At 42.4% G+C, this 144,179-nt stretch overlaps 2 protein-coding genes, 1 long non-coding RNA gene and 1 pseudogene across 7 annotated transcripts in view; 1 reads left to right on the top strand and 3 right to left on the bottom strand.

Annotated features, from left to right (window-relative positions):
* Positions 1–7,480: 7,480 nt before the first annotated feature.
* Positions 7,481–19,671, bottom strand: LOC143268723 (uncharacterized). Its single transcript, XR_013044849.1, has 4 exons — positions 19,256–19,671; positions 13,799–13,880; positions 12,917–12,968; positions 7,481–7,566 (listed from the first exon to the last, which is right to left on the bottom strand). It is a non-coding gene; the product is annotated as an uncharacterized LOC143268723 (long non-coding RNA).
* A 23,969-nt stretch (positions 19,672–43,640) lies between these two features.
* LOC102914341 (baculoviral IAP repeat-containing protein 1a-like) lies at positions 43,641–104,485 on the bottom strand. The gene is made up of 17 exons (XM_076552199.1): positions 104,351–104,485; positions 99,249–99,327; positions 97,497–97,570; positions 92,637–93,201; positions 92,090–92,189; positions 86,347–86,428; positions 85,506–85,557; positions 79,382–79,501; positions 77,250–77,349; positions 69,228–69,309; positions 67,448–67,505; positions 64,507–66,747; positions 58,403–58,570; positions 55,638–55,790; positions 55,230–55,316; positions 52,116–52,280; positions 43,641–45,681 (listed from the first exon to the last, which is right to left on the bottom strand). Exons 4-17 carry the CDS (start codon positions 93,196–93,198, stop codon positions 45,317–45,319), a joined length of 4,335 nt encoding a protein of 1,444 aa, XP_076408314.1. The 5' UTR covers positions 93,199–93,201; positions 97,497–97,570; positions 99,249–99,327; positions 104,351–104,485; the 3' UTR covers positions 43,641–45,316.
* On the top strand, positions 69,345–71,198 carry LOC121822969 (FGFR1 oncogene partner 2 pseudogene; annotated as a pseudogene).
* An 18,746-nt stretch (positions 104,486–123,231) lies between the features above and the next one.
* The window catches only part of Gtf2h2c (GTF2H2 family member C), a 22,657-nt gene continuing 1,709 nt past the window's right edge, over positions 123,232–144,179 (bottom strand). For 4 of the 5 annotated variants that reach the window (XM_076552197.1, XM_076552194.1, XM_076552196.1 and 1 more), the window contains exons 2-16: positions 142,025–142,111; positions 141,419–141,496; positions 140,928–140,964; positions 140,646–140,732; positions 139,830–139,880; positions 139,480–139,534; positions 136,635–136,740; positions 135,385–135,475; positions 135,152–135,239; positions 134,606–134,713; positions 134,002–134,065; positions 131,914–132,017; positions 131,209–131,311; positions 127,779–127,818; positions 123,232–123,469 (exon numbers count right to left, since the gene is read on the bottom strand). In XM_076552197.1, the coding sequence (XP_076408312.1) occupies positions 123,350–123,469; positions 127,779–127,818; positions 131,209–131,311; positions 131,914–132,017; positions 134,002–134,065; positions 134,606–134,713; positions 135,152–135,239; positions 135,385–135,475; positions 136,635–136,740; positions 139,480–139,534; positions 139,830–139,880; positions 140,646–140,732; positions 140,928–140,964; positions 141,419–141,496; positions 142,025–142,080 (1,188 nt within the window). In that variant the 5' untranslated portion in view covers positions 142,081–142,111 and the 3' untranslated portion in view covers positions 123,232–123,349. Of the gene's footprint in view, positions 123,470–127,778; positions 127,819–131,208; positions 131,312–131,913; positions 132,018–134,001; positions 134,066–134,605; positions 134,714–135,151; positions 135,240–135,384; positions 135,476–136,634; positions 136,741–139,479; positions 139,535–139,829; positions 139,881–140,645; positions 140,733–140,927; positions 140,965–141,418; positions 141,497–142,024; positions 142,112–142,853; positions 143,038–144,179 lie in introns of those variants that run through there. The other variant, XM_076552195.1, reaches the window with a different exon arrangement.

Here is a 144,179-nt window from a genome sequence, read left to right as displayed (position 1 = left end):
TCTTGCAGTCTAATGTGTTTCCTATAGAGCCAGTACAGTGAGCTAGCTCAAAACTAAAGAAATGGGCTTCCTAGAAAAACGGGGCATATCTAGTTCATCTCATTATTGGAAACTAAGTAAAAAAAGAGCTTCTATTCAGTCTAATACACTGTACTTGCTGGGAACAGGTGCGAATGCTATTTGCACTGTAAATGGCCAGAATAGCACAAGAGTGGTGTTGTTACACTGAATTAACACTTGCTGCTAGAATTTGAAACTGAATGTGATTCAACCCCTTTTAGGAAGTTTTATTGAACCCAGGATTGCCATACAAGAAAAACACTCCGCTTTTGAGAAAAGGGTATTCTTGCACTCTACTGTGTTTCCTATAGGGCCAGTACAGTGAGCTAGCTCAGAACAAGAGAACTGTGCTTCCTACACAAACGGGGCATATCTAGTTCCACTCAGTATTGGAAACTAAGTAAAACAGGAGCTTCTCTTCAGTCCAATACGCTGTACTTGCTGGAAACAGACGTGAATGCTATTTGCACTGTGTATGGCCAGAGTAGCACAACAGTGGTGTACTTACCCTGAATTAACACTTGCTGCTAGAACTTGAAACTGAATAAGATTCAACTCCCTTTAGGAAGTTTAATTGAACCCTAGTTTGCCATACAAGAAAAACACTCTGCTTTTGAGAAAAGGGCATTCTTGCAGTCCTATGTGTTTCCTATAGGGCCAGTACAGTGAGCTAGCTCAAAAATAAAAAATGTGCTTCCTACACAAACGGGGCATACCTAGTTCAACTCAGTATTGGAAACTATGTAAAACAGGTGCTTCTCTTCAGTCCAATACACTGTACTTGCTGGGAACAGACAGGAATGCTATTAGCACTGTTTTTGTCCAGAATACCACAAGAGTGGTGTTCTTACCCTGATTTAACACTTGCAGCTAGATATTGAAACTGAATGTGATTCAACTCCGTTATGGAAGTTTAATTGATCCCTAGTTTGCCATACAAGAAAAACACTGTGCTTTTGAGAAAAGGGCATTCTTGCACTCTACTGTGTTTCCTATAGGGCCAGTACAGTGAGCTAGCTCAAAACAAAAGAACTGTGCATCCTACACAAACGGGGCATATCTAGTTCAACTCAGTATTGGAAACTAAATAAAACAGGAGCTTCTCTTCAGTCCAATACACTGTACTTGCTGGGAACAGACACGAATGCTCTTTGCACTGTGTATGGCCAGAATAGCACAAGAGTGGTGTTCTTAGCCTGAATTAACAGTTGCTGCTAGAACTTGAAACTGAATGTGATTCAACTCCGTTTAGGAAGTTTAATTGAGCCCTACTTTGCCATACAAGAAACACACTCTACTTTGGAGACAAGGGCGTTCTTGCAGTCTAATGTGTTTCCTATAGGGCCAGTACAGTGATCCAGTTCAAAAAAAAATAACTGTTCTTCGTACACAATCGGGGCATATCTATTTCAACTCAGTATTGGAAACTAAGTAAAACAGGAGCTTCTCTTCAGTCCAATATACTGTACTTGCTGGGAACAGGTGCGAATGCTATTTGCACTGTGAATGGCCAGAATAGCACAAGAGTGGTGTTCTTACCTTGAATTAACACTTGCTGCTAGATATTGAAACTGAATGTGATTCAACTCCATTTAGGAATTTAATTGAACCGAGGATTGCCATACAAGAAAAACACTCTTCTTTTGAGAAAAGGGCATTCTAGCACTCTACTGTGTTTCCTAAAGGGCCAGTACAGTGAGCTATCTCAAAACAAAAGAACTGTGCATCCTACACAAACGGGGCTATCTAGTTCAACTCAGTATTGGAAACTAAGTAAAACAGGAGCTTCTCTTCAGTCTAATACACTGTACTTGCTGGGAACAGACGCGAATGCTATTTGCACTGTGTAGGGCCAGAATAGCACAAGTGTTTTTCTAACCCTGAATTAACACTTGCTGCTAGCACTTGAAACTGAATGTGATTCAACTCCGTTTAGAACGTTTAATTGAACCCTAGTTTGCCATACAAGAAAAACACTCTGCTTTTAAGAAAAGGGCATTCTTGCACTCTACTGTGTTTCCTATAGGGCCAGTACAGTGAGCCCACTCAAAACAAAATAACTGTTCTTCCTACACAAACGGGGCATATCTATTTCAACTAAGTATTGGAAACTAAGTAAAAGAGGAGCTTCTCTTTTGTCAAGTACACAATACTTGCTGGGAACCGACGTGAATGCTATTTTACTGTGTAGGGCCTTAATAGCACAAGAGTTGTATTCTTACCCTGAATTAACACTTGCTGTTAGATATTGAAACTGAATGTGATTCAAGTCCATTTAGGATGTTTAATTGAACCGTAGTTTGCCATACAAGAAAAACACTCTGCTTTTGAGAAAAGGGCATTCTATCACTCTACACTGTTTCCTACAGGGCCAGTACAGTGAACTAGCTCAAAACAAAAGAACTGTGCTTCCTACACAAACGGGGCATGTCTAGTTCATCTCGGTATTGGAAACTAAGTAAAACAGGAGCTTCTATTCAGTCCAATACACTGTACTTGCTGGGAACAGACACGAATGCTATTTGCACTGTGAATGGTCATAATAGCACAAGAGTGGTGTTCTTACCCTGAATTAACACTTGCTGCTACATATTGAAACTGAATGTGATTCAACTCCGTTTAGGAAGTTTAACTGAACCCAAGATTGCCATACAAGAAAAACACTCTGCTTTTGAGAAAAGGGCATTCTTGCACTCTACTGTGTTTCCTATAGGGCCAATACAGTGAGCTAGCTCACATCAAAATAACTGTGCCTCCTACACAAACGGGGCATATCTTTTCAACTCAGTATTGGAACCTAAGTAAAACAGGAGCTTCTCTTCAGTCCAATGCACTGTACTTGCTGGGAACAGACGCGAATTCTATTTCCACTGTGTATGGCCAGAATAGCACAACAGTGGTGTACTTACCCTGAATTAACACTTGCTGCTCGCACTTGAAACTGAATGTGATTCAACTCTGTTATGGAAGTTTAATTGATCCCTAGTTTGACATACAAGAAACACACTGTGCTTTTGAGAAAATGGCATTTCTGCACTCTACTGTGTTTCCTATAGGGCCAGTACAGTGAGCTAGCTCAAAACAAAAGAACTGTGCATCCTACACAAAAAGTGCATATCTATTTCAACTCAGTATTGGAAACTAAGTAAAACAGGAGCTTCTCTTCAGTCCAATACACTGTCCTTGCTTTGAAGAGACGTGAATGCTCTTTGCACTGTGTAGGTCCAGAATAGCACAAGAGTGGTGTTCTTAACCTGAATTAACACTTACTGCTAGCACTTGAAACTGAATGTGATTCAACTCCGTTTAGAAAGTTTAATTGAACCCTAGTTTGCCATACAAGAAAAACACTCTGCTTTTGAGCAAAGGGCATCCTTGCACTCTACTGTGTTTCCTATACGGACAGCACAGTGAGCTAGCTCAAAACAAAATAACGGTTCTTCCTACACAAACGGGGCATATCTATTTCAACTCAGTAATGGAAAATATAAAACAGGAGCTTCTCTTTTGTCAAGTACACAGTACTTGCTGGGAACAGACGCGAATGCTATTTTACTGTGTAGGGCCTTAATAGCACAAGAGTTGTATTCTTACCCTGAATTAACACTTGCTGCTAGCACTTGAAACTGAATGTGATTCAACTCCGTTATGGAAGTTTAATTGATCCCTAGTTTGCCATATAAGAAAAACACTGTGCTTTTGAGAAAATGGCATTCTTGCACTCTTCTGTGTTTCCTATAGGGCCAGTACAGTGAGCTAGCTCAATACAAAAGAACTGTGCATCCAACACAAACGGGGCATATCCAGTTCAACTCAATATTGGAAACTGAGTAAAACAGGAGCTTCTCTTCAGTCCAATACACTGTACTTGCTTTGAAGAGACGTGAATGCTATTTGCACTGTGTAGGGCCAGAATAGCACAAGAGTGGTGTACCTACCCTGAATTAACACTTGCTGCTAAAACTTGAAACTAAATGTGATTCAACTCCCTTTAGGAAATTTAATTGAACCCTATACTGCCATACATGAAAAACAGCTGGTCTCCAACACATGACCCCAAAAGGGTGGCTAATGGGACTGAGAGGAGGACAAGAGGGGGTGACAGGAGGTTGGTGGTGACCATAATTCAATCACCCTTTGTACATGCATGAAAATGTCATAATAAACCCATTATTACTTAAAACTAATATCTAGTAACAACCACACTTTAGAAGACTCTTTCTAAGGATTTGTCCTATTATTACCTTTCTATCTCATAAACAGATAACTGATTTTAAAAGTAAAACAAATTAGACTTCAATTCTTCTAACATCAAACTAACGTAGTCCAATTTCACTTGGACTTTGGCTGTACAAAGGACTCCTGTGGAACTAATCAGAGAACAGGCGACTCCAACACAGCTGTGGCTCAAAGCCTGCAAAGGACTGTCCGTCACACCAAAGGACATCTTCAATTGTGCTCCTCTTTCTTAACTTATTACTGCTTGATTTTAAAAATAAACTGATTTAAAATCAATCATACTAAGGTGTTCATACAAAACGAAGCTACACAATGTTGTTCCTCCAGCCTCTGAGAACTGGGACTACAGGTGCGCACCACTGCGTCCAGCCCAAAATACTCACTCTTAACCCTGTACATACTGATATTTACTTCTGAAAACACTCTTGATAATTACTTAGTGAAAACAACAAATTTCTTCTTGCAATCGAACATTTCTAGAGAATATTTTATGTGTAGAAAATGAGTAAAAATAAACTTGAAGGTGGACAGAAAGGGGGTCAGAGCAGCGCAACAGCAAAGGGCTAGCCTAGGGTGCCCGAGCAACAGTAAAGGGCTAGCCTTGCATGCCCGCACAACTGTAAAGGGCTAGCCTAGCATGCCCGCGCAACAGTAAAGGGCTAGCTTCCCATGCCCAACTCACTGGTTCCATCCCCAGCACCAGGAAAAGAAAACCACAGAAAAGAAATACTTTTGTGTGAAATCTTAGATATTGGAAATAGGAAATTCTAAAAGCTTCTAGAGGAAGCAGGAGTAGAAAGCAGTTTCTAATCAAAGGACTGCCAGGCACACCCTGGATGTTCGCCATTTTGGAGGCTGATAAAGGAATATCATGAGTTCAAATCCAACCTGGGCTACCTAGAAAGCTTTGGGTGATGTGGGCTATGTAGTAAGATGCTGTCTTTAAAATTATATATATTGACCCAGTCAAAACCAAGTCTAACTATGAGATGAAAGCTAGACAGGGAGGATGTCATGGGAGGAAAGAGATAAAGATAAAAGTTTGTGCCTTCACAGTGGGAACCAGAGGAGCGGGCAGAGACTCTCCACAGAGAAAGCAGGTTGGGGAGCAGTGAGGAGTAACTGTTAAAGTACATTCAAGGTTAAGTGAATTCACTGTGCTCACTTGGGATAAAACCTGGTGTGCTCCTCTAATGGGTCGTCCCCTTCCTCCCACTTTTCCATACATCCTCCACAGGAAAAACACCGGACAGTGTCCTTTATGCCTAGAAGGAAGGAAATGTGGTCAGTGTTACTCTGACATACACCTGTCAACTCACAAGCAGATAATTCAAGATTTCGATAGTAAAACCCTATTTGCATCCCCAATTAGATTGTGTGGCACAGTCCTGCACAGGTCATCAGGGGGCAACAGCCCACAGGGGACTCTTGGTCCTTCAATGGGGTGGTCAGCAACAGTCACTGAATGTTCTTGTGCACTATGTATTCTGATCATCTCAGCCCTGTCATTCTGAGGGATTTCCAAGAAGAGAAACTCCATGGGAGCAGAGATTTCTGTCTGACTTGGACAATGCTGACAGAGTGGACTCTCACAGACATAGGCGATCAATAGGCATTTGCTTAAGGAATAAACGAGAAAGAATATATGTGAAGATCGGAGGTGGAGAAACACAGGAACTAATTTAGGGGTTCTCTGTGAGTAAGATCATGGAGAATGACTTGTCTCTTCCCACAGTATTGCAGTAGGAGAATATCGCCCATGAGACCTGAGGGAGGGCAGCAAGAGAAGAGACAATAAAGAAGAGACAGAGGGTTAAGACTGAGGTAAAAAGGTCATTCATGCTAGTGGACTATGTCTGTTAGATAAGGTGTCTGCACAATCCACATTCTGACCTGCTCTGACAAACTTGCAACATTATGTAATCACAGTGAAAGATCTACAGAAAACTCCATCCCAACTCAGGAGTGCATTTGGTCAGAGGAACACTCGCCAGCTGGCTAGAAAGCACACCATATCTTTTCTTCATTCTCTCCTTGTACTTTAGGCAGTGACCCAGCTGAGGGGAACCCAGCTTTGTGGATTACCCAGTAGAGCTTCTGCTGGGCAGCAGCAACAGAAATGAGGAACTTGTGGAAGATTCTTCACGGTTTGAAACTAAGGAAATGAGTTTGCGGGTATTTTTCCTGTGAGCACTGTATGGTAAAAACAGGGACCCACGTCCTACTTTCTCCCATTCTTCCTAAGCAATAGAAACTCCAAACTCTGTGTGTGTGCATGTGTTTGCACATGTGTGTGTGTCTATGTGTGTGTGTGTTCATATGCACATGTACTGCGCACTGCACATGCATACAGCTACCTTCCTCTATTGCTCTCCCCCTGTTTTTTTGAGGTAAGGTCTCTCATTGAATGTGAAGTTCACTGATTCAACAAGAGGAGTAGGCCAGTGAGCTCTGTGGATCCACCTGTCTTTGGAACCCAGAGCTGGGATCACAGGCATGTCCCCTCACACTTGGCTTTTCACATAGGTGCTGGGAATAAATTCAGGTCTTTATGCTCACACAGCAAGCACTTTGCTAACTAGCCAGACCCTAGAAACTTCAATTCTTAACAGGGCTTAGTGTCACCCATGGAAAACATTGGATTACCCTAGTGCAGAAACAGCAAGATCATGGGTCTGGCTAGCTACCTACCACCTGACACTTCATTCACTGAGACAGCCTGTCTCAAGAAAATAAGGCTGAAGGGAATAGAGCAGGCTCGTCAATTCCTTCTGCTGTCCTCTAGCCACCTGCACACACATGAACACACACCACACTCACAAACATTCATAAGAAAAAGAAATATGAGCACAATCGTCTTGTGCCAGTTTCTGGAAACTCCTGGGGAGTTAGGGGTAAGATACAAGGGAAAGAAAGCTGTAGACAAAAAGACATGATTATTATTCCAAATGGATGACTGCGCTCACCATCAGCCCAGACCTCGGGTTTCAAGTTTGGAGGCTGAGCACCAAGGGAATTGTGGGAAACTGAAGGTCTTATGAGGCAGCAAAGGGATCTATGAGGAATGATGGAGAGCGGAGACTGCTGAGTGGAGACAAATGCAAGACCTGGACAAGCACATCTGGTGGACACAAAGGACTGACTCACCTGTGTAGAAAAGGCCTGCTCTGACCAGAGCTTTAACAGCCACAGGGGACTCAAGGGGCCAGTCCTTAAAGGTGTCCAGCCTTAGTTCTTCATTAGCAAAGACGCTGTCATTGCAGTAAGCTTGGGGGTTGAGGGGAGAAAAAAACAAAACAAAACAACGATGTAGGTGAGAGCAGCAGGCTTTGATTACAAAGTTCAAGTTAGCTGTGTGTGCAGGTGGAATGATCTGGTGTACTGTGCTTGTGTCAAAATAATTGAGAGTGGCTAGAAAAGCATGAAGGAATAAAAGAAGCAATCAATTCAATTTAACTAAGAAAAATATTTTTACAGTCTAGAGGCCTGTGTTTTATTTTACTTTTATTATGGAGTGATAGGGACCAGCTCCCTAGTACCACAATGTGTGGCCTCTGGGAGGAGCAGGCTGGTCCTTGAGCTTCTCTCTGGCTTCCTTCCTCTGATCGTTCTCCATCACTCATTTCAAGAAGCATGTTCAGCCCTTAGTTTCTCTCTCTTTGCATTTGTACAGGTGTGTGTGTGTGTGTGTGTGTGTGTGTGTGTGTGTATGGGTTTGTGTGTACACAGGTACATGTATGGTACATGCGCATTGTGAGTACGTACAAGTGGAGGCTGAGGACAATCTTCACTGTTATTTTTCAATCCCTCCCCCTTTTTTTGAGAAAGTCTCACATTTGCCTTGAACTCACTAAGCAGGCGAGGTTGTCTGGCTATGGAGCCCCAGGGATTGACGCGTCTGCCTCCCCAGTGCTAAGAGCACAAGCCCATGCTACCACACACAGCTTTTTCACATGGATTCTGGGGCTATGACTTAGGCCTTTGTTTCCCCAGCCCTTATTAGTTTGTTTTGTTTGTGGTTTTTGAAAACAGAGTCTCACTATGTTGTCACGAGCTATTATGGGCCATGATGCAAATACGCGAATTTATAATTCAGAGGTTAACCCACCAGAGGAATGATTCTCCCATGGGGTAACCCCATCAAGCAAGGTTTACAGACTACTGACTCTGAAAACTGTTGCTCCTGTCTGTAATTTCAATGTGCAAAAATAGCTGTGGTATCTCCCCATTACCATGCATTTTCATATAATATAAATATGTAACCTCTTGATTGTATCTCAATCTTATGGGCACATATATTTGTGGATGGTCAGGAAGATGACTTCTTGTTAAGCTGTCTAATTTTTATGTGTAGAAATATACTAGAATATGTTTCCATAACTAGATGTTGTCCCATGTGGACTGTAAGACACTTAGAATTCTGTCCTCTATAATTAGCCAAGCTGGCAGGGCATATTGGCCAGACGTAGTGTCTCTGTGGATAGATCACTAGTTGGACTTTCACAGATTATACAGATTATTATATATATGGAATTACAAAATGTCTAGGTTGTTGAATCAAAGTCCTTCGGAGACAAAGTGACTTGAATTGCTCACCAGCTTCCCCTGCCAGGTCCAGCTGATAATGGGATGGACAACATTCCCTACTAAACTTAGCAATTAACACTCTATGTAACTTCTAACCTCAGTTTTATGATATAAACTTGAACTTCAACTAACTGTTTATTATTTAGGTCCCAAATAACAACTAATCAATTAATCAAGTCCAGAGAGAAATAGTTTCATGTCCAGATAACTGTGGAAGCCACTGCCCAGGAAAGTGCCACCTATGTGTTGCCATGGTAAATGGCTCTGCTCCTTATCATCTCCCAAGGAATGCGCTATGACCTTGAGAGGCAGCCCTGTGAATTTTTCTATGATTGCAAAGAGTCTTCTGTTAGAAATTTGTATATAGCCATGTAGGGAGAGATGCTAGGATTATTACAGCTGAGAAGATTTAGAACTAGGGAAGAAGAAATTGGAATGACTAGGAGTTAGAATTTAGAAAAAAAATCAGAGCTGTAAAGAAGAATTAGAGTGGGAGAAAAATAAAAGAAAATGACTCACAGAACATGTATGAGTCTTTTTCCCTCAGATAGATAGAAACTTATTCTTAAAGACCCACAGATAAAAAGGTTTTCTAAAGCCCTGATGCTGTGAAAGCATTCTTTTAGCTACCCTGGGAAGGGATCTGAGAGCTGGACTCACAGGCCTCTTTTACTATGTAGCTTTGGCTAGCCTAGAACTTAATATGTAGGCAAGGCTGGCCTTGAGCACACAGAAATATGCCTGTCTCTGCCTCCTACATGCTGGGATTAATGGTATGCACCACTACACCCAACCCTTATTAGCTCTTAAAATGCTCAATACATACATTAACTCTTTTGGCAAGAATCCTGCCCTTCACTTGGTGCTGTGTGAAAACAGAGTGTCCCAGTATTGGCATGTACTGCAGCCTGTGCAGCTCTGGACCTTACCTGACTGCAGGGACAGGGAATGAAGAAAGAGCAGACAGCGAGAAAAAATGACAGACGTGTGCACAGAAAAGCTGGGATTGGGTGGGTTGTACTTACTCTAACGGAGCAAGCACCAACGATGCATCAACCTGGAACGTACGTCAGTTTATTACATATATCACAGGGGAGGAGGTTACATGAGTTTATTACATATATCACAGGGGAAGAGGTTACATAAGTTTATTATATAACTCACAGGGGAGGGGTTCCGTGAGTTTACTATATACATCACAGGGAAAGTGTGGTGGTATTGTGTTCCCCAAAATATTGTGCACACTAATAAACTTATCTGGGGTCAGAGACAGAACAGCCACAATATTAAACATAGAGGATAGGCAGTGGTAGCACACGCCTTTAATCCTAGCATTCCAGAGACAGAGATCCATTTTTCATGGATACAGCCAAGCATGGTGACTCATGCCTTTAATCGTAGAAAGTGAGCCTTTAATCCCAGGGAGTGATGCTAGAAAGCAGAAAGGTATATAAGGCGTCAGAACCAGAAACTAGAAGCATTTGGCTGGTTAAGCTTTCAGGCTTACGAGCAGCAGTTCAACTGAGATTCATTCCAGATGAACACACAGAGGTTTCCAGTCTGAGGAAACAGGATCAGCTGAGAAACTGGCAAGGTGAGTTAGCTGTGGCTTGTTCTGTCTCTCTGATCTTCCAGCGTTCACCCCAATACCTAGCTCCAGGTTTGATTTTATTAATAAGAACTTTTAAGATTTCTGCTACAGGAAGGGGTTAAATGACTTTATTATATAACTCACAGGGGAGGGGTTAAGTGAGTTTATTACATATCACAGGGGAGGGGTTAAGGGAGTTTATTATATACATCGCAGGACAGAGGTTAAGTGAGTTTATTATATACATCACAGGAGGGGGGTAAGTAGCCTTCATAGGCAGTATCTATAGGTCAGTAGTCTCCAGCTGTATACAACAGGGAGAAGAAAGCTAGTCTTTACACACACTGCTCACCCCATTTTGCTGTAACTGCCTTTTTAATGTTTCTACCAATGTGTTTGAAAAGCACCTTCATTTATGACTTTCTTTGTTCTGAAACTATAAAAACTTTTGTGAAATTTCTTCCACTTTGGATCATGGAATTTGGGGTAACACAAATCTGTTTTCCTTGGCTACAGTCACTCATATTTGGCTCCAGAGAAAACTATCTCATATCCCATTTGAAGTGATGTAGAGGGCAAGAGCTCACAGATAAGCACTAGAGAAACCAGAATTGTTAAACACACAGGTTTTCTTCTTCAGTGGAGGAAACTGACACCCATTTCCCATCCAGAAGGCTGGAAATGGATGTGTTAATACCTGGCAAATTCTGCTGTTCTGTAAAGCTAGCCCTTACCGAATCTCCCAGGATCCTGAGCATCATCTCAGTCAACACAACCCATCCTCATGAAAGAGGTCCCATGTACTTTACAAAAGAATTTGATATTATGCTGATTACAAGCCCTTCCCCATAGGCCCTTAACCTGAGCACTGTTCTCAGTCAACAGAACACATTCTTGTGGGAAAATATACAAAGAAATGTACTTTGTGGCTGGGCAGTGGTGGCGCATGCCTTTAATCCCAGCACTCAGGAGGCAGAACCAGGCAGATCTCTGTGAGTTTGAGGCCATCCTGGTCTACAGAGTGAGTTCAAGGGCAGGCACAAAGCTACACAGAGAAACCCTGTCTTGAAAAACAAAAAACAACAACAACAACAACAAAAAGTACTCTGCAAAGTAGTAGCCATGCCTACAGCTTTGTTGTGATATTTGTCATGAGGAAACTTTTCCCCTAGGTTTTACAGTGTTTAAATGTGTAAAGAATAAATCACTTGGCATCAGACTCCAGAAGTTTTGACTTAGGAAGAGTTAAGTTGTGCTGAACTGAATATCATTCTTGACCTCACTGTAGTTGGTTTTTGGTTGTTTTTTTTTTTTTTTGTGTGTGTGTGTGTGTGTGTGTGTGTGTGTGTGTGTGTGTGTGTGTGGTTTTTTTACTCTTTATTCTTTTAGGAACCCGCCACCCAGCTCCAAAAAAATACATGGAGACTTATTCTTACTTATGAGTGCCTGGTCTTAGCTTGGCTTGTTTCTAGCCAGCTTTTCTAACTTAAACTATCCCATTTCTCCTTAACTACATTTTGCCTTTGGGCTTTTCACCTTTCTTTATTCTATATATCTTTCTTTACTTCTTACTCTGTGTCTGGCTGTGTGGCTGGGTGACTGGGTGACTGGGTGGCTGGGTGACTGGGTGACTGTGTGGCTGGGTGGCTGGGTGACTGGGTGGCTGGGTGGCTGGGTGACTGGGTGACTGGGTGGCTGGGTGGCTGGGTGGCTGGGTGGTGGGCTCCTGGTATTCTCCTCTCATTCTAGTTTTCTCACTCCTCTCTCCAGCCTAGATTTCTTCTTCTGTCTATTCTCTCTGTCCACCAGTCCCACCTAACCCTTCCCTGCCTAGCTATTGGCCATTCAGCTCTTTATTAGGCCAATCAGGCGTTTTAGACAGGCAAAGTAACACAGCTTCACAGAGTTAAACAAACGCAACATAAAAGAATGCAACACATCTTTGCATCATTAAACAAACAGTCCACAGCATAACTGAGTGTAACACATCTTCAACTAATATTCCACAACACCTCACCTGGATCATTTGGTGGGTGTTGATGGTTGCAGACAACCCTGCAAGGAGAGACTTATGTTTTTGCACTAACAGAAGGAGAGAACCAAATCCCAAAAGTAGTCCTCACAACCACACTCCAGGGTGCCTACACACATACAAATACACCAGAAAACATTCTAACATGAAAATAAATAAACAAGTTATTCTACACGAACATATGGTTAACATTCCCCCTCACACACAATTGATCAATACAAAAAATTTTAAAACTGAGTCATTCCATAAAAGCATAAATCACATTTAAAAATGTTTAAAAGGAGAAAAATGAGAAGGCTAAAAGAAATGAGAGTGCACCAAAAAAAAGAAAAAAGAAAGAAAGAAAGGAAAAGAAAAAGAGAAAAAGAAAAAGAACCAAAGCATTTAGAATGTGCCTGAGGTTTTACCTGACACCATAGGTAATTCTCTTCTGACCCAGGAATTCACAAAATGTTCTCCCTGAGGCAAAGAAATTCAGGTTACTGACTGATTTATAAAATACACATCTCTCTGTGAGCTGCAAGTGAAGGACTTCCCCCACTAAAGCCAAGTTTCCTTAGAGCAGCAGAAATGTTCACAATTCTGTCCTTTAGTTTTGGGTTGATTCCTATTGATGTTGGGAATTTTTATACAGTACAAAACATCAGTGAATGTTTACCTGTGGCAAATGGGAATTTTCTCAGGGTCACTCTTAGGGGACGCACAGCTCAGCCACAGAACTGCAGTCACACACAGATGCTTTTTGACTCATGAGGAACTGAGCCACAGGAAGGAAGCTCACCTCAGAAGGACCTTTCTGATTGAGCAAATCTCCCTCCGAGAAAACTGCACCCAGTCTGTGCTCTCTGCAGACGCTGTTTCTGAGTCAGTCAACCATGACATCCTCCCTTGGCTTCTGTTTGGGCTAAGTTTCCCACCTCTTGCCACTAGGAAGTCCTTACTACTTTAGAGCCTAGACCACCAGGGGCAGGAGCCAGCTCTGAGGGCCCTGCTGTCACCAGGAACTAGGACAGAAGACTGAGTCAGGCATCCAGAGGGAGGCAGCAGGAAGCCAGGGCAGTGGCCTCAGTCAGAGGGAAGATGAGGAGGCAGTGGAAGCCACCCAAAGCCAGCTTAAAAAACCACCTCACATGGGTCCAGCTGAGCAAGACCACAAGATTGTTGTGTCTCCACTCTGCAGAGAGGCGGGAAAACTGATCCATGAAAAATAAAAATCCTCACCCTGAGGATTCAAATATTACTAGGTGATGAACACACACTGTTGTCAAGAGTTTGTTGTTGTGAATTACCGTTACATGGACAAATCCCTCGTAGCTTTTAATATACTGGGCAATTTCCTCTGAGGATTTCTTACTTTGAAGAAATTCACACCTATAATTAAAATATACCCCCATAGAGATGTTCTAAATCACAATGAGCATTTGATAAAACCTATTGAACTACTGGACTTTATACATCAGCGAAACTGTCAAAAGCAAAAACCAAACAAAAACCAACTTGCCCCCAATAGCAGGCACAAGTCCTGCCCAGGTCCAAAACAGATGGTGGCCCAGGACTGAGAGGGGGAGGTAGACACAGGGTCCCACCCTTCACCAAGAAGCTATTTGCAATCGATACCTGCCGATAACGGGAAAATCAGTCTTTTCCAATGGAGTGTCACTGGTGTAGCAGCCACACTCCAGGACAGGCCCCAGGCCCAGGAACAGTTGGCCAACACAAAATGAACTCCATATTATTTCTGTGGGCATTTGTTTCGTTTTGGGTTTTTGTTTGTTTTGGTTTTTGTCTTGTAAGTTTTTTAAGTGTTTTTGGTTTTCGTGTGTGTGTGTGTGTGTGTGTGTGTGTGTGTGTGTGTGTGTGTGTGTGTTGAAATTGACCGAGTAGCAAAGTGGGGAAGATCTGGGAGGAACTAGAGGGAGAAACATAACCAAACTGTATTGTGTTAAAAAATTCACTCCAAACCTTACTCATGAGAATTACCATTGTTTGTTAATATTAGTGACAACACCTGTGGTTATTAAAACTGGATCTTCAGATGGCTTTTATTTTGACTTTATAATGAGGTGCCCCTGTGTTGCCCAGGCTAATGATAAACTCCTGGCCTAGAGCAATCTTCTGCCTCAGCCTCAGGAGCAGCTTCAGCTGTACGCACACACCACCACACTCTGCTGTCATCTCATTAAACCAAATTGCAAGACAAGCCATGAAGAGACAGCCACACAGTAAACAGAGGGGGGACTCCGGTGCCGTTCTGAGGGGATGATGTTTCAATCACAATGAGCATTTGATAAAACCTGTTGAACTACTGGAGCCTAGTTCCCCTGGTCAGATTAGCCGGTGACAGTAGAGAGAAACAGGAACATTAGTTTACCATATTCCACCTGCTAAACAAAAAGATCATCACAAGATTTAAAGTAACAGATATTAATCTATTAATTTTGATTTTTATAATGTATTGAACATCTTCCTGAAGGGCATTCCTTTCCCATAAAAATGAAGCTACTTTTAAGATTAAACAAAATTCCTCTAACTGACACTGCCGTTTCTTTCTCATGGTGTGGTAAGGAGTGGACTGGTCAATGGGGATGATGAAATGCCCTGTTCCCATCTAATCTTAATCACATGAGAAGAAGAACTCCATCACATGACCCAAAAAGGTCTCAAGGGTTCCATTAAACGTCTGTGGCAGCCAGGGATTGGCTCCATTTTTCACATATTTCTATGCATTACTCTATGTCTAAATGTAATCCACGTAGCACACAGCACCTGGGGTGGACTACAGAGAACTGAGGTTATTGGTCCTTTGAAAAAATATTGTAATAAGTCAACTTGCTTTTAAAATGTTTCAGTACTTTTTTTCTTTTGAGATAGGATCTCAACATAGGCTCGCTTTAGGCTTTCTGGATAGCAAAAATAAAAAGCTTGAGTTCCTGATCCTCTTGCCTCCACCTCACAAGGTCCGGAATTACAGGCATGTTCCCACCTCGACATTACTTTCTCAAATGGTATTCTAAAAACCATTGCAGTTGCTAGACATGATGATACAAACCGCAATCCCAGAACATGGGAGTCAGAGAAACGCGGATTGTAAGTTTGATGCCAGTCTAAGATACATAGCAAGTCCATGTTTCAAAACTCAAAATTACACTTAAATCAGCTTACATTTATTATTCAGTTTTTTAAAAGTATAAGAAGATATTCAGATATTTTGTCAATATTTCATAAAAGCAGTGACCAAGCCAGGGTTTAAAACTGAAGTCTAAGAAACTAAGGATAAATAAAACAACAAGAAATCTGGAGCCTGAGTTCTGATGCCAGCCCTGTGCTCATGCTGACAAACGGATGGAAGGTATATCAGTCATTGCATGTAATGCATGACAGTTTTTGCAAGACCTACAAGCTATACATTGTTATCTGCATTTTACATTCAAGATTCTAAGAGGGTCAGGGCTTCATTTCAGAGCTGGAAGTCAGGCCGCCTGCATGTGCAAGCACACCTCAGTCCACCTCTATCTGGAGCTTCTTGTGTGAGCAGGCCTCACTCCTTCAAGCTGTGGGGTCAGTCCCTGAACTGGCTCCTCTCCTTGTGTGGGTCTGTTCCCTCTGCTCTGTGTCAGAGAAGGGACAGAGGGCCACTGGAGGCAGATGCGCAGCCCCCATTAGGGCTGATCACATGATTACTTGGGAACGATATGGCATGCGGTGGTCCAGAGTACAGCCAGCAACACTAAACAGAGGCCCTGAGGACAAGCAGACACGGTAGAGACGGTTTAGGAGCCCAGGAGCAGCAGCGTGGGTTCTGGCTGAGGCCGGAGCGAGGCAGGTCCATCTGCAGGGCACACTGCCACCTCCCAAGGAGCCACAGCGGCATTCCAGGATCTGCTCATCATGGCCCCATCATCCCCGTAACCACACCGCTGGTTTTCAGGAAACTGTTCTCCCTCTGTCCACTCTGTCTTCACCTCTTTTTCCTTTCCTCTTCATTCCTTCTTCCTCCAAACCTCCTTTTCTCTTACTTTCTTTTAGAATTCTCTTGCAAATAATTTAAGTGAAGAAAGTAAAATGCGAAATTTTCTCACCACCTCACTGCTCAGCAAACCCAGGCCCAATATACAATGAAACAATATATATCTACTTGATTTATATTGTTTGATAACTTTTCCTGTACATTTTCTAACAGGTAGTTATATAGTTTAAGCATCTTAAGGCTGCTCACCCTACATGAATTGTGCATATTTATGTTTCCATTTAAACATTATCCTAGACAAAGCCTTTAATTTTTGTGAGCATGGCTGCCTGTGTGCAAGGTCCTTGTAAATACTTGCTTACTTGGTTTGTGGGTGACCTAGCATCGACCGAGGAATTTGACATTAGGCAGTGATGCCATCTTTCTCTAGGAGACATAATGATGCTGTGGTTCAGCTTGTTTTTAAAGTCTTATTGCTGTAATAGCAATGGCATTTGTGAGGTCCCTGGGATTCACTTTGAATTAACCTGGTTATTGTTATTCCATGGAAAACAGTGTCAGGAGATAGATGAATATTTACTGACCAGGTGCTGACAAGGGTTTATTATGCTATTCCTTTTATTTTTATGAGCTATTCCATAATGAAAGTTTAAAAACCAGTGAGCACCCACGTTAGGCGCCATGAATCATGACATGACACTAGTGGAATTCAGGTGTTTCTGGTACATGGACTGCTCTCACCCAATGTGAGGTTGAACTGTTGACCTTGTGTACAACCTAGTTCACAAATGAGTCTGTCAGATACGATAAGCCTATAGGCTGAAGATGATGCCCCAACACTGCAAAGAAACCTCAGGTGACTGTCCAGGCAGCTGGCTGTTTCTGTCAACTCACAAAATTTTTGGAAGTTGTTTTTGTGCACTTCCTGTTTTTATTTTTGTTAGCTAATATTATTTCCTTCTTGGGTCTCTGAGGGAGTTGAAGATTAGTTAGTTATAGTTGAAGATTAATTAGGATAGAAAGTGAATTAGATACATTTTGGACTTACTAAAATAGGATAGATAAGGGAATTATTTTCTCTGATTTGTCAAATACAAATGGACTAGACATCGTTTAGGTATTTGTTACTTGTATATATTGTATATAGTTATTGTACTTTTGTATATAGTTTTTCTTTTGTTCATTATAACCTTTTGCCTTTTTTCTTTTTATTAAAATAGAAAAGGGGAAATATGGTGATATTTTATTTGTACTGAAATGTGACTTTAATTTTATGTTAATAAATAAAGTTGCCCTGGGGTCAGAGCTATTAGAGCCATAGCAAGAGCGTGGTGGTTAGAAGAGCTAGGTAGATTTCTGTGTGTTCAGGGATATAGCCAGTATTGGAGACATACGCCTTTAAGACCTGGAGGGCGGTACTTACAGGCAGTGATGAGGCAGTCATGTGGTTGGGTTTACAACCAATGAGAAGGCAGAACAGAAAGACTATTTAAACACAGACAAACAGGAAGTAGCTCTCTCTTGGGGAAGTTAGGAGCACTGCAGGAGGTAAGATTTCATCTCTGAGCTCTGACCTCTCGGCTTTCTCTTTTACATTGGCTTTGTGTTTCTTATTTTAATAAGACGATTGATTACATCTACAAGGAATAAATCTTTATTTGGCAGAATTACAAAACCAGTACTAATCAGATCACTAAATATAATTATCATATACATTTTCTAAGCAGGGATCTAAAGTCCATGCCCACTGCAATAACAAAATCTTGAATCTTGGAAACAAACTTTTTTTTTATTGCATTGTGGCACTGGGATGTGGGCAAAACTATGTATCTGCTCCTCTCATCTTTTAGCAGAGGGTGGCTTTGAATTCCTGATTCTCCAGTCACCACCTTCCTAGTGCAAGGATTACAGGTATGTGCCCCTGCATCCAGCAAGCATTTTCATTTAGTGCATATTCCGCAGTATGTGAAACTGCTTGTAATGCTTTAAACATTCTTCTTTTCTTTCATTTATACAGCAATTTCACCCCTGTGTAGATTAACACATTTATTAGTTAAGGTAAATCCGGATGTGCTGCTTGACAAGACATTATCTTAGTATTTGGGATAATAGGAAGATGGGTTAGTAGGCCAAACGCCTCACCACAAGCATGGGGATCTAGAGTCTGAATCCCTGGTACCTGCATGCCAAGGTGGGGTATGGTCACACATGTCTTTAACCCTACCCAGGGATAGCAGAGGCAGGCAGGTCCTAGGGGATCACTAGCCAGCTACTCTAGCCAGTCTATGAGTTCTGGTTCAGTTATCCCAGTCTCAAGATAGGTACAAAGTAATAGGGAAGACATTCGAGGTCATCCTGTAGCACATTCATTTACACTACACACACACACACACACACACACACACACACACACACACACACACACCAAACCAAAAATATGTTTTAAAATAAAGGCAAAATAACTTTTTATTTTTATTTATTTATTGATTGATTGATTTTGAGACAAAGTTTTGCTGTGTAACAGCCCTGGCTCTCCTGGTACTCACTCTGTAGACCAGGCTGGCCTCAAACTCACAGAGATCTGTCTATAAATTCAGGTAATTCAAACTTATCATTGTGACCAGCTCTTCCTCGCTTGAAAAATTCTGGGTGATCCTATACTGAATAAGAGAAAGAAGAACTCAAAGGAATACTCCAACAATGTGGCTCTTTTATCTCTAGTTTTATTTTGCCTTTTTAAAAATTGCAATCTTTAATCCTAAAATATCTATTCACTTACTTGGGGAACCACTTGGCATGCTCCTTCCAAGGATCGTCTCCTTCTTCCCAGTTTCCCAAGCATCCACCACAGGAGAAATACTGCATGGTGTCCCTTTTACCTACAGATGCAGAAAAACATTTTGACTGGCCAGCAAAGCACCAGATGTGTCTTGGAGGTAACCATATTGTACCAAACCAAAATGGACTACTTATGACCTCTCTGGCTGGATTTATATCCAGAGACCAACTGCCATAAATGACCCCCTTCTGAGTATTGAACCTCCACCCTCTAGCCATGGTCTTCTTTCATAGGCATATCCCAGGGCCCTGCACATGCTAGCTAAGCAGTCTAGCATTGAGCTATACCCTCAGGCCACAGCAATATTTTCTTCCTTCCTTTATTTCTCTCTCTCTCTTTCTTTCTCCTTTCATTTTTCTTTATTAACAAATTTTCTACTCACTCTACCTAGCACCCACAGATCCCACCTCCTGCCTCCTCCCATCTCCCAGCCCTCCCTCCCAAGCCACCCCACATCACCACATCCCCCAAATCAAAGTATCCCATGGGGAGTCAGCAGAGCTCAGCAGACTGAGCCTAGGCAGATCCAAGCCCCTTCCCACTGTACCAAGGCTGTGCAAGGTGTCACACCACAGGCACCAGATTCCCCAAAGCCTGCCCGTGCACCAGAGATGGATCCCGATCCCCCTGCCTGGGTGCCCCCCAACTAGTTTGAACCAAACAACCGTCTTCCATATCCAGAAGGCTCCAGATAGAGGTGGACTGAGGTATGCTCGCACATGCAGGCTGCCTGACTTCCAGCTCTGAAATGAAGCACTAACCCTCTTAGAATCTTGAATGTAAAATGCAGATAATAATGTTTAGTCCAGTCCCATGGGGGCTCCACAGCCAACAGTCCACAGTTCATGGGCTTCCATTAGTGTGGTCCATCATCTCTGCACATCCGCCCATCATGATCTCGACATCACCCACCTGCAGAATCCCTCCTCTCTCTCATTGATTGGATTCCCAGAGCTCAGCCTGGTGCCTGGCCGTGGATCTCTGCATCTGCCTCCATCAGTCATTAGACAAAGACTCTATGATGACAGTTAGGGTATTCGCTAGACTGGTCACCAGAGTAGACCAGTCCAGGTATTCTCTGGACCACTGCCAGCAGTCCAAGGTGGTGTCATCCTTATGGGTTCCTGAAAACCTCCCCAGCACCCTGCCTCTTCCTTTTCCCCTGATGTCCTCATCTATCATGGTTTCTCCCTCCCTGCCCTCCCACTCTGTCCCTGTTCTACCTTGACCCTCCCATTTCCCTATGTTCTCATTCCCCATTCCTCGCCCTCTGCCACCACCCCCTACACACATACCCAGTCCGCTCATGTAGATCTCATCCACTTCTCCTTCGATGGGTCATCCATGTGTCCCTCCTAGGGTCTTTCCCTGTTAGCTAGCCTCTCTGGAGCTGTGGGTTGCAGCCTGGGCATCCCTTCTCTCATATCTAGTATCCACTTATGAGTGAGTACATACTATGTTTGTTCTTCTGAGTCTGGGTTACCTCACTCAGGATATTTTCTAGTTCAATCCATTTGACTGCAAATTTCTTGGTATTGTTTTTCTCTGCTGAGTAGTATTCCATCGTGTATATGTGCCACATTTTCTTTATCCATTCTTCAGTTGAGGGGCATATGTTTCCAGGTTCTTGCTATTACGAATAGTAATATTTTCTAATGTCCACATTTAAAGAAAGGTAACCTTTTATTTTATACATATGGGGTAAGTTAATAATGCTATACTAGTTGTTAAATTTTAATGAAATACTTATAGCTAATGCAACAGTTAAAAACTTACAAATATCACAAATAAAAACATGAAACTAAACTTTATATTTTACAGAAACACCTCATATGATAGAATCCAGTTACCTGTAAAGACAAAGCCAGCTGCTGAGAGCACACGGGGCGATGTCCCATGGTCATAAAACGGCCAGTTCTCAAAGGACTCCAGTCTGGCCTCCTCTTCTTGGTACCTTGCTTTGCCACCTCTCAGCTTCTCGGGACTCTTCATCCTGATGTCATACTTGCCGATGTTACCGACGTCTTTGCCCAAAAGGAACTCGCATCCTGGACGGAATCTCCTGTGGCTTTCTATGGGAGTTTTCCTTAGGCTGGTACAAAAGAGGATTAGGCTACAGCAGAAGCACTGAACCCCAAGTTTCACCCCAGTGTGGTAAAACCCAGCAGCTGCCATGTCCTATGGTGTCCACGATCTGAACGTGTTATAGGTCACGAAAGTCTTTAATCGCTTGGCCTCACTGAGCATGTGCGAGTGAAAACCTTTCTTCATTTTCACTCGTTCCTGATGGTCTTCTTCTTCTAGACTCTTTGCGAGCTGGACTGCATCCACACCGAAAAGAGCAGAGAGCTCAGGGAGAAACTCATAATCAATCTCGGAAATCCACTCCTCGGAGGCCTCCCCGTGAGTGGCCATTTTCTGAGAGGACAAGGAAAGCAGATGATTGGTCTTCTGGTTAGTTGTATTTTGTTGTGATGAGCACCATGACCAAAAGCAACATAGGAGGAAAGGGTTTATTTCTGCTTACAGTGGTGGTTCTGTAAATGAACGTCCTTGTTGGACCGCCAGCTCCCCAATAAGGACACAGAGACTTATTATTAATTATGAAAGCTTGGCCTTTAGCTTAGGCTTGTTCCCAACTAGCACTTAGGACTTAAATTACCCTGTTTCTATTAATCTGCATTCTGCCACATGGCTATTTACCTCTCTTCCATCCTGTATGGACGACTCTCTGTCTTGCTATTATTTCTAGATTGCCTAGATTCATCCAAGTTCCTCTCTTTCCCCAGGAGACCCACCTGTTCTAGCCTGCCTCGCTATTGGACACTCAGCTCTTTATCAAACCAATCACATTGATATCTTCATACTGTGTAAACAACTATCCCACAACATGGTTCACCATCAAGGGAAATCAGGGCAGGAACTAAACGCAGGAAACTGGAGGTAAACACTGAAGAAGAGACTGTGGAAGAATGTTGGTTACTGGCTTAACTTCCCATAGTTTTCTTAGCTTAATTTCTTTTCCTTACCTTCTTTTATTATCATATTTATTTACTTGTTTCTTTTTCAAGACAGGGTTTTTCTGTGTAGCCATGGATGCACTGGAACTTGCATTTTAGACCAGGCCAGGCTGGCCTTGAACCAGAGATCTGCCTGCCTCTGCTGGGACTGGTTTATTTTCTTATACAACACAGGACCACATGCCCTGAGGGCACCATTGCCCGCAATGGGCTGGACCCTCCCACATCGATTAACACCAAGGAAATACCCACAGACTGCCCACAGCCCAGTTCTGATGACAGCAATTCCTGTTTCTGCCTTTGAAGTTCTGGAGAGCAGGCATGTGCTTTCCTAACTAAAATGGGTCTTTCAATGAAGCATGCTCTTTCATCTGACACCTAGCACAGGTTTCCCTTGGAGCAGTTACACATCTGACAACACCTAGTGCACCATAAAGAGTTCTTCTACTACTGTGTAAAATCCACCCCAGCAACGGTCCCCCTGGAGTTCTCTCAATCTTCAGGCTACTCAACTCTTAGTTTTTAGTTATTTTTTCTTATTTTTTTTCTAGGTATTAATACAGTTGTCTCTGTATATTCTCCCCTTACAGTCTCCTTAGTGATCATGAGACAAAGGTCATGTTCTTATCTATGGACACAATCGCCCCACTCTAGCATCCTGCTCCCTCCCTGTAAAGAAGGAACTGGCCCTGACTTGGCAGCCTAAGGCTTTGCTTAGTTGCTTTCATTTTCACTAGAACAGCCTGTAGTGACTTTTCTGACAAAGCAGATCACAGAAAACAAGGTTTATTCTGGCTTACAGTTTGAAGATATATTTCCACCGGGGCACAGGAGACCTGGTGTCAGGAGCAGGAAGTCAGCCAGTCACAGTGCATCAGCAGCAAGGACCCAGAGAAAATGACAGGAAGTGGCACCAGGCTATAAAGTCTCAAGCCTGTCCCCAGTGGCCCACTTCCTCGCCCAGGCTCCACCTCTTAAAGATTCCAACATCTTACCAATGGCACCCTAGCTGGAAACCAAATGTTCAGACACATGAGCTGCTTGTAGGAGACCTTTCACATTCAGAGCACAGCATAATCCAGGGTACAATGTCCTCTATTAACATCTGCATGTGAGCATCTCCCTCCCACACTCTCCTCCACTAACATCTGTATGTCAATACCTGCCTCCATACTCTCCTCCACTAACATCTGTATGTGAATACCTCCCTCCCACACTCTCCTCCACTAACATCTGTATGTGAATACCTGCCTCCCACACTCTCCTCCACTAACATCTGTATATGAATACCTCCCTCCCACACTCTCCTCCTTATCATCTTCTTTCTTTCCTGAAAAAATGCTTATAAATCTTGTTCTCTCTCTCTCTCTCTCTCTCTCTCTCTCTCTCTCTCTCTCTCTCTCTCTCTCTCGTGTGTGTGTGTGTGTGTGTGTGTGTGTGTGTGTGTGTGTGTGTATACACATGTCTTAGCTGTTGTGCCCAGATCGTAACCCCCAGAGAGACCACCAAGGACGAACATACCAGAATGCAAAAGCAAGGTTTATCTGTTACAAGTCATGACAGGGAACTCATCTCAAGCCATCTCAAGTGAGGCAGAGAAGAGTTACTCTTTCTTGGGGAAGTTAATTTTTATAGACAAAAACCCATAAAATTTCTTAGAGGGGAGGGGATTAGTACGGGTCCATCCTTGATTGGTCCAGTTTTTCCCGGGCCTGGACTTTATCTTATTCTACCTTATCTGTTTGCCGTGTCAGGAGTTTTACAACTCATCTCAGGGGTCTGGTCATGTTATCTCTGGAGAGGGGCATCTCATAGTTAATTGGTTACCATCAGACATCCTGACTCTGTTCTTTTGTTCCTGGGGCTGGTGCCATCATTTCTGGGGACTTGAAACTGGCCTGGGTCTGTCTATATTGAGATATCTTTGTCTAAGGCCCCCTTTTTGAGACAATAGAGTGAGGGTCTTGTTGTGCCTAGATCGCATCCCCAAAGCTGCCACTGGAGACTTTAGGTACAGAATGCAAAAGTAAGGTGTTTTCTAAGTTTACAAGCCTCCAGGGAGGCTCTTCCAAATCTCTCACTCACAGCAGGGAGGTGTAGATGTAACCAACCGTCTTATTAAATAAGAAACACAGAAACAATGTAAAAGAGAAAGCCGAGAGGTCAGAGCTCAGAGCTAAAATCTCACCCTTCCTCCTGCTGTCCCAGCTTCGCGAAAAGAGACCTACTTCCTGTCGGTTCGTATTTTTAAAGTATGTTGTTCTGCCTTCTCATTGGTTGTAAACCCAAACACATGACTGCCTCGTCACTGTCTGAATGTACAGCCCCCTAGGTCTTAAAGGCATATGTCTCCAATGCTGGCTGTATCCCTGAACACACAGAGATCTTATGGGATTAAAGGCGTGTGCCACCACCGCCACACTCTTGCTATGGCTCTAATAGCTCTGACCCTGAACACACAGATATCTATGGGATTAAAGGCGTGTGCCACCACCGCCACACTCTTGCTATGGCTCTAATAGCTCTGACCCCCAGACAACTTTATTTATTAACATACAATCAAATTAATATTTCAGTACAAATCAAAATAATATTTCAATACAATTAGATTACCACCACATTTCCCCTTTTCTATTTTAATAAAAAGAAAAAAAGCAAAAGGTTATGACTAACAAAAGAAAAACTATATACAAAAGTACAATAACTATATACAATATATACAAGTAATAAATACCTAAACAGGTATTTGACGAATCAGAGAAAATAATTCCATTATCTATCCTATTTTGATAATTCCAAGATGTATCTAATGTACTTTCTATCCTAATTAATTTTCAACTATAACTAACTAATCTTCAACCATAACTAACTAATCTTCAACTCCCTCAGAGACCCAAGAAGGGAATAATATTAGCTAACAAAAATAAAAACAGGAAGTGCATGCAAGCAACTTCCAAAAAAATTTTGTGAGTTGACAGAAACAGCCAGCTGCCTGGGCAGTCACCTGAGGTTTCTCCGCAGTGTTGGGGCATCATCTTCAGCCTATAGGCTTAGTGTATCTGACAGACTCATTTGTGAAGTAGGATGTACACAAGGTCAACAGTTCAACCTCACATTGGGTGAGAGCAGTCCACGTACCAGAAACACCTGAATTCCACTAGTGTCCTGTCATGATTCAGGATTTTAAATTCTGGAAATTGTTGACAGTTTTTTAATTCAGCTGTCCATTCTTCTTGGCTGTGTATATATGGCTTCATCTCAGCATCCCCTTCTTCTCCACATCCCTCTATTAAATGCCAGTCTACTTTTGAGAGGCATGAGCTTTCAGCTGCTGTTCCATTGTACAACAGAATCCATCGGCCCTCTGCCTGTTAAGCTGCCTTCGAAGAAAAGGGCACCGTACCTTTTCCGGATGCGAAGGCCACTTCAGGGATGGGGCCATATTGTCCTGGCCTCAGAAGATGCCTTTTGATAAAGCCATAACCACACTTGTTTTGGCAAGAATCAGTAGTCCCTTGTTTCGTGATCTGTCTGTCCATTTTGTCCTATTGATTCGAGGATACTTTGTTGTCCAGTGGCTAACTTTTGCCAGAATGAAAGTTGACTCCATATGCAGTTTCTTCAATGCCCATATTTTCTCTAAAGTAGATTGGTACTGCCAGGAGCCGACATGTCTCAAAAAAGAAAAATTTTCTAAGTTATTAAAACATTTTAAATGCCATATTCTGTAGATCTCTGAAGGGTTTGAAGATGACCTGTCTAAAACATCTCTGCTCAATTTTTAAAACATATCCAATATGACTACAAGTTCTATGATAATGTCTAACTACTAGCTTTCATTTCTTTATATCCTAATAGTTGATAATAATAACATTCAAGGATCAGAAATTTGCATTACATTGTTAAATGGATGGAATAAATACAATTAGAAATATACATATAGCATTTTCTAACAATATCAGTTTCAAATTTGTGTACAATATAAAACAATTCAATCCAATGTAAAGTATTTAAAACTAGTAATTGTCTTTCTCTTTTCTTTCTTTTTTTCTTTCTTTCTTTCTTTCTTTCTTTCTTTCTTTCTTTCTTTCTTTCTTTCTTTCCTTCTTTCTTTCTTTCTTTCTTTCTTTCTTTTTTTTTTTAAACAAGAACCTTAAATCTAATCTCCTTTGCTTAGCCTTTTTCCTAACCCTTGACAATAACTTGTAACCAACCCCCCTAAATACTGAAAATTATCCCAGACCCAGAACCCATTAAAAAGACCAAAAAACCACCTGCCCCACACCACCTCTTTGGGAATGTGGGCGTCGTATTCTTAAAATTGCTTCCTGCTGGGTATGGGCGAAGTTTTCTTTATCCTGAAAGAAAAATTTTAGGTTAATTGTCAAATTCTAAGAGAGGTAACTATATCCTTCACTATCCAGTCTGTGTATAATGCCAAAGTTCAGGGTTTATCTCAAGTCCTTATTCAAGTAGTCTTTGAGACTGGATCATCTCAGCTAGTCATCTCAAAATTGCTCTGAGCACCTTGTAGTTCAAAGCTGATCTGTGGATGATGTTTGTCAGCTTAATGATATTATTATTGTCCACGTGGAATTGTTGTTGTTGTGGGGCCCCATCTTCTTTCTGGAGACTTCAGTTGATGTTAGGCCTGGCCATGATTTCCTGCAGAAAACTGATAAGAGACTCGAACACAAAAACATATATATGCAGCTAGCCTTTTTTCTAGAATTAGTTAGTACTCTATGTGACCATTCATATCTTAACAAAGTTTAAAATGTATATATATATATTAATCTTGTAAATTTTGATATAAAATTTATACTTTGAGAAAAGTTTAAAGAATCAGAATAGAATCAAAGAGTTGAGATTAGTAATAGAATAGTCCCTTAATTAATTTTGCTTTTGTCCTGTACCATAGCAGAAGATGGCTCTTATTCTGGCATGATACAGGGAGTTTGCATTTTCCTTTTAACAACATGCTTGATTTTAAAGAAGGAGAGAGCCATTCTCCAACTCCAAAGTCAGCTTTAAATTTTAATTGAACTGGGACTGTTAGAAGACCAATAGTGTTAAATCTTTAGAGAAAAGCAGAAACAAACATTTAGGAAGACATAAAATTTTTTTTAGATAATATATACCCATACACCGTTTCACTCTGTTTCTTGGGATAGATGATTTGTCACTTTTCTTCAGTTGTCTCATTTGTCCAGTGTTCTTCAGATCCCTTAACCTTCATTCTCCTAAAAGACAAAAACAAAAACCTTTCCCCAAGACTAATTTTGGGGATGTTCCTTTTTGGCAAGTTATTATCTGATGAAATGAAAAGGCATGTTTTATTGATACAAGTTAGTTTAAATTGGATGTTCATGCTGGTTGATGAACTATCACCTCCTCTAATTAAGAGGTCTCTCTTGTTCAAATCGAACCTTTATCAATTTTGATGGTACCCACAGCTTATCTTCTCCTGTAGAAACAAAAGCAAAACCACGTCCCCAATGTAATACATACCCTGGTTTCCATTCTGAGGTCAGCACATCCTTAAAGTATATAGGCTGATTTAATTCTGTAGTTTTTTCTATTATCCAATGTCTCTCTGCAGCTGTTGTTCCTTTCTCATTGGCATTCAGAAAATTCAAAGTTAGAAGAGCATTATGCAGTCTATTTCTGGGGGTTTTTGTTACCCATTTCTGTTTATTTAGCATATCCTTTAGAGTTCTGTTTGATCTTTCTATAACTGCTTGACCTGTAGGATTATGTGGTATGCCTGTAATATGCTTTATATTGTAATAAGCAAAAAACTGTTTCATTTTAACAGAGACATATGATGGAGCATTGTCAGTTTTGATTTGTGCAGGTATACCCATGATGGCCATAACTTCTAGCAAATGAGTGATTACAGAATCAGCTTTTTCAGAACTCAAAGCAGTTGCCCATTGAAATCCTGAATAAGTATCGATAGTGTGGTGTACATATTTCAATTTTCCAAATTCTGCAAAGTGAAACACGTCCATCTGCCAGATTTCATTTCTCTGAGTACCCTTTGGGTTACATCCTGCTGGTAATGGCGTCTGATTGTAGAAGGAACAAGTAGGACATTTCTTTATTATTTCTTTGGCTTGTTGCCAGGTTATGGAAAAATCCTTTTTTAAACCTTTACTATTAACGTGATGTTTTTTATGAAATTCTGAGGCCTCCAGCACATTTCCTATCAATAATTTATCAATCTCTTCATTGCCTTGTGCTAGAGGGCCTGGAAGACCAGTATGGGATCGAATGTGAGTTATATATAAAGGATGATTCCTTTTCCTGATTGTATCTTGTAATTGAATAAATAGTGAAGTTAATTCTGAAGCATCAGGGATAAATTCTGCAGTCTCAATATGTAACACCACTCTTTCAGCATACTGAGAGTCAGTTACTATGTTGAGAGGTTCTGAAAAATCCATTAATACCAACAGAATAGCATACAATTCTGATTTTTGAACTGAATTATACGGACTTTGAACCACTTTACTTAAATTTTCTGATTTGTAACCTGCCTTTCCTTCTTTGTTGGCATCTGTATAAAATGTACGAACTCCAGATATGGGTTTTTGCCGTACAATTCGAGGCAAGATCCAATCAGCTCTCTTTATAAGATCAATTCTATTGCTTTTGGGATATTTGCTGTTAATTTCTCCCAAAAAATTACTGCAAGCTCTTTGCCAAGGTTCACTTTCTGTCCATAATTTTTCAATGTCCTCCTTAGTTAATGGTACGACAATTTCTGCTGGGTCTATGCCTGCTAATTGACGAAGTCTCATTTTTCCTTTGTAAATCAAGTCAGAGATTTTTTCCACATAAGTTTTTAATTTTTTATTTGGTTTATTTGGTAAAAATATCCATTCCAATATAATATCTTCCCTCTGCATTAATATTCCAGTAGGAGAACGCCTAGAAGGTAAGATAACCAAAATGCAATCCAGCTTTGGATCAATACGATTCACGTGTCCTTCATGCACTTTCTTTTCTACCAAGGCTAATTCTTTCTCAGCTTCAGGTGATAATTCTCTTGGACTATTTAAGTCCTTGTCACCTTCTAAGGTTTTGAACAAATTAGTCAGTTCATCATTTTTTACCCCAACAATAGTTCGTAGATGAGAAATATCTCCAAATAATCTTTGAAAGTCATTAAGAGTCTGTAGTCTATCTCTCCGAATTTGCACCTTTTGGGGTCTAATTTTTTGTAGCTCTATTTTATATCCTAAATAATTAATAGAATCTCCTCTTTGTATCTTTTCAGGAGCAATTTGTAATCCCCAGCGAGGCAAAATTTTCTTTACTTCTTCAAACATTATTTCTAAAGTATCTGCATTTGAGTCAGCTAGTAAAATATCGTCCATATAATGATAAATTATAGATTTAGGAAATTTTTTACGTATCACTTCCAATGGCTGTTGTACAAAATATTGGCACAGAGTTGGGCTATTCAACATTCCCTGTGGGAGGACCCTCCATTGAAATCTTTTAACCGGTTGAGAATTATTATAAGTAGGCACTGTAAAAGAAAATCTTTCTTTGTCTTTTTCTTGTAAGGGTATTGAAAAGAAACAGTCTTTTAAATCAATAACTATGAGAGGCCATCCTTTTGGTAACAGAGTAGGCAAAGGCATCCCAGATTGTAGAGAACCCATTGGCTGAATTACTTTGTTAATTGCCCTAAGGTCTGTTACCATTCTCCATTTACCAGATTTCTTTTTAATAACAAATACAGGAGAATTCCAAGGGCTGGTTGATTCTTCAATATGCTGAGCATTTAACTGTTCTTCTACCAGCTCTTCTAAAGCCTGGAGTTTCTCTGTTGTTAAAGGCCATTGCTGGACCCATACAGGCTTGTCTGTTAACCATTTTAAAGGTAGAGCTGTTGGTGTCTTTGGAAGATCATCAGTTATTGTGCCCTGTTCTTGTATAATATGGATGGCTGGTGACCACTCATTAGAACAATATCTTCTAATATTTCTCTCAGTAACATGTGCTAGTTTATGATTTGTTTCTGAGATTGGAGGGATGTTAATCTGAGTATTCCATTGTTGCAACAAGTCTCGACCCCACAGGTTCATAGTTATGTTAGCCACATATGGTTTTAATTTTCCTCTCTGTCCTTCTGGACCTATACATTCGAGCCATCTTGCACTCTGTTTCACCTGAGATAATGTCCCAATTCCTAACAGTTGAACATTTACCTCCTGAAGAGGCCAAGTTGGATGCCAAAATTCTGGTGCAATTATGGTAACGTCCGCACCTGTGTCTACCAGACCAGACAACAAAACACCATTTATTTTTATCGTTAATTTTGGTCTTTGTTCATTAATAGAAGTTTGCCAAAAAATTTTCTTTATGTTTTCTCCTGAATTTTCTATTCTCTCTGTTTCATCATTCTGACCAGCATGATTTATTCCAATAGGCATTTGGTTATTTAATCGCTCTCCAGAGCAGGCATTTCCTCTATGGCTGCCGGAAAGGTTTGAACTGGATTTGCACTGGGGGCCTGCCTGAGGCCCCTCTGGGAGTTTCCCGAAGACTGAGGCAAAGGATTACCCTGTCTGTCCTTTGTTGATCTACATTCGTTGGTCCAGTGTTTTCCCTTACCACACCTTCTGCATACTCCAGAAGGAAGGGGCATTCTGTTGCCATTGTTCCTTGAAGAAACATTGTTTCTGGAAATGACCTGTCTACAGTCCCTTTTCAAATGTCCTTGCTTTCCACATCCAAAACATCTAACACTCCTCAAACCTTTTGAAATTACTTCTCCTACCCATGTATCATCATGCTCATCAGCTTCAACATTAATTGTTTCTCTAATCCAATCTTCCATAGGTGCAGATCTTGCCCTTAATGGCCTGATTATTCTTTTGCATGCTGCATTCGCATTCTCAAAGGCCAAAGATTCAATTATTGCCTTACTAGCTTCTGAATCCAAGACCATTCTCTTTACTGCTGAAGCCAGTCTTTGTAAAAAATCTGTAAAAGACTCTTTTGGGCCTTGCTTCACCTTTGTAAATGACTCAGATTTTTTTCCTGGTTCCTCAACTTTGTCCCATGCATTCAAGGCTGCCGTTCGACATAAAATTAGGGTTTGGACATCATATAAACATTGTGCTTGTGCTGAAGCATATTGGCCTTCGCCCATAAGCTGATCCTGGCAAACTTGTACTCCTTTATCCCTCCATTGTTTTTCTATGTTTTTAGCCTCCTCCTTAAACCAAGTCAGAAATTGAAGTCTCTGGCTGGGTTCCAGAACACCTTGTGCGAGGTCCCGCCAGTCCTGTGGTACTATCCTATTATATGTTGACCAAGTGTTTAACATTTGCTTTACATATGGGGAATGCATGCCATAAGATACTATTGCCTCCTTAAACCTTTTTAAATCCAACATTTCAATTGGAGCCCAAGTATTTTGTGTAGCCATTTGATCAGGCATCTGCTGTACTGTTACAGGATAAATTAAGGGTGACTGTGTGAAAACAGGCTTTCTTTCTGCAACCTTATGATCCCGACTTGAAACAACTTCACTGTTAATTTCTTCTGTCTGAATTTTTACAGGTTTAACAAGTTCTTCTAACGCTGTTATCCTGGCACTTAAATTGACTATCTTTTTAAATATTAAAATGTGGATTATTATAGTGATGAGGTGCATAATTCCACCAATACTAATATTATATAGTTGTTCCATTGCCAGACTGCCTAAAATTTCGAACAAAAACCAATTTTCTTCCAATGTACACATAAAACCCATTTGTTTTTTAATGTGGAAAAAAATTCTCTTTTAGATAGTTTCCTTTAAAATATCTGATATATTATGACTTACCAAATCTGCGTAGAACAGTAGAAATCCGAGGGGATTTTCAAAGCAGCCACCTAGTGTCCCAGGTGTAAATCCAGAGAGAGAGAGAGAGAGAGAGAGAGAGAGAGAGAGAGAGAGAGAGGAAAGAGAGAATGCACAAGAAAGCGTAGCCGGCTAAAGCTTAAATGCAGCCACGTGTTCCCTCTTGTGCCGAGTCAAGGCTTGGGTCTGGCTTCCTTAAGCTCCGACCACGTGCGTTGGCTTTACAGGCAGGGCCCTGTTCGGCAGGGCAGGTCTGAGTTGTTTGTAGCACCGGCTTTAGGCAAGCTGCTCACAGACCTAGGCCCGGGCTAGAAGTTGCTACCCGGACTAGGACGCCAGCAGCTCGGACTAAGAAGCCGATCGCCGCCGGCCGCCGTGTGCCGCCGCTGCCACCGCCGCCGCCGCCGCCGCCGCCGCCGCCGCCGCCGCCGCCGCCGCGGGCCGCCTGCCGCCCTTGCGGGAAAGCGGACCTGCCGCCAAGCCAAGCAGTTTTTAATGGATTCTTGTCACGTTGGGCGCCAGATGTAGATGTAACCAACCGTCTTATTAAATAAGAAACACAGAAACAATGTAAAAGAGAAAGCCGAGAGGTCAGAGCTCAGAGCTAAAATCTCACCCTTCCTCCTGCTGTCCCAGCTTTGCGAAAAGAGACCTACTTCCTGTCGGTTCGTATTTTTAAAGTATGTTGTTCTGCCTTCTCATTGGTTGTAAACCCAAACACATGACTGCCTCGTCACTGTCTGAATGTACAGCCCCCTAGGTCTTAAAGGCATATGTCTCCAATGCTGGCTGTATCCCTGAACACACAGAGATCTTATGGGATTAAAGGCGTGTGCCACCACCGCCACACTCTTGCTATGGCTCTAATAGCTCTGACCCTGAACACACAGATATCTATGGGATTAAAGGCGTGTGCCACCACCGCCACACTCTTGCTATGGCTCTAATAGCTCTGACCCCCAGACAACTTTATTTATTAACATACAATCAAATTAATATTTCAGTACAAATCAAAATAATATTTCAATACAATTAGATTACCACCACAGGGAGGTTGGAAGGAGTGCTCCCCTTTCTTTGTGAGGCTAGTTCTTAAAGGCACAGACCATATAATTTATTTTAACCCGCCTCCCTTTTTAGTCTTTTGGTTAAATATCCTGACTGTTTTCCAAAGTCCCTGTAGCAGATACAGCTACCTGGGGAAAAGGGGTCTAAGTTCTTATCTACACTTAGAAATCCTGGTTTAAGCTTCTCTTTGTCTGTAGGGGATAGAGTGGGGGGTTTTACTGAGGTATTACATTACCTATGGTTACTACTGCTGTGATGGAACCATGACCAAAGCAACTTGGGGAGGAAAGGGTTTATTTCTCTCATAGTTCCATGTAACAGTTCATCATCAAAAGTACTGAAGGCAGGAACTTAAACAGGGCAGGAACCTGGAGGCAGGAGCTGATGCAGAGGCTATGGATTGGTGCTGCTTACTGGCTTGCTCCCCATGGCTTGCTCAGCCTGCTTTCTTATAGATCCCAGGACCACCAGCCCAGGGAGGGAACCACCCACAGTGGACTGGGCCCTTCCCCATGGATCACTAATTGAGAAAAGGCCTTCCAGCTGGATCTCATGGAGGCATTTCCTCAACTGAGGCTCCTTCCTCTCTGATGACTCTAGCCTGTGTCCGGCTGACATAAGAGTAGTCACTCCACATGCCAGGTCATACACAGATAGAGATTGAAGGGCAACTTGTGGGAATTGGTTCTTTCCAATTCCAATTTCCACCATGTGGTTCCAGGGATCCACCGAGGGCACTGTGTTGGTGGCAGGTACCTTGATGCACTGAGACATCTCGTTGGTCCAGCCTCTTCTTTCTTTCTTGTTTGTATTTTCTTTTGTTTTCTGACACAGGATCTGGTGGTAGACCTTTAATGGGAACAGTGAGAAAATATCTGAGGCACTAAAAGTCAAATCCCACAGTCAGGGAAGTGACCAGTGGATGCTTGAAGTTACTGCTTCAGCGGGTTAGTCAGGACCTCAGGGGATGACAATGTGTGGGATTTTATTTGAATACTTTAGGATATAGTTAACATTGTGTGCTACTGTAAGACATTTTCTGTAACACGAATCTAATTGGTCTTAATAATAAAAAAAAACAGGAGCCAGATATGAGGTAAATGCTGAAAGATCAGAGACAAAGAGCAGCCAGCCACAGACACCTCTTACCTCGGCAACTCCTCAGCCGAAAAGGACCAAGCTCCTGTCTCTGCCCACCTTATATTCCTCTCTCTGTCCAGCCATAGCACTTCCTGTTTCCTCCTGTCATGTGCTTGAATTAAGGGTGTGTGCCACCACTGCCTGGCCTCTGTGGTTAACTAGTGGCTAGCTCTGCCCTCTGATCTCCAGGCAAGCTTTATTTGTTAGAGCACAAACCAAATATCACCACATTTTTCCTTTGAAGCTGGCAGTTTCCTCAACTCTGGCTGATAGAGCTAGTGGGAAATCCAAGCAGAGATAGAGGAGAAGAAGAGTGGAAAATGGGGGGTGCGTGCCGTCCATTGAGGAAGCAAGACTTGTAGAAAATGAAGTGATGCCACAACCACATGGCAATAGATAGATTAATAGAAATGGGTTCATTTATGTAGTAAGAGCTAGTTAGTAATAAACCTGAGCTATCAGCCAAGCATTTGTAAGTAATATTAAGCCTCTGGGTGCTTCCTAAAATATATACATATATGAAAGGAATTTAAATGGAGTCATCATATAATGGGGGATATAATGCCAACATTATATCATATGACAACAAGCAAGACAGGGCCAGGAATGGGTTGCAGCTGTTGATTGCTTGGCCAGGGACATCCCATACACAGCCCCACAACACTATGGGCTATTGTCAAAACCATCAGTTACTCTCTACAACCTAATGGAAGGCTCTATTGCTGAGGACAATACTTAACTATGTCATTGAACACGGAGAAGTTTACCAGGTACCTAACTAGAAGCTTCACTCCTACTGACTGGTATTCATAGTACTGAAAGGTACTCCGCATGAGACTGGAGTAGGAAAGTGATCATAAATATCACCCCCCTACAAACCTTGCTAACCTATAGGAGTTACCTTTCCAGGAGACATACTGGTGTCATAGTGGCACAAATGTTATGGAAGTAACCAATTCCTTTTAAAGTTGGATTTAAGGTCCACTCCATGAGATGTAACCCATACCCAACACTGCTAAAGTGACCAGAAACCTGACACTAGATAGGTCATGGGTCTAGGGCAGCACTTCTCAACCTGTGGGTCATGACCCTTTGGGGTTGAATAACCTTTTCATATGGGTCACATTGGAAATACCAGATATTTACATTATGATTCATAACAATAAAAATTACAGTCACAAAGCAGCAATGAAAATAATTTTATGGTTGGTGGTCACTCCAACATGAGGAACTGTATTAAAGGGCTGCAGCATTAGGAAGGTGGAGAACCACGGGTCTAGAGGAAAATCTAATTCTATTATTATGCTGAAGGATCATAGCATTAAAATGTCTCCTAATGATCATTGATCAGGGCATAGCTCAATCCTCATCAGAGAAGCTTCTTTCAGTGGATGGTAATTAACACAGAGGCACACAATTGGACAGCAGGCAGAGTATGAGAGACTTTGGAGCACTCAGTCCTGAGGGATCTCTTCACCAATGCTCTCTCCTCAAGACTTAGGAGTCTATGCAGAAGAGGAGGTGGAATGAATGTAAGAGCCAGAGGTTGTGGTTGACAGAAAAAGGAAAGAGAAAGTACCACCTCTAACCCAGAAGCTATTTGCAATAGATACCTGCTGGGAAAGAGAAAATCAGTTTTCTCCAATGGAGTGTCACTGGTAATATCAACCACACCCCAGGACAGGCCCCATACCCAGGAGTAGTTGATCAGCACAGGAGACTTCGTGTGTGTGTGTGTGTGTGTGTGTGTGTGTGTGTGTGTGTGTGTGCACTTTTTGTTGTGTTTTGACTTTTTTTTTTTACTTATTGGTGTTTTGCTTGTTTGTTTTGATTTTTGTTTTTTGCTGTTTGTTTTTTGTTTTTGAGAGAGAAAGAAAATGAACCTGGGTGGGTAAAGATGGGGTGAAGTGTCTGGGAGGAATTGGCAGAAGGGAAGAATATGGTCAAAATATATTGTGCATAAATTTTAATGAAAAATAAATCTTTTAAAATTAAAAATAGAATAACAATCAATAAGTGAACAAATAAACAAAAATAAGGAGCTCCTTATATGATTTGAATATTTGAATCCAGATCTTTTTTTTTTTTTTTTTTTTTTTGGTTTTTCAAGACAGGTTTCTCTGTGTAGTTTTGGTACCTGTCCTGGGTCTTGCTTTGTAGATCAGGCTGGCCTCGAACTCACAGAGATCCTCCTGGCTCTGCCTCCCGAGTGCTGGGATTAAAGGCGTGTGCCACCACTGCCAGGCTGAATCCAGATCTTTTACTTTATGATGGAAAGATTAGGGAGTCAAGATTTATCCTGGAAAAGGGCTAGATGTCAGAGAAGTACTTCAGAAAATGACTCCAAGCTGTCTACAAAGTCAAAGCCAGAAGCTGAAAGCTCATTTCAAACAATCCTTTGGCATAAACCATCTCTGGGTACTACCAGAATTTAACTAAATCATGGAACACCTTGTTGGTGTCCATAGAGAATTGGAAAGTTGGTGTGGACACTCCCTCATTTGATGCCAAGAAATGTTGTGACTAGACTTGTTTTCCTGAATACACTCTAAGCACATTTAGGTTATTATTAGCAAATGTTATATAACATTATTAAGGTGATTTTTTTAAAAGAACAAACCCATAAAAACTAAGAAACCAGAAAAATGATCAACACAGAGTATTTTAACAAATTTCAGAAGGTGGATACTACATGGAATAGTAGTAAGCAAGAAAGCAAGCCAAAGACAAGCACGGGTTGGATGAACAGTGTCTCCAGGGAGACTTCTGTCCCATCTTGGGTCCTGAGATGGAGATGCAGCATGCCTGTGACAAGAAGACATAAAATACAGGACTAAATCAGTCCGTGCAGGGCCAGGCAGTTCCCCCTGCCTCGTCTCCATCAACTATTCCACACACAGCTGCAAACCCAGAGGCCCCAAATAAGAATTCTCCCAGCTGCTCGCCCAATCTGACTAGCCCTAGAGAACTAACTAGTGTGGAAACCGGCCACCCTCAAGGCCAGATGAGCCCAACCCCCAGTGTCCAGGCTTCCTGCACCTCTGGAGAGCTAGAAACATGACCCCTACCTAGAAGTTTTAAGCTGATATCAAATACTATGAGATTCTTCCGTGAATTATTTTTTCACTTGGTAACTTGGTCATGCGGTTCTCCAGCATGAACTTTATAGATGACAATGCCATGTTACAATATTAAAAGCTTGGACATGCCATCTTTAACAGTCCAAACAAGTCGGGTATGCTATCTCCACTTTACAAATGAGGAAACCCAGGCAGTAGGGTTAAAGAGTAACCAGGCAGCCTTGGGAGTCTGTACTTTGAACCACACATGCTGCAACATCTTAAGGAAACATGAACCCTGGGGGCCCAGATGCACATTTTCTTCGCCTTAGGATATTTAAAAAATTTTGGAGTTAGTAGGGCTTCTAGCTGTTACCAGCAGACCTGGCGTGTACCTCAGATTATCTGTCTAGACCTGAAGGGCCGTTTCTCTTACCTAGAAGCCATCATGGTCAGATAACCAGATTCTACCAGCCCCTCCTGACTTCTGTGTTAAAGCAGTGGTGTCTTGTGACACACTTTCCATCCTGCATCCAACTGTAAACAGTCCAGTCTTAGAAAATAATCTCTTCAGTTAGTATATAAAAATATGGATCTCATGATGTTTCCATGTCTATCAGTCTCCTGTTGGTACCTGCCACTCCCACTGTGGTCCTTCCTTACAAGACCCCTTCCTCTTCCCACTTCTGCTTTCCTGTCCCACACACACTTTGTGTGGTCCTATCGGGTAGGGGATTCTAGATTTTGCATGAGAAAATGTCAGCTGTTTTCTTTCCTCCCTGTTCCTTCTCTCTTTCCTCACTTTCCCTCCCTTCATATCCCTTCCTCTCCCTCTGGAGTCATCTTCTGCTTCATGCTTATGCACTTATTAACTCTAGATTCCAAGCGAGATAAAGCATGCACTATCTGTCCAGCGGACTTTGCTTAACATGATGAATACCAATTCCGTTTTCCTGTAAGTAATAAAATTCCATTCTTCCTCAGTGTGTTTTCTTCCACAGGAAGTCCAGAGTTCAGACAGGCTCTTCACACTGCTGACTCTTTCATCTGTAAAATCTCCCCAGTGAAACTCACTTTTCACTAATGATATTGCTATATCTGCATCCAATGTCACCTTTATTTTAGCACCTTATAGATTTTTGTGGCCCTTGCAAGTGAACTTAAAAAAAATACTCTGCATTTTAAATGTTCACTGACAATGTACAAGACTCTTTCATTGTAATCTCCTCACACTTCTAGATACATATCTAAATACTGAATTCTGTCTTTAACATTATTCCATTTTCTTGCCTGATTGCATATATTGCTGACCATAATGCTAATTAATATTAATGGATACTATATATTATTCTTGATCTTTGTTTTAATTCTTCAACAATTTGACCATTAAATATAATTCTACAATTTTGGCAAATGTATCAATGGCATAAACTTTCCTTTGGTTGAGGTTGTAGCTCAGTTGGTAAAGTTCTTGCCTGGCATACTTTAAGCTGAGAGTCCAGTGAAGAATAGTAAAGCAGAGGGAGAACATGATCTGACTTCCGGGGGAGCTTTCTGATAGCATGGTAAAAATACGCCACTGGTAACAAAAAAGAAAGGGGGCTAACTAGGTTGAATCTGCTGGGTGTTGTTTGTTTGTTTGTTTGTTTGTTTGTTTGTTTGTTTGTTTGTTTGTTGAGGCAGGGTCTCACTATGGCTGGTGTGGAGCTCATCATGTAGACCAGGCTGGCTTCTAACTCACAAAGAGACACCTGCCTCTGCCTCCCAAGTGCTGGAATTAAAGGTGTGACACACCACTGCCCAGCTAGATCAGATGTATTTTGCAAGTGGAATCACCAGGATTAGCTTAGAGATGGACTATGAAAGAGAAAAGCTAAGGATAACTCCAAGGGTTTCCCTAAGCAACTGGAGGAGTCCAGTGGGAGTCAAGAGATGAAAGGGTGCCATCAGAGTGCTTCAGTGAAGGGGAAGGCCAAGAGTTAGCTTTGGAGATGTGAAATGTGCAATGCCCATTAGGGTTATATAAAAAGAGTCCAGGACTAGAGCTGGAGATGGAGGAGGTGGTGTAGGCATGGAGTTTAAAGCCACTCAGCTGGATGAGGTGTTCCAGGAAGTGCACTCACACACAGATAAGAGACCTCAGATGCCCCCCAGTGGTTAGAAGAGAAACAGCAAAGGACTGAGCTGGAGCTGTCTGAAGAGGAAAACAGGAGTGAGGCCCTAAGATCAGATGAAGCAGGTCTTTCCTAGAGACCCGTGATGAGCCAGCCCATCAGTAGTTCAGATGCTGGAAACAGGACAAGTAAGATGAAGGCTGCAACACAGTCATTGAATGTACCAACGTGGAGGTCGCTGGTGATGCTGAAACAGCTGTTTCGGTGGGATGGAAAAGATAAAAGCTTGGGGGAGAGGATGTAAGCATGAAAGAACACTTACCTGTGCTTGTAAAGAACTCTTCCAATGAAAGTTGTTTTCTAGACTTTTGGAGCTTAGTAAAATCATATTCAATACAGATTTTTATGAGTTTACAGTTATTACTACTTATTTCAGTTGTGTTCTGTGTGTACTATTCTTTGATATAAAATTGACTTCGACTTCCTGGTTTTGTTTTGCTTTTTTTTTTTAAATTAAAAATGAAGCAGATGTTCAGAAAAGTAGCCCATTTGAAGGAGTCAGAGTTGGGATATGGAGTATGTGACCAGAAATAGATATTTCAGGAATTTTGTTATGATGGAGCAGGTGCTTCCTAGGGACCAGTGATGAGCGCATTGGAGTTACAGTAGTGAAGTAGGATCACATAGAGAAGACCAGTTATTAATTACTGATTTATTGATTTCTTTGGTGTGAGCACTGCTTACACAGCTTATTGTCAAGCATAACTTCACTTGTTACCTGGCACAGAATGACCTGCCATTTCTGTTTTCTCACTGGACTCTGATATAACATCTAAACACTTCTGACTAAAATGTATTAACTGTCAAATCAGATAATAAACAAGATAATCTATCTGTTCCTATAGAGATAGGCTGTCTGGGAGCTGGGAACCAAACACAGGTCCTGTGTGAAAGTAACAAGTATTCTTAACCACCAACCCATCTCTCAAGTCCTGAGTTTTTATCTTAAGCATAAAAATAACAGAGAATTGTAAAATTAAAAAAAAAACAGTGCAGAAAGGGGTAGAATGAAAAGTAAGAATGCTTCCCAACTCACCTCCCAGATATAACCAATGTAAGGATTATGTCCTTAATTATGTCACCAGCCTACGATGCCGACCAGCCTAAAATGCGGGCATGCCCTCTATGTCCTCTCTCTTTCCGCACTTTCTCCTTCTGTATTCTCTCCCCTCCGCGTGGTCGGTCTCTCCCTCTCCCTCTCCCTCTCCCTCTCCCTCTCCCTCTCCCTCTCCCTCTCCCTCTCCCTCTCCCTCTCCCTCTCCCTCTCCCTCTCCCTCTCTCTTTCCCCATTTCTCTCCCAATAAAGCTTTAGAAAGTTAACCATGGTTCATGACATCTAGCGCTCTCCTCAGTCAGCATGGCCATGGCAGGTGGCAGCCAGCCACGAGCGAGCGCCACGGCTTAACCAACATTTGGTGCCATTCAGACTTGGATAGACCACCGAGGACCTGCTGTGGCCGCTGCTGCCTGCCACCTCCTCCCCCATCCAGCGAGACCGGGAGACCACAATCGTCCCTCGACTCCGCTGGACCCACACACAGCTACCACCACTGCTACCGCCATGATTCTTCCCCACAGTGAGTCCGCCATTCTCGCGGCTGTAATCTGAGCTATATTCTTTGAGAAGGACACCCCGGGGGTTGTCCTCGGGGTGTGCTAGCAATGGCAGGCACAGTTTTGCTCCTGACGAGGGGGTAAATGCTGTCTCGGGTCCACCGTGGACCAACTGCAGCAGAGCTACAGCCCTTACCATCCTTGATGAAGAGGATGGGAACTTGAGCTGATTCATAGATCTCTCTTCACTCTCAAGGATGCCCAAGATTGGAGTCTGATCCCGGTTTGTTATTTTAATTTTTTATTTTTCTTTCGGCTACAGCCATGGAACAAAGAGGCAGATACATTTACCATTTACGTTGGCAGATAGGGGCAGGTACCTGTCAATCTGTCTACATAACAGCGTCACGGGAACTACTGGCAGCAAATGTGCAAATAAAAGAGTCACTTCATCCCCAAGATTTCTGCCAAAGCTCTGAACCCTTCTCCCTCCCCATTTCTGCCTCTGCCACGTGAAACCTTTTCTGTCTGGCTTCTGCCCCCAGTGAGCCAGCTAAAAATGGGCGGGCTTGGGCGGCTGCTACGACTCTCTCCCTAACTCACCTTAACTCCACCCACTCATTCTCAAACTGCTTTGGGAGACACAGACAGATCTGGAAGCGGCTAAGATCCATACAAATAAGTTTACAATAGTCAGGATGGCTCCTAAGCCAAAAATCAGTTTATAGCCTCAGACAAGTCTTCCAAAAGGATCGGTTTATAGTCTGCCTCCTGGCAGATCTTCCAAAAGCAATCCTTAAGCCATCAATCATCAGAAAAAAAAAAAGTCAGGGCACGGAGTAAAATCTGTCTCTTGTTCCCCAGACCTCCCCGACTTAAATATCTGGAGAGCAAGGCTCCTGACCCTACAGGCAAAAGAGTCATCTGTGGCATTTAAGGTGTGCCAGGGTAGAGATAAAAGCCCAGAAAAAAAAAATTGCCAAGTGCTGGCACTCGCTGACTCCCAAAAGCTGTTGGGTCCATGTTTTAAGTGAGGAAAAAGGCCATGGGCTAGCGAATGCCCTGCCAGGCCATCGACAGCCTTGTTAAAAGTACCGCCTAGAAAGACAACCAGTCAACTGACTGCCCCCAGGCGCCAAGATGCATGGGTACATCAGGCTAAGCCCTCCAGCAGACCTAGGCTTGGCTACAGACATGGCAGGGAACCTAGAACGCAGCAGGGAAGCGATCCATTTCTGTCCTTCTGGACACCAGAACCACTGACTCAGTCCTGGGAGTTTTGGGATGTCACCTCTCCTTTATTGTCAGGTACAGAGGACAGCCTTACCACCTCACCAGATTTAATTGCACTTTCAGAGGTACTTAATAAAAAAAGATTTCCAGCTAAGATAGGAGCTTTCATTTCATTGTTTCACTCCAGATCCACTGCCTGTCTTTCTCACCTGCATACAGACAGAGCCCTGATCTTTGCCTTCTCCCTAATTCCAAAAAATAAAAAATAAATTTTCATGCACCATAAGCTTTTCTCTCCCCAGTTCCCTGTTCTAACTCACTGTTCAGTTAATGGTACAGGACCACCACAGAATCGGAAACCAGAGATCATGAGGTAAGAACTGTAACAGTTAAAAGGTATTTACACACCCAGACCCAAAAGTGTCTGGGCACTACAAAAAGACTTTAATGTAAACATCTATTACTGTGAGATGCTTTTAACAATTGACCACCTGTCTCCTGGATGCTGAACTAGTAAAGGAAGCAGGTGCTTTAAAATAATCTGTCTCTGATAAAGCTTAACATGTTTCAAAATCCATCTGGACAGGCCGAATCTACCAACATATAATAATAATGATTCTTTTCTCTCTAAGCTTTTGTCTGTGTCACCAACATCTTGTCAGACAGAAGGTTCCCAGCCACAGCCAAGAGGGATACATGTCTCCAGAGCAAATGGATGGCAGACAGCATCCCACAATGCCTGTCTACCTCGGAAGGCTCCCCTTCCCCATTCTCCCAACTGACATCCAACAGTCAGCTGGAAGCAGCTTTTGAGAGAAACGACGCCCCTATTCCCATCTACCTGCTCTTTTTTAATAATAAGCAAAAGTTTGGGATGTAAGGATTATGTCCTTAATTACGTCACCAGCCTGCAACAGCGTCCCAGTCCAAAAAGTGGGCATACTCTCTCTGTGTCCTCTCTTTCCTCACTCTCTCCTTCCACATTCTCTCCCCTCCGTGGTTCTCTCTCTCTCTCTCTCTCTCTCTCTCTCTGTGTGTGTATGTGTGTGTGTGTGTGTGTGTGTGTGTGTCCCCTTCTCTCCCAATAAAGCTCTAGAAAGGTAACCATGGCTCGTGACTCTTCCGTCACCGATACATACATCCAGCGCTCTCCTCCGTTGGCATGGCCGCCACCGCATAACCAACAACCAAAGCTTTTAAAAATTTTTTAGGTGTTTGGAAATCTTTTTCCTCCAGATTTATTGAGGTATAATTGACAAATTAAAAGCATACAATATTTAAGTTGAAACAACACAGGTATAAAGAAAAGACTTTTGTAAACATATGGAATGAAAAATGCTGTCATAGTCAGGTTAACATACCCACAAATCCTTAATGTATCTATAGACAATGTTTTAAAATTATCAACCCTCAGGAGGCAGAGGCAGGCAGATCTCTGTAAGTTCCAGGTAGGCCTGGTCTGCATATTCAGTTCCAGGGCATTAAAAGCTACATAGTGAAACCTTGTCTCAAAAAAAAAAAAAAACCTAGAAAGGAACAAGAAAGAAAGACTTAAAGTCATTACATCACATGCAAAGCTCTCAAAAGCCTCTGGAACAAAAGCAGTTTTCTCTAAGCCCACTTTCTTCCTCACATTGGCAATGGATGGGAGATGGTGTGAGCAAGCATGGCCACACCAAGGCTGGTGACTATACAGAAGCCCTGCCCCTGCAAAGACTAAAGAGCATCTCTGGAAAGAGTCGTCTACATCCTGTGCTAAAATCGACCCATGCTTCATCATGGGTGGAACGCAGTCATCCTTAAACTGGCCATTTCTTACCTCCATCAAATGCTCCTTCCTTGTGGCTTTTACATAGATCAATGCTCCCTTCCCCGCCCCTTCCTGTTGACCTTGGTAATGGTGGGTTCTTGGCATGAAATCGAGTGCGGCTCTAGTCTTTTAGGACCATACCAGGACTGCTCATCATTGCTTTACGTTCAGTGATGGGCATGCAGGCTTTAATAATCATCAGTCTACACAGTTAATGAATGTCCTTTAATATGATGGTTAGTTGTGCCTTTGGTTTTGAGACAGGATCTTCCGATGTAACCAAGGCTGCCCTGAACCTCCTGATTCTCCCACCTCAGTCTCCTATATGATGAGAGCACAGGTGTGTACCACCATACTCAGCAAGGGTGAAATGTATTAGGAAATTAGGTATTACAGGTATTATTTTAAGGTGTGTTAACTTGGCTTCTGTCGCATTTGTTTAACTCTGTGAAGCTGTGTTGCTTCCCTGTCTAAAACCCCTGATGCACTAATCATGAGCTGAACGGCCAATAGAGAGCAGGCAAAAGGCTAGGTGGGGCTGGGAGCCAGACAGAATACATGGAAGGAGAAATCTGTGAAAAAGGAAGAAAGAGCAACAGAGATCAAAGAGAGGCAGATGCTAGGGACCAGCCACCCAACCACACGGCCAGCCACTGAATAAGAGTGAAAGTAAGATTTACAGAAGTAAGAAGAAAGGTAAAAGTCCAGAGGCAAAAGATAGATGGGAATAAATTACAGTTAAGAAAAGCTGGCAAAGACGTTGTTGACAGTCCATGAGAGGCTTTACCCTCTCTGAGAAGTGGATGGGAGGAGGGGTGGGGTGAGGTAGGGGGGAGCTTGGGGAAGAGAGTGGGAACTGTGCTTGGTAAGAAAAATGAAAAAAAAACTTAAAAAAAAAAGTAAAAGAAAAGCTGTCAGGAAACAAGCCAAGCTAAGGCTGGGTATGTATAATTAAGAATAAACCTCTGTGTGTGACTTATTTGGGAGCTGGGTGGTGGTTCCCCCCCCCCAAAGAGCAAAAACAACTAAGTACAATTAGGTATTTAGAACTGCCAGTAGCCCTCGGCTGGATCCTTCACTTCTGAATGACAGGAGAGAAGGGCAGTATCCATTTCCAGAAGACAGTCAAGCGTTTGGACTGAGAGTGTCTCTCCTTCACAGCATTAATCACTTTCATGTCCTCTTCATCCAGGAGCCAACTGAACATCTGAAGAATGGTGAGGCTGGGCAGTCGGGACACACACTGACTCAGAGCCTTGACAGTGGTGGCCTGAACTTGGATGGATTCTGGGAGATGCCTGGAAATGTTGAGCATTTGCAAGTTTGGCAGGTTGTCCAGGGCTTGAAAGAAATGTCTGTACCCTTCCTCTGTAATCTTGTGATTCAATGAAAGATCTAAGTTCTCAAGTTTCTGGAAACCTCCACTGGTTGCTCCCTTGGCTGGAAAACAAAAACATTTATGAAAAGAATATCCTGAGGACTTCAGTGATGGTGACAAGTTATTGGTACCACTCCCACACCCACCGTGATGAAAGTGGGAAATGCTCAACATGACATTTTAGAGACCATTCTTTGAAAGCTCTAAACTGCTGCTTGGTTGATAGGGAACCACCTGTCCAAAGTGCAAGCAGTTTGGAGGAAGCAGAGGTCAGGAAGTTGAGTTCACACAGCTTTGGCTGCCATGGCAATGTGGACTTCTCTTCTGGTCTCACAGAAGGACATATGTGAAGGAAAGTTACAGTAGAAGGAACTGAGAAATTGTGGCAACAGCGTCTCCATTTTTGAAGATTAAGGAAGGTGGCAGTCCTAACAGCTTGTCCTCTCACTGGCTACCACAGTGTCTTCCACCTAAAGCCCAGAAGGGACTCCCTGGTTACTGAGAGCTGGGGCTCTGAAGGAAATGGAGCCAATGCGTTGTTATTTTTCATTAAATTCAGTAGCTGCCCCTTAAGCAACTGCTGTCCTGATTGACAATTGCAACTCCACAGCTACCAGTAGCCATGTGGCAGCAATGGCCACAGCCAGGCAGGAATTCTGTCCCCTCAGGCACCAGCTCTATCACTGCTGCTGAAGGGAACTTTATCTAGATCTCTATCCCTCTATAGAACTCAAAGGACTGGAAGGTCGAGGTGAAATTCTGCTCGCTCAGAGAGGCTGAAGAGCATGTAGCTAATCTTCTCTCCTAGTTTGCAGCTCCTCAAAAGACAGCATAGCATGTCCTTCAGCTCAACCCCGACTTAAGAATCCTAGCTACACATGGTTCTGCCCTATCACTCCACGTCAGTTAGTTGTAACCTCCTGATCCCAGGTTAATTTTATTTAATAAACAAATGTAACATGTCTTTGTATCTTAAACAAATTTTCCACAGCATAAATGATTGCAATACATCTTGAATTATTATTCCATAACATTTTCCCTTTTTTTGTCTAAACAAAAAGAAAAGGTTTTGACTTAAACAGAGTCTTACTATATACAATATAAACAATTATCAAGGACTATATTCACAATGTCCAGTTCATTTGTGTCTGGCAAATTTAAAGAAAATACTCCATTATCTATCCTATCTTAGTGAATCCAAAGTTTTATACCCAATTTATTTTCTATAATAACTAAGGAAAACTATAACTCATTATTTAGTCTTTAACTCCATCCAGGACCACAGAAGGAATTAATATTACCTAATAACAGAGACATTTGGTGCCTGGACAGTCACCTAAAGTTCTTCTGCAACATTAGGGCATCCATCTTCAGATGACAGGCTTAGAATATCTGGCAGACTTCTATGAAGCAAGAATTTTGAAGAACTATCCTGTCTAATTTTGTCAAAGGTCAGTAGTCACTTTCTTGTAGGCCCAGCATGTCTACTGCATACTGTCAGCAGTCAAGGCAAAGCAGTTTCTTGCCCAAATGGCTAGCCTTGCCACACTGAAAGCAAACTCCATATGGAGGTTCTTTGATGTCCATCATCCTTTTATGAAGTAAATTGGTACTGCCAGAGCAGATGTGTCTCAATGTTATGAAAAACCTTAGGTTACCAAAATATTTTGGGGTGGTTTTCAAGATAGGATTTCTCTGTGTAATAGCCCCTAGCTGTCCTAGAACTCACTCTGTAGACCACACTGGCCTTGAACTCACAGAGATCCACTTGCCTCTACCTCTCAAGTGCTGGGATTAAAGGCGTGTGCCACTGCTGCCTCAGTAAAGAAATATTTTAAATGCCATATTCTATGGGTTTTTGAAGTGTTTGAACCCATTCATATATCGAAATATATCTACTTAACCTTAAAAACAAACCTAATGTTGCTACAAGTTTGATTATTTTGGAATAATTATTAATCTCATTTCTTAATTATCCATTGTATTTTTAAATGAGCTGAATAAGTACAAACCCCAAGGAAGAGTAGAAACACACATTCGGTATAACAAATTAACTTTAAATTCATATCAATATTCCAATATATCACTGTCAAGTTTCAGAAAGTCTCCCTTGATCAAACCTGATCCATATTAACTTGGAACAAGCCCACAGCCTCTTGTTTCCTATGGAAACTAAAGCAAAACCCCTTCTCCAAAGTATTTTGACTTCCATTTAACAAATATATTTTTTTATCTCCATTGTAAAGTTAAGGCATTCTTAAAATATCTAGGCTGGTTTACTGCAGCAGTCCTTTCAATGCCTTGACTCTTAGCAGCTGTCGTTTGCTTATTAACAATCAAAAAAATTCAAAAGCCACACAATACTATATAGGCTCCAGAATCCCTGTGGATTTCCAATGTTAGGTGGCTTTTTTTTCTATTACTCTCTCTTTAAAGATTATTATTTTTTAAATTATTCACTTTTTATGACTTTACCCTTTTTCTTTTTCTTAAACCTATGCACATTATAAAACACACTGGAACTTGTTTAGAGGGTTTTCTCCCATTTGGACCTCTTTTACTGCATGTCTTTTGGACTTTTTTTTTGACAGTATGAGCAAATGTCAAGCTGCTAAGCTACATCTGGGTCCTCTGTGAGGCTCTGCTGGCTTCTCGGTTCGTGGGAACCAAGCCTAAAGCTCACAGCCCGGTTGGAGGTTCATATGACTAGGAACTGCATCCAACCCCGCAACTCTGGAATGGCAGTGCCCTGCACTGTAGCAGGTGTTTTGTGTAGTTTTTAGTTTTTATTTAGCATGAAAAAAAAGCTGTCTAAATCTCAGCACAACTTCTTAAAGGAGACATTTCTTTCTTTCTTTCTCTTTTTTTTTTGTTCTTTTCTTTTCAAGCTTTCTCAGTCCTTATGGATATTTAAGCCCCACTTTGGGCACCAACATGTTGATTGTGTTTTACTCTTTACTCTTTGCTTTCTGGAAGCCCGCCACCACCCAGCTCCCAAATGAGTCACACAGATGCTTATTCTTACTTATGGATGTATGGGCTTAGCTTTACTCATTTCTAGACAGCTGGCCTGTTGCTCCTTCAGTGGCTGGCTGGCATCTGCCAGACTCTGCCCTTCTTCTCCTGTCTCTCCCTTAGATTTCTTACCTGGCTCTATCCTGCCTTGCCATAAGCCAAAGCAGCTATTTATCAACCAATGAGAGTGACACATATTCACAGCCTACAGAAAATATCCCACAGCATTTCCCCTTTTCTGTCTAATCAAGAAGGAAGGTTTTAACTTTAACATGGTAAAATTATACATAACAAAAGAGTTATCATGCAAGAATCAGTTATAATATCCAGTCTATTTGTATTTGGCAAAATTAAAGAAAATACTCTATCATCCATCCTATTTTTTGTGAGTCTAAACCTTCATATATAATTTATCTTTTATCATAACTAAGGAAAACTATAATTACCTAGTCTTCAACTCTATCAAAGACCCAAGAAGGATATAATATTACCCGAGAAAACAGGAAGTGCATTGCAAGCAACTTCCAAAACTCTTAAAATGGCAGAGACATCTGGCTGACTGGACAATCACCCAGTGTTCCTCTGCAACGTTGGGGCATCCATCTTCAGCCTACAGGTCTAGAGTCTCTGGCAGACATTTTAGTGAAACAGGAAATTTGAAAGACTGTCCCACCTATACTGGCAAAGTTTGTCAGTTGCTTTCCTCTGTGCCCTGCAGAATGTCTGGCATTTTCCTCTGTGAAGCAGGAACCTGAAGGACCATCCCACCTTGTTTTGGCAAAGTTTAGTGATCACTTTCCTATGGGTCCTGCATGTCCAGTTTATACAACATACTGTCAAGCAGTTCAGACAAGAGCAATTTTTTGCCCAAATGGCTAGCCTTGCCACATTGAAATCAAACTCTGTAAGGAGTTTCTTTGATGCCCATCATCCTCTTTAAAACAATTGGTGTTGCCATGAGCAAATGTGTTTCACCATCAAAAAAAGTCTAAGTTCTTAAAACATTTTAAATGCCATATTCTAAAGGTCTTTGAAGTATTTGAAGATTACCTATCTAACTGAACTATATCTTGTATACCTAAAAAAAACTAACTAATGTAGCTATAAGTTTGACTATAATAAATGACTATTAATCTATATTTCTTAATTATGTATTACAACTCTAAACTAGTGACAGAAATGTAATATCTTAAACAAGAGTAGAAATATAAATAAAGTATAACAAAATTGACTTTAAATTCATGTCCATAAACCAAAATCCATACCATCCATTGTAAAATATTTTGAAATGAACAACTGTTTTTTGGATTAAAGTACATCCAATAATCCACCTTTTTAAATCATAATAATCTACCCTTTTCCCCCATCATCTCTATAGCATATCCCCACTTCTTCCTTAGAAAGAGATTAACTTTGACCATTAACCATTTACAGTTAACCTCTTTTTTTTTTTTTTTTTTTTTTGGTTTTTCGAGACAGGGTTTCTCTATGTAGCTTTGCGCCTTTCCTGGAACTCACTTGGTAGCCCAGGCTGGCCTCGAACTCACAGAGATCCACCTGCCTCTGCCTCCCAAGTGCTGGGATTAAAGGCGTGCGCCACCACTGCCCAGCCCAGTTAACCTCTTAGTAGCAAACAAACATCCATAAACAATACTTTGTGATTTGGGGCATGGTTCTCTAGACTATTTCCTGCTGATTGGTGGTGCTGGTAATCTTATAGGGATCCTGAGAAATTTTGAGATAATGGCCAAGTCCTGGGAAGATCAGCTGTACTCTTTGTTGATAGATATTACCTGTCAAGATTCAAAACCTGTCAGGCAGGTGGTGGTGGTGCATAGCTTTAATCCCAGCACTCGGGAGGCAGAGGCAGGTGGATCTCTGTGAGTTCGAGGCCAGCCTGGGCTACAGAGTGAGTTCCAGGAAAGGCCACAGAGCTACACAGAGAAACCCTGTTTAAAAACCAAAAAAAAAAAAAAAAATTCAGGAGGTCTCCTCTGATCACATGTGATCAATATCATTAACAAAGAAATCCATAGCCTCTCATCTCCTGTAGGAACAAAACTTGAAAGCATTTTTTATTTCTATTTGAAAAATATATTTATTTTGACTTCTCTTTTAAAGTTAAGGCATTCTTAAAATATCAAGGCTAGATTGTTACAGAAGTCCTTTCAATTCCATGTCTTTTAGCAGCTATTGTGCCTTTTTCTTTGAAGTGCTGGTCAATCTGAAAGCTATTCCTCAACTAAAGCTTTGGGTTTTCCTACCTACGAGAATCATCAGAGTGTCTAACTATAAGGGATTGATAAGACCTACCAGAGCCAGAACATGAAGCAACCTCTGTTGAGGGTGAAAACAACACTGTGGAGAGGTTTGATCCTTTGTTATTTAATTGTTTGTATTCAAAGTGTCATGTTACCCAGCCTAGCCTTGAACTAGGAAATCTCGAACTTTTGAACCTATCAAGTGTTGAATTACAGGCATGTGACACATCTAACCCAAAACACACTTAATCAGTCCATGTGAGGTAACTCAGAAATTTCACCCTAGAAATTACTAAACATGGACAGTGTGTGAGAAAGTTCTTAGAAGCACTTCATAGATACCAACTACTAGAAACAACTCAAGTACCCATTGAATGGACACAGAGTGCAGATCGGTCAAATAATGGAATGACACACAGCAGTGAAATCAATCACTCTGGTCACATGTGTTACTAGGAATATGAAGCACACACACATTTTCAGACAAAACAGTGCCTATTGCACAGGACTCCCTTCCATGAGGAGTCTGTGGCAAATGACTCTATGGTAAAGAAAGCAGTGCAGTGGTCATCTGTGGAGGAAGAGGAGGGCACAGTTGCAGAATGCACACAGGTCTGCGTCCTCATCTGGTTGACTCTACACTTACTTGGATAACCAAAATTTCAGCAATGTGAACAGGAACACTGATCCAGTTCTACGTTTCAGCTTGTTGCACATTTGTTTACATATTGTCAGTATTCAATTGACTAACAGAGAATCTGCCAGGTGTATGGAACACCAAGTGTCAGAACACAGATTAGTGGTCCATGGTGCAGGAGTAGAACACTGTGTGTTGGGGGCACTGAGTTCAATTTCCAGTACTGGGGAAACAAACCACAGGTGGATGGCTTCTATATCCCCACTAAAGCAAAAAGGCTGTTGACCTTCCCAGTCAGAACAGGATGAACCTATCTGCAGAAGAACACAAGATGGGGGTTGAGGATTTAGCTCAGTGGTAGAGCACTTGCCTAGCAAGCGCAAGGCCCTGCGTTCAGTCCTTAGCTCCAGAAAAAGAAAAAAAAGAAAAAAGAAAAGAAAAAAGGACACGAGATGAAACAGTGTGGTGGTGGAAATGAGGAACAGTTTGGAAGACTTTGCCATACTAGACATTCGCAGCAGACAGCTCCAATGAAGCCACTGCTTCCACACAGGCGGAAACCCTTTCCCTGAGGGGAACTCACCAATTTCCATCACACTGTCGTCATCCAAGGTCTCCTTAAAGGCAAGAACTCGGAGACACCGAAGCTGCAGACATTGCCAGACAATCAGTTTGGCCACGTGGTGAATCCCGTCCCCACTGGGAAGGAGCAGTTCCTCCAGGTTCCTGAGAGAACCCAGAGCCTGTGCTGTGGGAGACACCACAAAGCCATCCTCAGTAGTAGTCCCGGCATGAGTGAGCAGCTGATGACCTAGACCTTCTGCAGTCTAGGAGGCCCCACCTAGCAGAGACTCTCCTCGTCACTGTCCTCTCCAAGGAAAGGAGAAGGGGTCAGCACACAGCTGCTCCCTGCTGCTCTCTGCAGCTGGCTCCCCCATCTTCCCCCACCTGACTCTTCACACAGGTCCATCTGTCTGTCCATTTCTGCTCTCTCTTCTAAAGCAGGGCCTCCACTGCAGGTCACTCTCCTAACTGCACAGACTTGGGCCCCCTCCCTCGCCATCCCGCCTCCTGCCGTCACTCTGAGGACATCCACCGGCCTCATTAAAGCCTTGTCCACTGCCCTGACAGCCTTCCACCCCTCATCCAATCTTCCATAGCATGATACTCTGTAGATCACAGGATGACTAAGTCTCGACTTCTGCGGCCTCACAGAAACTAATTAGAAAGACTTTCTGGCATGAAGCAATATTCCAGGTTTATCTTTGACTTTTCCCTTCTTAGTTCTGAAATAAAATATTTCTTGTGACATTGACATCATGATGGGGAAATGTATAGACGGCCACCCAAACTAGTGGAAACCCATGAACTGTGGACCAATAGCTGAGGAGCCCCCATGGGACTGGACTAGCCCTCTGGATAGGTAAGACAGTTGTTTAGCTTGAACTGTTTGGAGGGCCCTCCAGGCCGGGGAATTGGGACCTGTCCCTGGTGCATGAGTGGGCTTTTTGGAGCCTAGTGCCTAAAGTGTGACACCTTGGCCAGTCTTGGTGCGGCTGGTAGGGGCTTGGACCTGCCTCCACTTAATGTACCAGGCTCTGCTGACTCCCCATGGGAGACCTTGACTCACAGGAGGTGTGAATGGGGTGAGGACTGGGAGGTGGGAAGAGGAAGGAGGAGGCATCTGTGGTTGGTATGTAAAATGAATATAAATTTTCTTAATAGAGAAAAAAGAAAAATATTTCTTCACAGTCCTTGGTTTCTTTAGGAAAGGTAGTATTTAGAAATCAAGTCTAAATTTGGGCAGTTGGCTTAGTGATAAAGGTTTTGTCTAGCATGCTGGATACCAAGGCACCACACACACACACACACACACACACACACACACACACACACACACAAACACAAACACACACACTGAGCCTTATTTGGGCCTCGTTGCTCATCTGAAAGCAAAGCAAGGTGCATTTCCAGCAGCTCCACTTGGCAGTCTTGAGTCAGAGTCTCAGCCTGTCGTCCAGAATGGCTAGAACTCATAATTCTGCCTCATCATATCAGTGCTGGATCACAGGCATTTGTTACCACTCTCGGCTTCTAGGGGATCATTCTTGAATGGGTTACATAAGACATCTACCCACTGAAAGAAATCACACTAGGTCTGTGTACAGAAAACTCTTCCAAGGCTTTAAAAGGAATGAACCTCTGAGCACTTGTGTGCTCATTACTGCAACCATGATTTCCAGCCTCTCAGGAGACTGCGCTGAGGAACGTGTGTCTGTATGACTGCAGATAGAGATGACTGGAAATGCATTTATTACCCTGTATGTTCATGGGTCAGAGCAGATGAGAAGCCTCGGGTGGTAAAGGCATCCGCAGGCACGCCTGACAACCTGAGTTTGATCCCAGGAGTCCACATTATGGTGAGAGAGAACGACTCCCAGCGCTGTTCTCTGACTTCACGCACATGCCACTCACAGCTCCACACATACACAGACGGTAAATGCACAAAACTACACAAAAAACTGTGAGTCCACAACATTTCCAACATGATTTTCTTTCTCTTTCTGACATTTATTTTGCTGCCCAAACTGCTGTTATGAGCGGAGCCTCATAAGCAAAGCTTCTCAAGTTTAGTCTGTCACAACTTACATACACTAATTTATTTCAAAGGAAAATTTGTGGGACTGAAAAGATAGCTCAGTGGTTGAGATCACTAGTTACTTTTGCAGAAGTCTCAGGAAGAGTTAGTGCCCGGCACCCACATGGTGGCTGACAACCATCCGGATCCAGTGAATCCAAAACCTTCTTCTGACTTCTGTGGCCACCAAGAACATATGTGGTGCACAGACATATATGCAGGCAACACTCATGCTCATAAGACAAGAATAAACATTTTAAAGTTTATTTAATTATCTTTAAAAGGAGGACACACATTCATGAGATGGGGACAGCTCTCAGACTGGGCACAGGAAGCTGGACAATTGCCTTCTGATTGGGTGTGCTACAGTCTGGGGTGTGGCCTTTCCCTGGAGTTATAGTGTTTGCTTAATTTTAAATAGAAGTTTTCGTATGTATTTTGAAACCTTTGAAACAAAAGGGACATTGCATGTTTGGAGTGGGTGCCAGACTATGAAGTTCCACAGTGACCAAATTCTCTCCTAAGAAGTCAGTGAGTCTGAGAATGTTGCATTTAATTAGATCAAGTGTGAGGATGTGTGGAAGCAACAGTGATGGCATCTGGGGGTGATATTGAGCATCACTATGGTGTCCTCCTAAGGACCAGCATAGCTGGTACAGCTGACCCTCTGTATGGGCACATTCCACCAACCACAGGTTCAGTTTTTAAAAACTGTGTCTGTGCCAAACGTGTACAGACATTTCCCCCTCACCATTATTCCCAGAACAACACAGTGTAACACTTGTTGATATAGCATTTACATTGCATTAGGCATTGTAAGCAATTAAGAGATGGCTTATGGAAGATGTGTAGGGACACCGGCAAACACTGCACCATTTTATATCATGGAGTGTAAGATCTTCTAGTGTTTACATCAGCAGAGGTCCTGGACCCAGCTGCCATGGATGTCAAGGGACAACTGTACACAGCTTGCTTTCTTGTAGGTTCATTGAAGAGGATGAGGAGGAAGGAGGGGAGGAGGATAAAGAATACATTAAGAAACTCTGTTTATAAACTTACCAAACTTTTCTGATGTTTCCTTATCTGGAAACTGTTGGCGCCCAAGTTTCAATATCTTCAAAGCCACAAAATTTGGCAAAATGGTGACTAGATAAGGGAAAATGAAATATAGTTAGTTCAGATACATTCCTGTGACACAGAGGAATACCACTGAAGTAAGAGTGTTTCAAAAGTGGTGAAAAGTGATATAATAATCAGATTGAATTACTATGACTAAGTAGAGGAAACAATTCTGAAAATGAAATGGTTACATTGTAGACACAGATGCACTTCATTGTTGAGAAAGACTCACTGAAGTCAGGTGCTGTCACAGTTTCTGTGACATCAGCAGACTTTTAATTCTAGAGTATTTAATGACTTTTTGCACAGGAGCATCTGAAGTCACAGTTGTAAGCTTATAGTTCTTACCAAATGGCATGGCTTCAAAGCATCGTCCAGAAAACTCAATCTCTCTGAGTTTCTTGCAGGAAGCAAGCACAGTCATAAGAGACTCACAGTTCGAAAAGAAATCACATTTCAGGTAGAAAACTTGAAGATTTGGAGAGTTCTGGATCAATTTAACTGGAAAAGATGAAGGATATTCAGAAATTCAAGAAAGTTACAAATTCCTATCTGGACTGGCCTCTCAGTCCATAATCTCCAGCCACACCATTAAACAGACAATGATGCAGTGATCTAGTGCTCAGGCCATGTTGGGCTTGTGCTCAGCTTCTGCCACTGACTGATGAGCAGAAGACCTGGGGCAGGTTCCTGACCCTCTCAGGATCAGTTTTCTCTTCTCCATATTTCACCTTCAGCATCAGCACCCTGATATCTCTGTGTTTGCACACTGCCCTGACGCAGCAGGAGTTCTGTACAGAGTCACATAAAAGAGTATCGAGGACTATGGGGGTCCAGCCCCTCTATAGTCCCCTCCCAGGGTCCGGGAAGAATCTACAACCAGCTGATAATTAATCTTTGATGAAAAGAATCCATGTACACAAAACTCCTTAGTCCATACACTTTATTATTCTGTGTCAGTTTTCTCTCTACACAGCTTCTATTCTCTTTAGCTCCTTCGTGCCTGATTTCTCTCTGTATTCATCTACTGCTCCCTCTAAGTTCTATCTTAATTCTCTTATCTTAATTCTGCCTTATCTAGGTCCTTTTCATCTCGTTCTTACCCAGCTAGTACTTCCCCATCTGACTCTCCCTCATCTTCCATCTTGTCCACACAGTCTCTCTGATCAAAATCCTCCTTATCCCTCTCCGTTCTCCATCTCTAAGTTCTCTCAGTTGTCTACATACCTCCGATGTCTCCCAGGAATCCAGTTATAAACCCAAGCAATAGTAATCCCCTGATCTAGCAAGGTCACCAGGCTTGAATTCTATGGGGTCATAAAGGCAGGTAAGAATTTTTCTCAGGCAATGACTACCAGGCTTTCTTTTACAATCCAAAATGGGAATGGTAAAAGAGGAGGTCAACAAAGTGCTAATAACCAGTTAATATATGAAAAAGGTGGGTCTATGTGCTCAGTCTACATTCTGAGACGTGGTTAGGTACGAAGTTAGGGGTCTATAAAGTTAGTAAGGCTGTAAGAAGGAAGGGTCCGAGCTAAATTGTGTAAAGCTATTACTTAAAATCCACCTGACCTAGGTGGTGTCTCCTTGTGGAATTTACCTTAAATCAGGAGACTAGCATATGGACTGTTATTACTGTCAATCCTTGAAAGAGGTTAAGGAAGTTATCTGATTCCAGTACTGAAAGGGGAGAACCAGATGGGCTGTGGAGAAGGAAGTCTTTCCCCAGGTTATTCTCCAAATACCTTAAATGTATATGTCCAAAGAGTGATCAGTCCATACTGTTAGCACTTCTAGGGGCAAATCAATTGGGAAAACTAAGAAGGCACACATGATTTTCATAACAGAAGACAGCAGATATGTAACAACCCAAGTAACACCAAAAGCTCCTTCGAATTTGGCTTCCTCTGAAGGAATTCCTTGATCCCTTCAGGTAGTGACTTTGCCATAACCAGCTGCGTTCTTATGATAGATTCCTGCAGCCCTCAGCAGAAGAAGGGACAACTCTGAAGTACAACTTTAAGACTACGTGACCTTATTTATTTTGTCTATGTTTATATGGTATGTGTGGAGGTCATCCTTGGCCATAGGACACATGCAAAGGTCAGGGCAAAAGTGGGTGAATTGTTTTCTTCCACCATACTGATCTGTGGGACAGAGGTCATCAAGCTTGGCAGGAAGTACCTTTACCTGCTGATCCATCTCCAAAACCTGCAAAATGTTTGTTTGTTTCTTTTGTTTCTTTTCAGACAAGGTCTCGTATTGTATCTCAGGCTAGCCTGGAAATAGCTACATTTCCGGAGCTAAGCTGGCTTGATGTTGTGACAATCCTCCTGCCTCAGCCTCCCAAATTCTGGGATTACAGACATGAACTACCATGCCCCGCTCTGGTCCCCTTTTCACATTTCCTTAGTCCTTAGTGTTCAGGGTTTAACAAATTAAGGATCTGACGGGGCCTGAGTCATTTTGCTAAATGACATGTTTTAGAAAGATGTCTGCACAGCTGTCCATCAACAGGAGGCTGGGATGGAGAGAAGTGGAGGAAAGGTCCAGGTTGCCCCCAGTCAGATTTCCTCCCTCAGCAGGCAGATCTGCAAGCGCCACTAAAACAACATCAAAAGGAAAGAACTCCACAAACTGCCTTGAGAGGAAGTGTGCTGGGAGTTTAAAGCTCAGACCCTGGAGTCACACCTTCTCTTTTGAAGATACATTTTCTTAGCTGGATAAACCTGAGCAATCACTGACCTCAGTTTCCCCAGTTGAGAATCAGCAATAATCATTGTGTCTTCTCTCACACAGTGGTCTGAAGAGTGAGTTAATATTTGTACAGAGCTCAGAATAGTTCAGTCATTTTAGAGACTCGGCGTTACAAATAAATGTCTGCCCTCTTAATGATGAAGAACACTGTTCCAATACCTTCCCTTGGACACAGTTCATACTGTCAGGTCTTTAATGAGGAAGAGCCCTGTCCCTACACCTTCCCAAGGACACATTTCACGTTCTCAGGCCCACAGAAATTTTTAACTAATGATGATTTCATGATTCTAACAATTATTAGCCAAGTAACTTTCCCAGCTGAAATATGACCTGGGAAATCCAAGTACCATTCTTACCCAGTTTGGAGAGGTCAGACTCTGTGGAAGTTTGGATGGATAACTTCTCCATGTGGTGGAGGTTTGCAAAATCCCCAGGGATGATCAAAAGCACATCTGGTATGCCATCTAGTCTCACAGACAATTCTTTCAGGCTTGAGAACTTGTCCAAGTTAGCGAAAAGTTGACCTGGGAAGCAGCACATAGTTTCCATCACTCATGCGTCCCAGGCAGAAAATCTCAAGTGTGCTGTGATTTTTAGATATATTCATAACGAAACATCTCAGAGACTCTAACATCTGTTTAGGAAGCACATCCATGAAGAACGTGCTGTCTGCAGCATCTGGTGGTCACTGAGCACAGGGGAAGCTCCGTGGTGCTCCCCAGACTCACAGAACAAATAAGACAGCTCCCCAATCAACCACAGCGTGGGAACAACTGGTTTTGTACATGCAAAAGGACACAGTTAGACTTCAACGTAAATAAAAATGTAACTCGGCACCTCTCTACCAAAGCAGATCTGGCATGTCCTTTTCCAAGGTCTAGTACCAGGTAAGTCTGACATCCTCCCCTCCATTCACCCATCCCCAGCCCACTAGTTCTAGCCTAGATTCCACATCCAGCTCGTGGGCCTAGTCTAGCCACCCCTGTCTGTGCCACTGCCAAGATCTAGGATTGTCCCAGGACCCACTCTGCCTCCCTCCTGCCCCTAGCCTTCAGGCCACTCACACACCACATCTAACCTCTCTACCCAGCCAGGTCCTACACAACCTTCTCCAGGGTCTAGCTGGGTGAGTTTGCCTAATGCTCCCCTCATCATACCCACCCAACCCTCACATATACCCCTCAACTCCAATATTGAACCAGAAGGAAGATCTTTCACACCAGCCCAGTGCCGTGTGGGTCCACCTGAGCCATATCCAACCTCAGGTTCAAACCAACCCACACATCCTCTCTTTTGCCCAATCTGTTCTATTGATATCAGACACAGAACTATCAAAAGAAGTCTCAGCACAAAAATAGGAACACTGCGAAAGGTCAAGGCAGTAATTCCCCCACTTCACACACCCCACAAATCTATTAGTCCTGTAGAAATGTCTGTCAACAGGATTGACCTGCATGAACCTCAGGTCACAGAAGTGAAAAGAACAACCAGGCACTTGACCAAAGAAGTTTATGGAGAATGTGAGGAGTTTTAAAGATGACACAAAGAAACAGCTCCATGAAAATAAGGAAAAAGAGCTTAAGAAGGAATGCTTGACTGTTGCCCAAGAACACACAAACCTAAGGCTAACAGACGTGATGAGGACAGTCCAAGACTTGAGAAGGGAATTCAGTCAGAAGATAGAAACACTGAGCAAGACTCAATGAACTGAAGATGGAGTTCAAAAACCTAGCAACTCAGCTGGAACTCTCAAAGGAAAGCCTGAGAGTAGAGTGAGAGAGCAGAAGATAGAACAGCAAGACTCAAAGACAATGGAAAGCTAGAGACCAAATAAGCAAGGACGATCCAAATTACACACACACACACACACACACACACACACACACACACACACACACACACACACACGAGGAAACTAACACACAGGAAATGTGGGACACCAAGAAAAGACCCAACTTTTAAATTTTATGAGTAGGTGAGGGAGAAGAATCCCAAGTCAGTGACATAGACCAGCTCACCAACAAGATCACAGAAGAAAACTTACCCAGACTAAGGAAAGATACACCAGTACAAAAGATACAAGAAGCACAGAGAACACCAAATGGATAGAAACAGAAAAGAAACTCTTTGTGGAATATTATAATTAAAACATTAAGTATACATAGCCAGGTGGTGGTGGTGCATGCCTTTAATCCCAGAACTAATGAGGCAGAGACAGGAGGATATCTGTGAGTTTGAGGCAAGCCTGGTCTACAAAGTGAGTTGCAGGACTTCCAGAGCTGTTACATAGAGAAACCCTGTCTTGAAAAACAAAACAAACTAACAAACAAATAAAAATGGTTAAATATACCAGCAAAAAAAAAAGAAAGAAAAGAAAAAAAGAGGAAATACTAAAAGCATCAGGAGAAAAAACACAAGTCACATATAAAGAACAACCCATCAGAGAAACAGCTGATTTCTCAATGGAAACTCTGAATGCCAGAGCCTGGAGCAATATATCCCAAGTCCTCAAAAAACTACAACATCCAATCTAGTCTAATATACTGAGCAAAACTACCTGCCATATTTGAGTAGGAAAAAATTTTCCATGGTATAAACAGCCTAAAAAATTACATCCAACAAACAAAACCTAAATTAAAAAAGGAGACAATATTTCAGGCCAAAGAGAGGGATGGGCACAGCTAAGACAGTGCAGAAATTGAAGGTACAATTACCAAATACAAAGTACCACTGAGAACACCAGCACCACCAGAAATCAACACCACAATGACTGCAGTCAACACTTCAATAATAACTTCAGGTATTGATGCCCCAATTTTCCAATCAAATTATGTAGGCTGGCTGAATGAATCAAAAAAAAAATAAAATCCTGCAGACCATGCAGGGCAATAGTGGAGTACGCATTTAATCCAAGCACTCGGGAGTCAGAGGCAGACAGATCTCTGTGAGTTTGAGGCCAGCCTGGTCTACAGAGCTAGTTCTCAAAAAACAAAGTAATAATAATAATAATAATAATAATAATAATAACAATTCATCTACTGTTGTCTATCAGTAACACATCTTAGCTTTAAATATAGGCACCTATATTGAGTAAAAGGATGGACAATAGTACTCCATTAAATGAAAGCTCATAAGGCCTCAACCCTACACAATCCCTACAGGAAACTAAGAGATGCTGATAATGAGAGAAAGAGTCTTCCCCAGGAAAGAGCACACCAATTGGTTTTCTAATACCAACTAACATCTGAGTCAACATCTGTGGCTCCTGTTCAACCAAGGGCCATGTAGATTCCCAGGGTCTGGGCTGCCACCTGGGGCTATGCTGGTGTCTGAGGACTGAGCTCTCACCAGGAACATGCAGTCTGGGTGGCCTGTGCTGCCACGATGGATGCCACCATGGTGACATCCAGACCCAGGTTGCTGCTGAGAACCATGTCTGGGTCCATGGTCCTACTGCAACCAGGATCTGTGTTGAAGTCTGTGGCCCATATTGTTACTGAGGGCCATGTGGAGGCCTGGAGTCAGATCAGCCACCTGAGTCCATATCAGTGGCCAAGGGACATGCTGCAGCTGGGGCAAGGCAGAATAGAGTGGCCTGCACTGCTATCTGATATCATGGTGATATCTGGGCCAGGACTGCAGCAGCTAGGGGCCATGACTGGGTCCATGGCCCCCACTGCAGCCAAGGTCAGTGTTGATGTAGGAGGTTCCTGTAACCATCGAGGGCCACATGGATGCCCAACACCTGGGGCCAAATTAGTGTCTGAGGACCACACTGTCCCAGGGGCCGTGCTGATCTGAGTGGCCTGCACTGTCACCTGAGGCAATGGTGACATCCAGATCAGGTTGCTGCCAAGGGTCATGTCTGGGTGCCTGGTTCCACCACAGTCAGGGTCTGTGCTGCTACCAAGGTTACACAAAAACCTGGGATCTGGGCCACCTGTGGCCTTGTTGGTGTCCAGGATCTGTGCCATCACAGAGCCATCCTGATCTGAGTGGCATGTGCTTCCATCCAGAGCCAGGATCTGTTCCACGCCCAATCCACTGGGGAGGACCATGTCTGTGGTCCATGTTGCCTCATGGAGCCATGGAAACCATGCACAATGAGATCAGAGGCCTATTCTGAGCCAGTCCTTCCCTTCTCTGGCCCTGGGATAGCGGGAACTGGGCCTCACTGGATGCTGCAGCAAGAGAACTGGCCTTAACCATCATGACAGAGCTGGCCTCCCAAACTCTGGAGAGATGGCCCCATGCCTCACCCAAGACAGAGGAGATCTGACCCTGACGGCATGGGCACAGGGGAGACAGCTCTGCTCCTCACCTGAGGGGGTCTGCCACAGTGCCCTGGACTGACCATCTGAACCACCACCCAGGCTAACCTAGGGCTGGCCCAACCTGACATCTACCCCCATCTAGGACCTGCTGGAGCTTGTGAAGGGACTGATCCTGTGGAACAATAACCTCAGAATCTCCATGACTCACAGTGGCTGCAGGATATCCAAATGAACTTTTAGGTGAGGATCCAGTGAGGACGGTGTTCCAGAAACCAGAGCCTTGAACCAGACTCATAACAATGAACGTTTGCAAATAAAGCTGTTTAGACAAAAGGGTAGACTTGTCACACCAGGGCTCCCAATGCCACCAGGACTAATGAAGAGGTGCTGGAGAGATGGGAAAGATGGAGGAACTGAGAGGGTTTTGTTGTTGTGAGGTGTTTTTTCTGTTCTTTTGTTTTGGTTTTTATTTTCTGTTCGTGTTTCTTTGGTTTGGTTTGGTTTATGTTGCATATTATTTGTTTAACTAGTTAAAGATATGATGCACTTGTTTAACTATGTAAAGATGTGTTGATTTGTTTAATTATGTACAGATGTGTTGCTGTTTTACCTTGCCTGCCTAAGGCATCTGACTGGTCTAATAAAAAGCTGAATGGCCAATAGTGAGGGAGGAACTTCTGGGCTGTAAGTAGGAGGAGGAATTTAAGCTCCAGGAAAGAAAGAAAAGGAAACAACAGGGAGACATTAGGGGCCAGACAGACAGACTGACACAGAAGAAGCAGAAAGGTAGGACACACAGAATGAAAGAAAGGCAAAAAGCCCCAGGAAGAACATAGATAAATAGGAACAGGTTAAATTAAGTTAGAAGAGCTAATGGGACAAGCCTAAGCCAAGGCCAAGCTTTCATAATTAATAATAAGTCTGTGTCTTTATTTGGGAGCTGGTAGGTGGCCCAAAGAAAATTCCAGCTACAAGTTTGGTTTGTTTTTTTGTTTTTATTTTCATTTGGGAGGCCACATCTGGGAGGCTGGATAAGGAGGGACTGGATGGTGAGCAAAATTGGGGTGCATGATGTGAAATTCCCAAAGATCAATTAAGAAATTATGTTTTAAAAAGAGGAAGACAAAGGAAGCCACAGACAGAGCAGAGCATCCTTGAGCAACAGCAGCTGCTGAACACCAGAGCTATGCTCTAACAACAACAAAATTTAATGATCAAATATGTACAGTGGTATAAAATCTTAGAACAACTGAATGAGAGGTAAGTCAAGTCTAGGGGCTGAAAAGACGGCTCAGCAATCAAGAGCTCTTGTTTGCAGAGGACCCAGTGAGGTTCCCAGCACCACACTGGGCTGCACACCACAGTCTGGAACCAAAGCTCCAAAGGATCTGATATTCTCTTCTGATCTCTGAGGGTACCCACACATACATGCTCATGAAAACACACACACACACACACACACACACACACACACACACACACACACACAGAGTGAATTAAATATCTTATAAAAAAGAAATCATTAAAGAGATAATGTCTACACAAAAACAAACATTGCTTAGAGCATTGGTTCTCAACCTTCCTAATACTGCATCCCGTTAATACAGTTCCTCAGGTTGTGGTGAGCCCCCAACCATAAAATCATCTTTGTTGCTACTTCATAACTGTAATTTTGCTACTGTTATGAACAGTAATGAAAATATCTGATATTTCTGATGGTCTAATGTGACCCCTGTGGAAGTATCATTCAACACCCTCAGGGGTCATGACCTGCAGGGTGAGAACTGCTGGCTTAAAGAAGACATAAATATTATTTACCCATAATAAAAAGTCTTCTCTGGAGAAGCTACACCCCTTTCAGGCAATGAGAGTGCAGATGATTCCTTACCATCATCTTACACACAGGCCATCATTTATCAATAACAAGCAATTCAAACTCTTATTAATGACCTTGAGGGGTGAATACTGATGATAATGTCTTCCTAGTTTTGTCTGAGTTACTTCAAACCCATTCTATGATTCAGGGCCTGTCACTGAATTACACACTGTCCCAAACAGTGAAAGTACTTAGATCTCTTCTGTCAAGGCACATTTACGACCTTGTGCCTGAGAAGTTTCACTCATATAAAACTAGGAATAAGAAGCCAAGGTGTCAATCAGAACGGCTATGTGACACCCGGGGATACCTGGTAACTGGTTTGTCCCTAAGACCTCAAGAGACTGCAGGGCAGGCAGGCCAAGAAGCAGCTCCTGTTCTGCTGCGCTGAGCTCCAGTCTGCACATGGAGCACTTGGTGACAGAGGTCTTATTCAGCTCCAGAGCTGGGCGGATGCTTTCAAGAAAGCCACTGCTGTGGTTCAAATGGAGCTCGATATTCTGTGATGCTGAGATTTCCTTTAGGACCTGGAGCAGTGCTGGGTCTGCTGGACCCATGTTGGCTACTCCAACTTCCAGCCTAGGGATCTTGTACGGCTTGGGAGACAGTTTCCAGTAGCCAGCACTGATGTTGGGTGGATGCTGGGGTTCATCATTCATAAAACTTCTCATTTTAGCTTCATTTTCAGATATATTTTTCTCCCATTCCTTCATATGTTCAAAGGCAGATGCATAGTCCTCATCTATGGTTGGTGGCTGTAATGTTTCAAAACATTTTTCCATGACTGAGCAACCTGCTCTGGGTGGCATTTTATTTCCATTTATGGAGACTTTTACACTCTTCAACAGTGTCAGACTTTCTGGGTGGTCCCCAAAGTACTGTAAATTCAGTACTTTCAAAGCCAGTGTTCTCCCTCGAAGGAATTGCAAAATAAATGGAGAACATACAGCCACTGTGTTGCTTTCATAAGCAAAGTTTAGAGCAATGCTCAATAGATGTTCTGAAATGAATAAAGAGAAAGCTTCAGGAGATACCTGCCACATTCCCTTAATTAACTGCATCACCCAGGAAGTTTCTGGATGGCGCTTCACATAATCCTCATTATCAGACATGTTCTCCAGCGACTCTTTATCATGCACCAACTGAAGCAAATGAGATACAATTTTTGGCCCTGCCTTTGATGAAGGGTGGTTATAGACATACTTCAAAAAATTGTTGTAGGCATTCATAGCCTTCAAGGGTGAGTTAATTTGTCTCAAATAACCAAGTCCCAGATCTTGGTCTTCCTGCCTTTCTGAACCCAGGAGCTCAGTCAGCCTCATGGCAGCAAGAAATTCTTGGAACAAAGGACTTAAGAACCGATAGACAGGTCTTAGTCTCTGGGCAGAGAATTTGCTCATCAAGCAGGTGGTCAGATCTTCATCTTCATCAACGCCTGCTTCTGTGAGGTCATCACTACTGAACTCAAAGCAAGATGAAAAAAGGCCTCTCAAGGCCAGCTGGCCACATGAGGACACAGTGGCCTTGAGAGGCTCAGGTGTAGCCTTGTGTTTTAAGGAAAGATATTTCATATAGGACTTGAAAGCTGCCACATCATGAAAGGACTGGTCAGAAGGATTTTGAAACCAGTCAGTACAGACTGCTGCCATAAAGAGAGGAGTTTTGTGAATTCCCTGTAAACCAATACTCATTCCAAAGTAAACCATAAACTCTAGCAGACGTGAAATATTGTGGAAGAATAATTTCCGTAATACAGAGATAGTGTTATAGAAGGGAAACTCTTTGATCTCTAGAATTGTATCCAGGTATGGGCGGATGTTCCTGGCCCTGTTTGTATGGACTGTGATCAATAAGCAGGTTCGGGTCAAGTAGTTTCTTGTAATCATGGTTTCTATGGCTTGGGGCAGTGAGTCCATCCCATGATAGTCATCCAACAGGAACAGCACCTGGTGTTTTAACTGCTGGATGTTGCTGCTCAGGCACACTTCACTAATGCATCCTCCTGCCTCTAGGAGTTGGGCACAGATGATGTCAGCCAGCCCCTGGTCTGGTCTGGTGGAACCAAGGGAGATGTAGAAGACCAACTGGAACCTGTTCAGCAGGGGACAGCATCCTGATGCCCAGAGAAAAGCTGTTTTCTTCAGGAAGGTTGTCTTCCCACTGCCAGTTTCCCCCTCCACACACATGACGGAGCTGAGATTGCTGAGGACCTCGGGAAGCATCAAGGCCTCTTGCACTGGCCTGCTGATGTGCTTTGAAACCATGGACAGGTCACAACCAAGCAAGTGGTCAGTGCCGAGGCCGGAACACACCTCTGGCAGATTCATGTGGCGGAAAGTGGCCTTGGTGTAGGCTCCTCTCAGCTGCTCACTCAGACTCTTTGCCTCTTGAAACCACTGGGCTGCACTCTGAGCCAGGTCTGTGGAGAGGAGGCCGGCACTGCTGGATGGACAGTCACATCCTTGAACTTCACTCTGATCCTGATCTCTACAGAGGACAGATACAAAGCTGGATGCAGGTGCAGGTTCATGAGCTTCACTTGGAACAACATCTGTGGAGGGAAGAAGGGAGACCCAGTAGGAAATGTATTCAAGCCTTTCAACCCTAAGGCTGTGGTGTCTTTGTTACATTTTCTTGCCTGTCTGTTATGGATGGATTAGGACTTTTCTCCAATGTCCATAATCTCCCTTTGAGATCCTCTCAGACTTTTTCATGGCATCAGAATATGAGATCATGTGTCCAAGGCCCTATTTGACCTGGGGACTTAGACATAATGTGTTCTTATTAAGAATACTCTGGGCCGGGCGGTGGTGCCACACACCTTTAATCCCAGCACTCGGGAGGTAGAGGCAGGCAGATCTCTGTGAGTTCAAGGCAAGCCTGGAATACAGAGTGAGTCCCAGGAAAGGTGCAAAGCTATACAGAGAAACCCTGTCTTGAAAACACAAAAACAAACAAACAAACAAAAAAGAATACTCTGGCATCCTAATCTCCCATTTAAGACCCCAGGAAACCAGCTTGCTGCAGGATCCCTTTAAGACTGGCTGGTTTGGATCTGGCACAAGGACTGCTGTCACTAGTCCTGCATTCACTCTCAAGATGTCACAGGAATGCTGACACTCTCTCACCCACAGTGCCCTCCATGTCAGTGCCCTCCTCTCTAGAAGCTCCTTGGACAATTATACATGCACTTTCCTTTCAAATCCCTGCGTACAAATACACATAATCCCATGTTGCTTTCAAGTTCTTACCAGCCACCGTAGAGTGAACGGCCACTGGATCCTCATGATTGCTTTCACCTGTGGTATCCTTGAAAGAGAAATCCTTTATTAAATCAAAACTGCTCTTAAATCAAGATTGGGTACAATACTATCATTGATGATATAATCAATAATATTATCAGTCAAATTGATAATACTGTCAATCAAAGCCCAACATCCTCTAAACACAGCCTACACTCAGTGATGATTAAAGGAACGAGTGCTCTAGATAAGAAAGAATAAATCTCACTCATCTGCAAGAGTGTGTTCTTAGACAGTACATGCATGGGATATACATCCTCTCCATGGATGAGTGCTGTGTGGGTGATCAAAATTGTAGAGTCTGGAACAAGAATGGTCCTGCAGAAAGCATTAAGCATTGCCTCCATCCTTGGTTATTAGTAACTTTGTATGTAATACCACATACTGCGAAGGAGAAAGGTTATTTATGCATGCACACACAGTTTTGTTTTTTAATATTCTCTTTTCTGAGACAAGGTTAAAAGTAGACTATGGGGATCCTCCGTCTATTTCCCAAGTGCTGGGATTCAAAAGATGAATCATAACACCTGGTTTCAATGTCTTGCTTTTTATTTTTGCTTCTGTTTTGAGACAGAGCCTTGTTTAACTTAGACTGGCCTCAAACTTAGTATGTGTCTGACCAGGACTTTGAACTTCTGATCTCCCTTCTTCCACCTCCCATTGCTGTGATTCCAGGTGTCCCCACCACACCCAGTTTGATCAGTGCTGAGGAAACACAGGACTTCATGTGCACTGGGCATCCCCAGGGACTGCAATGTCATTTGAAAATGACAAATACAAGAGGTTAATCAACTGAACCGAGTTGTTTCTCTCTTCTTTTCCTTTCCTTCCTCGGCTTTTGTTTTGTTTTTTGATAAGGAGGCTCATACTTATGGGCCGCCTTAAACTTATTGCCAGCCTTGAACTCATGGCAAATTCTGCCTCAGTCTCCAGAGTTCTGGGCTGCAGGCATGGGGTATCATGCCAAGCTTTGTTTCTTTTGGAGGATGACAAACATAGTATATATACTACCATACTACCTCCAAGTGAGGAAGTGCCTGTGACTGACTATTCAACTGATAGTTTGTATCCCTGAGAGATGTAGGGTTCAAACTATTATCTGGGTTACAATTTTGCTAGGCATCATTTTTGTTAGGAAACACATCTACAGGCCGGTAATGTAGGTCAGTTACAGAGTCCTTGCCTGCGTTTGATCTCCAGCACTACAAGAAATAAAGCAAAATAATAATAAAAACTCAGCTGTGTGTTGGCACATAGACTTAACAATCCTAACACTTGGAAAGGTAAAGCAAGAGGATCACAAATTCTAGCCAGTCTGGGATAAGTAGCAAGTTCAAGGTCAGCCTAGACCTCAAACTAAGAAACTGTCTCAAGCAAAAAAACTAAACAAACAAAATGAAATATACCTCAAAGATCTCTCAATACCAAGTAGGAAGTCAAGCGTACTGTCTAAAGATCACAGATGAGATCCACTGAGCTCCGATGCCAGTCAGGTCTAAACTGGAAAGAGTCTGAAGAATCCCGGAGGAGAAGGGTCGCACATTCGGAGAGCTAGGTATTGACTTCTGTTCACTGTGAAGCCCTGTCTATAACCATCGGGTGGTAGTTGTTAGTAAATAATTGTGTGACTCATTTAATTCTGTATTGACAAAGGGCAATTGCTGTTCAAAACAGTGTTCAACCACACTACCATGTACTGTGAGTCAGAGAAGGGGGCAGTGTCCATTACCGTGGCCTCTGGAAGTGCGCCGTGGCTCTGAAGGTCAGGAATCACTTCTGCAGAGGACTTCAGGTTTTGGAGAAAGAGACAGCTAAACAGAGAAGACAAAAATAATAAAATAGTTCCATGCAAGTAGGCGTTTGCATTAGGTTTTAACACAGACACAGAAACAATAATGAAGTAGAAAGCTAACGTTTTCAGTGACTCTGCCAGCATTTTTATCATATACGACTTTCACAGCCAGGCAGTGGTGGCTCACAATTTTAATTTCAGCACTTGGGAGGCAGAGGCATATCTTTGTGTGTTCGAGGCCAACATGGTCTACAGAGTGAGTTCCAAGACAGATAGGATGACACAGAGAAACCCTGTCTTGAGAAAAAAAATAATATATATATATGTATGTATATGTATATATGTGTATATATGTATATATATATATATATATATATATATATTCACACGTTGACTTTCAACAACTCAGTGCATGTGGTTTGTGAAGTGAAGGTGAGAATACGCAGAGAACATGGTGGAGTGAACACATAAATGTAACTATCTGATGTGCAGGATATCTGATATTCAACCCCTGTGAAAGAGTCATTTGACCCCCTAAGGGGTCAACACCCACAGGTTGAGAACCCCTGCTCCACAGGGTTAACATACATAATGGTGGGGGAGGCAGGGCTCCAGGCTGCAGAGCAGGACGCTGGTTGATTACATCTCTGTCCACACACAGGAAACAGAGAGAGCTAACAGGAAGTGTAGTAAGGCTATAAATACTCAGAGCACACTTCCAGTGACTTACTTCCTCCAGCAAGGAGGAAATAGCCTTCCCAAGCAATACCATAAACTGTTGACCCAGTGTTCAGATAGATGACCCCATGGGAGACATTGCTCATTCCAACCACCACAACCATACATGTAAATATCTGGGGTACTCACACAAAGACAGTTGTAATTTAAAACAAAAAAGAGGTAGAAAGAGGGGAAAAAAAGCACTTTTTTTTTCCACATAAAGATTGAGTTGATAGTTGTTTTTAGAAAAAGTTCTAAATAAAACTAGATTGTATCAGCACTTGGGAGGCAGAGGCAGGCAGATCTCTGTGTGTTCGAGGCCAGCATGGTCTACAGAGTGAGTTCCAGGACAGATAGGATGACACAGAGAAACCCTGGCTGCCCTGTCCACGCTCCACTGAGGGAGCTGCATAGTTGAAGGAACTCGCTGACGCTAACACCCTTCCTGAAAAGCTGAGAGACCATGACAATGCACCAGTCTCTCACTGGGCAGACCACTACTCTTAGCAAGTGAGTGGAAGGAAAACAGCAGCATCAGGAAAAAGTCCAAGAACTTAATGATGTGGCAAGACATCAACCACAGGCACACTAGTTGTGAGAATCCAGCCAGAGAACAAGGAACTGACATCCTTGGAAGAACACCAGTCTGCATTGGAACCAAGAATGAGCAAGTGCCGGAAACAAAGGTTAGAGTGCTGAGGGAGAGCGAAAATGATGACCGAGATCTAACACTGAAGTCAGAAGAGCAACACTCAAGATTAGCACGGTACATCTCAACAACAGCTGATGATCCTTCCGTGATACATCTCTGCACGTCCTTGAAGCATGTCAGCACCGACTGGCGAGGAGGCACTTGGAAGCAAATTGGAATGAGTTACAAGCATGTGTTGACCAGAACGCTGAGAGAGCAGCAGCAATGAGGAAAACCATTGAAATTGAAGCAGGGTTGCAAGGAATAGGAGTGAATATTTCAACTCCAAGAAACAAAATCTTGAGAGAAATCCTTCTTGAACTGAAGATCCTTTTTGAACATTCGGACAGATAAAGCATCAGAGAGTACATCTTTGTCATCATTAGTGACTAACAGTGACCTTGGTCTGAGGAGGAGCTGAGTGGCTTTCTGCATGGTCACTAGGATTGGCCTAGAAGTGAATGGATGAATAAATGTAAAACTTGTATGTACAAGTAACCGGCTAGGATGCAGAACAGAAGAATGGATGATTGGTCGTCATAAACTAGATCCCCAAACATAATTAGAAAGGAGAAGCTGAGATGTCAATTGGTGAATAGTGTGTCTTCATGGTGATGCTGAATACTGCAGAGCTTCAGAAGTGCTGTTGGCTTCCTAGATGATACGTAGGTATCATCTACTAAACATCTGGAAATCCTGAATTATCTCAAATGTAAAGTGTAAGATTTGCCATAGTTTTCTGATGGGAAGATCTTCAATCTAAGACTTCCTTCCCGTTCAGTGTCAGGATTAACAAATAGCTTAGGTACCATGAGGCTTCTACCTTAGTGGCTGCCCATTTATTTAAATTCTTTGTCAAGGAAATTCAGTTTTAAAGTCCATAAGAATGTGTTACTAGCTAGCTCCAGAGAAGTTAGGTAACAAGGAGGGCCCTAAGAGAGACGAATGGATTGCCCCGGGAAGGGGAAATAGATGAGATCTCCTGAGTAAACTGGGGGCAGGGGGGGGCAATAGAGGGAAGGGCATGAGGGATGAAACCATGAGGGAATGGATGGTCAAGCTGGGGGAGGGATGGAGTGGGAGAGCAATGAAAGAGATATCTTGCCCATGTTTCCTTCTTATTCAGTTGGGTCATTCTGAACTCTACTGATGTTCATCCTGTGTTATATCCATTAATGAAGAGAATGACTTTCTAAGCCACTGTTTGGAATCCTTTTTAAAATAATAGAGTTCACTCTTTGAGAATTTCACACATATATTGTGGCTTGGATGAGAAAATACCCCCCATTTGGTCATGTATTTGAACACGTGGTCACAGTTGGTAGCACTGTTTTTGAAAGACCATGGAACCTTTAGGAGGTGGAGCAGACTTTGAGGTTTTCTATCCTGGCTCCACTTCCTGTTGTTGCTTTACGCTTCCTGTGTACAGATAAGATTGGTCAGCTGACTACCTGAGTACCAGGTCAACATCACACTCCTGCCGCCATGCCTCTTCTGTCATGATGGACTGTATCTTCTCAGAACTGCAAGCCCAAACAATCCTTTCTCTCCTCTGAGTGGCTCTTTGTCAGGGTGTTTGTAATGGTTTAAATGAAAAATGTCCCCCATAGATCAGATATTTGAACACCTCGTTCCCAGCTGGTGGCACTAACTGGGGATGTGGTGAAGCTTTGCTGCAGACATGATGGACCAGCCTGACTCCATCTTAAGGATGGGAGCCATGTTGTTATACGGTCAGAATAAGCTCATTTCTGTTGGCTGCAAAATTCAAGCTGATAGTGCTTTAGCCTGTTTCTGGGATTTAACGTGCTCCCACTCTAAGGAGTTTGACTCACACCTGGAACATACCCTGAGAAGACAAGATGCTCTGCCAAATAGTTTTGAAATGTTCACCCAAGTTCCTCCATAACCAAGATTCCTATGGAAATCCCTCAACCCTTGAAAGTCCCCTAGTGTTACAGCCCCATTTTTCCCGTGTTCTATACTATATTTTCAAACCCCGCACTAGAAGACATCCCTGTCTGACAGAAAATAAAGCTTGCTTCATCTGACCAAGGAATCTGGGTGGTGGTCTTCATTCAGTGGGGTTAACAGAAGTACATCACGGGGACAGGCTGAAGAGTTCATAGCCTTGCTCCACTTACATTCTCTCTCTACTTTCAGCTTGCAGGTGAAGATGAAATCTCTCAGCTTCCTGTTCCAACTGACTGCTACCATGCCTCCCATATCATTATGGACTCCCCCTCTATGAGGAAACCAAAATAAACTCTTTTTTCCATAAATTGGTTTTGGTCATGGTGTTTTATCATAGGAACAAACGAGTATCTAATACACGGGTATAGCATATTTTGATTATATTTATACCCCCCCGCTGCCCCTCTTCAGCTGCCCCAGATGCCCCACCACACTGTATCCCTCCCAGCTTCATGTCCTCTTTTCATACCTCTCTGAGTGCACTCGCTGCTCTCCATATGTGCACAGGTGTAGGGCCACCCCCCGGAGTTGGGAAACCTGCCATGGACCACACCCCTGAAGAAAACTGACTCTCCCCCCTGAGAGCCATCAAATGCTGGTCACTCCCCCAGAAAGGGGAAGGTCTTGGGGAGTGCTTCCACAAACCACACTGAAATGTTGACTGGCCTGATATTTTGCAGGCAGCCATGGCCATGTGCGGTTTCCTTGTTGGTGTTTTGAGACAGTGTCTCACTCTGTAGACCAGGCTGGCCTCTAACTCACAAGAGATCTGCCTGCCTCTGCCTCTCAAGTGCAGGATTAAAGGCATGCCCCCCCCCACACACACACACACCCAGCTTTCATGTGAGTTCTTGCAAGAACACTGTCATGTAAAGACAGCACTTCCTAGTGGTCTAGCTCAACATCTGGCTCTTATAATTTTCACCCCTCCTTTCCCAGTGTTCCCTGAGCCTGGGAAAGAGGTTGTGACATACATGGCCCATTTAGATAAGCACTCACAGTCACTATGCACTATGACTAGTAGGAGTCCGTGAAATTCTTTTCTTGTTCAGAGTCTGGATTCAGTTCCTTCTAGGCCCCCATTAGCAACTGACAGCATGGGGGTATCCTAAAAACACACTTGGCTGATAGAAAATGGTTGTTGTTGTTGTTGTTGTTGTTGTTGTTGTTGTTGTTGTTGTTATCATTTTATATCTTGCTACTGTCTGTCTAGTAAACCTCCCAGACCTTTAAAAAATAAAGGTGGGCATAGAGCAGCACACTTGTAACTCAGAACTAGGGAGGTAGAAGCAGAAGGATAGAGAGTTGAAGGTCCTCCTCATACATAGTGAGTTTAAAGCCAGCCTGGGCTAGATAATACCCTCTCTCAAATGACCATCTTTAGGGAAACAAGATTAGGCAATCCAGACATGGTAGGTAGAGCATGCATATAATCATAGCACTAATGAAGCTGAGGAAAGAGGACTGTGAGTTCAAGGTCAGCCTGGGCTACACAGCAAATCAATGTCAGCTACATGGTGAGATGTAGGGCTAAAGATGTAGATTTGGGCTAAAGATCAGCTCAGCAGCAGAATGCTTCCCTCCTGTGGGCAAGGCCCTGAGTTCCATTCTCAACATTCGGAAGTAGAGGGGAAAATAAGCCACCCTAGTGTTTTCACATAGCTCAGTTGTTGAAGGGGTACTTAGAATGCATGACACCCTGGATTCAATTCCCACTAGGCAGTGTGTGGTGGTGGTGGTGGTGGTGGTGGTGTGGATTGTGGGATATTCTGAAATAAGCACCCTAACACCAATGAAAGCAGAAAAAGGAGGTATCACTGGTGGGCTGAAGCCAGACTAGCTCCTGAAAGGCCTCGGTATCCAGTCCAGTTTGTAGTCTCATCTCATACTTTAAAACCACAAGGTGAGACAAGCAGACAAGAAAGGTTGGTCAGGTTGTTAAGGGCAATGATCTATTGTTTCAGCCCCAGGTAACACGTGAAGTCATACTTTGCAATAGAGAGTTCAGGCAGTGCTTAGTGAGTCCCTGAATAAACCAATAAATCAGAATCTAATAACTGGCCTTTCCTGCCTTATCCTACTTCAACAGAGATGGAGATGAGAGCTGGAGAGAAAGAGAAAGGGAGAGAAGACGAAACCAAAATCACCAAAAAAGCATAGGCAAGGCTAAGTATGGATATATGCACAGTTGGTAAAAATCATACAAAGAAATTAAAAGAAAAAGTAATTGAAAATCAGGACTGTGTTTACCCCTGGATAGGAAGGTCGAGCATCAGCTAGGACCTGGGGACAGCACAGGAGCCTTCTGAGTCATTGAGAGACCTTGATTTCTTGACTTTAGTGTTCAGCTCCTAGGACCTTTATTATTATCTTTTAATCATTGTATTAGTTATTTTATATTGCCGTGATCAAATACCATGACAAGAAGCAACTTTAGGGGAAAAAAATTACTTAGGTTTAAGTTCTAGAACACTGGTTCTCAACCTTCCTAACACTGAGACCTTCTAATGCAGTTTGTGGTGACCCCCAAACACAAAATTATTTTTGTTGCTACTTCATAGCTGTAATTTTGCTGTTATGAATTTTAATGCAACTATCTGATGTGCAGGATATCTGATATTCAACCCCTAAGAGGTTGATACCCCACAGGTTGAGAACCCCTGCTTCACAGGGTTAAAGTACATAATGGTGAGGGAGGCAGGGCTCCAGGCTGCAGAGCAGGACGCTGGTTGATTATATCTCTGTCCACACACAGGAAACAGAGGACTAACAGGAAGTGTAGTAAGGCTATAAACTCTCAAAGCACACTTCCAGTGACTTACTTCTTCCAGCAAGGAGGAAATAGCCTTCCCAAGCAATACCACAAACTGCTGACTCGGTGTTCAGATGGATGAGCCCCTGGGAGACATTGCTCATTCCAACCACCACAACCATACATGTAAATATTTGGGGTACTCACACAAAGACAGTTGTAATTTAAAACAAAAAAAGAGGTAGAAAAAGCAAAAAAAAAATTTTTTTCACATATAGAGGTGATATATTTTTTTAGAAAAAGTCGTAAATAAAACTAGACTGCATCTTAACTTAAAGGCCCAAGGATTAAGAAGGCCCCGTATTCACAATTTACCATCTACTACATCCAAATAAAAAGCAAAAAGTGAGCACTGCTCTCCAGCATCTTCAGACCTCACACCGAGAAGGAAATAGTCCTAGTTAGGGAGGTTGAGACAGATCTCACTCTGTAGTCCCAGCTGGTCTCCAACACGTGACTCCAAGAGGGGAGCTAATGGGACTGAGAGGAGGACAAGAGGGGGTAACAGGAGGATGGTGGTGACCATAATTCAAATACACTGTGTACATGCATGAAAATGTCATAATGAACCCATTATTACTTAAAACTAATATCTAGTAACAAACACACTTTAGACGACTCTTTCTAAGGATTTGTCCTATTATCACCTTTCTATCTCATAAACAGATAACTGATTTTAAAAGTAAAACAAATTAGACGTCAATTCTTCTAACATCAAACTAACGTAGTCCAATTTCACTTGGACTTTGGCTGTACAAAGGACTCCTGTGGAACTAATCAGAGAACAGGACACTCCAACGAAGCTGTGGCTCAAGCCTGCAAAGGACTATCAGTCACACCAAAGGACATCTTCAATTGTGCTCCTCTTTCTTAACTTATAACTGCTTGACTTTAAAAATAAACTGATTTAAAATCAATCATACTAAGGTGTTCATACAAAATGAAACTACACAATGTTCTTCCTCCAGCCTCTGAGAACTGGAACTACAGGTGCGCACCACTGTGTCCAGCCCAAAATACTCACTCTTAACCCCGCACATAGTGATATTTACTTCTGAAAACACTCTTGATAATTACTTAGTGAAAACAACAAATCTCTTCTTGCAATCGAACATTTCTAGAGAATTTTTATGTGCAGAAAATGAGTAAAAATAAACTTGAAGATGGACAGAAAGGGGTCAGAGCAGCGCAACAGTAAAGGGCTAGCCTCGAGTGCCCACGCAACAGTAAAGGGCTAGCCTCAAGTGCCCAACTCACTGGTTCCATCCCCAGCACCAGGAAAAGAAAACCACAGAAAAGAAATACTTTTGTGTGAAATCTTAGATATTGGAAATAGGAAATTCTAAAAGCTTCTAGAAGAAGCAGGAGGAGAAAGCAGTTTCTAATCAAAGGAATCAAAACAGTATGGGACTGCCAGGCACACCCTAGATGTTCGCCACTTTGGAGGCTGATGAAGGAACATCATGAGTTCAAATCCAACCTGGGCTACCTAGAAAGCTTGGGGTGGTGTGGGATATGTAGCAAGATGCTGTCTTTAAAATTATATATAGATATTGACCCAGTCAAAACCAAGTCTAACTATGACAGGAAAGCTAGACAGGGAGGATGTCATGGGAGGAAAGAGACAAAGATAAAAGTTTGTGTCCTTCACAGTGGGAACCAGAGGAGCGGGCAGAGACTCTCCACAGAGAAAGCAGGTTGGGGAGCAGTGAGGAGTAACTGTTGAAGTACACTCAAGGTTAAGGGAATTCACCATGCTCACTTGGGATAAAACCTGGTGTGCTCCTCTAATGGATCGTCCCCTTCCTCCCACTTTTCCATACATCCTCCACAGGAAAAACACCGGACAGTGTCCTTTATGCCTAGAAGGAAGGAAATGTGGTCAGTGTTACTCTGACATACACCTGTCAACTCACAAGCAGATAATAACGATAGTAAAATCCTATTTGCATCCCCAATTAGATTGTGTGGCACAGTCCTGCACAGGTCATCAGGGGGCAACAGCCCACAGGGGACTCTTGGTCCTTCAATGGGGTGGTCAGCAACAGTCACTGAATGTTCCTGTGCACTATGTATTCTGATCATCTCAGCCCTGTCATTCTGAGAGATTTCCAAGAAGAGAAACTCCGTGGGAGCAGAGATTTCTGTCTGACTTGGACAATGCTGACAGAGTGGACTCTCACAGACACAGGCCATCAATAGGCATTTGCTTAAGGAATAAACGAGAAAGAATATGTGTGAAGGTCGGAGGTGGAGGAACACAGGAACTGATTTAGGGGTTCTCTGTGAGTAAGATCATGGAGAATGACTTGTCTCTTCCCACAGTATTGCAGTAGGAGAACATCGCCCATGAGACCTGAGGGAGGGCAGCAAGAGAAGAGACAATAAAGAAGAGTCTGAGGTAAAAGGTCATTCATGCTAGTGGACTACGTCTGTTAGATAAGGTGTCTGCACAATCCACATTCTGACCTGCTCTGACAAACTCGCAACATTATGTAATCACAGTGACAGATCTACAGAAAACTCCATCCCAACTCAGGAGTGCATTTGGTCAGAGGAACACTAGCCAGACGGCTAGGGAGCACGCCATGTCTTTTCCTCATTCTCTCCTTGTACTTTAGGCAGTGACCCAGCTGAGGGGAACCAGCTTTGTGGATCACCCAGTGGAGCTTCTGCTGGGCAGCAGCTACAGAAATGAGGAACTTGTGTAAGATTCTTCACGGTTTGAAACTAAGGAAATGAGTTTGCGGGTATTTCTCCTGTGAGCACTGTATGGTAAAAACAGGGACCCACATCCTACTTTCTCCCATTCTTCCTAAGCAATAGAAACTCCAAACTCTGTGTGTGTGCATGTGTGTGCACATGTGTGTGTGCGTCTATGTGTGTGTGTGTTCATATGTACATGTACTGCGCACTGCACATGCATACAGCTACCTTCCTCTATTGCTCTCCCCCTGTTTTTTTGAGGTAAGGTCTCTCACTGAACGTGGAGTTCACTGATTCAACAAAAGGAGTAGGCCAGTGAGCTCTGCAGATCCACCTGTCTTTGGAACCCAGAGCTGGGATCACAGGCATGTACCCTCACACTTGGCTTTTCACATAGGTACTGGGAATGTAAATTCAGGTCTTTGTGTTCACACAGCAAGCACCTTGCTGACTAGCCAGACCCTAGAAACTTCAATTCTTAACAGGGCGTAGCGTCACCCAAGGAAAACACTGGATTTCTCAGCAACTCTCAAAAGTCGGTATGGCCATCTAAGTTCTGGTGAAAGAAATATAAGGGAGCCGGAGAGATGGCTCACTGGGTAAGAGGGCCTGCTGTGTCAACACAAGAACCTGAGTTCAATTCTTGGCATGTACATGAAAAGCTAGATGAGGCCAACCACACACCCGTTACCCCAGTGCAGAAATAGCAAGATCATGGGTCTGGCTGGCTACCGCCTGACTCTTCATTCACTGAGACAGCCTGACTCAAGAGAATAAGGCAGAAGGGAATAGAGCAGGCTAGTCAATTCCTTCTGCTGTCCTCTAGCCACCTGCACCCACATGAACACACACCACACTCACAAACACACATAAGAGAAAGAAATATGAGCACAATTGTCTTGTGCCAGTTTCTGGAAACTCCTGGGGTGTTAGGGGTAAGATACAAGGGAAAGAAAGCTGTAGACAAAAAGACATGATTATTATTCCAAATGGACGACTGCGCTCACCATCAGCCCAGACCTCGGGTTTCAAGTTTGGAGGCTGAGCACCAAGGGAATTGTGAGAAACTGAAGGTCTTATGGGGCAGCAAAGGGATCTATGCGGAATGATGGAGAGTGGAGCCTGCTGAGTGGAGACAAATGCAAGACCTGGACAAGCACATCTGGTGGACACAAACGACTGACTCACCTGTGTAGAAAAGGCCTGCTCTGACCAGAGCTTCAACAGCCACAGGGGACTCATGGGGCCAGTCCTTAAAGGTGTCCAGTCTTAGTTCTTCATTAGCAAAGACGCTGTCATTGCAGAAAGCTTGGGGGTTGAGGGGAGAAAGAAAGAAAAAAGATGTAGGTGAGAGCAGCAGGCTTTGATCGCAAAGTTCAAGTTAGCTGTGTGTGCAGGTGGAATGATCTGGTGTACTGTGCTTGCGTCAAAATAATTGAGGGTGGTTGGAAAAGCATGAAGGGATAAAAGAAGCAATCAATTCAACTCAACAAAGAAAAATATTTTTACAGTCTAGAGGCCTGTGTTTTATTTTACTTTTATTAAGCCATGGAGTGATAGGGACCAGCTCCCTAGTGCCACAAGGTGTGGCCTCTGGGAGGAGCAGGCTGGTCCTTGAGCTTCTCTCTGGCTTCCTTCCTCTGATCGTTCTCCATCACTCATTTCAAGAAGCATGTTCAGCCCTTAGTTTCTCTCTCTTCTTCCTCCACATCTCCTCCCCCATGTTTGGAGGGGGGTGCGTGTGTATACAGGTACATATATGTGTGTGGAACATGTGCATTGGGGGCTCGTACAAGTGGAGGCCAGAAGACAACATTCACTGTTATTCTTCAATCTCCAGCCCACTTTTTTTGAGAGAGTCCCTCATTTGCAGGCTAGGTTGTCTGGCTATGGAGCCCCCCAGGATTAACGCATCTGCCTCCCCAGCACTGAGATCTCAAGCCCATACTGCCACACGTGTTTTTTCACATGGATTCCGGGGCTAGAACTCAGGTCTTTGTTCTCAAAAGGCCTTTGCTACCCCTAGCACTTATTAGTTTGTTTTGTTTTGTTTATGGTTTTTGAAAACAGGTCTTACCATGTAGCTTTGGCTAGCCTGGAACTCAAGATGTAGACCAGGCTGGCCTTGAACACACAGAAATATGCCTGTCTCTGCCTCCTACATGCTGGGATTAATGGTGTGCACCACTACACCCAACCCTTTTTAGCTCTTAAAATGCTCAATACATACATTAACTCTTTGACAAGAACCCTGCCCTTCACTTGGTGCTGTGTGAAAACAGACTGTCCCAGTATTGCCATGCACTGCAGCCTGTGCAGCTCTGGACCTGACCTGACTGCAGGGACAGGGAATGAAGAAAGAGCAGACAGTGAGAAGAAATGACAGACGTGTGCACAGAAAAGCTGGGATTGGGTGGGTTGTACTTACTCTAACGGAGCAAGCACCAACGATGCATCAACCTGGAACGTACGTCAGTTTATTACATATATCACAGGGGAGGGGTTACATGAGTTTATTACATATATTACAGGGGAAGAGGTTACATAAGTTTATTATATAACTCACAGGGGAGGGGTTCCATGAGTTTACTATATACATCACAGGGGAGGGGTTACATGAGTTTATTATGTACATCACAGGGGAGGGGTTACATGAGTTTATTATGTACATCACAGGGGAGGGGCTAAGTGAGTTCACTATATACATTGCAGCAAAGGGGTTAAGTAACCTTCATAACCTTCTCTATAGGTCAGTCTCCAGGTGTAAAGATCAGGGAAGAAATGGCTAGTCTTTACACACACTGCTCAATCATTCATAAACACTTGTACTTACACACACTGTGAACATTCACACTCAGACCAGAAGGAGGCTCTCCCACCCCCTCAAAGCCTCACCCAGGGAAGAAACTTTTGCCATTCCCATGGATCTGAGGCATTGGGTCCTTGACATGTTAAAAAGTGACCATTCACTCAGGACTTCATCTACTCCTTACACATTCACTCAAGACTTCCTCTGCTCCCCACACCTATGGTAACATGTGTGATCATCCTTTTGAACAGCCCATTCCCCCTATGTCTACAATGTCGCTCTTCTTATAAATTCTTGCAAATGTGTTCAAAGAGACAGCTCTGCTTTCTTATTTTGGCGGGGGGTGGGGGGGAGGGGGGGGTGGTTGAGACAGGGTTTCTCTATGTAGTTTTGCGCCTTTCCTGGAACTCACAGGTAGCCTCAAACTCACAGAGATCTGCCTGGCTCTGCCACCCGAGTGCTTGGGATTAAAGGCGTGCGCCACCACCGCCCGGCGACAGCTCTGCTTTCTAAAGACCTAGAGAACAAACACTGGCTACCTCTCCTTTTCCCTTTGTGTGTGTCATTTTAGCAAGCTACTGGAAAATGGCGAATCTTGCCAAAAGGATGTTTTTGTCTGATTCAGTTTACACTTTTTGAGACAGCATTTTGCTATGTAGCCCAGACTGGCCTTACACTTGTGGCCTTTCTGCCTTGGCTCTCTGGATTTGGGGATTCAAGAATGGTCTACCATACATGGCACTAACCCCAGAATTATTTTTATTTTATTTTTTTCTATTTGTTTTGTTCTTGATAGAGAATATCATGTAGCCCATGCTGGCCTCTAACTTCATACCAGAGTCTGGGCTGTCCTTGACCTCCTGTGGCCACCTCCCAAGTACTGGGATTGTAAGTGTGCGGCGCCATAGTCAGTGGACCATGGAATTCTTGCTGGACTGTCATGGTTGTCATCGTCCTGTCCAGTGTCCTCTCCCATATGCATCCCACCCTTTCCTCTAGGGCCTGAACTCGGAGGCCAGCACCATGCTATAAATAGTGCTCTGTCACTGAGATAACTCTCCAACCTCCCCTCTACTCTCTTGAGGTGGTGGGGATGGAACCCAAGGACATTCATTGCCCATTCTAGGCAAGTGGTCACCCACTGAACCATATCCTCAGACCTGCTACTTCATTTTAATATGAATAGTCCTTAATCTCTTAGCAGCACACTGAGCCATTAAACAATATTTTCATGGGCTGAGGATGTAGGGAAGAGTGCTTATCCAGCAAGTGTGAAGACTTGGGTACCATCCACAGCACTAATAAGCCAGGTATGGTGGGGCATGTCTGAAACCTTACTCCTCAGGAGGTGGAAGCAAAAGATCAGAAGTTCTGAGTCTTTCTTGAGTTTGAGCCAGCGTGGGATACAAGAGGCCCTGAACTACCTTTAGTTGTTTCAAAGGCAGTGCCAGTTAAATAAATGACTCTACCACATTTGCCCATACTTATCTATTAAAAAACAAACAAAAAAAAAAACTATGACACTCCAGGCCAGTGAGGGGGCTTAGTGGATGGAGGTACTTGTCCATAAATCTGATGTCCTGAGTTCAATGCTTAATGGTGGATTTGTGAACAAGAATTCTTGGAAAGGAGCTCTTGTCTGTCAAGGTTGATTGATTACTACTTAAATGATGTGGACAGGTCGGAATGTTGCAGGTCCAGAGCCTAATTACAACTTATCTTGAGCTATCATTAATTCCCTAAATAGCCATTTCTTGCCTACCTCTGTGTCAGACCTAACATCCTGTGACTAACAGATAAAAACCTCCTTAAATGTATGAGGTTACAAAACCCAGTTTCTCACAGTCACAAGGCTGAGCCATTAGACAACACCTGAGGCCTATGGCTGAGCTCACCCCATTTTGCTGTAACTGCCTTTTTAATGTTTCTACCAATGTGTTTGAAAAGCACCTTCATTTACGACTTTCTTTGTTCTGAAACTATAAAAACTTTTGTGAAATTTCTTCCACTTTGGAACATGGAATTTGGGGTAACACAAATCTGTTTTCCTCAGCTACAGTCACTCATATTTGGCTCCAGAGCAAACTATCTCATATCCCATTTGAGATGCTATAGAGGGCAAGAGCTCACAGATAAGCACTAGAGAAACCAGAATTGTTAAACACACAGGTTTTCTTCTTCAGTGGAGGAAACTGACACCCATTTCCCATCCAGAAGGCTGGAAATGGATGTGTTAATACCTGGCAAATTTTGCTGTTCTGTAAACCTAGCCCTTACCGAAACTCCCAGAATCCTGAGCATCATCTCAGTCAACACAACCCATCCTCATGAAAGAGGTCCCATGTACTTTACAAAAGAATTTGCTACTATGCTGATTACAAGCCCTTCCCCCATAGGCCCTGAACCTGAGCGCTGTTCTCAGTCAATAGAACACATTCTTGTGGGGAAATGTACAAAGAAATGGACTCTGCAAAGTAGTAGCCATGCCTACAGCTTTGTTGTGATATTTGTCATGAGGAAACTTTTCCCCTAGGTTTTACAGTGTTTAAATGTGTAAAGAATAAATCGCTTGGCATCAGACTCCAGAAGTTTTGACCCAGCACCAGTTAAGTTGTGCTGACCTGAATTTCATTCTTGACTTCACTGTAGTGAAGTTTTTTGTTTCTTGTTTTTTGTTTGTTTGTTTGTTTGTTTTTGTTTTGTTTTGTTGTTTTGTTTTGTTTGTGTGTTTACTCTTTATTCTTTTAGGAACCCACCACCCAGCTCCCAGATAAATCCAAAAAGACTTACCCTTACTTATAAATGCCCAGCCTTAGCTTGGCTTGTTTCTAGCCAGCTTTTCTAACTTAAACTATCCCATTTCTCCTTTACTACATTTTACCTTTGGGCTTTTCACCTTTCTTTATTCTATATATCTTTCTTTACTTCTTACTCTGTGTCTGGCTGGGTGGCTGGGTGGCTGTGTGGCTGGGTGACTGGGTGGCTGTGTGGCTGTGTGGCTGGGTGGCTGGGTGGCTGTGTGGCTGTGTGGCTGGGTGGCTGGGTGACTGGGTGGCTGGGTGGCTGGGTGACTGGCTGGGTGGCTGGATGGCTGCGTGGCTGCGTGGCTGTGTGGCTGGGTGACTGGGTGACTGGATGACTGGGTGGCTGGGTGACTGGCTGGGCGGCTGGGTGGCTGGGTAGGTGGCTGGGTGGCTGGGTGGGTGGCTGGGTGACTGGGTGGCTGGGTGGCTGGGTGGGTGGCTGGGTGACTGGGTGGCTGGGTGGCTGGGTGGCTGGGTGGCTGGGTGACTGGGTGGCTGGGTGGCTGGGTGACTGGGTGACTGGGTGACTGGGTGGCTGGGTGGCTGGGTGGCTGGGTGGCTGGGTGGCTGGGTGGCTGGGTGGCTGGCTCCTGGTATTCTCCTCTCCTTCTCCTTTTCTCACTCCTCTCTCCAGCCTAGATTTCTCCTTCTGTTTATTCTCTCTGCCCGCCAGCCCCACCTAACCCTCCCCTGCCTAGCTATTGGCCATTCAGCTCTTTATTAGACCAATCAGGTGTTTTAGACAGGCAAAGTAACACAGCTTCACAGAGTTAAACAAACACAACATAAAAGAATGCAACACATCTTTGCATCATTAAACAAATAGTCCACAGCATAACTGAATGTAACACATCTTCAACAAATATTCCACAACATCTCACCTGGATTTGATGGGCATTAATGGTTGCAGACAACCCTGCAAGGTGAGAGTTATGTTTTTGCACTAACAGAAGGAGAGAACCAAATCCCAAAAGTAGTCCTCACACCCACACTGCAGGGTGCCTACACACATACAAATACACCAAAAAACCCTCTAACATGAAAATAAATAAACCAGTTATTCTACATGAACATATGGTTAGCATTCACCCTCACACACAATCGATCAATAAAAAGAAATTTTAAGCCGGGCGGTGGTGGCGCACGCCTTTAATTCCAGCACTCGGGAGGCAGAGGCAGGCGGATCTCTGTGAATTCGAGGCCAGCCTGGGCTACCAAGTGAGTTCCAGGAAAGATGCAAAGCTACACAAGAGAAACCCTGTCTTGGAAAACAAAACAAAAAAAAAATTTAAAACTGAGTCATTCCATAAAAGCATAAATCGGGGCTGGAGAGATGGCTCAGAGGTTAAGAGCACCGACTGCTCTTCCAGAGGTCCTGAGTTCAATTCCCAGCAACCACATGGTGGCTCACAACTATCTGTAATGAGATCTGGCGCCCTCCTCTGTATACATAATAAATAAATAAATCTTTAAAAAAAGCATAAATCATATTTTAAAATATTTAAAAGGAGAAAAATGAGAGTGCACAAAAAAAGAGAGAGAGAGAGAGAGAGAGAGAGAGAGAGAGGGAGGGAGGGAGGGAGGGAGGGAGGAAGGAAGGAAGGAAGGAAGGAAGGAAGGAAGGAAGGAAGGAAGGAAGGAAGGAAGGAAGGAAGGAAGGAAAAGAACCAAAGCATTTGGAACGTGCCTGAGGTTTTACCTGACACCATAGGTAATTCTCTTCTGACCCAGGAATTCACAAAATGTTCTCCCTGAGGGAAAGAAATTCAGGTTACTGACTGATTTATAAAATACGCATCTCTCTGTGAGCTGCAAGTGAAGGACTTCCCCCACTAAAGCCAAGTTTCCTTAGAGCAGCAGAAATGTTCACAAAGCAGTCCTTTAGTTTTGGGTTGATTCCTATTGATGTTGCAAAATGGGAATTTTCTCAGGGTCACTCTTAGGGGACACACAGCTCAACAAAAGAACTGCAGTCACACACAGATGCTTTTTGACTCATGAGGAACTGAGCCACAGGAAGGAAGCTCACCTCAGAAGGATCTTTCTTATTGAGCAACTCTCCCTCCGAGAAAACTGCACCCAGATTTTCAGTCTGTGCTCTCTGCAGACGCTGCTTCTGAGTCAGTCAGCCATGACATCCCCCCTTGGCTTCTGTTTGGGCTAAGTTTCCCACCTCTTGCCACTAGGAAGTCCTTACTACTTTAGAGCCTAGACAGCCAGGGGCAGGAGCCAGCTCTGAGGGCCCTGCTGTCACCAGGAACTAGGACAGAAGACTGAGTCAGGCATCCAGAGGGAGGCAGCAGGAAGCCAGGGCAGTGGCCTCAGTCAGAGGGAAGATGAGGAGGCAGCGGAAGCCACCCAAAGCCAGCTTAAAAAACCACATGGGTCCAGCTGAGCAAGACCACAAGATTGTTGTGTCTCCACTCTGCAGAGAGGCGGGAAAACTGATCCATGGAAAATAAAAATCCTCACCCTGAGGATTCAAATATTACTAGGTGATGAACACACACTGTTGTCAAGAGTTTGCTGTTGTGAATTACCGTTACATGGACAAATCCCTCGTAGCTTTTAATATACTGGGCAATTTCCTCTGAGGATTTCTTACTTTGAAGGAATTCACACCTATAATTAAAATATACCCCAATAAATAGAGATGTTCTAAATCACAATGAGTATTTGATAAAACCTATTGAACTACCGGACTTTATACATCCGTGAAACTGTCAAAAGGAAAAAAACAAAAACAAAACAAAAACCAACTTGCCCCCAATAGCAGGCACAAGTCCTGCCCAGGTCCAAAACAGATGGTGGCCCAGGACTGAGAGGGAGAGGTAGACACAGGGTCCCACCCTTCACCAAGAAGCTATTTGCAATCGATACCTGCCGATAACGGGAAAATCAGTCTTCTTCAATGGAGTGTCACTGGTGTAGCAGGCACACTCTAGGACAGGCCCCAGACCCAGGAACAGTTGGCCAACACAAAATGAACTCCATATTATTTCTGTGGGCATTTGTTTCGTTTTGGGTTTTTGTTTGTTTTGGGTTTTGTCTTACTAGTTTTTTATTTGTTTTGGTTTTCGTGTGTGTGTGTGTGTGTGTGTGTGTGTGTGTGTGTGTGTGTGTGTTGAAATTGACTGAGTAGCAAAGTGGGGAAGATCTGGGAGGAACTAGAGGGGGAAACATAACCAAACTGTATTGTATTAAAAAATTCACTCCAAACCTTACTCATGAAAATTACCATTGTTTGTTTATATTAGTGACAACACCTGTGGTTATTAAAACTGGATCTTCAGATGGCTTTTATTTTTACTTTATAATGAGGTGCCCCTGTGTTGCCCAGGCTAATGATAAACTCCTGGCCTAGAGCAATCTTCTGCCTCAGCCTCAGGAGCAGCTTCAGCTGTACGCACACACCACCGCGCTCTGCTGTCATCTCATTAAACCAAATGTGCAAGACAAGCCATGAAGAGACGGCCCCACAGTAAACAGAGGGGGGACTCCGGTGCCGTTCTGAGGGGATGATGTTTCAATCACAATGAGCATTTGATAAAACCTGTTGAACTACTGGAGCCTAGTTCCCCTGGTCAGATCAGCCGGTGACAGTAGAGGGAAACAGGAAAATTAGTTTACCATATTCCACCCGCTAAACAAAAGATCATCATAAGGTTTAAAGTAACAGATATTAATCTATTAATTTTGATTTTTATAACGTATTGAACATCTTCCTGAAGGGCATTCCCTTCCCATAAAAATGAAGCTACTTTTAAGATTAAACAAAATTCCTCTAACTGACACTGACGTTTCTTTCTCATGGTGTGGTAAGGAGTGGACTGGTCAATGGGGATGATGAAATGCCCTATTCCCATCTAATCTTAATCACATGAGAAGAAGAACTCCATCACATGACCCAAAAAGGTCTCAAGGGTTCCATTAAACGTCTGTGGCAGCCAGGGATTGGCTCCATTTTTCACATATTTCTATGCATTGCTCTATGTCTGCATTTAATCCACGTAGCACACAGCACCTGGGGTGGACTACAGAGAACTGAGGTTATTGGTCCTTTGAAAAATATTGTAATAAGTCAACTTACTTTTAAAATGTTTCAGTACTTTTTTTTTCTTTTGAGATAGGATCTCAACATAGGCTCGCTTTAGGCTTTCTGGATAGCAAAAATAAAAAGCTTGAGTTCCTGATCCTCTTGCCTCCACCTCACAAGGTCCGGAATTACAGGCATGTTCCCACCTCGACATTACTTTCTCAAATGGTGTTCTAAAAACTATTGCAGTTGCTAGACATGATGATACAAACCGCAATCCCAGAACATGGGAGTCAGAGAAACATGGATTGTAAGTTTGATGCCAGTCTAAGATACATAGCAAGTCCATGTTTCAAAACTTAAAATTACACTTAAATCAGCTTACATTTATTATTCAGCTTTTTTAAAAGTATAAGAAGATATTCAGATATTTTGTCAATATTTCATAAAAGCAGTGACCAAGCCACGGTTTAAAACTGAAGTCTAAGAAACTAAGGATAAATAAAACAACAAGAAATTTGGGGCCTGAGTTCTGATGCCAGCCCTGTGCTCATGCTGACAAACGGATGGAAGGTATATCAGTCATTGCACGTAATGCATGACAGGTTTTGCAAGACCTACAAGCTATACATTGTTATCTGCATTTTACATTCAAGATTCTAAGAGGGTCAGGGTTTCATTTCAGAGCTGGAAGTCAGGCCGCCTGGATGTGTGAGCACACCTCAGTCCACCTCTATCTGGAGCTTCTTGTGTGAGCAGGCCTCACTCCTTCAAGCTGTGGAGCCAGTCCCTGAACGGGCTCCTCTCCTTGTGTGGGTCTGTTCCCTCTGCTCTGTCAGAGAAGGGACAGAGGGCCACTGGAGGCAGATGCGCAGCCCCCATTAGGGCTGATCACATGATTACTTGGGAACGATATGGCATGCGGTGGTCCAGAGTACAGCCAGCAACACTAAACAGAGGCCCTGAGGACAAGCAGACACGGTAGAGACGGTTTAGAAGCCCAGGAGCAGCAGCATGGGTTCTGGCTGAGGCCGGAGCGAGGCAGGTCCATCTGCAGGGCACACTGCCACCTCCCAAGGAGCCACAGTGGCATTCCAGGATCTGCTCATCATGGCCGCATCATCCCCGTAACCACACCGCTGGTTTTCAGGAAACTGTTCTCCCTCTGTCCACTCTGTCTTCACCTCTTTTTCCTTTCCTCTTCATTCCTTCTTCCTTCTAACCTCTTTTTCCCTTACTTTCTTTTAGAATTCTTTTCCAAATAATTTAAGTGAAGAAAGCAAAATGTGAAATTTTCTCACCACCTCACTGCTCAGCAAACTCAAACCTAATATACAATGAAACAATATAAAAAGATTGTTTCGCCGGGTGTTGGTGGCGCACGCCTTTAATCCCAGCACTCGGGAGGCAGAGCCAGGCGGATCTCTGTGAGTTCGAGGCCAGCCTGGGCTACCAAGTGAGTTCCAGGAAAGGCGCAAAGCTACACAGAGAAACCCTGTCTCGAAAAAAAAAAAAAGAAAAAAAAAAAGATTGTTTCATAACATTTCCTATACATTTTCTAATGTAGTTTAAGCTTCTTTGAAAGGCTGCTCGCCCTATGTGAATTGTGCACATTTATGTTTCCATTTAAACATTATCATAGATAACCTTATATTTTTTTCAGCATGGCTGCCTGTGTGCAAGGTGCCTTGTAAATTTTACCTATTTGTGTGGTGATGTTTTGTTTTTGTTCTAACAAATAAAGCTTGCCTGAAGATCAGAATGCAGAGCCAAGCCACTAGTTAGCCAGAGGCCAGGCAGGGATGGCGCACACGCCTTTAATCCCAGCGCTCGGGAGGCAGAGGCAGACGGATCTCTGTGAGTTCAAGACCACCCGGGGCGACACAAGATTGATCCAGTCCAAAAGAGCTAGGCAGTGGTGGCACATACCTTTGATCCCAGCACTTAGGATCTCACACCTTTAATCCCAGCACTAGGGAGGTAGAGACAGGAAGTGACGTGGCAAGCTTGCTCCCTTCTGGCTGAGGATTTTGTAGAGGTAAGAACTAGTAGCTGGGTGCTTTGCGTCTCTGACCATTCAACATTTATCCTGATATCTGACTCTGGGTTTTTATTAAGACCAACTAGGATTTGTGCTACATACTTGGTTGTGGGTGACCTAGCATCTCCCCAAGAACCTTTCTGTACACAGTAGTAGATTACAAATGTTTGGAAAGAAAATAAAAATTTTCCAGGCACAGTGGTGCACACCCACAATCCTAGCGCATCAGAGGCTGATGCCGGAAGATGGTCAAGTTGAGGCCAGCCTGGGATATATCAGGGAACCATGTCTATAAAATAAAAAAAATCCCTTTCAACCCAAGCACCAACTTGCCAAAATTACAAAATAATGCTGCCAAAAATAAATAAATAAATAAAAACATTCAGCCAAGAATGAAGTGTAGGAAATTATACAAGACAGATTAAGGAACTTCTTTAAAAAAATAACTGACAAGGAAAAAGATGAGAAAAAAATTAAATCTCTAACTCTGATCTGCTAAGACAGCTAAGAGGGGAGATGTGCTTGCTACAAAAACCGACAACCTAAGTTTGACACCTGGACCCCACAACTGCAGGTCATCTTCTGACTTCTACACACACACATTGGCATATGAACAGCACCCCCTACCCCCACACTAAAATGTGTAAAGAAAAATGGAGTTAATTTGAAATGAGGCAGTGATGCCATCTTCCTCTAGGAGACATAATGATGCTGTGGTCCAGCTTGTTTTTAAAGTCTTATTGCTGTAATAGCAACAGCATTGTAAGGTCCCTGGAATTCACTTTGAATTAACCTGGTTATTGTTATTCCATGGAAAACAGTGGCAGGAGATAGATGAAATATTTACTGACCAGGTGCTGAAAAGTATTTATTATGCTATTCCTTTTATTTTTATGAGCTATTCCATAATGAAAGCTTGAAAACCAGTGAAAGGAATAAATCTTTATTTGTCAGAACTACAAAACCAGTACTAAACAGATGACTAAAAATAATTATCATATACATTTTCTAAGCAGGGATCTAAAGACCACGCCCACTGCAATAACAAAACCTTGAATCTTGGAAACAAACATTTGTGTGTGTGTGTTGTGGCACTGGGATGTGGGCAAACTATGCATCTGGTCCTTTCATCTTTTAGCAGAGTGTGGCTTTAAACTCCCAATTCTCTAGTCTCCACCTTCCTAGTACAGGGATTACAGGTGTGTGTCCCTGCATCCAGCAAGCATTTTCATTTGGTGTTTGTTCTGCAGTATGTGAAACTGCTTGTAATGCTTTAAACATTCTTATTTTCTTTCATTTATACAGCAATTCCACCCCTGTGCAGATTAACGCATTTATTAGTTAAGGTAAATCCGGGACGCGCTGCTTGACAGACATTATCTTAGTATTGGGGATAATAGGAAGATGGGTTAGTAGGCAAAACGCCTCACCACAAGCATGGGGATCTAGAGTCTGAATCCCTGGTACGTGCATGCCAAGGTGGGGTATGGTCACACATGTCTTTAACCCTACCCTGGGATAGCAGAGGCAGGCAGGTCCTAGGGGATCACTAGCCAGCTAGTCTAGCCAGTCTATGAGTTCTGGTTCAGTTATCCCAGTCTCAAGATAGGTAGAAAGTAATAGGGAAGACATTCGAGGTCATCCTGTAGTCCATATGTGCACATTCACTTACACACACACACACACATACACACACACACACACACACACACACACACACACACACACACAACCAAAACCATGTCTTGAAATGAAAGTAAAATAACTTTTTTTGGTTTTATTGAGATAGAGTTTCTCTATGTATTAGCCCTAGCTCCTCCTCCTTCTCCTTTTTTTTTTTTTTTTTTTTTTTTTTTTTTTGGTTTTTCAAGACAGGTTTTCTCTGTTTAGTCCTTGCTGTACTGGAACTCACTTTGTAGACCAGACTGGCCTTGAACTCGGAAATCTGCCTGCCTCTACCTCCCAGCCTTGGCTCTTCTAAAACTCACTCTGTAGACCAGGCTGGCCTCAAACTCACAGAGATCTGCCTGTAAGTTTGTGTGTGACTAGCTCTTCCTTGCTTGAAAAATTCTGGGTGATCCTATATTGAATAAAAGAAAGATCAGAACTCAAAGGAAAACTCCAACAATGTGGCTCTTTTGTCTCTAGTTTTATTCTGCTTTTTTAAAAATTGCAATTTTTAATCATAAAATATTTATTCACTTACTTGGGGAACCACTTGGCATGCTCCTTCCAAGGATCGTCTCCTTCTTCCCAGTTTCCCAAGCATCCACCACAGGAGAAACACTGCACGGTGTCCCTTTTACCTGCAGATGCAGTGACATGTTTTGACTGGCCAGCAATGGCACCAGATGTCTCTTGGAGGCTACCATATTTTACCAAACCAAAATGGACTCTTTATGACCTCTCTGGCTGAATCTACATCCAGAGTTCCACTACTGTAAATGACCCCAATAATGCAATTCTGCGTATTGGACCTCCACCCTCTAGCCATGGTCTTCTTTCATAGGCACATCCCAGGGCCCTGCACATCCTAGCTAAGCAGTCTAGCACCAAGCTGTACCCTGAGGCCACAGCAATATTTTCTAATGTCCATATTTAAAGAAAAGTAACCTTTTATTTTATATATATATATATATATATATATATATATATATAATGCAACAGCTAACAATTGACAAATACTGCAAATAAAAACATGAAACTAAACTTTATATTTTATAGAAACACCTCACAAAATGGAATCCAGTTACCTGTAAAGACAAAGCCAGCTGCTGAGAGCACACGGGGCGATGTCCCATGGGCATAAAACGGCCAGTTCTCAAAGGACTCCAGTCTGGCCTCCTCTTTTTGGTACCTTGCTTTGCCACCTCTCAGCTTCTCGGGACTCTTCACCCTGATGTCATACTTGCCGATGTTACCGACGTCTTTGCCCAAAAGGAACTCGCATCCTGGGCACAATCTCCTGTGGCTTTCTATGGGAGTTTTCCTTAGGCTGGTACAAAAGAGGATTAAGCTGCAGCAGAAGCACTGAACCCCAAGTTTCACCCCAGTAAAGTAAAACCCAGCGGCTGCCATGTCCTGTGGCGTCCATGATCTGAACGTGTCATAGGTCACGAAAGTCTTTAATCGCTTGGCTTCACTGCGCATGTGCGAGTTAAAACCTGTCTTCATTTTTATTTGTTCTTTATGGTCTTCTTCTTGTTGTCTCTTGGTGAGCTGAGCTGCATCCACACCAAGAAGAGCAGAGAGCTCAGGGAGAAAATCATCATCAAACTTGGGAACTTGCTCAGAGACCTCCCCGTGAGTGGCCATTTTCTAAAAGGAAAAGGAAAGCAAATGGTAGTGGCAGTGATGGTTTTTATTATAAGAAGCATGAATTCAGGGCTCATGAGGTAGCTCTGTGGATAAAGACACTTGTAGTCAATCATCGGACCCATATGGTAGAAGGAGAGAACTGACCTCCATCCACATGGACACAGTGATACATATACTCATGCTCCCTGCCCCACACAACCAAATAAAGGTAATAAAAAAATTTAAATGCAGATCATGTCTCAGCTTATAAAAAAGGCAGAAGATATTGAAGAAATACCTAGATTGTCAAGACAAAAAGGAAGTTGTTTGGGAAATTATAAAACATCAATATTCAGGGCTGGAGAGATAGCTTAGAGGTTAAGCGCACTGACGACTCTTCCAGAGGTCCTGAGTTCAATTCCCAGCAACCACATGGTGGCTCACAACCATCTATAATGAGATCTGGTGCCCTCTTCTGGCCTGCAGTCATACATGCTGTATACATAGTAAATAAATAAATCTTTGAAAAAAAATCAGTATTCATCTGCTTACTCAAGAAATAATCGCTGTGTCTGCTTGTATGCCAAGCAATCGGGCTAGACCATGAGGACCAACATGAACAAGACAAACAGACCTGGTTCCATTTACAAAAGCTTCCAATTATTTTTTGCTTCTTACTCTGAGATAGAATCATGCTATGTATCCCATGCTAGCCTAGAACTCATGGTCAAGGCAGGCAGCATAGGAAATGGTTTAGCCTGGGACTCTATTTGGTTTAGGTTACACACATCTTCCTCTTGAATAACCTTTATATACTACACACACACACACACACACACACACACACACACACTCACCCTCCTCCAGACTCCAGCCTGCACTGGGCTACTCTTATCTCTGAACCACTCCTGGCAACAATCAAGTTTAGACAATCTCTAGTCAAGTGTATCACCAAAGTATTAGGAAGGAAGATTGAACAGGTTGAGCTCGCACGAACTGGTTTGGGGCCCATGTGCAGGAAAGTAAAACTGTGTTCTCAAGCAAACGTTTATAGAAATTGTGCATAATTAGTATGCATAAGAGATTCAGGTGCATTATGGGAGAGGATATGCTCAGGGACTAAAGGTTTGGCTAGTTTAAGCCTGTCCACCAAAATAGAGAACCACTATTACCACCAGTAACCAATCCCCTCCTCTCCTTCAATCCTGGGAATGAAAGCCTCCAAACAATAATCAGGGCCCTTCAGTACTCTCATTCACATGGACATTTGTGCTGTGGATATCACTCTGTATAAATAAAATGCTGATTGGCCAGTAGCGAGGCAGGAAGTATAGGCGGGACAAGCAGAGAAGAGAATTCTGGGAACAGGAAGGCTGAGTCATGAGACGCGGCCGGCCGCCGCCACCATGAGTAGCAACATGTAAGATACCAGTAAGCCACGAGCCATGTGGCAAGGTATAGATGGATAGAAATGGGTTAATTTAAGATAAAGAACTAGGGCTGGAAAGATGGCTCAGAGGTTAAGAGCACTGACCGATCTTCCAGAGGTCCTGAGTTCAATTCCCAGCTCCCATGTGGTGGCTGGCAACCATCTGTAATGAGATCTGGCACCCTTTTCTATATACATAATAAATAAATAAATCTTTTTAAAAAAAAAGATAGAAGAACTAGATAACAAGAAGCCTGCCACAGCCATACAGTTTGTAAGCAATATAAATCTCTGTGTGTTTACTTGGTTGGGTCTGAGTGGCTGAGGGACTGGCCTGACCGTGGGCCAGGCAGGACTGGAGAAAACTCCAGTTACACATTTGTCCACCTGACAGCGTATCCCTCTCTAAATCTGTAACATCACTTTGCTCTGGATAGTTATTTTGCTTCTTTTAAAAATCTGTGAATGCAGCCGGGCGGTGGTGGCGCACGCCTTTAATCCCAGCACTCCAGAGGCAGAGGCAGGCAGATCTTTGTGAGTTCGAGGCCAGCCTGGTCTTCAGAGCGAGATCCAGGAAAGGCGCAAAACTACACAGAGAAACCCTGTCTCGAAAAAAAAAAATAATAAATCTGTGAGCCCTTATTTTCAGTTGTCTGAATAAAAGGCCAAGAGCCTCTTAGAACACCCAACCCAGACCATCTCAGCCTACAAAATGCTATACAGGTTTGCATCACCAAGACCAGTTCCAAATGTTAATTATGAAATCATTGTTGTGATGTGGGTATATATTTACCATGCATGTTAGAATAAAATATATACAAAGTTCCATAACCTGGTAGAGACAATTTGACAAAGTTACTCAGTTCTTTAAAACTGTTGTGTGCTGTGAACATACTTTTCAGGTTTAGTGTTCTGCATGTAAATTCTGGAAGGTCCAGAGTGGACTGCAAAACGGTAGTGCTAGCAACAGTGTCCTAACTCAGGCAGGACTCTGGCCAGGGAAACAGAAGGTCGCTGCGTAAACAGAAGCCTAAACTCAGCATTCCTCAGGAAGCTCAAGAGCAGGTTTCTGTTTACCAGGAAAATCACTACCTGCCTTATCTACCTGCCTGAAAGAGTCAACTACCTGAGGCAAGGGCATCTAGCCTGCACTGACTCTCAGGTTGTTCTGGACCATGGCTCTCCTCTTATTACAGCCTGTCTCCCTAAAACTGACAAGGCGTTTCCTATGCTGCTACTCTCTGCCCTCCAAGAGAACACCTGGCAGTTTTACTCCCAAATAAACTTTTCTTTCTACCCACGGAGTGGTCCAGTTTTGTGGTTTCACTGTGCCCTTGCTTACAAACTCCAGGCGCCCCACTGTTGCAGGCAAGGATCTGAGTCTGGCAGGCAGCCACCGGGGTTCCCAGGTTCTTATACCTCTTTACCATGGGCTGTATGGCGCACATGGATAGTTACATGCAAGGAGATAGTTTATTAAAGAAGAGATTCTGATCAGCTAAGAATGATGGGGGAGGGGGGAGACTGGAGAAATGGCTCAATGGTTGAGCGCATCTGTTGCTCTTCCAGAGGTCCTGAGTTCAATTCCCAGGAACCACATGGAGGCTCACAACCATCCATAATGAGAACTGGTGCCCTCTTCTGGCCTGCAGGCATACATGCAGGCAGAACACTGTATACATAATAAATAAAACCTTTAAAAAAAAAAAAAAAGGAATGATGCCAGGCCTGGATCATGACCCCAACCCAAGAGAGGAAGGGAAAACAGCTCTGCATGACATTTCACACAGTATCTGCCTTTCCCAGTGTTTTTACGAAGTTAGCTCTTCTTGAGCATGCTCCCTTGGTTGAGTAAAGCCCAGGAGGGGAAGGACTTCCAGTCTTGCACTGTTGCTACCTTTCATGTTAATCTCTGAAACCTCCTCCTCCACCCTATTCCCTATTCTTTGGGAACATAACTATTGTTATTAGGTGGCCACAGAATTTATTTCCTCTTAGTTAAAAGTTACATTGCACCATTAGCAAATATATATCTGCAATGTACTGGGGTGGGTTTTAGGGACTGAGCCCAGGTTATCTTTTTTGGCTGACAGGCTTGGATTAACCAAGCCCTTAGCTCTTTCAGTGGTCTAGGGTGGGTGTTAGAGATTGAGCCCAGGGCCTTTTGCATACATACTAGGAAAGTACCCACCTCTCCCCATGAGGAGAGCCAGCACAGCCATGGGTATCACAGGGACCAAGAAAAACGAGCAATGGTAGACAGAGACACAAGACTCTGGGTTCCCTTTTTATTTTCCCACTACTACTTATACATTGTTTACCTAGCTACTAGAGATAGCCCAGCAACCAGGGCTTGAGCAAACGGTATTTTTTGCTCCCTTATCTTAATTCTTTCTTTTGCACTCTCCTGCCCTTAGGGACATTCTGATCTGCTCCAAAGATTAGAACATTTCATATTACTGTCTCCTCCTTTAAGAGCTAATCCAACAGGCTTGTCAATCACCCAACCAAGAGACTTCCACAGGAAATCTGATTCACCTGAAGATATGCTATGAAGATGGAGGAATAGTTATCTCTGTTTAGGTGGAAGCCCTGCCACCAGCACCATATACCCAAGGAGTCTGGGATGGTTAAGTGGAAGCCCCGCCTCTCTCTCCCCCCAGACCCCACCCCTAAGAAAGCCCGCCAAGAGTCAGCCCCTCCCCAGGGTTGCTCAAGACCACACCTACAGGCTACTTTTAAGACCTGGTCACCGTACCTGCCGTGTGCTCTCATACTCTCTCCCGCCTTCCCAAGAGTCACCTAGGAGTTGCTTTGCTCTGCTCATGAAACCTGGACTTAATAATTCGGGCCTGATCTGATTTACTACATCGGCAGCGTTACTTACCGCAGGGGAGGCGGGGGATTAAAACTTTTCAATGTTGTTATTTTCAGAGCTTCCACCACACCTTACTGCTAAGCCTGCTCAAAAAAGAAAAAAAAAAACAATTTTCTCAATTCTGACTCAAAAGCTGTATCTTTGATAGTGTGAGACCAAAATGAGCCATCTTAGAAATAAGACCAAAATGCTTTCACCCTAAAATTAAGGCCTAAGATTTCTCCTTTTGGGAATAGGCCATTAGTTACTGAAACCAGTCAGTTCAGATTCCAGAAACCAGGAAGTGTAAAAGTACAGAGTCACAAGATAGTCACGAGATAATGCCTGCCGAACTATGGAATGTTCTCTCCCTGGTTTCCAGGGCAACTGACCACAGAAATACTCCCACCTGAGGGCAGCCAATGAGAAATGGTGGCGGGCAACCACTCCCTTAGAAGTAATTTCTAGAAGTCCCTAGAAGCGAGCCAATCAGAATTGTACCCGTACTAGCACCCCCTAAATGGTGTAACCTTGTGATTTTTCCCTTTAAAAGCTGAGCTTGCAGATAGGTGGGCACTTCCTCCAGCCTCCACTGCGTTGGATGTATTGGACGAAGTCCCTGCCTAGGCTTGTATTGCTTTTGGATATCCAGAATTAAACCTTGCTTTTGCATTCCGGCATGCTCATCTTTGGTGGTCTCTCTGGGGGTCACTGTCTGGACACAACAATAGCTCGATGGTTACAAGCACTGGATGTTCTTCCAGAGGACCAGGGTTCCATTCCGAGAATCCATGTGGCTGCTCGCAAAGGTCTGTTACTCCGGTTTCAGAGGGATCTATCGCCCTCTTCTGGCCTCTCTGGGCACCAGGTAACACCTGGTCGCACAGACATACATGCAGACAAACACCCACATACATAAAGATAAATAGTAAATAAATAAAATTCTTTAAACCTGTAACTTTTCCTTTTTTCTTTCTATTTCGTTCTTTGGATGTTGACCAAAAGCCTAAGCATGGGCTCCTGACACTTTAGACTCTGCATTTGTGGAGGTCTCTGAAGTTCTCCAAGCCCAACCCCGGCAGCTGCTTGTTGAACTTCATGGCTGAATTTGAGTTCTTGGGTCCTAACTGGAAAGCCTAACTTTCTCTCCTCTTCTCCATCCCTCTGTTTCTGGCAGCTGCCATGATTTATAGCTTGCCTGCCCCACTGTTTTCCTCTGAAACTCTAATAAAATGATCCCTGAGCTTCCTTCTGATTCTCTAACTTTTTTAATTAACAGGACTAAGAGCCCACAAAGGGAACCTCGGTTTTCCCTTAACACTTTGTGTGTGTGTACATTTGTGATGTGTGAGTGTAGGCACACCCACGCCACAGTGTTCCTGCGGAGGTCAGAGAACAACTTTTGGAAACTGTTTTTTTTTTTTCCTCCAACCTCCTCCGTGGTGGGATCCAGGGATCGAACTCAGGTTTGCAAGGCAATCTCTTTTATGTACAGTGCTTTTGTTTTCGTTTGGTTGGTTTTAGTTTTTGTTGTTGTTTAATTCAGTAACATTTCTTAATGGCTAATTACTCCCCTACAACAGAGCATTTAGCTTATTGCCATTTTTCTCGTCATAAACAAACATTTCAATATGCAAAAACAAAACCTTTTCCCCAAGCTTTAACATTTCCTTAGAATCAATTCCAGAAAAAGAATTGCTGAGTCAACCACATGCATGTTTTTAAGGATTCTGATGCGTGTCATGCACTGGCTCTGGCTAATGGTCATCTGAGGTCCTTTACCTTCAGTATGGTCAGGGTCCTGCTCCTTCCTCAGGTAGCTTCCTGCAATGGGACTTCACATATCAGAATTTGTGTCCCTCTGCAACAAGAATGAAAGTCTGCTTACAAACTGAGAACTGATTTCCCAAGGGAAAAGATTGGTCGGAAATCTTGATGACTTCCTAGTCCAACATCCTAGTGGCCATCTGGGGTGGTAGTCGTGGTCTTTGACAAGAGGCTCCAGTATACCAACAAGTATGTGGCTGATGCTTCCTTGGAACTGAGGTTGTGTGTATCCGTCAGAACCCACTGGACAATGGCCATGAAGTTCCTAAAGAGCCTGCTCTCACCGGGCGGTAGTGGCACACGCCTTTAATCCCAGCACTCGGGAGGCAGAGGCAGGCGGATCTCTATGAGTTCGAGGCCAGCCTGGTCTACAAAGGGAGTTCCAGGAAAGGCACAAAGCTACACAGAGAAACCCTGTCTCGAAAAAAAAAAAAAAAGAGCCTGCTCTCATTCAAACCACACATAAATTAACTCCTTCTCTACAAACACCTGCCATCCAACCCCAGTAACTGAAAACAGAGGTTTGCCAAAAATTTCAAACATGATATGTGATTTCTCCAGGAATCAAGAAAATCAAGAAACCTAGCCAATTTTTGTTCAACTTTATCTCAATCTGGTATCTAGTACATTAATTTTGTAAGTTAGGGTTATTAAGAGTAACCCAAGTAAATCCTAAGAACTTTATCATTTTTAGGTTTTGTTTTTCTCAGCTAACCAGCTCCTCCGAGGGGTTATCTGATTGACTGGAACTTTCAATTCAATCTCAGATAATTCAGATTCATGCATACAATGAAGCAGTGCTGCCTGGATGAATCAAATTGAAACTTTCGTCACTACTTTGTAACAGTAAGCAAGAGGATTTAAATATCCTCTGTGATAGCCAGTTGTGGTGGCGCATGCCTTTAGTCCCAGCACTCAGAAGCAGAGGTAGGCAGATCTCTGAGTTCAAGACCAACCTGGTCTACAGAGTGAATTCCAGGACAGCCAGGGCTACACAGAGAAAACCTTTCTCAAGCCTCCCCTCCCCCCGCAAGATAATTATAATAATAATAATAATAATAATAATATATCCTCTGGGAGCATCTTGAATGTGCATTGGTGTCCTTCCCCTTTCATAGCCTAATTTTTAATTTCTTCTAAAATAAGAATAAGAAAGAAAGCATGTACCAGCTCCTTAACTGAGCACCAGTGTCCCTGACCTTACTGTGCTCTTGCTATATAGTGTTGGTTAGCCTTGAACTTGTGGTAATCCTCCTGCCTCAGTCTCCCAAATGCTAGATAACTTAATGCATTCTTTTTTATTACATTTTGAAAGTGTGTGTGTGTGTGTGTGTGTGTGTGTGTGTGTGTGTGCACAGTGCATGGCAACTGTGTGGAGGTCAGAGTATATGAGTCAGGTCTCTCTTTCTACCAAGTGTATCCCAGGAATCACACAGGTTGGCAGGCTTACAGACAGGTACCTTTACCTGGGACTGAAGTGTGCCCCACCACTGCCAGGCAGGATACCCTAGGGGGAAACTGCTCTAATTATTTTTCTTTCATAATGTTGTGATGAATACTATGACCAAAGCCAAGAGCAACTTAGAGAAGAAAAGGTTTCTTTTAGCATACAAGTCCAGGTCACAGTGAGCGAAGTCAAGGCAGGAACCTGAAGGCAGATCTGCCTGCTATTCCACACAGCATTACCTCCAACTAAGGGACTCACTTCACAGGCAGTAAGTATAGCATAGTCTGTGCAGAATGCTGCTTGCTAGCTGGCCCACAGACCAGCTCATAATCAGCTAGCCTTCTTATATAATTCATGACCACCTGATTAGGGATGGAACTGCCCACAGTGGGCTGGGCCTCCCGACATTAATTAACAATCAAGACAATATCCCACAGACATCTCTACAGGTCAATCTGATGCTTGAATTTCCTCAATTGAGATCTCCTCTCGGATAATTCCAGGCTGTGTCAAGCTGACCTCCAAAGCCAACCAGGGCAGCAGCCTATTACTGGTGTTTTTGCTCTATGGTAATGCTGTTAAGCTGCTGTCTGAATATTAATGTTTATTCCCATAAGTTAGTGCTGCTCTCAATCTTGGCCAAAGAAATTCCTTCTGCAGTGGGCAGAAGCCATGTATATACTCCTATCTGGTCAAAGTTCTCAGAATAAGTAGCTGTGAATGATCAATGAGACATCTATATCGACCTCATCTTAGGATGAGAAGACAGAAAGAAAATAACTAATGAGAAGGAAGCTGTAAGATTCCTTTTTCTGGATATGATGTGGACATTGAACTCATAACTCACAGCAACTGTGGTTAACTGCACAAAGCCTCATAAGATTAAGCCAGTCACCATTCTAGCACAGACAGGGGTGTGGCTCATAAGGTCCCAGGCCAGCTGAATAAGCTCACTGGCAGTTTATGGCTGCTACGGGACAGTCTTTTTTTCCAGAGGTGTGGCCAGTTGTAGGTTCCCATAATGCAGAGGGTGCCCTCCCCACACCCATACAGACAGCACTAGTTGAACTCAGTTGATTATGAGGAAAAGCGGGGGGACATGAAGATGGGAAAGGGACCTGTATGGGGTGTGTGAGAGGACCTAAGGGGGTATATGACCATATACATTATATGCATGTATGAAATCTCAAAGAATAAATTAATACATTTTTAAAGCTTTAAAGAAAATAAAGTAGCCAAAGGATTTTAACACACAAACTCGCAGAATATATAAAGCCAATAAATTTTTGGAAAGATTAAAAAAGATATTATATATATCAAATAATAAGTAAAAATATATTTTTTAAAAGAATCATCTACATTTCTTCTGGGTTATACCTCAGAGAAGCCTGAACTGGCCTGATTGGCCTAACTTTTAAAACTCTTCTACGTAAGCATTTCAGGCAGGGACTCTCTATTATATCTCCAGAGGTCATTGTAAGGATTGTGGAATGAAGGGAAGCAAGGTCCCCAGTGGGCAGCATGGTGAAATTCAGGGAAGAGAAGAAGTGACTGAGGGGCGCTCCCAGAGAAGCTCCCTGATCATTCCCTGGAGATTTGCATTCGAAGGGAGGGGCACATACTAAAATCTCTACACTACAGTTCCAGGGTACCGTCGTCATGGCATGATATCATGTGCCAGAAGCTTGAGGGAGCTGGTCAAATCGTGCCTTCAGTCAGGAAGCAGAGAGCGATGAGTCCCTAATTTACTCTGTCTCTTTAAATTGACCTACTCTGGAGATTTCACAAGACTAAATTATAATATGAAGTCCTTCTGTTTGGTTACATTCCCTTGGCATAATGTTTTCAAAGTTCATCCCCACTATATAGCAAGCATCAGTACTTCACACTCCCTTGATCAACACTATATTTCTGTATATGGATGTCATATCTTATTTATCCAATCATATTTATCCAGGCATTTGATTTAATCATACTGTTTTAGATTTTATGAATAACCCTAGCGTACACATTAATGCTCAAGTGTGGGCATTTTTCACTCTAAAGTCTGTAAGTGCATTTTCATACATACAAATTAATTGCCCTTTGTTTCTAAGTAGCAGGTTTAGATATGGCAATACATTACGTACCATGGTCTAGTCACACCATTAAAGTTTCCTCACTACCTTCAGACTGTTTTATCCAGATCACTACAAATGCCCTTAGTTCCTCATTTCAGGCCCTTCGTCACATCACATTCCTCGTTGTTTTACTTCATTTGGAAAGAAGTTTCTTAGTACCCTGCACAGACAGCAGCAGACACGGCACTAACAGAGGAACTGCCTACTTGGCTTTTTGATTGATTCATTGATACGTCCATGTGAGACAGGAACTGACCATGTAGTGAGTCCACAATCATTCCCCTGCCTCCACTTCTTGAATGCTGGGATGATGGGTGTTTTCCACCATGCCCAACCATCATAATTGCTTTAAAGCCACTGTGGATTCTGCTCCTGTATCATCAGAAGGTTTCTTTTAATTCAACAAGTCTATAATAAATGAGAAACTTACTTTGGTGCTCTGACGATCTGAGGAGTTGGTGGAACAGACTATATAACCATTGGCATAAATTACCATGTTTTGAAATTTCAGAAGTAACTCCATTTATTATGTCCTTTTTGGATACCATTTCTAATGATTCGCCTGAACATTACCATCTGGTTTACTAGACTTGAGATCTTCCCATTCTCATTGTTTCCTTCTTTATGGATGACACTAATCTTCAGGTCATCATTCAACACAATTTGGAGCAAATGACCAAGTTATACATACAACAGCCTCTCTCATCTATTCCCCCGACATCTGGGTCACACGTAAAGTTCATCCATTTAGAGAACTTCTGAAAAATGAATCATTACTTAAACCAAAGGCATAAACTTAGAAACACCTTACTAACCACATATGACCAAACCACAGATCCTTGTCTGCGTTCTCAGCATTTCAGTTGTCCCACAGGAGTATTCAATTCAATACCTTTGGGTAGAGTTGAACAGACCCTCTTCATTACATGTTTTACATACTCTACCTTGGATCTGTCTCATCTAACTTGGAATATTTCTACTATCCATATTTCTGCAAAAACCTGCAGCAAACTGAAGGTTTTAATTTGTTTCATGTGTTTTTATTTTGGTTTGGGAACAGAGTCCTGTTATAAGCCCAAGTTAGCCTCCAAGTTGACATCCTCCTGCCTCAGTCTCCTGAGTGCTGGGATTATGTACATGTGCTACCATACCTGGCCAAACGGCAGACCTTTAAGGTAAAGTACACCTTTTCATTGAAAGGCACATCTGGCAATCATGCAGGAATGGTCACATTTATCAATACCTAATAAGATTAAAAAGAAACAAACAAAAACCTCCTTATCACTAGTATATGTCCCCCCGAGAATCATTCCTCTGAAGTCCGGCCAGGGCCAGCGTTCTGCTCCTCCGCTTTGCACAAGGAACTGGCCAGGACTGGGCAGCTTTGCTTAGTTACTCCATGTCTGCCAACACCAGCTGCCTTAGTCCTTTTGCTGGGATAAGACACCCTGACACAAACAGCTTAGAGAGAAAAGGTCACTCTGGCTTACGGTTTGAAGGCATAAATTCCAACGAGGCAAGGAAGATGTGGCAGAGGATCGGAGGCTCCTGGTCCTATTGTATCCTCAGCAAAGAAGCAGAGAAAGTAAGGAGTTGGGCCAGGCTATAAACCTGGAAGGACTCACTTCCTCCAGCGAGGCTCCGCCTCTTAAAGGTTCCACAAACTGCTCCAACAACTCTGGGAGATGGACAACAGAACTTCAAATACATGAGCTGCCTATAAGGGCTATTTTACAATCATATCACAATAATCAAGAACCAGCAGTCTCCACCAACTTTCTATATATCTGGACAGCTTCCTCTCCCACCTCATCCTTATGTTCGTTCCTCTTTCTTTTATTTAAAAAAAAAATATTTTATTGTGTTTCCTTTCTTTTGTGTGTGCTTGTGGTGCGGTGCACACATGCCACATCGTTGAAGCATGTGGTGGAGGTCAGTCTCTCCTTCAGTTAGGTAGATCCTAGGGATGGCTATCTCCCCATCTGATTCTTTTGTTTTGGCATAGAATCCCACACAAGCCCTTTAATGAGAAACCAAGAAAGTATTAGAGGAACAAAAACTCAAATTGCACAGTCAGGGAAGCTACCAGTTAAGGCTCTGTATTGTATTAACATGGTTAGTCAGGACCCCATAAGCGGTATTTCATTCTGAACAGTTTAAGATTGTCCTAGCTTTTTGTGACACTATTCTTGGGGAGACATGAACAAACATCTACTCACCCTAAATAAGAAACAAGCCACAAACCAAAGTAAGAGTACCACCAAAGTCCAACTTGAGGCCAGAAGTGGTGGTATACTTGGGAGGCAGGACTTGGGAGGTAGAGGCAGGCAGATCTCTGTGAGGTCAAGGGCAGCCTAGTCTACATAGCATGTTCCAGGCAAGCCAGAGCTATAGGGAAATCCTGTCTCAAAAAAAGAAAAAAAAAGTTCAGCTTGGTGAAGTAGTGAGTTTTATTGGGGTTCCTTACAGGAAGATGGGTGAGCAGCTACTTACAGGAGCAGACATGACTCAGTGTTGTAGCAACAAAAGCCCATCCCAGCACGTAGACAGCCCCACCTTCCAAAACCAAACAAAGGTGTAATCCATCCAAGTCCACAGAGTTCTGGGAAAGTCTCAAAATGGACTAACCTTGTTTTTAGCTTCTGTAGTTCTGCTTCTGGTTAGCTGTTTTTGTTACCTGAAGTGTGTCACCCCAGAACATGGATTCTGTGCTTACAGGTCATCCTAAAAAAGGCTCACGGCTACACTGGGATGCAAACACCCTGTGTAGCTGCCATCCAGCTAAGGAAGTCTTTCTGCTGGCTTCAACCCACGTTCCAGCAGTCTTCTCTGGTGGAAACCCCACATTTCTGGAGGTTCCACCAAAGTCCCAGAGGCCAGACCTGGAGACACTAGGTCTCAACCCCTTGGAGCAAAGAAGAGTGATGGTCAGGAGACTTTTAGGGGGTGCACAACCTGAGATGTTCCAGGTCCCCAGGGTTCCCTTTGATCAATTGCTGCTTAACTCTTTAGAGGTGTCTGACACCTCCATCCCAAGAGGAAAAAAATTAGAAAGTCTCCTGGTCTGTCACCTCCCAGGGGTTAGTCTGGTTAAGGACCCTTCTATTTGGACATGTAGGAGAGGTCGATGCAAATGCTAATCCAGTGTCCAGGCTCTATGTGAGACGTCACTGGGTTCTTCTGTCTGTTCAGGTGTTATGAGTGTGTGGTGGCCATCCTGGTTGTCTTTACTGTGTCTCTATGTGTCTATGGATTTCCATCAGGTTTGTTTCCCTGTATTGACCAGTGGCTTTCTCTAGTGTGAGAAGCCCTGTCTTAAGACCTGTGACCCATCCCACTGGGGATCCAAATCCTTTTGGCTCTGCTAGGTCACCCAGAGAAACCCCAAAATTCTCTACCTATCCCACTCCAGGAGCAGGAAAATCTGCTTGTTTTGTTGCCTGAATCCTGCTCATGGTCAGGGTTGCTCCCTGTGTGGAGTCGAGAGAGGCCAGGCCTCTTATCCAGGGCCCCCTGTCGTCTAAGCCGAATGCACACAGGAAGGAGAAATAGTTCCCCCAGATGAGCATTCCCTCTGCTGTGCTTTGTGCCCACTCTAAGCAGCCCCTGAGAAGGGGGAAAGTTGCCCTGGGCTGAGCCTGAAGGAAAAGAGAAGTTCCACTCCTTTCTCTTTCATAATTTACGTCTCCTTTTAAACCAGTGATCCATAACACCTACCATTCTCTTAAAAAAAAAAAAAAAAAAAAAAAAAAAGAGTATAAAATAAATGACCCTGGGTTGGGCAAGGGGATTGTTGCCAAGCAACATGGTCTACACAGAACAGATTTTTCCCCTTCTGTCCCACACTGACCAAGGAGACTTTGAACAACTTTTGCTAGGTCCTTTAAAAATGGCCAAAGGTGGCTACTAAAAACATTTCCTGCTGGGCAGTGGTGGCGCACGCCTTTAATCCCAGCACTCGGGAGGCAGAGCCAGGTGGATCTCTGTGAGTTCGAGGCCAACCTGGTCTACAGAGTGAGATCCAGGAAAGGCGCAAAACTACACAGAGAAACCCTGTCTCAAAAAAAAAAAAAAAAAAAAAAAATTTCCTTTGTCACCCAGTTGGCCCCAGATTTTGGAAAAAAATTGAAAAAGTTAAAAAAAAAAAAAAAAAAAGGTCTAAGTAGGTTCCAGTTGGTAGCTTAAAGGGTATTTAACAACAGAGAGCTGACTGGGGCAAGACCTTCTACATAAACTGAAAGCCAGCATCACCTCCTCTGATGACGACGAGATATGCAGTTAGACTTATGGGTGCCCAGCAAAGTCTTGATGTCTCACCCTCTGCCAGAAGAAACCAACCTCCCAGGACTGGCCCAATACGAAACTCCTACAATTGTTCAGCTTCCTGCACCCAGACTAAACAAGTCCCGATGACCCTAGACAAAAGATGAAATTGCAGTTCATATTGCCTGGCTTGAAGAATCAGGAATCCTGCCAGTGACCCTGGAATACACCTCTCCTGCTTGTGATGCAACCTGGGACCTCTGACCCTCATGAGTCTGATTCCTCTAGAGAAACAGGGGTACACGGTCTTGGACCTGAAAGATGCACTCTTCAGCCTCCTAGTGTCAGAGGTGAGTCAACCCATCTTTTCTTTTAAATGGACGGACCCAGTTGGGGGGGGGGGGGGTTACAGTGGACAACATACCTGGACATTGTATTGTGATGGGGAGTTGTGCCATTTTTTGTTCTTTTTGTGTTTTGTGCATGTGTTGATTTGATTTTTCTTATACTTTCATGTCTTCTTTCGGGGTGTCTTGTTTTCTGTGAGTCTTCATGAATCTCAGCTATGGAGACTGGTGAAGCCTAAAAATGGTTCCAATGTGGGTTTACTGAGTGGGTGATCTAGACTTGGCAGGGTGACAACAGGATCACCACACATTGATGACCATAGTGACCAGATGGGAGTAAAAACCCCAGTAGTATAATTAATTCTGCAAGTTTATTAGGGCCTGGAGTCAAAATGCCAGTTTCACACTGAGCTCTGAATCGGTTGGTAAGAGGGGTCAAAACCTCAATCCTGTAGTGACCTCTGAGAACCTCTGAGGCCAAATCCTTCTTACAGTGGTCAGTGCTGGGACCTAGAGTGTGGGAGCCTGTTCTCGGGGTTCCTCGTGGCTTTACCCAGCAGGTCCGCATAGAGGATGATCAGGACCACGGGCCCGAGTGCAGGTGTCTGACATGGTCTGCATTTGGCTGTGCTGGGGGAGGAGGTCTTTTGCTCCACCCCTTGTCGTGTCTATAAAAAACCCTGGGGCAGAGACAGTCAGGGCCCGTTGGGATAGGTTCCAGGCCCTCTCGAGGCTATCCTTTATTTTCTATCTGTTTATCTCCGCAATATAATCCTTCTATCTAATATTTCCTGCTGCTCGCACTCAAGAAAACTCTGGGGAACTGTGGGGGTGGTGGGTAAACGCCCCACACTAGAGCCAAAAGCCCTATCCTATGTGAACTCTAGAGCTGCTGCTACAGCCAAATTTCCGGCTGGAAGATAAACTTTACTGTGACTGTGGAAAACAGCACAGCCATCAATACTCAAGAAAATTCAGTTTGTAATTCCATTCTAAGCTGTAAATATTAATCTTACATTCTCTAGTTAAAAGATAATCAACCTAATAAAATCAGCTGAAGTTTGTCCATCACCATTTTCTGCATATCATCCTGAGGTAACTAATTTTAAATGTGTCTGTTTTTAGTAAGCCAGATATGACAGTTTATACTAACACACTGAACTGGAATCCATCTAAACAGGCTTTGCATGTGTCTTTCCATTTCATTTTTCCACCTTAATACAAATGTTATTTGTATTTTCCACTGAAATTTTCCATTTTAATACTTAGCAACTAAGTTACATGCACAAATACTGGTCAATCTAATTAATGTATTGATCATTAGCAAATAGAACTTTTTTGGTGTGTAAGTCATAAGTGCACATGTGCATGGGATACTCATAATTTTACAAGTATGGAAGCTACAGGAGGAGCATCCTGCTCCCTCCACCACCACCACCACCCCGCCCCTCCCTCCCGCCCTCCCCGTCTCTCTCTCTCTGCCTTATTCTCTCAATACAGGTTATCTCATTGAACACAAAACTGAGACAGCAGCCAGCAAACCCCAGAGATCCTCTGTCTCCATTCTCCAGCGCTGGGGCAACATCTGGATTAATGTGGGTACTGGGGATCTGAACTCAGTCCTCTTGCTTACATAGGAAGTGCTCTTAACCCATGTGTCAACTCTGTAGCCCAAAAAATAGAATTTTATAAAGAGTCTATCCACTAAGTGTTTCCTTGTCATCCAGCTATTCCAAACATTTATATTGTAAAACTTATGTGTAGCTTTGGGAGCAGGGACTACCCACCATTACACAGAGTTTGTAAATGCAGACAGACCTTTGACATTCAATGCTGCTAATATAGGAACCGAATGAATAAATTAGCTTTTTTTTTTAAATTTAAATAAAAGATTCAATTCTTCTGGGTGCAGGTGTAGTTGAAAGTAGGTCTCCATTTTCCTGTCATCATCTGCGAATTCTTCACAGTTGACTCGTCCATCCTCATCATCTGCTCCTCCAATCATTCCGACTTCATCTGCTAGTTCTTCTCCTAAGTCTGTCCTGACCTGACTCAGTTTTGCTGCCCTGATGTACTATTGAGAGCCGCTGGTAGTGAAAGTCCATGAGAGTATGCAGCAGTGACAACTAGTGTTCAGAAGGTCAACCTATCAGAACTAAGGGTTCTGTTAGAGGAAACCATCACACAAGGCATTATGGAATTACTGCCTTTTGAATGAACTGGCTGTCTGTTGTTGTAAACTTCTTGTGCAATAACAGCCTGATTCTCCCCATTTACCGTGCATCTCCATGTTACGTGTACATGTCATCTCACGATGGCATCTCAATCTTGGGCACAACTTTCCCTATACATTTGGGGTAATTGGACAACTGTCCCCAGCTGTCTTTATTTTTCATTAACATACATCTGGCCAGGGCCATTCTCCAGACAAAAGCATTTCAGCAAAGATACCTTTTTCCAAGGACAAAACTGCACATTGATAAACATTAGCTCATCTCACTCACAGATAGAGAAAAGAACCACTAACAATTAAATCCTCAACCCCTTACCTTCACCCTGAATTATTTACACAAGACCCTAACTTAAGAGATTTACTGCTCCCATTCCTGGGATGATGTTTTAGCCATTTGCTAGATACTGAGTTAAGGCAGTTACTTCCCACTGACCCAAGGAGATTGCCTCCAGGCCAGGCAGGCAATAGGTGCCCAGCTTCTTTCTTGCGCAAATTAAGTTTTTAATTCCTCCTCAGCCAGGTGCTATTCCTAGATTTTCTCCTCAGCAATTACTCTGAGTGAAAGTGCTTTTACTAACCAAATACTACATGCTCTGACATAGGTCGCTTAGCCACCTAGCATATGTCCCCCTCCCTATCAGAAAGCAGCTGCAGCTGGGATGAGCGGGAAAAGCGGCACCAAAGACAGTTTACTTTCTTGTGACTTACTGATCCCTAACATTTTACCTAGCCATTTCTAGGTGATAGTTTGAGCACATAAATTCCCTAATTGATCTTAGCCTTTAGTTGACCCTACCAGAGAACTCCCCTGTAGTCACTCCCCTTTTGGGTTGTAATTGGAAGCTGACAACTAATTGCTTTATGAGTGGGTCCTTATCACCTCTTTCTGAGACCCTGAAAACTTCAAGCCTCACATTGCTTTACCAAAGACTTACTGTGTGGGTATATACACTGGTTCTCTGAGAGCACTGAGATTAGAGGATTGATGGAGAGAAGAAGAGGATTGATGAAGAACAAAAATGAGGACGGAAATGGAAAGAACTAGGTAGAATGATGAGAGAAGAGCAGAAGGGACTGAGAGCAGGAGGGACCGAGAGGAGCTAAGTAAGAGAGCAGAAAAGAAACTGTTCAGATAGAATCGCCATGGAAGAATAAAGTGAATGGACTAAAGAACTCAGTGTGCTTAGATTCATTGAACATCCCTCAGATTAGAATCCTCAGCTGGTTGGTCGACTCTTCCGCGGACCCTGGGAGCAAGCAATATAGGTTGGACCTATTATTGTTTGCGTTAATGTACTGACTCCCATCCTTGTCTAAGGCTTGGAATACTTTGTAGATTTCCTCTTTGTGAGCTACAGCTTTTATTTTTTTTTTTTTAGCCATCACGGTAGAAATTCTGGGATGTTAATGGTGCCATTAATATCAGTATCCAGCTCACTGGTAATAACCTGAAGTTCGGCTTCGGTTGGGTTTTGTCAGTGACCACATGGCAGTGCCACGTTCCTTTACTGTCTTGTTCCCATAGCCATCTCCATCTTCATCCAATAGGGAGAAAACCCTGGAACTCAGCAATCTGTTTTCAGCGAGCTGATCATCCGGTGCATTGAAGGGAAGCAGAGAAGGGGTAAGGGCTTCCTACCAGCGAAGGGGGGTGGGGGGTGCCTCCATTGCTGCTGCTGCAAACACGCCCGCTCAGCCACCCTATTACCAGTGACGGAACACATCCTCAAGGCTCCCGGCCCCATCTTACTCATCTCAAATTAGGTTACCTTTTATTATTGAATTACAGTAATTTTTCTATATTTTAGAGCAGTCCTTTGTCAGGTATTTACAATGCAATTATATTCTTAGTCTGTGCCTTCATTTTAACTTTTTTTTTTTTTTTTTTTAATTTTTCAAGACAGGGTTTCCTCTGGCCTTGGCTTTCCTGGAACTAGCTTTGTAGACCAGGCTGGCATCGAACTTTAACACTGTTTTTAGTGTGTGTGTGTGTGTGTGTGTGTGTGTGTGTGTGTGTGTGTGTGTATACACACACACACATAAGTGACCTGCATTTAAAGTCCAAGAACCCACATAAAAATGCTGGGTGTGATGCACACACCCATAACTGGTTTGGGGAAGGCAGAAGCAGGAGGATTCCTGGAATTGCTGTTTTGCCATTCTAACCTCATTAATGATTTCCAAGCCAAAAAAAGACCTTTTTTCAAAAAAGATGTACTAATTCAAAGGAATTATTGGGGGATGACACCCAAGGTTATCTTCTGGCCTACACACACACACACACACACACACACAGAAATATGTACATAAAGGAAGAAAAATGACCAGGCTTTGAAGTCAGGCTTAGTGGTAGATGTTTATAATCCCAGCTACTCAGGAGACCACGACATGGGGATAACTTGTATCCAGGAGTTTGAGATCAATCTGGGCACTACATGGAGACCCTGACTCATAATAAATAAATTTTTTAAATATATAGCAAGAGGAACTACATCCCCAGAATGGGCAGGGGTTTGCAGAAAGGAACAGTCTAGAGCTAAACCAGCTTTCCTCATTTTAATAACATTGTTCTAATTTTTGAGCAAATGCCTATGCATAAAATTCAAAATAGCACAAACAAGTGTGAAGCAAAAATGATACATGGCCAGGTGGTGGTGGTGGCGGCGGCGGCGGCGGCGGCGGCGGCGGCGGCGGCGGCGGCGGCGGCGGCGGCGGCGGCGGCGGCGGCGGCGGCGGCGGCGGCGGCGGCGGCGGCGGCGGCGGCGGCGGCGGCGGCGGCGGCAGCAGCAGCAGCAGCAGCAGCAGCGGCGCACGCCTTTAATCCCAGCACTCTGGGAGGCAGAGCCAGGCAGATCTCTGTGAGTTCAAGGCCAGCCTGGTCTATAGAGAGTGAACCAGGAAAGGCACCAAAACTACACGGAGAAATCCTGTCTCAAAAAACAAAACAAAAAAACAAAACAAAACACACACACACACACACACACACACACATACACACAAAACAACAACAACAAAAAAGATACCTACCTTCTTCTCCCTTGCTCAGCTTCTCAGAGGCAGCCTCCTTTAGATGTGACAAATACCTTCAAGAATTTGCACTGCATCAGCCTAGCTCAAACCCAGTACAGCTGCTCCCTCCCGCTCCCATGACACTTGACATACTGTTAGCACTTTCACATGAACTCCTTTACAGGTCTCCCCGGAAGTTTCAGATTGCTGGGGCTGGAACCTGTATCCTCCTCTTGTGCCACACCAACTCCAGTGTCGTCCGTGTGACATGAACAATTATGTCAATAATAGCAGATGGGAGATACGTGTCCCATGGGACTAAGCTCCCTGGAGGTCCCTGGCAGAATGCCCAGGTTATGCCTCCTTCTCGAAGAAGACGTGCTTCACAGATCATGAGCTCCCTGGGCTATAGGCTCTGTATAACTGCTTTTCTGATAATGTTCTAATTAATCTGTAAAACACAGCCAAAATTAATGAATGCTTGGGTTGTGAACTATGGAGGAAAGGGGAAGCTGAACATGGACCTTATTTAGATATAGCAGAATGAGCTATTCCTTAAAGACCCCAAGCCGCTAGATAAAGAAAGTATAATAGTTCAGGCACTTCTAGGGAATGAACACTCACCCACTAGGAATCCTTTAGGAATCCCAACCAAAGTGATTTATGGCCGAAGACGTTATCTCATAGGAGGCAGATGGGGGGCCCCTCTGTTGAGGAAATTCAGCATGGAAAACTTAAGGACTACAGCAGAACCCCTTCCCCTTACAGGTGTAAAAGTACAAGTGTCCATATTCCAGCAGGTAAAAAGGTTTTACATTAAAACAGATATGTGATAAAAGAACTGAAGAAATACTTAGGGAGGATCTGCAGCATCCAAATTGGCTAAGTGGGTCATGAGAACCAGAAAAGTAGAAGTGCATAATAAACTAGCGAGCGGCTGAGATAAAGATGAAGGACACAGCTGCAACCGCAAAGAAGCCTTCAAAGTCTAGGAACTGCACCAAGTTTAAAAAACACAGACTGATCTTTGGGTCATAAAGTTCTTGTGAGCAAAGGGATATGTCTAGCGCCGATTAATAACTGTGTGTTTGCTGTTCTTTAAAGATGATGTGATTGAATTATTGCCAAGCTCTTGTTGTTCCTTGTATGACTTGATAGTTTTCTTTTCTGTATATAAACTACTGATTTACAGAAGTAAAATGGCAGCAGATTCAAACCACTTCTGAGTGTGTTGTCTGTCTGTCATTCACCGAATCCTTGCCTTCCTGACTACCCAAGCCCTGGTCCCCCTACGGTCATGGTACCCCCGATGGGTCAGTCCGTGGCACTCTTGTCATTATATAGACCCCTAATCCTTCAACTCTTGATGTATACGGTTTGTTAAATAAATGAATAAATGACAAATGAAGTAGTGTATTGTTTCCAGAGTCCTGCTGGGAGGTGTGACTCAAACAGCAAGTCTCACGGGGAAGGAAGAGTCCACAGTCCATCTTGTACTACCTCTCCCCCAAGGGGAGTCAGACAGATGATGAATCCTCTGTCCCTGCAGAACTGGACTCAACAGGACTATCAAGCTACCCTCCAGAACCATTCCTTTCTTTCTTCATATAGGCGCTGTCTTTCCCCTAACTCTGACACTCCCTAAAGGCCCCGAGACCCCACTGACATATTCATATCCGTTCAGGGCTGGATGTGCCTCTTCTTTCCCCACACTCAGGAAGCTACCTCCTGGTATGAATTTTCTAACCACTACAGAGATGGACCTGAATATGGGCATACAATGGGCATGAGGAAGTTGTAATCTTTTTTTTTAAAGATTTATTTATTTATTATGTATACAGAAGAGGGCGCCAGATCTCATTACAGATGGTTGTGAGCCACCACGTGGGTGCTGGAAATTGATCTCAGGACCTCTGGAAGAGCAGTCGGTGCTCTTAACCTCTGAGCCATCCCTCTAGCCCATGTTACACAATCTTACAAAATCCCTGTGAATAGTTGAAGCCCTGCTGATCTTTGTTTCAAAAGATGTTTTGTTTATTGAGAGATTTTTATTAATTCTTTGAAATTTTCACACAATGCAATTTGGTCATATTCACCACCCACTCCTCTCAGATCCATCCTCACCTCCTTAACCCTCAACTTCATGTCTTTTTTTTTTCTTCAATAATTCATCAAGTCTAGTTTGTACTGCCCATATACTATTGATGACATCCAATGGAGTGTGGTCAGCCTACCCAGGGCCACACCCTTAAAAAAAACGGACTTTCATTCACTATTATTTTTCCTTTCTTGAAACAGGATCTCATATGTAGTTCTAGCTGCCCTGGGACTTCCTATACAGACCAGCCTGGCCTTAAACTCACAGAGATCCACCTGTCTCTGCATTCCCCAATGTTAGGATTAAGGGAGTGAGCCATAACACCCAGTCCATACTGAGTCTCTTCAAAATAAAGAGAGGGGGATGCTAAGGATGTAGGTGTGGTGGTAATCTAATTATACTGAAATGTGATTTTGATTGTATGTTAATAAATAAAGTTGCCCGGGTGTCAGAGCTATTAGAGCCATTGCAAGAGTGTGGCGGTGGTGACTCACGCCTTTAATCCCAGAAAGCCAGCCTTTAATCCCAGGGAGTGGTGGTAGAAAGCAAAAAGATATATAAGGCGTGAGGACCAGAAACTAGAAGCATTTGGCTGGTTCAACTTTCAGGCTTTGGAGCAACACAGTTCAGCTGAGAGCTATTGGGATGAGGACACAGAAGCTTCCAGTCTGAGGAAACAGGACCAGCTGAGGAACTGGTGAGGTGAGATAGCTGTGGCTTGTTCTGTCTCTTTAAATAGACGAACAGACAGGAAATAGAGCACTCATTCGGGAAGCTGGGACACCGCAGGCGGAAGGGTGAGATTTTGGCTCTGAGCTCTGACCTCTCGGCTTTCTCTTTTGCATTGTTTCTGTGTTTCTTATTTAATAAAACGGTTGGTTACATCAATATGTAGGTCAATGGTAGAGCTCTTGCCTAGCATGCATGAGGCCCAGGTACTGTTTAAATGGGGGGGGGGGAATATACAAATACCCCCAAAAAAAACCTACCTTTGTTGAGATAGTAAGTCAAACAACTTAATCATCTAGAAAGCATTCATTGTAAAGAACCTGGGAGAGAACTAGTAGAAAAAGGAGGTGAGTCTTTGTTTTGAGATGGAGTCTCTTTACATAGCCCTGGCTGGCCTCTGTCGACCAGGCTGGCCTCGAACTCACAGAGATCCACCTGGCTCTGCCTCCTGAGTGCAGGAATCAAAGGCTGCGCCACCACACTGTCTCAGGGAATGAGTAATTCTTTGCGGGGTGAATATGTGAATTCTAAAGCTTTAGAATATCTCTCATTTCCTATTTTTTGTTTTGTTTTGTAGACAATGGTTTGCCTTGTTGCTCAAGCTGGCCTTGAACTTGAGGCAACCCTCTTATCTCAGCTTCCCCAGTGCTGGAATTACAGGAGGCACCATCTCACCTGGATCATCTTTTATTTCTGTTATCTTTTCCCTACATTCTTTGCGTGTTCATGTGTATGAACACGCCACAGCACATGTGTGGAGGCCAGAGGACAACTTGTAGCGATCACTACCCTCCTTCCTCCGTGTGGGCCCCAGAGACTGCACTGAGGTCACCTGACTTAAGTCTCTGACCTATTGCACTGGCCTTCATCTTATTTTGGTGTTAGTAATTTGGTTTTCTTTTTTATTGATCAATCTACTTAGAGATTTACAAATTTTGTTGACTTTGTATTTGGACTTAATGATTTCTACTAGCTCCTAGTATTTCCTTTTGCTTATGTTATTTTTACTCACTCTCAATCAAAAAAATATATGCCAGATACTATAATGTTACTATATTCTAAAAAATATAATTCAAGTAAAAGAAAAGTGATCCTAAATGGACCTCAAATGAAAGAAGAAATGAAGAGCCAAGAAAGTGGTAAATTTTTGTTAAATCTTAATAAATGATAGCTGATTAAAACAAATATTAATATTTGTGAAACAGAAAAAAGGAAATATATAACAATTATATTTGAGGAAGGAGCTAGATGAATTAAGGTTATTTTGGTCCTTTTACTGTCTATAGGGAAAATAACGGACATTACTAACTTTAGATTTCTGTACTTTATGACGATCAAACAAAACACACACTCCTGACGCCATCTCAGAGTCCCTTGAGTCCTTTCTTTTCAGAGTCTTCTACCTTCTACTCCAGACTCCTTTGTCCAAACAGAAGTCACCTCCCTGTCCTCCAAGCCTCCCTGTCCTCAGCTGTCACTGCTCCTTTCAGAGCTGTGTGCAAGACCACACTATTAAATGAGAACCGGGCATGGGACTCAGCAGGTAGAGCCTGCTTCACAAGTATACACCCTGGGGTTCCGTCCCGGCACCACAAAAACTAGGTATGGTGGCACACACCTCTAATCCCAGCTCCCGGGAGGCAAAAGTAGAAGATCGGTTCAAGTCAGGCCAGCAAGATGCCTCAGCGGGGAGAGGTGCTTGCTGCCCAGCCTTATAACCTGAGTTCCAGCCCTGGAACACGCTGGAGTTGAGAACACGGCGGAGCTGAGTCTCTCCATTGTTTTCCGACCTCCAACATGCAAGAGAAAGCAAGCATGCACTCCCCCGCCTCCCGCACCCCGACCCCCACAGTCAATAAATACATACATACATTACTTTTCCCCTCTCCCTTCGATGGATTGCTGAGATGTTTCTGTGTGGCTCTCTTGATAACTGCACACTTGCTGGGAGACGCCGGCATCTCCACACTGCTTGTGTGAGGCCTGGCCATGGTGCTAACACACTGCATCACACACTGCCTTCCCGGTACTTGCCCTTTCTTCCCCACCTCCACTCCCCAGACTAGCACCTCCCAGTGAAGAAACAATGCTTTCTTTGCCTTTGTTTCCTAGGGAACTCAAGTTTAGAAACTCCACTAAAGAGTAAAAGCAGAGCACCCAAGTTTCTAACTGGCCAGGACAAATTTAGAAAACAATTAAAAAAAAAAATTCAGAAGATGCAATGATAGAAACCAACTGCACTAAGATGGTATATTTTGACCCCCAAATATACTAGTGGTTACACATACATACAGTTAAATATAAGGGTACTAAGTACATTTACTGTACTACATATTAATGCAATTTACATATTAAATGTAAATGGATTAAGTGCTTTAATTAAAAGATCAAAATTGTCGGACTGGCAGGCAGTGGTGGCACAAGTCTTTAATCCCAGCACTCAGGAGACAGAGGCAGGCGGATCTCTGTGAGTTCGAGGCCACCCTGGTCTACTGAGAGAGTTCCAGGACAGTCAAGGCTACAGAGAAACCCTGTCTTGAGAAACAAAACTGTCAAACTGAATAACAAGAATATGGAAGGGTTAGGGTGAAATCAGGGATAGAGTGCTTATCTAGCTTGCAGGAGGCCCTGTGTTTAAACCGAAGCACTAGAGAAAAGTGAAGTGAAAAAGACATGCATTTGACATGAAGAAGGCTCTGTGTGGTGATAATGTGTTCCCCAATATATCGTGTACCCTAATAAACTTATTTGAGGTCAGAGAACAGACCAGCCACTAGATAGACACAGAGGCCAGAAAATGGTGGTACACATGCCTTGAATCCTAGTATTTCAGAGGCAGAGATCTGTCTGGATCTCTGTGAGTTCAAAGCCACACTGGAAACAGCCAGGCATGGTGACACACGCCTTTAATCCCAGGAAGTGATGGCAGGAAGCAGAAAGGTATATAAGGAATGAGGACCAGGAACTAGAGCCTTGTTAAGCTTTTAGGCTTTTGAGCAGCAGTTCAGCTGAGATCCATTCGGATGAGGACACAGAGGCTTCCAGTCTGAGGAAATGAGATCAGCTGAGGAATTGGCAAGGTAAGGTTAGTTGTGGCTGGTTCTGTTTCTCTGATCTTCCAGCATTCACCCCAATACCTGGCTCCAGGTTTGTTTTTATTAATAGGAGCCTTTAAGATTCGTGCTACAGCTCTGGTCCCTAGTACTTGCTCCTCCCCACAAAAAAGTACACATTTAGTGAAACTATATAAAATGAATGTATTGTGAAGTTACAAGAAGGAAAGTAAACACCTGTGTTTTAATCACCATAATCACCATTGAACCCCCCCTTCTCTCTCCCCAGTGCTAGACCCTTACACACACACTAAACATGTTCTTACACTGGGAAACACACCCAACTCCCATTTCTGTAATCTTTAAACAGGATTAATCTTTTTCTCAATGAAAAAGCAAATTTCTTTTCAAATATAACTACAATATTCATCTTAACCTTATCAAGCACGGAAATGAAATCCAAAACTGGGGGTATCCCTTCTGTCAGATAATGAGTTTAAATCTTTAGCAAGGAATTCAAGGGGTGGGGTGGGGGGTATGAGACAGCTGGTCACACCACACCCACGGAGAGCAGAGAGCAACGAGTGCACCATGACGCCTGCCTGCTTGCTGCTTATGCTCACCTAGCTTTCTAACTCAGAACTCCCTGCCTAGGGAATGGTCCCACCCACGGTGGGTCGGGTCGTCCTACACCAATTAACAATTAAGTCAATTACACACACACACACACACACACACACACACACACACACACACACACGTCTACAGGGCAACCTGATCCAGATAACTCCTCAATTGATGCTCTCTCCTGAGGCGACTCTAGGTTTCAGAAAGCTGACAAACACTAGAAGCTCATGCCATGAGAGGGAGCCCATGCCTGACACTGGCTGAAGAGCCAGGATCCAGAGGCTGGACAGCCCAGACCTAGGATAGAACCAAACATGACTGGCCAAAACAGAAACAAGAACAAGCAAGCAAGCAAACAACCTTCCCCACCCCCAATTCAATGAAATGATTCCTAATGACATTCTGCTACACTCATGTATCGGTGCCCAGCCCAATGTCATCAGAGGCTTCATACAGCAACTCATGGGAGATGCAGAGACCCACAGCCAAACAGGCAGAGCTCAGGGAACCCCATGGAAGAGAAGGAAGGATTGGAGGAGCCAGAAGGATCTAGGTCATGAGAACATGGCCCACAGAATCATCTAAGCAGGGCCCATAGGGAGATGGTAGCAACAATCATAGAGCCTGCCTGGGTCTGTACCAGGTCCTCTGCATGTATGTTAGGGTTGTGTAGCTCAGCGCTCTTGTGGGACTCCTAACGTTGGAGGCAGGGGTGTCTCTGACTCTTTGGCCTGCTCTTGGGACATTCTTCCTTCTACTGGGTTGCCTCGTCCAGCCTTGATGAGGGTTTGTGCCTAGTACTATTGTAACTTGTTATGCCGTGTTCAGTTGATATTCCTGGGAGTTTTGCTCTTTTCTGAAGGGAACCAGGGAGGAGTGGATCTGGGGGAGAGAAGGGGAACTGGGAAGAGTAGAGAGACAGGAAACTGCTGTCAGGATGTAATGTATAAGAGAAGAATAAATTTTAAAAAAAAGACCTAAACAAAACAAAAACTAGCTGTCACAGTCTCTAAAACATTCTGTGATTTTTTCTTTTTTTCTTTCTTTTTTTTTTTTTTTTTGTTGTTGTTATTTTTTAAGACACGATTTCTCTGTATAACAGCCCTGGCTGTCCTGGAACTTGCTTTGTAGACCAGGTTGGCTTCAAACTCAAGAGAGAACAGCCTGCATCTGCCTCCCGAGTGCTGGGATTACCACACCCAGCTCTGGTGACTTTTCAAGAGATGACATTCAAGGCCTTTCTTCTGAGCACGGTAGAAGTAGGGGATAAAGAATTCCCTAACAGTACTAGAGGCAGGTCTTACAAGTCACTAACAGCTCCATTGGAAAAGAAAAAGGACAATTACGGGGTTACCTGTAACAGAAATTGGTTCCATACACAACAATCGGCAGAGCAGAATGACAGCCCACAGAGTGGAGGAAACTACCAGCCACACTTCATACAAGGGGCGAGTTTCCAGAACTCACAAAGAACTGCAGAGAATACCAGAGATAAAACTGCCAGTCAGCAAATCAGCAAATGAACTGAAACAACAGTTTAAAAAAACAAACAAACAAAAGTGGCCATAATTAATTTTATTAAAAAGTATTCAATAAACCAGGCGATGATGGTGCATGCCTTTAATCCCAGCACTCAGGAGGCAGAGCCAGACAGATCTCTCGGAGTTCAAGGCCAGCCTGGTCTACAGAGCGAGATCCAGGACAGGCACTAAAGCTACACAGAGAAACCCTGTCTCGAAAAAAGCAAATAAACAAACAACAAACAAAAACAACAGCAAAAAAAGTGTTCAATATCCCTAACCATCAGGCAAATGCAAATTAAAACTAATTTGAGATACCACCTAATCCCAATCAGAATGGCTATCATCAATAAATCTGACAACAAATGTTGGAAAAGATGTGGAGAGAAAGGAAGCTTTATTCACTACTGGGAAGGATGACAATTAATACAGACATTGTGGAAATGAGCTTGGATAGTCCTCAAAAAATTAAAACTAACTAGGCAATGCTGGTGTACACCTTTAATCCCAGCACTTAGAGGAGGCAGAGGCAGGCAGATCTCTGTGAGTTTGAGGTCAGCCTGGTTTACAGAGCAAGTTCCAGGATAGCAGGACTGTTATATAGAGAAACTTTGTCTCAGAAAACCCAAAATAAATAAATTAATAATAAATAAAACTAAAACTACCATATGATTACATTATTTCACTCCTCACATATACCCAGAGAACTTCATACCTTACCATAGAGATATTTACACCCCATGTTTACTGTTGCTTTATTCTCTATAGCAAAGAATTAGAATCAACCTCATTGCCCATCAACATATGAATGGATAATAAAAATCTGATATACATATAATGGACTACATTTTAGCTCTAAAGAAAAATGTGATTACATTTGCAGAAAAATGGATGAACTTTAACACAATCTCAGGAAGAAAAACAATGCATGTTCTTCATACGCAGAATCTAACCAATAATAAATATATACTTATAAATAAATGTATATGTGGGGACAGTGTAACATGCAGAAAATAGAGCAAGAAAGGCTACATATTAGAGGATGAGGAGGGATAGGTATGAAAGGATAGAAAGCTAATTAATTGTCTTTCTAGTTCAACTCAGTTTGGGCGGTGGATAAGTGCTTTACAGTATCTGCAATAGTTCAGTATAACACCCACTGTGAGGCTTCACAGCTTCTGTTCCAACCAGCTACTCAAACTGTAAACAAGTTCACCAAGTTGTCTAGTCTTTGGGCCTGGTTAATTTGGGTAGGTGATTCTTCTTTTATTTGCAGTGCTGCTTTTTTTTTTTTTTTAAGATTTATTTATTTATTATGTATACAGCATGTATGACTGCAGGCCAGAAGAGGGCACCAGATCTCATTACAGATGGTTGTGAGCTACCATGTGGTTGCTGGGAATTGAACTCAGGACCTCTGGAAGAGCAGTCGGTGCTCTTAACCTCTAAGCCATCTCTCCAGCCCCGTAGTACTTTTTTTATAATAAAAAAATTTTAATTAAAAAGGGGGGAGGGGCTGGAGAGATGACTCAGTGGTTAAGAGTACTGGTTTCTCTTCCAGAGGACCTGGGTTCAAATCTGTCATAGTTACAGTGTCTATTGCTGTGAAGAGACACCACAACCATGGCAACTCTTGTAAAGGACAACATTCAATTGGGGTGGCCTGCTTATAGTTCAAAGGTTTAGTCCACTATCATCATGGCCAGAAGCAAGGCAGCATGCAGGCAGACACTGTACTGAGGCTGAGAGTCCTTACATCTTGATCCAAAGGCAACAGGAAGTGAACTGTCTCACTGGGCATAGCTTGAATATAGGAGAACTCAAAGCCCACCCCCACAGTGACACACTTCCTCCAACAAGGCCATACCTCCAAATAGTACCACTCCCTTTGGGGGTCAATTTCTTTCAAACCACCACAAATTACCAGCACCCACACGGCAGCTCACACTTGTCTGTAACCCCATTTCCAGGGCTTCTGACACCCTCACACAGACATACATGTAGGCAAAACACTAATGAACATAAAATAAAATAAATTTAAAGAATGAACAACTGAGTCTAGACTCAATGATTATGAATCCTGAGAGAAACATCAATTACTTTGGTACATTTGGTGTGATTGTGTGTGTGTGTGTGTGTGTGTGTGTGTGTGTGTGTGTGTGTGTGTGTGTAGCACCCAGACTGGGCAGTTTACAACTTGCCTTTAACTCCAGTTCCAGGAAATCTGATACCCTCTTCTGACCCCTGCGGGCACCTATACACTTATGGTGAACATAAACTCATGCAGACACTCACACAAGCATGTGAATAAAAATCTAAAAACAAAAAATTGAGACTATGACATCAATTTAACATTATAAGTTATATGTAATAATGAGTTAGACTGAAAATATGACTCAAAATAACAGAAAACAAATTAATTGAATTTATATGTATATTTCTGTTAGAATATAAATAAAAATATATTTTCATAGCAAAAAGTTTAGGTCAGATTCTTCTTTCAAAGTGTTTTCATGTTTTAATTAGAGAATTGGTTTATTCAAAAAAAATCATTTTATTTACAGTTACAAAATTTCTTAACACACTCAGTGTGTGTCCTATATATTGCAATCAAATACCTGCAGGAATTGGGATCTTATGAATACAGCCAGGACAACAGTGGAGAGAGTCATGAACAAAAACATCACAGTCCACACAGAAAACATTCCGGCACACTGTGCAAACGTAGACCTGCAAGGAAAAGGAGAAAAGTGAATAAACCAAACTGGTTTCCAAAAGTTAAGTCCAGCACAGCCAGAAGACATTTAAAGCCTTGCTCTCTGGTCATCAATTCTCCCTACCCACCTACTTTAGTACTTCCAATGTATTAAATCTAACACAATTTTCTCAAACCCAACACATATGTTCCTCTTACGCTGGACCTTAGGAGTAAGGAGTGACTGTTTTGAGTCCTTAAAGTCCATTCTATTATAGGACATTCATAATTTCTTGCTTTTAAATAACTACTTGGGGAAGACACATGAATGTAAAACCAGTACTAGATTTGAAGGCATTTGCAATTCAAATAAACAGAGCGCACAAAAACTCACTCCAGTTTTGGCTATTCTTAGAGAAGGACCTCTCAGTTCAAAAGCTATATCCCCTATTAAACCTGGAGGAATACGACAAACAGCTGGGAGGCAGGGTAGGTACACACCTATAATTCTAGCACTTAGGAAGTGGAGGCAGGAGGATCGCAAACTCAAAGGTCATGTATCAAGGTCCAGGCCAGCCTGGGCTACAAGATCCTATCTCAAAAAAACAAAACAAAAAATAAAATTAAAAAAAAAACAACAACAAAAAACAAGAGTATGTCAAATGACACATGCTGTGGGGATGTTAATGTATGTCCTGTGGGAGCCCTTCTTGGGTTCCTTGTGGCGTTACCCAGCAGGTTTGCATAGAGGATGATTAGGACCATGGGCCTGAGTGCAGGTGTCTGAGATGGTCTGCACTTGGCTGTACTGGGGGATGGTCTGTATGTCAAGTTGCTCTGATTGGTCAATAAATAAAACCTGATTGGTCGTGGCTAGGCAGGAAGTATAGGCGGGACTAACAGAGAGGAGAAAAGAAAGAACAGGAAGGCAGAAGGAGACACTGCCAGCCATTGCCAGGACAAGCAGCATGTGAAGATGCTGGTAAGCCACGAGCCACGTGGCAAGGTATAGATTTGTAGAAATGCGTTACTTTAAGATAAAAGAACAGTTAACAAGAAGCCTGCCACGGCCATACAGTTTGTAAGCAATATAAGTCTCTGTGTTTACTTGGTTGGGTCTGAGCGGCTGTGGGACTGGCGGGTGACAGAGATTTGTCCTGACTGTGGGCAAGGCAGGAAAACTCTAGCTACAGACACACATAAGACATATAAAAAGAAAAAATGCATTATTTTATCAGCACTACATATGTGGATCCTTACACCTTGGTCTAAGATTTTAAGGGCAACAACATGCAGATTCAAAAATCACTACATTTCGAACATGTAAAGATGTGTTCTTTAAAACTGACAAATGGACCACCTTCTGGAAACATGAAAACTGACCTGAGGACCAGCTTTCATGGTACCGTTAGGGTCCACACTTGCTTTAAAGGAGGAAAGCAACCAACAGTCCTATCCAGCCTATACTGCAACAACAGTCAGTGTGGCACGATAACCCTGAGGTGGCACAAATACTTTAGTGGTAATCCACAGCTCTCTAACTGGACTTAAGGTAGACTCAACAAGAGGGAAATTATGCCTGATACTGGAAACCCAGCCAACTACCCAGGGTTAGTTAAATCATGGATCTTAGAGGAGAACCTACAACCAGTTTACTAAACCAGAAAAAATACTAACTACATTCTAAATATTTGTCCTTATATCCACAGATAAGTGTAATCCTCATCAAGGAAACTTCTCTTTGCAACAGATAGAGACCATTACAAAAAACCACAACCAGTCAAAATGCAGAGTTGTGGAGTCTAGTCCCAACTGATACAATACAACTCCTGCACCTAAGGTTTCAGGATCACGGCAAAAGAGGGGGTAGAGAGATTCTAAGAGCCAGAGAAACAGGGAGTATGTTGTGAGACTGTGTCTCCTAAGAATGTTAGAGAAGCTACACCCAAGAAGTCTCACTAATGTGACAGCCTTAACAGCTGAATAAGGACACCAGCAGACATGCTAACATGGATGTAGGAAAGCCCATGGGACATCAACCAAACACCAAGAACTATAAGCAACCATGGAACACTGAGAGTGGGAGAAATAATCCTCCCGATGGGTTATCCAGTACTAATGGTCAACCCTGAAAACATACATACATAGCATTATACAGACAGAGAAGGTTGTACTTATTTATTTAGGAATGGATGGATGGATGAGTGGAGCTCAAAGCATAAAGCGATTTACCATGCAAACCTCTTGCAGTCCATAAGAATATATTATAGAGATTCAGGTGGATATTAAAGCTATACCTAGAAATTTCAAGGTATTTTTCTAGAGGAAGCCATTTATTATGGAATATTTGGTGTTATTTAGTTTTTAATATTTTAGCTGTCTTCTGCTATGAAATTCTTGTGGGCCCACATACTACTAGACCATACTGGCAAACAGTGTAAGCTTCTCAGATGCTGATCCTCTCTCTTGGTAACTAACTTCCCCACAGATCTTAGGAGACAAGCAGGATGTAGATGCATGGCTTTGCTTCTTGTGCAAATGGAGCTCAAACTATCCCTTGCCTTCAGGCCTAGTGGCACTCCAGAGCAACTGACTCAGAACAAAGGAGGTTTTTGCATATCCAGGTAGAGTAAAGAGTGAGGCAGAATTCCTAGGGGCAGAGAGTTGTGGTGAGGAGAGGAAAAACAAGGCAGATTTTCTGTGGAGGGTAGACAGAGCTGCATGGCCAGAAAGACAAGAGAAAGGCAGAGATTTTGTAGATGGTAAGGCAGATCTCTTGTAGAGTTTATCAGGGCCAGGAGTAAGGAGCTAGGAAGGATAGATGGAGGACAAAGGAACAGAGGATGGAGATGAGGTCAAAAGCATAGGAGCTTATGGAAACTATGAGGACAGGAAAAATAGGCACAGAGAGGAGCTGAATGTGAGGATGGAGATGAAGCTGTATAGATAGAGCCGGGTGGTGGTGGCGTACACCTTTAATCCCAGCACTCGGGAGGCAAAGTCAGGTGAATCTCTGTGAGTTCAAGGCCAGCCTGGGCTACCAAGTGAGTTCTAGGAAAGGCCCAAAGCTACACAGGGAAACCCTGTCTCAAAAAAACAAAAACAAAACAAAACAAAAAAAATTGTCATAGAGGAATAAAGTAAACAGACAATGAGCTTGGTGTACTTAGATTCTTTTCCCAAAAATAATCCTCACTGTTCATAGTTTCTCTTCTGGGCCCCTGGGAAGAATATCATTAAGGCTGGTCCATTAATAATATTCGAGACAAACCTGAATTTGATCCCCAGAACCTATATAAAAATTGAAGGAGAAAAATGGCTTCCAAAAGTTGTCCTCTGACCTCCACACATGCACTGTGGCATTCATATGCTCACACTCTTACATATACATTATTCTCTCATACACACTAATAATAATACATTTCAATGCTGCCAAATGATTTTTTTTTAAAGTGACTATGGTGAGGATGAAGCTACTGACAGAGAAAAATGCAAAACCTTCTTGTTCAGTGCAGGGATTCAAACCCAGGGCTTCATGCATGCTAGGTAGGTGCTCTACCACTGACCTATTCCACTGGTACCAAGGAATAAAAAATTTAATGAAAAGAAGAAAACATTTCTCTTTCTATTTATTTTATTATTATGTATTTATTTTTGAGAAATGGGACTATGTTGTCCAGACTGGTCCAAAACTTAAGATCCTCCTGCCTCAGCCTCCTAAACAGCTGGGACATCATGTACCTGCTATTGTAGCTACGTTAATAAAACTCCTTATTTGTGAGAGCAAGCAGGGCACGGTAGCTCAAGCTTGTGATCTCAGCACTCAGGGTGCTACCGTGGCCAGCTGTAAACTCTGCTGTGTCTTAAGATGAGAGCTCACTGCACTGCCCAGGCTGGCCTTGAATTCCTAGGTCAAGTGTTTTCTTTGCCTTACCAACCCAACAGCTGAGATTATAGGCGCATACCACTACACCTGGTTCTGCCTTCAAAAAAAGTTTACAGTATTTTCTTACTAGCACAATGTTTTGTTTATGAACCCATAGTGCTAATTTCAAAATAAATTACAAGATTCTAAAGTATAATACTATAATATTTTTAATATTTTTACACTAACACAACTTACCTTGAAAAACTGAAGCAACAGTATTAAAATCTCTGTGCAGTAAATTAGAATGAGAATGACAAAGCTACTGAAATGACTTTGTTCCCATTTTAACTCTACTTAGTGTCTTTATAGGGAACAACCTGAGATAAGCCTGGCCTTCAATAATCTACTTACAACTTATGTCCTTGTCTCAATATTTCTTATGTATTACTTAATGATGATAAAGTCAATGAACTTACATGTTGGTCTTTCAACTCCCCCTGACATCCATAACAAAATCTGAAGAAAAAAAAAAAGTTTGACAATCATTTTTTGTTTTCACTCATTAAAATAATTTAGCAAAATCTTAGTACCTAGAATCCTTTAATAAGTAATTGTATTTATACACAACAACCCTTAGGGAGCATTTTAAGAAGTCAATAGTTCTTTTATTCTTACAGTATGGGCTATGGCACACTTGTTATAGTCCAGCCTGTTGTCCCCCACAGTATACCCAATAAACCCCCTTTATAATTCCTCAGAACAAGAAAAATTATACAATATGTCCCAGGTTATCACATAACCCAAAACTTAGTTCGTATTTTCATTTAGATTAAACACACACATTCTTTCTGAACTAAAATTCTATAAGAATTTGTCCCTACAAAAGATATTTGAATTACTATTTTCCAGTTCTCCAAAATATGGTGAATAGCAGTGAACCCTAGGAGGGCACCAAGGAATGCTATGTATAATGGATGCCTGTGGCTTTTTTTTCTAGGACTAGTTTTAAGAGTTAAGAGTTCTTGGAAATGGGGCTGGTTTATACCTCAGTGGTAGAATACAACCTCAGCATATACAAGGCCCTAAAATCAAAACATAGCATCATCCCTGACCACAGGTTCTCAGAATTTATTACAAAACAGCAATCTTAGCTGGGTGGTGGCAGCTCACACCTTTAATCCCAGTACTTGGGAGACAAAGTCAGGTGGATCTCTGTGAGTTTGAGGCCAGCCTGGTCTACACAGTGAGTTCCAGGACAGCCAGGGCTACACAGAGAAACCCTGTCTTGAAAAAACAAAAAGCAAACAAACAAAAACATAGCAATCTTTATTTTATTCTCACTTCACTTCTACCTCCCCAGAAGCCTTCAAAGTCTCTTCACAGAGGGCAAAAAAGATGGCACAGCTATTAAAAGCACTTGCTGCTATTCTCAAACCCACCATCAGATGGCTCACAACCTCCTGTAACTCCAACTCCAGGGGGCTCCAATACCTCTAGCCTCCACCAGCACCTGCACTCACATGCATATGTCCACACACATACACATAGGTGAAAATAACAAAAGCTTTTTTAAAAATTTAACTGACACACTTAATAAGTGGTCAGTTTTAACTTTTTTATAAGTCTTTATAAGTACTAGCTATGAGCCTCCATGGAAGAATTTAATTCTCTTTTAACCCTCTTGACCTAATAATGTGTATACGTATCTAACTAATATCACTGTTGGTATTTCTAAAATCATCAACTTATAGGAAACAACATTCACTATTTACTTCATTATATATTATAAATATTTCAGCTATGACAAGTAATACAGTATAGCTTTTTCTCTTTTTTAAAAATGTATTTATTTTCATTTCATGTGCATTTTGTTTTGCTTGTGTGTCTGTGTGAGGGTATCAGATCCCCTGGAACTGAAGTTACAGACTTGTGCACTGCTGGGAATTGAATTGTGTGCTGGGAATTGAACTTGGATCCTTTGGAAGAAAAGTCAGTGCTCTTAACTGCTGAGCTATCTCTCCAGGCCCCTTTTACTCTTTCTTCGTGTGTGTGTGTGTGTGTGTGTGTGTGTGTGTGTGTGTGTGTGTGTGTGTGTGTTACGGGTAAGTGATGGTGCACATGCCGGTACATGTGGAGGCCAGAGGTCATTACCTTGTTGTCTTTTTCTATTCATCTCCATCTTATATTGTTTGTTTTACCAACTCAAACTTATTTTTAAGATAATGTCTCTTACGGAACATAGAGCTCATTGATTGGCTAGATCAGTTGACCAGCAAGCCCAGGAATCCTCTGCATCCCCAGTGCTAAGATTATAGCCACACACTGCTGGGCCTGGGTCTTACTTGAGTGCTGGGGATCTGAACTCCAGACCTCAGGTTTGCATAGCAACAGTAAACACCTCACCAACTGGGCCATCTCCGAAGCCCCAAATTTTCCTCTTTTAAAAAGACTTTTTTGGTGTTAGGCGGTGGTGGCCCACACCTTTAATCCTAGCACTCAGGAGGCAAAGCCAAGTGGGTCTCTATGAGTTGGAGGCCAGCCTGGTCTACAGCGTGAGATCCAGGACAGCCAGGGCTACACAGAGAAACCCTGTTTCGGGGGCTGGGGTAGACAACAATTTTACAACATTACCAAAATCATGTAACTTTGACTCAGCACTTCTACCTGAGAATTTGTTATGTACATTTCTGTACAAATATTCAGAGATATAGACATGAACATTACTTGTTAATAGCAAAGAAATGATGGTAAATATTCAATAGGAAGCAATTGGTTATATATGTATTATATATATATATATATATATATATATATATATATATATATATGTTTATAAACGAAACATCCATGAAATATGAAGCACTTTTAAAAACAAAAGTGACTAGACATGCCTGTTTGAGATCACTTCTTTTCCCTATATGGTATGTGTGTGCACACAGAGGCAGAGGTTGATGTGGGGTGTCCTCCGCAAACATTCTCTACCTTGTTTTAAGAATCAGCATCTCTTATTGAACCTGGAGCTCACTGAATGGCTGGTCTAGCTGGCCAGGGAACCCCTAGGGTCCTCCTGCTGCTGCCTTCCAATGCTGACATTACAACAAAGTGAGGCCACATCTAGCATTTTTTCATGTGGGTGCTGGGTATCCAAACTCATACTTCATACTTACATAGTAAATAAATACCCTTACCCACTGAGCCATCTCTCTATCAGCATATGAAATTTCTTCCATACTATTTTTAAGTGTGAAAAGTGATGAATGGATGCATAATTATTTGGTGATCAAATGTTCCCAAATGCTGATGCTCTTGAAAACAGTAAATATTTATTTCCTATAATCCAGCCAGGTAGTGGTGGTACACACCTTTAACCTCAGCACTCAGGAGGCAGAGGCAGGTGGATCTCTGAGTTCAAGGCCAGCCTGGTCTACAGAGTGAGTTCCAGGAAAGCCATAGCTACACAGAGAAACCCTGTCTCGAAAAACCAACAAACAAAAAAAAGATTTCTTTTCATTTTAATTATGTATATGCATGTGTGTCTATGTGTGGGTCTGTGCAGCTGTGCAGATGAGTGTAAATGCCCATGTAGGAGAGAAGGCACAGAATCTCCTAGAACAGGAATACAGGCAGTTGTGAGGTACTGGGAACCCCATCTGGGTCACCTCCAAAAGCAGGACATACTCCTAACCACTGAGCCATCATTCCAGCCCCACCCCCAGCCCCCACTCCCCACCATCACTCTGAACTACAAATATGTGGATTTAGGGAAATAAACAAACTTCTGGGAATAGAGTATTCTCCATTTCATTTTCTATATTAGAAGTACTTATACACAAATTGATATGACCTTAGGTGATAATTGTTTCAAAGTTTACCACTGTAACATAAAAATTAATCAAAACTATATACCTTTCTCCTTTATAATCTTCCAGGGAAACTTCTTGAAAAGCATCCAAAGGAAATAAATGATGGTAAGATCGTGCCAAGTGAGGAGCAGACACCAAAGTAAGACCTAATGCATAGACAGAAATATTAATAAGCACAACCTCATAAGACAATCGCTGAAAAGTCAAATGATACACTTAGGAAAAATACTTTCAAGTGTTTTATTTCTATAAATAAAGGGGAGGGGATCAAATCTAGGGCCTCACACACACTAAAAAACTGCCATTATGCTACATATCCAGCATGCAAGTATTTTTAGGATCTTGAGTGTTTTTTATCTGTAGCCATAATAAAAAGATTCCAGGATAGAATTTACTCTGTCACTAAATGTATGACCTCTCTTGGAAAACTACTGACTTACTCAAAAATGAAAGAAGATCTTAGAATTATATTAATTCCTCATTCTACTTATATATGATGATTCTATTAAAAGCCCAAGTATGTCTACTATTAAATCTATTATAGTTTTTAAAGAATACATTTATCAGAAAGAGAATCATGAAACTTCAATAATGCTATGTTTATTCTTAGAAGTGTACTACTGCTATTTCCTTTGTACAAATTAAATACATAATAAGCAGGACTCGATAATTATGTTTTTTCAGCGGCTATACAGAAAGGAAGTTACTTTATACTAATTCCCTATGTAAAGAATAACAGGGTTCTTACCACATATTTTACACTCCACAGGAAGCTCAGAGTACTTTGCTCGACACTGTGGGCAGAAATAGCCTCCCAGTGTAAGTCCTGGCTCAGTGCTATTATCCAAATGCCTATGGGAGAAAACAGTTTTTTGTTTTTGTTTTTGTTTTTTTTTGGTTTTTCGAGACAGGGTTTCTCTGTGTAGCTTTGCGCCTTTCCTGGAACTCACTTGGTAGCCCAGGCTGGCCTCGAAACTCACAGAGATCCGCCTGCCTCTGTGTCCCAGTTATTTATAAAAGGTGAAAAAAGCTAAAGAAAATATCTAACTCGATCTCAGCACTCAGAAGACAGAGGCAGGCAGATCTCTGTGAGTTCAAGGCCAGTCTGGTCTAATAATGAGTTCCAGGCCAGTCAGGGCTACAAAGTGAGACACTGCCTAAATATATATATCCAATATATATATATATATTGGATAAATGAGTAAAATTTCATTTGGAAACATATATGTCCCGTCACTCACTGATGGTGTCCCTTCTGTCTTCCTTTTATTTTGAAGTTTCTCCTGCTGTCTCTGGATTCATTACTTTCTCTTTCTCTTGCAGTAACTAATCTGTTAATCCCATGCAGTGTGTTTTTTTCTTTTTAAGCTTTATTGTGTGTGTGCGCGCGTGTCTGTGTGTGTCTGTGTGTGTCTGTGAGTGGGTGTGTGCACATGAGGATAGGTGTCCAGAGACAGAGGTGTTAGAGTCCCCTGGACCTGGAGATGCCCAGTGTAGGCACTAGGAAGCGCTGAACCATCTCTCCAGCCCTCCAGTGCACGTTCATCACAGGTAATACACTCTCCATTTCTAGGAGTTTGAGTCTTTTTACACATTTTCAAGCTCCCCTTCACTTAGAGACTTTATAAAGTGTATTCACATTGGCTATTTTAATCGTCATCTCCTAATTCTAGTGTTTTCTGGCTGCTTCCATTCTGTAATTTTTCTGTTATCTTTGTTCTCTCCTATTCTCTCTCTAGGGAAATTCCCCCCACACCCATTTCTTCCCTCCTCCCCATCCCCTCCTTTACCCCTCCCCTTGCCCCTCTCCGCCTCCATCTCTCCTCAGGTCTCTACATAACCCAAGCCAGCCTCCTAGTGGCCATGACCCTCCCATCTCATCCCCAAGTGCCGGCATGTAACGACGTACATCAGCACCGCTGGCGGCCCAGCTGCTTCCGCATGCTGTCAGCTGTTGTAAGTTGTGGTGTTCTGGGAGCTAACTTTTTTCTCCATAAATATTTAGAGCTTTGTTTTAGAATAAAGTAACTTGGCCGGGCGGTGGTGGCGCACGCCTTTAATCCCAGCACTCGGGAGGCAGAGCCAGGCGGACCTCTGTGAGTTCAAGGCCAGCCTGGTCTAGAGAGTGAGATCCAGGACAGGCACCAAAACTACACAGAGAAACCCTGTCTTGAAAAACCAAAATAAATAAATAAATAAAGTACCTCAGATACTTAATGATCTATTCAAAATCTGTTTGAAGTATCACTAGTCTGGTCTAGATCAGCCACTGACCTAATCTGGTCCCATTCCTATGCTCTACCAAACGTCTTATATGCAGCCTTTTCCACTTGGCTCTGTCCCAGCTCTCCTTCCCTTTTTATTCTGAGAAGAGCCTCCTCAAGTTACCCAAGCACCTACCAAGGTTAACTTTTTTTTACTTTCTATTCCCACTATTATTTTTATCATTAGAATAAACAAGTAAATACATCTACTCACAGCTGCATCTTTATTTTATTTTTTTTAATGGCTTTTTGAAATAGGATCTCATTCTATAGCCCAGAGTGACCCAAACTCAAAACTATCACCTTGTCTCAAGTCTCCAGAGTCCTGGAATCACAGGTGTGAGCCGGCATGCCTCCCCCACCTTTAATTTAGATGACTGGAAATATATTATATATTCTACCTTACCACTTTATTTAGTAATATATCCTGACTATCACAGCAGAGACATATACAAAGAGGGTCATTTCTTTTTATGGTTATGAAAATCATTATATTTTAAGACCTATTTAAGTTAAAACTTAAGAGGAATGAATTTTAAATGAAATATCACTGAAAATTGTTCTTTACTTACGCCATGCTAAAGGATGGTTTTGCATCCTGATCAGACAAAGAAGCAATGGTGTGCTGAGGGAAACCTTTATAAATTAAAAAAAAAAGTAAGGCATTACTTTTTTTTTTATAAGCAAAGAACAGAATTTTAGGACTATGAATCTAAAAATAGTCCTATCAGAAGGTCAACAAAGTTGTATAAAAGCTCTTTCCTACCCCTTAAGTATATATGTGCCTATCATAATATGATGAAACTCTAATTCCAAGATATAAGAAAAAGGGGAATGATCTAGCTACACATAGGACAGAGGAATCTGTGGTTGATTTGTAAAACAAATAGAAAATCTCTTAATAAAAAAATGTGTAACAAAAAAAAGAAAATAAAATACCTTTGTATCTTCCTAGCTTAACAAGAAGGCCAGAAGTGTTTGCATATGGCATGACTATAGGTAGCTTTAAATTTCTCTTCATTGTATAAACATGCTTCAACATGCATTTTTTTATTATAAAGGACTCAAGTAAGAAAAAAACTCTTAAATGTTAAAACGATAACTTGCACAAATGAAAACAGAATGCCTAGTTTGAACAAAAGCCCACATGCAAACCAACACCAAAGAAACACATACCCATACGAATGAGTGAGCACTCGGAGCTGGAGCTGGCAGGGGGAGGGCTAACATGATGGGTCAGCAGCTCTTTGTAATGGACTTCATCTAAAATAACATGGTATGTGCCTAACAAGCAAAATCAAAACACAGCAGTTATAAAGACAAGAGCATCTGTGTAAGTCTATAGAAGTTTCATCCTATGTAAATATACAATTCATAACCACGTCAAGTAAATTTTCATTGAAAAAATAATTTACGTAAACTCTCAAATTCTCTAGGCATAATAGTAACTAAAATTAAAGCCAAGCTACACAGTCTTTACAAAGTATTACATATAGTGAGGTTACTAACTTTTTGAAAGTTATAACCCTAAACATTGACCTACTGAAAATTCCTTGCATTTTAAGTGGTTGCTTAGAAAGGTCTATATTTTAGACTACAATGGTCTATATTTTAGACTACAGACATAAAATGGTTTAGGCTTAATGGTGTAAAACATCCTACTTAATTAATAAATTATTTCTTACACAGTAATTATAATTATTGAAGATAGTAGATATATACCACCAGTTTCACGAGCAAGTACAGTGCAAACTCGAACCTCTGCAGACAATCCAATAACAGACACTCTAATTTTAGCTGCCTTCAGGGTCTTCATGAGATCCAAAAAGATGGAAGATTTCAGGAGAAAAAGAAAAATACTTATGAATAATAACTCTGAAAAATAGTGTTCTGAAAACTAGTGATAAATTTACTACAGCATTTTCTTTAGAGTCTAGTTTCAGTTTTGGTCCTACCTTGATGAGATCATAAATATTAGACGGATCACAGGTTGTAAGGCTACTAAAGATGATTAGTACTTCTCTACTTGTATGTCCAGGCATGTGTCTATAAAGAGAGGGAAAGATACATCCCAACAGATCAAACAAATTATACTAGCTAAAAATTTATCCAAAGGGAGAGTACACATGCTTTATACATTTAAGCTATAAGGTGAGGTAATGAATGTTAATAAAGTTACAGCCAATTCACGATTATTATTTGGTATTAAATTCTAAATTTCAACAGGCAGTGGTGGCACACACCTTTAATCCCAGCACTTGGGAGGCAGAGGCAGGTGGATCTCTGTGAGTCCGAGGCCAGCCTGGGCTACAGAGCTAGTTCTAGGACATTCAGGGCTACACAAAGAAACCCTGTCTCAAAAAACAAAAAAGAAAAAAAAAAAATCTAAATTTAAATCTTTCTCTCAGCAGGGTCTTACTATATAGCCCAAACTCATAAGCTTTCTGCCTTAGCCTCTGGAGTACTGGGATTACTAGCATGCAATGCCATGCCTAGCCATTCAATTCATTCTCAATTTTTATTTTCATAATTCTCGTGCCCTGCTGTGAATTTTGTTGTACTTTTCTAAATCCATTACAGATACACTTTAACTGATAAAATATAAATTAAAAATAACCAACATCAAAATAAAAACCATGCATGACATTTTAGATTTTTCCCACTTAACTTTTGTTAAAACAGGCTTCATGAAGACCCAATACAACTCATAGAAAAAAATTCTGAAACAATTATAAATAATAATATAAACTGGTTATGGTTGTATGTGCCTGTAATCTGAGCACTGCAGAGGTGGAGACAGAAAATGAGGAGTTTAGGTCATCCTCGGCTAACAGCAAGCTGGAGGGCAGCCTGGGCAACATGGGGAATGCCGTCTTGAGAAAGGAAGAAAGGGAAGGGAAGAAGAGAGGAAGGAGAAGGGAAAGAGGAAGGGGAGGAGAAAGAAAGGAAGGAAGGAAGGAAGAAACAAAGAAAGAAATGGGGCCTAGAGAGATGGCTCAGTAGCTACAAGCACGGATGTTCCTGCAGAGGCCCAGAGTTCAAATCTCAGCACGCATGCTGGGTAGGCAGTTCACAAAGGCCTGTAACTCCAGTTCCAAGGGATCTAACTAACACTCTCTTCTGGCCCACTCTGCTCCTGTATACAACACACATATACACCCACACAGACACATAATGAAAAATAAATGTATCTTCAAATACTAACTTCAGGGTTTGCATAGCCATGCTTAAGGAATTATAGAGAGATGGTTCTCCATGACAGGTCATATCTACAGCTTTCTTCAAAGACGTTATGTGTTTCCTGGGATTTCCTGAAGAAAAATGAAATAACCTTTAATAAAAACTCTCTATATAAATATAGAAAAACATGTTGTTTACAACTGTACAAATTTATGATTTTAAAGGAGAATGCCTTCAATTTCTATTTTTATCAATTTGCATTTTTATCAGAAATGTTGGTAGACGGTCTCATTTCATACTGAAATAATGTGTGTATGTATATTACTATATATTACTATATATTTTGCTATATATAGGCACATCTGTATCCATTAATATGCCTTTAAAATTAATATTAACCTAGAGTGAATAATTTTTACTCTGAATATCTCTACATCTTATCATTTGTAAGATCAGTATTTTCATATTTTAGCATCTCTGGAGCAGGAGGATTGCAGGTTCTAGGCCAACCTGGGCTATATAGTGTCAAAAAACAAAACAATAGCAAAAATTTTCTTGAAAGATTTTTATGTAGATGAGCAAAGAAAAAAGCAATGAGATATAAATTTGTATTAGTGAGGTAAATATTCATGAAAAATGTCCTAATTCCATATTTTTCTTGGGGGAAGAAAAACAAGTATTCACAAAGATCTAAAAAAGGAAGACTCAACAAATAAGCAACTGTATGACTTCCTGTAACATCTGAGAGAACTGAAAGACTATCTGAAGAGACTGTCTATGCCCTGCCAATGCTTCTAGAACAGTTGACAGATTATCACCAAGACTCTGTCATACCAACTCACAGGTAACTGCTAGGCTTTTCTACCTTTTCCTGTTTTGTTTTGCTGAATTTTGAGGACCTGAGACTGGATCTTACTACATAGCTCAGAACAACCTCAAACTCACTAACCCAGGGTGGCCTGAACTTGTAATTCTCCTGCTTCAGTCTCCTGAGTATTGGGAATACAGGTTTATATAACATCTGGTTTATTTTTTAAATGGTTTTGGTCTTTTCTAGTATAAACGGTCTACTTTCATTTTCTAACAATCCAGAAAGTGAAATGATGTGTTGAAAGACACAGACCTACCTAATGGTGGGAGCACCAATATCCAAACCTAGACCTCCTGGTTCTCTATTCACTTTCTCCACTACCATCCCACACAAAGTATTTACAAATCCACTGTGAAGTGGGCACAGGGGGAAATGCAGATTACCTCAGTCTCAGTGTGTCTTACAGCAATGGTCTGACTGTAAGGAGAGAGAGAAGCTGTCCAAGAGGCTTATCAGAGTCTCTAAAGGCTATTTCATCTTTTCAATATAGGAATTCACTGGCATCTATGGAAAACTGCTTTGAATTTGAGGACAGGAAGGAAAGAAAGGAGAGTTGACTCATCTTCTTCCTTAGAGGACCACTCCTTTCTCAATCACAAGATAATCCTGTGTAGTCTGTGGTGCTGACCTTCTTCCATTCTGCTATGGGCACAGCATGTAATCTAAGCCAACCAAAAAAACATTTCATCTCCCTGGCTGCTCCAACAGCGATTGGATACACAAACCTTGAGTAAGGCCAATAGAAATGCTACTGAAGTTATGCTGAAGCTATGGACTACACTGGCCATACAAACTTGGTGACTATTAAAAGACATCATTTTTCTTAAGAGAATGAAGTCAGACAAAGCCAGGATCCCTAGAAACAGCTACATGAGAAATCAGCCCACCTTTGAATATATGCCAGTTTCCTTTTGCAGTGAAATTACTTTGATTTGTGGGTTTTTTGTTTTTTGTTTTGCTTTGTGTTTTGTTTTGTGTTGTGTGTGTGTGTGTGTGGCTGTTCTGGCTACACACATGTCTGTGCACCATGTGTGTGCCTGGTGTCCCTTCAGACCAGAAGATGACATCACATAGAACTGGAGTTACAGATGATTATGGGCAGATGTGGGTGCTAGTCCATATTGAACTTGGATCCTCTGGAAGAGCTGCCAGTGTTCTTAACTACTAAGCCATCTCTCTCGCCCCTGGTTTTGTTTCTTATGGTCCTGGTGATTAAACCAGGGCCTTATTTATTAAACCTCATCCCTAACATTCCCTAAGACTATTTAGTGGGGATTATTGTCAACTGATTTCCTGGCACACTTTTGGCAAATGTATATTTGATTCCTTATGACTAGAATAAGAACTATTAGTGAACAAAGTATGTCATCTCCCTTATGTGTACTAATAGAGAAGACTGAGAACCTAATTTAAGGGACAGTATATTTTACAAAATATAGTGATATAAATTTGTAACAGCATTTATAATAAAGGCAAAAGAAATTGCCATTAGTTTTTAAAAATGTCTTATTTATTTACTTATGTGTATGACAGTTTTGCCTGCATGTATGTGGTCAGAAAAGGGTGTCAGGTTCCCTGGAGTAACAGACAGTTCTGAGTGTCCGTGTGAGTGCTGAGAACTAACTCAGGTCCTCTGCAAGAACAAGTGCTCTGAGCCATTTCTATTCATAAATAGCCCAATTCAATTTTTATGCTTTTTAAATTATACATTTTTAGTTTGAAAATTATGTGAATTTTATGAATAGTTAACAATTAGGCTATCTTATTATTTTCAGGATAAGAATGTACATTTAAATAAATGTTTACTTCCAATGCAATACATCCAACACTTCAGAACTCAATTTGAAACAATAGTAGGTCCCAAGAATTCAGTAGAGAGACAGTAAGTTGTTCACGTACAAAGAATAGAAGAAGTTTCACTTTACTTATCAGGGAGCCACATGGGCAAGATTACAGAGTTGAGTAAGCAAAGAGCCTTATAAAGATACTTTTATCATACCTGAGAGTTCAGTCAGTTTTTCAGCTCTTTTACTCTTAGTTACAATTATTCCAATCTCAAAATGAAAACAAAAACATAATTAGTAATTGTAAAAGAAATAAGGAACATACATGAAATGTTTTCTAATGGTGTTTTTGACAAATCAAGCTATGAATAGACTATGTATTATTAAAACACAGTACATGTTTAACTTTTAGTTATTTTGCTCTTCACTATTAAGTATACCAAAAACAGGTATATAATCTGGTTTCCTTAATACTTCACAGAATATATACCTCATATTTAAAAATAAATTATATTTGGCAGCAAAATGGGAATCTAGTTCTGAATTCTACCATTTATCTACATACCTGACTGATAGGATTTTGATCAAAATATTCTTCTACAAAGTATTCCAACAACTGTTGAAAGAAAATTAAAAGGAAGTATTATATAAAGGCAAAGCAGCGACAATAAAAAACATGTCAGTGTTCTGTAGAATCTATTTATTAAGCAGCACTTCTCACAACTTTTAGAAGAGACAAGGATATCAGTGAGACAGCGTCTCACTCTGCACATCTGTCTACCCTCACTCACTCTCACTGTGCACATCTGTCTACCCTCACTCACTCTCACTGTGCACATCTGTCTACCCTCACTCACTCTCACTGTGCACATCTGTCTACCCTCACTCACTCTCACTGTGCACACCTGTCCACCCTCACTCACTCACTCACTCACTCGCACTGTGCACATCTGTCTACCCTCACTCACTCACTCTCACTCTGCACACCTATCTACCCTCACTCACTCACTCTCACTCTGCACACCTATCTACCCTCACGTACTCTGGGCTGGAGAGATGGCTCAGTGGTCAAGAACACTAGCTGCTCTTCCAAAGGACCTGGGTTCAATTCCCAGCACCAACATGGCAGCTCACAACTGTCTGTAACTTCAGTTTCAGGGGATCCAACACCCTCACACAGACATACATGCAGGCAAAACACCAATGCACATAAAATGAAAATAAACTTAAAAAAAAATGACCTGGCAGCATTTCTACATAGTTAACATTTGTTATTAGTTGGAAAAACAAAGCAAAACAAAATTTCCTACATTCTTAAACATATATATGTATACATGAAATCTTTCCCTACACTTAGCAGATTTAAATGATTTTACTATACCTTTAAAGTACAAGTCAACCTATTGGGCTTTAGATCTTGATCCTCCATTGTTCTCGAACCATCTACTACCACATACAGGTGGCGCATCTACCAAAAACAAACAAGGGAGAAAATCTCCAGATACGTTTTGAGAAGAAGCAAAGATATCATTCAATATTCAACTATCCCACACATACATTTTAAATATATTCTTTTAAAAAGTAGTTGTTTTACCATCTATTCTGTCAAGTCAGACTATTTCTCTGATCTCTGCACAAATCAAAGAAAAAAATTAAAACATACCATTCCAAGTCGAACTTGTCCATGGTGCTCAAATACTCTGTTAAAATTATAAAAAAAAAAAAATACTTTATTTGAACACCATATGCCTCCAAAAACTCAATGAAGTAACTAATCTGTACTTTAGTGAACTATTAGCTTCTGGAATACACAGGGACAGTCTCTGAACACCACTTTCCAAGGGGGCCAGGGCTAGATGCTAGTTCTTTACCCCGAGTCAGACAATTACAGATGAGCTTCCCTAAAACACAGTTAAAAAGAAGTGCTAAGGATGGCTAGAGTAGACAGAAAGGCCTCAAGAATACATTTTCCTTTTCTTTTTTTTTTTTTTTTTTTTTTTGGTTTCCTGGAACTCACTTGGTAGCCCAGGCTGGCCTCGAACTCACAAAGATCCACCTGGCTCTGCCTCCCGAGTGCTGGGATTAAAGGCGTGCGCCACCACCACCCGGCGTTACATTTTCCTTTTCTAACTCTTTCATAGAAGCAATTCGTACCTTTTTCTCTTTGCTTTGAAGAGAATATCTTCTATCGTAGCTTTAAGTGATCCAGTTTCATCTTCTTTAAGAATTTCCCTGTAAGCATTATTTATTTGTTTGAAAAGATAAGCTAAAGATAATAGCCCAATAAAAATTAAAATGTACAAAGATTTGTATACGTGTGTTTGCATCAGCACAATCTGCAATAGCCAAAAATTGGAACTGATCTAAATGTCCATCAAATGCTGAACAAATAAACAAAAATGTGGTATAACAGTATATGGGACATTATATACTATACCAGCAATTACAAAAAAAATTACATGAATGAGCTTTGAAATTTACATAAAATGTACAAGAAAGGTGAATCTACAAATCATAGGTTCATAGTTGTCTACAGGTGGTGGAAATGGAATGTGTATGAAGGAACTGATTGCTATGATTAAAATGTTCTAAAAGTAGTTTATGGCAAAAGCTATGCATAAGAGTAAATTGTCTTCAAAAATTCGTTCAGTTATACATTGAGGTGCATGAATTTTAACATATATAAAACACACTTTAATCAAACTGAAGTTAAGACAAAGAGACAATGTCTACAACATGGGACAATGACTCTCTACTTACCATGTTCTCTCGTAACCTCCTTCCCACCGCTTGGTTCTCTCAGGCTCTTCATCCATGTTTTTTATAATGATATATATTTATCCAACACTGTAAAAAAACATTGGATCACAAGTTTTCTAAAGACAGTTATTACAAAATGAATCTAATTACTTGATAGTTAAGGACAAAGTTTAAAATATCAGAATAAAGAATACACTTTATTCTTGTAGTTTATTCATTAACTCTTCTGTGAAAATACAAAATTCTTATGAAACTTTTTCCTATTTCCAATAAAAGATATGTTTCAAACCTGGCACCAGTAAAAATAAGCATATTTTTGAAGCTTGTAAAACAATAAAAACTGTTTCATGGACGTCACTGGACAAGAATTCTGATAAATAAGTACAAGATTAGTCACAACCAACAATTATTATAGCTGAGTGACCAATACAAAGCAATTCATTGTTCTTTCTCTCCTTTGTGTAAGCTGGAATTTTCTCATGATCACATTTTTTAAAAAGAAATTTATCAGGCAGCCGGGAGATTACATATGGAATATGACCTTAACTATTAAAGGAAAAAAAAAAAGGAAATTTTTGATCGTTCAGTATTACAGTTGGGCATGGTGGTGTATGCCTATAACCCCAGCAGTGCACTCCACAGGCAGAGACATAGAGATCTCTGATTTTCGAGGTCAGCCTGGTCTACATAATAAGTATTACAAATGATGTCATCTGCGTGACAGAACTAAGATTAGTTGGAGTTTTCTGCCCTTTAATTATTATATATATTCACATTATATCTACTTCTTTAATAATTAAAGACAAAATTGCTGAGGATGATAACTCACAACTATAATCCCGGCTGGAGGTTAGCAGCAAGTCTGAGACCAGTGCAGTCTACACAGTGAGCTCCAGGCCAGTCCGGCTACAAAATGAGACTATCTCAAAAATAGTACAAGTCAACCTATTGGGCTTTAGATCTTGATCCTCCATTGTTCTCAAACCATCTACTACCACATACAGATGGCGCATCTACCAAAAACAAACGAGGGAGAAAATCTACAGGTACGTTTTGAGAAGAAGCAAAGATATTTAATATTCAACTATCCCATACATACATTTTAAATATATTATTTTAAAAAGTAGTTGTGAAAAATTGACATTAGGTTGGGGGAGGTCTCCCTCCCCACAGGCCCATAAGGACTCGTACATGCCAAAGCACTGAGGACAAAAGCACATCCTCTAACACTGGCAGGGACAAAGGTAATGAGGACTATAAGCAGCACTTCATCCTCCTTTTATAACACTTTCTACAGAACAGGAGAGAGGGAATGGGCTAGGGATGCAGCTCAGTTCAGAGTGCTGCCAAGCATGCACGAAACCCTCAGTTTGAGAAGGGCGGCACAGGCTTGTAACCCCAGCACTCAGTGGAGACAGCAGGGTCAAAGGTCAAGGTTAGGGTCAGACAGTGGTGAACTCTTTTTATTCCAGATCTTGGAAGACAGAAGCAGGTGGGTCTCTGTGAGTTCAAAGCCAACCTGGGATACATGAGACCCTGTCTGAAGGCGGGGGAGGTTCCTTCAGACATGAAGACCTGAGTTCTTATCCCCAGCACTCACATACAGACACATCTGTAATCCCAGCCCTAGAGGATAGAGGCAGATTGAGGGGAGGTGGGAGAACTTGGCGGCCAGCCAGTCTCGCCAATCAATATGCTCCAGGCTCAGGAAGAGACCTTATCTCAAAAAAGGCGGAAAATACAAAAAGACACTAGGCATCAATTTCTAGGGTACCCACAGTAAACCACACATACACACACAAACAACACATATTCACCAAAAACGGGAAATATATGCATACATATGGGGAAGGGGGGTGTCGTGGTAATGTGATGAACGCTTAAGACAAGATCTCACTCACTGTGTAGCCCTACTGGGCTGGAACTCCTTTAGCCTCCCAAGTGCTGAGGCTACAGGTATGAGCACTTGGCTCGGAAACTGTTTTTAAATCTACAGAACTGAGCAGAGTGAGATAGTCCACATTCAGGAGGCAGAAGCAGGAGGGTCTCTATTTTGTTTGGTTGAAACAGGGTCTCTCTATGTAGCCCTGCTAGGTTGGAACTAAATATGTCCTCAAACTCAGAAATCTACCTGCCTCTTGCCTCCCAGGTGCTG

The sequence above is a fragment of the Peromyscus maniculatus genome, chromosome 15 (genome assembly GCF_049852395.1).
Source record: "Peromyscus maniculatus bairdii isolate BWxNUB_F1_BW_parent chromosome 15, HU_Pman_BW_mat_3.1, whole genome shotgun sequence".
Taxonomy (NCBI): Eukaryota; Metazoa; Chordata; class Mammalia; order Rodentia; family Cricetidae; genus Peromyscus; species Peromyscus maniculatus.
Note: the sequence above shows the minus strand (reverse complement) of the source record. Positions and strands in the feature narration are given on the sequence as shown.

Bases quoted from the DNA above. Each gene is read 5' to 3' on its own strand.
- LOC102914341 (XM_076552199.1), bottom strand. From the start codon at position 93,198: ATGGCCACTCACGGGGAGGTCTCTGAGCAAGTTCCCAAGTTTGATGAT. The intron at 77,350-79,381 runs GTGAGTCAGTCG...CCTTCCTTCTAG, and splicing joins AGCAGGCCTTTTCTACACAG to GCATAAAGGACACTGTCCGG. The intron at 45,682-52,115 runs GTGAGTTCCCCT...TTTGTTTTCCAG, and splicing joins CGACAGTGTGATGGAAATTG to CCAAGGGAGCAACCAGTGGA.